Below are 112,982 nucleotides of genomic sequence, written 5' to 3'. Positions count from 1 at the left end.
GCAGTGACACAGGCGCAGGTTTGGAGAGCAGCTAAGCCCATGCAACACAACTACTAAGGCTGCACTCTAGAGCCCTTAAACTACAACCACTAAAACCTGCAGCCTAGAGCCTGCGCTCCACAAGAGACGCCACTGCAGTGAGACGCACGCACACCACGACTGGAGCGTGGCCCTGCTCTCCCAACTAGACAAAGCCCACGCGCAGCAACGAAGAGCCAGTGCAGCCAAAACTAAATAACTAAAAATAAATTTTAAAAAAGACAAGACTGTACATTCTCATTACTTCTATTTGCCATTGGACTGGAAATTCTATCCACAGCAATTTGGCAAGAAAAAGAACTAAAAGGCATCCAGATTGAAATTAAGAAGTAAAACTGTCATTATTCACAAAAGACATACTCATATATAGAAAATCTGAGGAAATTCACCGAAAAAACTACTAGAATAAACAAGTTCAGCAAGATCACAGGATACAAGAACAAGACACTAAATCAACTACATTTCTACACATTAGCAACAAACAATTCAAAATTGAAATTAAGAAAACAATTCCATTCTCAATAGCACAAAGAAACAATTTAGAAATAAATTTAACAAAAAAGTGCAATACTTGGACACTGAAAATGGTAAAACACTATAGAATAAAATCTTGAAAGGTTTAAATAAATGGAAAGGTAGCCCATGTTCATAGATTAGAAAACTTAGTACCATTATGATGGTAATGCGCTCCAAATTAATCTACAGATTCAAAGCTATTACTATCAAAATCCCAGCTTTTTTACAATGATTGACCAGCTGATCCAAAAATTCTTATGACAATGTAAAAAAACAAGAACCAAAACAATCTTGGAAAAAGGACAAAGCTAGAAGACTCACCTTCTTGATTCAACAGACTACAAAGCTACAGTAATCAAGACAGTGTGGTATTGGTATAGGGATTATTTAGATCAATGAAATAAGTTTGAAAGTCCAGAAATAAACCCAAACGTTTATGGTCAATTGATTTTTAAGAAAGGTAACAGATAATTCAATAGGAAAACAATAGTCTTTTCAGTAAACGGTACTGGAACAAATGAATATTCATATGCAAAATGATTAATTTGAATGCTTACCTCACACCATACATAAAAACTCAAAATGTATTACAGATCTAAATTTAAGAGCCAAAGTTATAAAATTCTTATAAGAAAACATAGGAATAAATCTTTGGGACCTTGAACTAAGCAATGATTTCTTAGATACCACACCTAAAGCACAAAATACAAAAGGAAAAAAAATTGACAAATTGGGATTCTTCAAAATTTAAAATTTCTCCACTTCAAAAATAAATGAGTTCTGAATAAATAAATAAATAAATGAGTTCTGTTATTTCCAATTCAAAGTTAACACTATAGAGTTTCTACTTGATTTTATAATTGTGTTAAATTATACACTTGTACACTGAAAATCTTGGTTTCTAACATTGTTATAATTACATATATTTTATTATGAATAGTGATAAAATAAAAATGTTGTTGTTGTTTAGTTGCTAAATTATGTCCAGCTGTGTGACCCCATGGATTGCAGCCTGCCAGGCTCTTCTGTCCATGGGATTTTCTGGGCAAGGATACTGGAGAGGGTTGCCATTCATTCTCCAGGGGATCTTTCCAACCCAGGGATTGAACACATGTCACCTGCATTGCAGGTGGATTCTTTACTGAGCCACCTGTGAATATTGGTATAACACTACTGATATTATTAATAATAAGGTAACTGAACGCAATTTAAGATTCGTTTGCTAGGAATCTTTTCCTAGGATATAGCCCTCTCAAGGCATAGTCAAAACACAAGGATTTAGAGATACTAAAAATAACTCTTTGTATCTTTATGGCCTAAACATCATACAGTTAGGTTCAATTTCAAGTTTTAAGGATTTTTTTTTTCATTTTGATCTAATTTTGTTTTGTAATTATATAAAACACTTAGATGGTTCCAAACTACAAACAAGGAATATTCAGAAAACTTCTAAATTTATTCCTGTCCCCTCTCTACCCAGTTGGTTCCCCTCATTCCACTAGCAATGACTTTTACTAGTTTTTGGTTTATCCTTCCATTGTTTCTGAAAATGGAAGGAAATATACACACATACTCATATTCCCCACCCCATTCCTTCCATAAACGCATACAATACACTCTGTCCTCATCTTGTTCTTTCACAAAACTATATCCTAGAGATAACTCCAGTACTCTTGCCTGGAAAATCCCATGGACAGAGGAGCCTGGAAGGCTGCAGTCCATGGGGTCACTAAGAGTCGGACACAACTAAACGACTTAACTTTCACTTTTCACTTTCATGTATTGGAGAAGGAAATGGCAACCTACTCCAGTGTTCTTGCCTTGAGAATCCCAGGGACAGGGGAGCCTGGTGGGCTGCTGTCTATGGGGTCACACAGAGTCAGACACGACTGAAGCGACTCAGCAGCAGCAGCAGAGACAACTCCATGGCAATATTAGCTATCTTCCTCAAACCCTTTTATAACTACATAGTAGTAATTCACTATGCAGACGTAGCATAATTTATTCAAACAATCCCTCTCTGATGAGCATTTGGATTTTTTTTTAGTCTTGCTATTACATATACTGTTGTAATAAATAGCCTCATTCCCACTTCAATTTGTATTTTTGCTAGTGAATTTTGGGGACAGAATCCCACAGTGGGATTGCTAGCCAAAGGGTAAATCATACATAATTTTGCTAGACATTGCTAACTTCCCCATGAGGCAGCACCATCTCTAGCAAACTTTTTTCCCTTTTCCACTCTTGCGTACCTACAACCCTTTCTCCACTGTATCTTATAAAATCTTGTAGGATACAAATTGGGTCACATTAACTCTTCTGCTTAAAATATCAGTGGCTCTCCATTGCATTTAGAATAAAATCCACTTCCTTCACAGTACCAGTAAAAACATAAATGATGTTTATCCCTCCTCTATCACTTAGAATTAGGTTTGGACTATGGGCAAGAGAACCAAAGTAACAAGAGCTTAACCAAGATAGAAGTTTACATCTCTGATACATAAGTCTGAATAAACATCATCCAAGGATGGCACTGGGGTTCAGCTTCAAGTTCTCAGGAGGACTTTCCTGGTGGTCCAGGGGATAAGAATCTGCCTTCCAGTACAGGGGACTGGGATCCGTGGTTGGTAAACTACGACCCTACACAGCTCAGGGAAACTAAGCCCGCATGCCACAACTGGAGAAGCCCTCACAACTAGAAAAGTTTGTGTGCTGCAAAGAAGAGCCCACAGACCTCAACCAAGACTAAGCATGTGTGTATGTGTGCTCGGTCATTTCTGACTCTTTGCAACCCCAGGGAGTACAGCCTGCCAGGCTCCTCTGTCCATGGAATTTTCCAGGCAAGAATGCTGGAGTGGGTTGCCATTTTCTCCTCCCAGGGATCTTCCGGATCCAGAGATCAAACTCGTGTCTCCTGAATTGACAGGCAGATTCTTTACCACTGAGCCATCTGGGAAGGCCCAAGACCAAGCATAGCCAAAAAAGAGTCCTCAGGGCACAAACTCCTTCCAGGCCATACTCTGCCATCCCTGTGACTTGACACTCACCCTAATGACCTAAAAAAGCAGCTAGAGAACCAGTCATTATATGCATTCTAAACAGCAAAATTGGAAGAAAAATAAGAAAAGGGCAAGGGGTGCATGCCTGTTTACTAAGCTCCTAGAAAATCTATATGACACTTGCATTTTTATGCCATAGGTCAGAACTCAAGTCATTTGACTTATAGCTACCTGAGAAAAGCTAAAAATGTCATCTTTATACTGGGCAGCCACATGCCCAGGCGAAAACTGGGAGACATAACACCATGGCCTAAGTAAGTCTCTGATGAACACTCTTTAGTTTCATCTCATGCGGCTCCACCCAAACTCCCCACGCTACGGCCACACAGACTTCCTTCATTCCTCAAAGAAGCCAAGCTCTTACCTTTCTCAAGGCCTTTGCACTTGCAGTTTCACCTGTCTAGCACACACCTCCTCAGATCTTCATACAGCTGGTTCTCTCTCATCATTTAGGACTCAGCTCAATGTCCTCATAGAGACATTGTTTGACAACTGTATATAAAATAGGCCCCATCCCAGTCACTCTTCTTATTGCACTGCTTTATTTATAGCATTTATCTGTACCTGAATTTATTTATTTTTTGCCTTCCTCTCCTTGAATATAATTTTCATAAGCCAGGGCTCTTTTTTATCCTCACTACTAAATCTCTTATAACCCAATACAATTCTAAGTACAGAGTAGGAGCTTAACATTAGTTGAATCAAGAAATGTCTGACTCCAAAGCCCATGCTTGTTTCACTACCTCTGCTGTTCCTAGTATACGTGAAACAATAACCCATTCCAGAAGTTAGTCTTTGCTTTTTAATCACAGCCTATTAAAGTTATTTTCTTTCCGAGAAGATTCTAAAAAACATTTTTTCTTAAGTTAAACTGTTCCTCTGCTCAGTGAGTAAAAAGCAGTTTTAGACATAACATCTTATGCAAGTCTATGTTGCACTATTTTGCAGTGTTCATCTGTAAAATGGAAGAGTAGATTAAAATAAATTCACTTCATCTACAGATATTTAGTAAGCATTGTGCTAAAACAAAACTAAGGACATGAAAGTTACATAAAATAATCCTTGCCCTCAACAGAGACTCACAGCTGTCTTTCAACTCTCTGATTTGTATGATTCCACAATAGCCATTGTGTAACCTTTACAGAGAAAAAGCCTATAACTTCCCATTCCTGGGACATTAAATAAAGGTTCGTCATCAAGACACTGATAAACACAAGATTTCATTTTAAAAGTGAATATTTAATTCAACATTGCAATAAGAATTAAACAGTTAAAAACAGAAGCATATTAGTGGCTTAAAAAGGACAGCAACTTTAGTTTCTTTGGAGAGGATTTTGATTGCCGGTTGTCTACAGCAAAACGATGCTAGGAAAATGTCTGTAGAAGACAGAAAATCTCTCTGAATGCAAGTCTAAAATGCTTAAAAATAGGGATTAAAGGTTTTAAAGATGCAAACCAGAAGTATCCAGTATTAAGATGGCCAAAAAATGAACTCCACATAGTCTAGAGACTAGAATCCCAGACGATCATGACTGTTACACAGGCACCTGGCTGTGGTTCATCCACTACCACCTTCTTGGTTCTTCTAGATCCTTCTTGGCTTTCATCTGGGTAACTCCAAGGCACTGTGAGGAAAACAGATGGATAGATGCCCATTTCTCCTGTAGTCCCTCTCAGTTTGGCAATTAAGCAGTCAGTCAGTGAGAAAAAGATATTTAATCCATAACTTATAGTCCCCATAAGACCTCACTCAATTTGAAAAACCGCCAGTTCTGTCAAATACGCCAGCACTCCAATAAGGTATTTAGGACACAAAATCTGGGGAAAAAAAGACATTTAAATTAAAATACAATTAATTATAATATAGTTTGATATCTGATAAATATTCCAGACTTATTTTAAATTCCGTATCTATAAGCTAAGCTATGAATAGGAATTGTTATTCTAAGCCAAACAAGACTACTTAATAAAGATGCCTGACTTTAATAAATTTGCAACTATTAGTCAATGGTGCTTAGAAGGAATTAGATTAAGGTTCTTATTTATCCTGGCTTCCACTGATTAGCTACCTACCTGCTTAAAGAGAGGGGGTAGGGGAAGGGTATCTATGAACCCCTTGGACGTATATATCTCTACTTTCTAGAAAAAGTTTCATAGCTTCCTTCTGAAAAGTATGTACGTGCGTGCTAAGACGCTTCAGCCGTGTCTGACTCTTTGCAACCTGATGGACTGTAGTCCGCCAGGTTCCTCTGTCCATGGGGTTTTCCAGGCAAGAATAGTAGAGTGGGTTGCCATGTCCTCCTCCAGGGGATATTCCTGACCTAGAGATTGAACCCACGTCTCTTATGTCTCCGACCTTGGCAGGCAGGTTCTTTACCACTAGGGCCACCTCTCAAAGTTATACACAACACCAAAAATGTTTTGTAGAAACAAACCAGAGGCAGAAACTTAGTTAACACATTAATTTCAAACTTCTGAGAGGCAGTACAGTGTTGCAGTTAAAAATATATAAGTCTTTGAGTCAGATGCCTGGGTTTAAATTTCAACTCCACTTATTAGCTGTGTGATCCTTAGGGAGCCTATTTATCTTCTGTGCCACAATTTCCTCTTTACGACCTATGCAAGCAGGTTGTTGTGAAAACTAAATGGGACAATATGTATAAAAATGCTTACTAATGCTTGGCATGGTTAGTGCTTGACAAATGTTAGCTATCATCTGGCATTATTTGAACCTAGGAACCACAATTACTCTCTTACATCATTAAGAGAGGTTCTTAGAATAGTCCAGATAAAACAGGGCCACCCTCATATCCACAGATGGATACAAACACACTATATAAAACAGTTTGAAAATATACTTATTAATAGAATGTGAGCATATGGAAGTAAAATTTAAAATATATATAAGGACTTCATGAAATTGAATTCTAAGTATTTCAAAGTATTCCTTCATCGTGGAAAATATTATTGCTATGCATTCTGAAAACTATGCAAAAATAAGGAAAAATAACTAGATTTGTTCAAACTAACCTTTATTTTTCCATCAGTATGTGCTGAAGCTACAGATGTTGAAACACGAACCAATCTTGTGGCTGATAAATGAATTTTGAAATGCCTATGGAAATGTGAATACAGGCAGTCCATGAACAAGTCAACTTCCTCCTGGGTAACTTCCCCAGGTGTTTTGTGAACACTGTCCCATAAAGCTTTTGCATCTTCTGGATGTATGGCGTAAGAAATGTCCAGACTATGAGGGCTACAGGGTACAGACCAAAGAAATTCAGTAGTGGCCATATAATGGTCCATTTTGCATGCAGTCCACATAGCAGCCATCCAGGAAAGGTTAAATGCATTGATTGCTAAGGGACGGAAGTAACAGTCAAAAGTTTTCTGAAACCAGGTTCCAATTATAGCTGTATTAGTCTCTGCACCATTTACAAGGAATAAGGGTAGACAGGTGAAATCTTCTGAAACAGTCTCCAGAAGACTGTCTCCAAATACACAGCAGAACCAACCAGTCCACAACACTTTGCCTTCTTTGTGCTCAGATGGCAATTGAGATTTGGACAGAATCTATGAAGGAAAATCAAACAGGTTCATTAAATTCCAAAGTACATTTATTCTGGACTTCCCTGGTGGTCCAGTGGTTAAGAATCCGCCTGCCAATGCACAGGACAGGGGTTGGATCCCTGGCCAGGGTAGATTTCACATGCCTTGGGGCAACTAATCCCACAAGCCACAACCACTGGACCTGTGCCCCAGAGCCCATGCTCTGCAACAAGAGAAGCCACAAAATGAAAAGCCCTCACACTGCCAACTACAGAATAACCCCACTCGCCAAAATTAGAGAAGGCCTTCACATAGTAACAAAGATCCTCATACAGCAATGTAGCCAAAAATAAATAAAATAAAAAACAAAAGTACATTTACTCCTAAATTACATCGTCTCAGCGTTAATTAATATAGTACATTTAAAAATAAGAAGATATGTTGAATTAATATTACCTGCCAAAAACCACACAAAGAATTGTCTCCTTAATCATTATTAGGGTTTATTCAAGTTAATTGACCTTTCTCCTAATACTCTGATTAGGACAAAGTATATGGCAAGATCTTGGTGCAATCAAATGCAAAATAAGAATACCAATAAGGTATAATCAGGTACAGTATCCCGAAAAAAAAAATCTCAACCTGAGAAGGGACTGTAAAGTAAAAAGTTCACCAGATCCAACGTGCTGGAATTATTCCACTGGGAAAGATGCCACTATTTCCTAAGGCAGCTCTGTCTATCCACTTAAAATGCTCTTTTGTGTGTTAGATCCCATAGTTTCCAATCACTGGTCCTACTTTTTTCCTTACATGCATATAGATCAAATCTGATCTAATCTCTCTTCTACAGAAAAAGCCCGGCAAATATTTGATGGTCTCTATCATATGCTGCCAAGGTCAATATCTCCAGTTTCTTCAACCATTCTTCCTATGACATACGTTCAAGTTCTCACACTGTTTGGACACACTTCTCTGAAAACCTTTGGCACAGGAGTCATTCGTAAGTGAACGTAATTACTTCAAAAACATCTGATTACAGGACTGTTAACACCTTTAACCTATATTATACTCCTACTAATCTACCTTAGATTGCAGTAGTTTTCTGGTTTTTAGTTGAAAACGTTACATAAATTAGCCCTACATACTCATTTTCATTGTTAATAAGTAAATCCCCCACCCCCCACAACTTATACTAAGGCAATAAACGTATACCTATTAAAAATTTAATCTCTTTCAATTTGACCCACTGTGCCAATCCATTCAGATCTTCTAGAATCTTGATTATATTTTCCAGTAGATTGACTAACCCCTCAAATGTCAAATCTTCAAATTATATAACAAACATACCTTCCAGACAGTTATAGAAGTTTTAATTTAAGTTCAACCAGGACAACGTAAAGTTCACAGCCCTATATTATATATCCCTTTAGAGACAATCATGTAAACAATTACTTTGACCACTCTCCTCCTTGTTCAAAAAGTTATAAGAGACTTTCAAATACATTTAAAGCCCAGATATAGTATGTCTATCATATTTTCATAATCTAAAAGTCCTATAACTCTGTCAAGAAATAGATTTAATTTGAAAACTATTAGGATACTACACTAGGAATTCAAGAGGTCATTTATATTTCTCACAAGAATATTTGCTTGCCTGATAACATGCAAACCATATAACTTATTAAGGCCTCAACTGCTTTACATGACAGACTGCTAATTATCTACCCAGTATCTATTTTTCCTTCCACAATAATACAGAGATTTTACTTGGGCTGGCAAAGTACCTACTAAAAAAAATTTCTAGTCTCCCTTCCAACTGGGATGTAAAGAGAAGTTACTATTGGCTCTCAGCAAGTCTCATTCAAAATTTACTCAGTGGCAGGCAACCTGTCTGCCCTTCCCATCCTCCTCCTCCTCCTTGCCTTGAACTTACATATAATATTTAGAACTCCAGGAGCCAATTTAGATTACAATGAGACCATAAGCATGGAAGCCACGGACCAAGGATGATAGAGAAGACAGAAGGAGCTTAGATTATTAATAATTTCATGAAGCATTTATCAGCCTTGAAAAGCTTACCTCTGGACACTTTTTTGCAAAATAACTAAACCTCTATCATCACTGTTATTTAGACTTTCTGTTATATGCACCTGAACCTAATCCCAATAATCCTGAAAACCTTGCCAATACCATGAGGGTCAGATAGAAAGTAAATACTTTAGGCTTTGCAAGCCATATGGTCTCTGTAGCAACTACTCAATTCTGCTGTTGTAACACAAAAGCAGCCATAGACTACAGAAACAAATGAATGGGGATCTATTTCAAGAAAACATAACTTACAAAGCCAAGCTGCAGGCTATATCTGGGCTTCAGGTCATAGTTTGCTGACCCCTTATCGAACAAACAAAATTTCAACTGTTTCAGAACTTACCAATGACTAAAATGAGTTAACTCAGCAGAAACAGAAGTAGCAGGCATAAATAATAAAATAAATCTGGCTTCTTAATAAAACAAAGGATAGTCATACTACTTTTATACACTACATATAGGAAGAAATGTAAAATGTTACATTTTTAAGAGTAATTTGGCATGATATATCTACTTCTAGGATTTTAATCCCAGTAAAAACCATAGAAATATACAGATAAATTTACCAAAATGCAAAATTTACATTTAGTTACTCAAAATGACATGAGTTAACTAGTTACAGTGCAGATTATTAGTTTAAAAAGAAGCCATAATCATACTGCAAAAATATGGACAATATGACCACGATTTTAATAGATACAAATAGCCAAACAGACATATCTAGGTTCATGATGGAGTCTGCAGTTTTCTTACAATGTCTTTGCCTAGTTTTGGTATTAGGGTAATACTGGCCTTCCCCTTAGGAAGTATTCCCTCTGCTTCTAGCCTCTGAAAAAGCTTGTAGGAAACTGGTATAACCTCTTCTCTAAATGTTGGGTGGAATTCACCAATGAACCCATCCAGACCTGTTGCTTTCTGTTTTGGAAGGTTATTAATTATTGACTCCATTTCTTTACTAGACCTAGGTCTATTCAGATTGTCTACTGCCAAACAGACGTATACCAAACTGTTATCCTGTGGTTTTTAACTTTGTTTGTACTTAAATATTTAAGTTTTATTAAAAGAAACAGGGTTATATTGTAAAAGGAAAAATCTAATTGCTGTAATTTGATCAAACAAGATATAACATAGGTTATAAATCACACACTTGAGAATTTTAAAAACAGTAAGAATATAGTACAATTTCTAAACCAAAACAATGCACATTCCTTTCTCCTAGGAAGCAAGTATGACTTTTACAATATACCTGGACAAGAAATGCTTCAGGATCTCTTTGTGTTCCTTTCACTCCCATGAGAGTAGAGAAAACCACTTCGATGTTGAAGTCATCTCCCACTTCCACAGCAAGTCCTTTCTGCTTTTCAGCAGCAATAAATGCATTCAGAAGTTTAGAGTACTCTTTGAAATTAGTATAGGAGAATTTATATAAGGGAGTTAAACTATATAAAGTCCATTGTTTATGCAGAAGGAATGCAAACTTTTGAGGATCAACATCTTCCTAAAAAAAATCAAGACAAAAGAAGTCAGAGAATAAGGAAACATCAGGCGCTTCCCTGGTGGCCCAGTGGCTGAGAATCTGCCTTGCAACACAGTGGACACCAGTTCAGTCTGGGAAGATTCCACATGCCACAGAGCAACTAAGCCCCTGTGCTTGTGCAATCATAAATAAATAAATAAATAAATAAAATAAAAGAATTTGGAAACTAAGAACTTAATCACAGTATTTTAAGTATTTAATACAGATCTATTATTGGATACCTGATCTTCGCATTCCAGTCAAACTGAGTTTGTAGGACTCTTTGAAGATCTTTGAACAGACTTTTGCATCTGCTGTGCCTTCCCTTTTTGATGTTCTTCCCAGAGTGTTTACAGGACATGGTCCTTCCCTTTCTCTGCCCGAACGTCACTCAAGAGGGCACCCTATCTAAAGCAGCACCTGCATCCATTCCAACTTTGTCACTCTGTATCTCCTGAACATGTTTCCCGCCTCCCCCCACCCCCACCCCGCCACAACATTTATTATGTGACATTATGTACTTGTCCATATTTTTGGAATCACAGGTACCATTAAAAACAAAATAGTTCATTTCTATTGGCCCTAGGGCATTGTTGAGGGTCTTCACATACACCCCCATATAAGCTTCTAGTTTTATCCTGAGTTGAAATTTTCTATAGAATCCATACTTCCTGATATAGTCTCACAGTTCCACCTCTTTTAGAACTTTCAACACAGTTTTCCACTTGACAAAAATATTTGTCCTGACTGAAGTACTCACGGAAAAGTCATAAAACTTTTTTCTTATCACTTCAAAAGATTTGGGGCAAAAAAAGGCTGGGGGGGGATTCCCTGGCAGTCCAATGGTTAGGACTTGGTGCTCTCACTGCAGGGGCCCAGGTTCAACCTCTGGTTAGGGAACTACGATCCCACAAGCCCATTTGGTGCAACCAAAAAAAGATTTGGCAAAATTATTTGTATCACACAGAAAAAAGGAAACACTGAACCAGGCATTCTATTCTTGAATTTATATACAATCTCTGTTTTCTGGTTAAAAGCTATCACTTTCATTACCAGGACTAGGAATTTTTAAGGAAGTTTTCATAAAGAAGCAAAAATTTTCCCATATTCCAAAAGATACTAGACCTACAACAGAGAAAAGAAAACAAAGTTATAAGGAAGGCGTGGGTGACTTGGTCAGACTTCTTGCTAAGTGACTCAGAAGCATCCATCAAACTTGTATCCACTAGGGCTTTATTTCATGCTTCAATAAAATTAAAAATTATGAATGTTATATACAAGGTTTAGGGTTTTTTAATGAATGATCAAAACAGCATATTGCCACTAGACAAATCTGGGACAATATAAAAACCAAAATAATTTAGTAAGGAATTAGAAAAATTAAAAAAAAAACACAGGAATTCATAAGAATGAAATCAGAATACTCCCTAACACCATACACAAAAATAAACTCAAAATGGATTAAAGACCTAAATGTAAGACCAATCACAAAGGGGAAAATACAGCAAGAACTCTCTGACATAAATCATATCAAAATCTTTTTTGATCCACCTCCTGGAATAATCAAAATAAAAACAAAAATAAATGGGACCTAATTAAACTTAAAAAGCTTTTGCATAGCAAAGACAACCATAAATGAGACAAAAAGACAACCCTCAGAACAGGAGAAAATATTTACAAACAAAGCAACTGACATGGGATTAATCTCCAAAATATACAAACAGTTCATGAAGCTCAATATTAAAATAAAAAACAACCCAATCAAAAATGGGCAGAAGACCTAAATAGACATTTCTCCAAAGAAGATATACAGATGGCCAAGAGACACTTGAAAAGATGCTCAGTATCACTAATTATTAGAGAAATGCAGAACAAAACTACGATGAGGTATCACCTCACACTGGTCAGAAGAGTCATCATCAAAAAAATATCTAAGTATCACATGTTGACTCTTTGAGGAAGACATGGTTGCCACTGCCAGGAGGACCAACCCCATGTCCAAGGAGCCGTGGCTGCATGGGCACAGGAGGGCCTAGGGGAGCTATCCCACGTTGAAGGTCAGGAAGGGCGGCGGTGAGGAGATACCCCTTGTCCAAGGTAAGGAGCAATGGCTGCGCTTTGCTGGAGCAGCCATGAAGAGATACCCCACGCCCAAGGTAAGAGAAACCCAAGTAAGATGGTAGGTGTTGTAAGAGGGCATCAGAGGGCAAACACACTGAAACCATACTCACAGAAAACTAGTCAATCTAATCACACTAGGACCACAGCCTTGTCTAACTCAGTCAAACTAAGCCAGGCCCGTGGGGCAACCCAAGATGGGCAGGTCATGGTGGAGAGATCTGACAGAATGTGGTCCACTGGAGAAGGGAATGGCAAACCACTTCAGTATTCTTGCCTTGAGAATCCCATGAACAGTATGAAAAGGCAAAATGATAGGATACTGAAAGAGAAACTCCTCAGGTCAGTAAGTGCCCAATATGCTACTGGAGATCAGTGGAGAAATAACTCCAGAAAGAATGAAGGGATGGAGACAAAGCAAAAAGAATACCCAGCTGTGGATGTGACTGGTGATAGAAGCAAGGTCCGATGCTGTAAAGAGCAATATTGCATAGGAACCTGGAATGTCAGGTCCATGAATCAAGGCAAACTGGAAGTGGTCAAACAAGAGATGGCAAGAGTGAATGTCGACATTCTAGGAATCAGTGAACTGAAATGGACTGGAATGGGTGAATTTAACTCAGATGACCATTATATCTACTACTGCGGGTAGGAATCCCTCAGAAGAAATGGAGTAGCCATCATGGTCCACAAAAGAGTCCGAAATGCAGTACTTGGATGCAATCTCAAAAATGACAGAATGATCTCTGTTCGTTTCCAAGGCAAACCATTCAATATCACAGTAATCCAAGTCTATGCCCCAACCAGTAACACTGAAGAAGCTGAAGTTGAATGGTTCTATGAAGACCTACAAGACCTTTTAGAATTAACACCCAAAAAAGATGTCCTTTTCATTATAGGGGACTGGAATGCAAAAGTAGGAAGTCAAGAAACACCTGGAGTAACAGGCAAATTTGGCCTTGGAATACGGAATGAAGCAGGGCAAAGACTAGTAGAGTTTTGCCAAGAAAATGCACTGGTCATAACAAACACCCTCTTCCAACAACACAAGAGAAGACTCTATACATGGACATCACCAGATGGTCAACACCAAAATCAGATTGATTATATTCTTTGCAGCCAAAGATGGAGAAGCTCTATACAGTCAGCAAAAACAAGACTAGGAGCTGACTATGGCTCAGACCATGAACTCTTTATTGTCAAATTCAGACTGAAATTGAAGAAAGTAGGGAAAACCACTAGACCATTCAGGTATGACCTAAATCAAATCCCTTATGATTATACAGTGGAAGTGAGAAATAGATTTAAGGGCCTAGATCTGATAGACAGAGTGCCTGATGAACTATGGAATGAGGTTTGTGATACTGTACAGGAGACAGGGATCAAGACCATCCCCATGGAAAAGAAATGCAAAAAAGCAAAATGGCTGTCTGGGGAGGCCTTACAAATAGCTGTGAAAAGAAGAGAAGTGAAAAGCAAAGGAGAAAAGGAAAGATATAAACATCTGAATGCAGTTCCAAAGAATAGCAAGAAGAGATAAGAAAGCCTTCTTCAGCAATCAATGCAAACAAATAGAGGAAAACAACAGAATGGGAAAGACTACAGATCTCTTCAAGAAAATCAGAGATACCAAAAGAACATTTCATGCAAAGATGGGCTTGATAAAGGACAGAAATGGTATGGACCTAACAGAAGCAGAAGATATTAAGAAGAGGTGGCAAGAATACACAGAAGAACTGTACAAAAAAGATCTTCAAGACCCAGATGATCACGGTGGTGTGATCACTGACCTAGAACCAGATATCCTGGAATGTGAAGTCAAGTGGGCCTTAGAAAGCATCACTACGAACAAAGCTAGTGGAGTTGATGGAATTCCAGTTGAGCTATTTCAAATCCTGGAAGGTGATGCTGTGAAAGTGCTGCACTCAATATGCCAGCAAATTTGGAAAACTCAGCAGTGGCCACAGGACTGGAAAAGGTCTGTTTTCATTCCAATCCCAAAGAAAGGCACTGCCAAAGAATGCTCAAACTACCGCATAATTGCACTCATCTCACATGCTAGTAAAGTAATGCTCAAAATTCTCCAAGCCAGGCTTCAGCAATATGTGAACCGTGAACTTCCTGATGTTCAAGCTGGTTTTAGAAAAGGCAGAGGAACCAGAGATCAAATTGCCAACATCCGCTGGATCATGGAAAAAGCGAGAGAGTTCCAGAAAAACATCTATTTCTGCTTTATTGATTATGCCAAAGCCTTTGACTGTGTGGATCACAATAAACTGTGGAAAATTCTGAAAGAGATGGGAATACCAGACCACCTGACCTGAGTGCGTCTTGAGAAGCCTGTATGCAGGTCAGGAAGCAACAGTTAGAACTGGACATGGAACAACAGACTGGTTCCAAATAGGAAAAGGAGTTCGTCAAGGCTGTATATTGTCACCCTGTTTATTTAACTTATATGCAGAGTACATTATGAGAAACGCTGGACCGGAAGAAACACAAGCTAGAATCAAGATTGCCGGGAAGTATCAGTAACCTCAGATATGCAGATGACACCACCCTTATGGCAGAAAGTGAAGAGGAACTAAAAAGCCTCTTGATGAAAGTGAAAGAGGAGAGTGAAAAAGTGGGCTTAAAGCTCAACATTTAGAAAACGAAGATCACGGCATCCGGTCCCATCACTTCATGGGAAATAGATGGGGAAACAGTGGAAACAGTGTCACACTTTATGTTTGGGGCTCCAAAATCACTGCAGATGGTGACTTCAGCCATGAAATTAAAAGACGCTTGCTCCTTGGAAGGAAAGTTATGACCAACCTAGATGGCATATTCAAAAGCAGAGACATTACTTTGCCAACAAAGGTCCATCTAGTCAAGGCTATGGTTTTTCCAGTGGTCATGTATGGATGTGAGAGTTGGACTGTGAAGAAGGCTGATCGCAGAAGAATCGATGCTTTTGAACTGTGGTGTTGGAGAAGACTCTTGAGAGTCCCTTGGACTGCAAGGAGATCCAACCAGTCCATTCTGAAGCAGATCAGCCCTGGGATTTCTTTGGAAAGAATGATGCTAAAGCTGAAACTCCAGTACTTTGGCCACCTCATGCGAACAGTTGACTCACTGGAAAAGACTCTGATGCTGGGAGGGATTGGGGGCAGGAGGAGAAGGGGACGACAGAGGATGAGATGGCTGGATGGCATCACTGACTTGATGGACATGAGTCTCAATGAACTCTGGGAGCTGGTGATGGACAGGGAGGCCTGGCGTGCTGCGATTCATGGGGTGGCAAAGAGTCAGACACGACTGAGCGACTGATCTGATCTGATCTGATCTCTGATGGTTGCCACTGCAGCAGAGCCCTTGCCACCTGCCCCTGCTCATGATTCATCACTGTGCTCTTGTGGACAAACAAGTAGGTTAGGAAGCCACATCACAGCCATGGCCTTTAAAGGCACCAGCAAGATTCCTGTGGAGCCAGAGGTGGCCATTCACCAGATTAGGATTACCCTCACCAGTCACAGCCTCAAGTCTCTAGAGAAGGAATGTGCCTACCTGATCAGAGGCGTGAAGGAAAAGACTCTCGAAGTGAAAGGACCTCTTCAGATGCCTACCGTGACTCTGAGAATAACTACAAGGAAAACTCCTTGTGGTGAAGGTTCTAAGAATTGGGATCAGTTCCAGATGAGGATCCAAAAATGACTCACTGACCTGCACAGTCCCTGTGAGATTGTCAAGCAGATCACTTCTGTCAGTATTGAGCCAAGAGTCGAGGTGGAAGTCACCACTGCTGACGCCTAAATCAAACTTTTTAGTAAACTGATAATCAGTTGTTAAAAATAAATAAATAAATACATAAATGCTGGAGAGGATGTGGAGAAAAGGGAACTCTCCTGCACTATTGGTGGGAATGTAAATTGATACAACCACTATGCAGAACAGTATGGAGATTCCTTAAAAAAACTAAAAACAGAACTACCATATGACCTAGCAATCCCACTTCTGGGCATATATCCTGAGAAAACCATAATTCAAAAAGACCCAATGTTCAATGCAGCACAGTTTATAATAGTCAGGACATGGAAGCAACCTAAATGTCCACTGACAAATGAATAAAGATGTAGTACATACATGCAATGGAATATTATTCAGCCATAAAAAAGAATGAAATCAAGTCATCTGTAGAGACATGGATGGACCTAGCGTCTGTCATACAGACTGAAGTAAATCAGACTAAAGTAAATCAGAAGGGAAAAAATATATCGTATATTAACGAATATATATGGAATCTAGAAAAATGGTACAGATGCTATATGCAGGGCAGGAATAGAGATGCAGATGTAGGGAAAGGACATGTGGACATGGCGGGGAGGGGGAGCTGAGATGAACTGGGAGACTGGGACTGATGTATATGCACTACCATGTATAAAAGAGATACCTAGTAGGAACCTACTGTGTAGCACAGGGAGCTGAGCTCAGTGCTCTGTGGTGACCTAGATGGGTGGGATGGGGTGGGGAGAGGTCCAAGAGGGAGTGGCTGCTAGGTCACTTCAGTCATGTCCGACTCTGTGCAACCCCATAGACGGCAGCCACCAGGCTCCCCCATCCCTGGGATTCTCCAGGCAAGAATACTGGAGTGGGTTGCCATTTCTTTCTCCAGTGCATGGAAGTGAAAAGTGAAAGTGAAGTCACTCAGTCGTGTCCAACTCTCAGCGACTCCATGGACTGCATGCAGCCTACCAGGCTCTTCCGTCCATGGGATTTTCCAGGCAAGAGTACTGGAGTGGGGTGCCATCGCCTTCTCCGAGAGGGAGTGGAGATACATGTATATACACACACATATAGCTGATTCACACATATAGCTGATACATATATATACACACATATAGCTGATTTACTTTGTTGTACAGCAGAAACTAACAACATTGTAATTATACCCCAACAAAAACATAAAATAAATTTAAAATAATAAATAAACAAGATTTAATGAATCCATACTGATAAATGGATAAACAAATGGAATAGAAATGAGAAGGGCCTAAAATATAATGCCAAAAGCTAGCTGGAAAATACGGAGCAAATAGAGATGGAAAATCATTATTTTGCAACCATTATGATAAAGATGGAATTACGCAACTCTACTCAGTGCTCTAAATGGGAAGGAAATCCAACAAAAAGGGGACATACGTATATATATATAGCCGATTCACTTTGCTATACAACAGAAACTAACACAATGTTGTAAAGCAACTTTATACTCCAATTTATACTCCAATAAATACTAAGTTTAAGAAGAAAACCAGTAAGACTGAAAAAATTAAAACACAAATAAAAACTAATTTTTAAAAATAGGATCAGGCAAAAAACATCAATGGATAAGGGATGTTAAGTTTAAGGTGAAATTTTGACAAGGCACCAGATATATGTATTATCTTAAAGTGTCTCCCCACAGACTGCTTCTTAGTTGCAGGGGAAATAAAACAATAATTTCGGGGCAACACTTTCTAACAGTGTGATCAAAATTAACATCACCTATGTGCTATCAGGTGTTATCCCCCCAAAAAGGACACAACAGCACCTATACGATATTCCAGTTAGTGATACCTAACTTTAGTCTAATCTTGAGAAAACATCAGACAACTACAATATTCCTCATTTTGTATTGCTTCCCTGGTGGCGCAGACAGTAAACAATCCGCCTACAATGCGGGAGACCTGGGTTCTATCCCTGGACTGGGAAGATCCCCTGGAAGAGGGCCTGGCCACCCACTCCAATACAAAATGAAGGACATTCTATTTAAAAAAGGAAGAGGAGGAAACATATTCTTCAAAACTGTCAGTATCATAAGAGAGAAATATTGTGGAAACATTCCAAATTAAAGGAAGTTAAAAAACATATGGCACCGATAGTACAAATAATTGTTTTAACCATTTCTCATTCATTACTTGTGGGAGTAAGAAGATACTAAAAGTATCTTTTAGTTACAAATATTTATAATATATATATAATAAATAGTAACAAAATTTTTAAACGTTTTGCTCACATTCTCAGTTACTGGGAATACCAAGGAACACAAAAAACATACCTGCAGTTGTGAACCCTGGGGGATTTTCCTTCGTGGTGGAGTTGGGATAAATGAAGTCTGCTTCCTGACTGATTCTAATCGTTTCTGCAGAGGGGTGGCGCCTACAAAGAAATCTTTAAGCCTTGAGGAGGCGTCTTGTCTAGGAGTCAATTCCGGTGCATCATAAGAATCCATGGTCTGCATAAAAAGAAATAAAACCAGAATTCCAAACACTAAGACGTTAATTCATGCTTGTAGTTTCACTGATTCTTCTCCCTCCTATAAAGGAATTCTTTCTCTCTCCCTCTCTTTGCCTCAAGTTTTGGCTTTGTAACCAAATCTTGTATTTCTCATTGGCTAACAGGCTATCTTCATGAACATCTTACTGATACCTCAAACACAGTATGTTCAAAACTAAATTCACCTTCCATTCTCCTCCTTCTAAAAGCTAGCTGGTCCATTTTCAAATTCCTGTCAACTTTCTAAGTTAATTTAAATTTATTTACGTAGTCTCCCATTTCTACTTTTTAACATACAGTCATTAAGCATATTCTTTTGCGTTTTTTCCCTCAGTTTCCCCATTCATTCCCAAAGCTACTTCCTTAACCAGGGCTTATTACCACAACCGAGCGTTCCATATCTGAGGGCAATCCATTTTTCGGAAATGGCACTTTTAAAACAAAGAAAAAACAAAACAAACAAAAAGAAATGACACTTTATTATTAGTCCCCTGTACAAACACTTTACAGTGGTGAGATAAAGTCTCCTCTTCTGCTGGGTACTCTTTATTTCATAATGCAGCTTGTTCTTACCCTTCTCCTAGACATAAACACATTCTCATCTTCATGTGTCTGCCTATCAACTATATTCCCTATCTCAAGTGTTCTTTTTCCATTCCATCTCCATTAAGACTATGTTTGAATTTAATCTCCTTTCAAACAGCATGGTTTTATTAACCATTTCCCACCCCCCAGAAGACCTATGTTACACACTTCTGTGTCTGTATCAGTGGCTCATTCCCAGAAGCAGTGTACATATGCGTATAGAATGAGGTCTCAGGGGTAAATATTTTGAAAAAGCCCCAAAGCCCTCTAGATGACTCTAACAAAATCCCTCAAGAATATTCTACAAAGTCTTTGGAGATTAATAATACATTAGCCCATCCCCAGTGGCTCAGCGGTCAAGAATCCATTTGCCAATGCAGGAGACACAGGTTCGATCCCTGGATCAGGAAGACCCTCTGGACAAGGAAATGGCAAACCAGTCTAGTACTCTTTCCTGGGAAATCCCATGGACAGAGAAGCCTGGTGGGCTACAGTCCTTGGGGTCACAGTGAGTTAGACATGACTTAGTGACTAAACCAGCCCATATAGCTCTCTTTGATCACCTAGTCTATACCACTAATTTTGGCCCAAATTCATACTTCCTTATATTATTTTTTTGGTGTGTATTTCCTCTTTTCCCGGTAAGACTAAACTACTTTGAAACTGTGCTCTTTATATTTATCTTGTATAATTACCCTACTATAATGCTGAATACTCTGTTAAGGAAGTATTGGTTTAACTGAACAGAAGTATTTCATAGAACCCCGAAATTGAAAGGAGTTATGATCTAAAACACAAGAGAAGACTCTACACATGGACATCACCAAATGGTCAACACCGAAATCAGACTGATTATATTCTTTGCACTCAAAGATGGAGAAGCTCTATACAGTCAGCAAAAACAAGACCAGGAGCTGACTGTGGCTCAGATCATGAACTCCTTATTGCCAAATTCAGACTTAAATTGAAGAAAGTAGGGAAAACCACTAGACCATTCAGGTATAACCTAAATCAAATTCCTTATGATTATACAGTGGAAGTGAGAAATAGACTTAAGGGCCTAGATCTGATAGACAGAGTGCCTGATGAACTATGGACGGAGGTTCATGACATTGTACAGAAGACAGGGATCAAGACCATCCCCATGGAAAAGAAATGCAAAAAGGCAAAATGGCTGTCTGGGGAGGCCTTACAAACAGCTGTGAAAATAAGAGAATCGAAAAGCAAAGGAGAAAAGGAAAGATATAAGTATCTGAATGCAGAGTTCCAAAGAATAGCAAGGAGAGATAAGAAAGCCTTCCTCGGCGATCAATGCAAAGAAATAGAGGAAAACAACAGAATGGGAAAGACTAGAGATCTCTTCAAGAAAATTAAAGATACCAAGGGAACATTTCATGCAAAGATGGGCTTGATAAAGGACACAAATGCTGCTTCTAAGTCATTTCAGTTGTGTCAGACTCTGTGTGACCCCACAGACGGCAGCCCACCAGGCTCCCCCGCCCCTGGGATTCTCCAGGCAAGAACACTGGAGTGGGTTGCCATTTCCGTCTCCAGTGCATGAAAGTGAAAAGTGAAAGTGAAGCCGCTCAAGTCATGTCCAACTCTTAGCGACCCCATGGACTGCAACCTACCAGGTTCCTCCGTCCATGGGACTTTCCAGGCAAGAGTACTAGAGTGGGGTGCCATTGCCTTCTCCGAAGGACAGAAATGGTATGGACCTAACAGAAGCAGAAGATACTAAGAAGAGGTGGCAAGAATACACAGAAGAACTGTACAAAAAAGATCTTCATGACCAAAATAATCACGATGGCGTGATCACTCACCTAGAGCCAGACATCCTGGAATATGAAGTCAAGTGGGCCTTAGAAAGCATCACTATAAACAAAGCTAGTGGAGTTGATGGAATTCCAGCTGAGCTATTTCAAATCCTAGAAGATGATGCTGTGAAAGTGCTGCACTCAATATGCCAGCAAATTTGGAAAACTCAGCAGTGGCCTCAGGACTGGAAAAGGTCAGTTTTCATTCCAATCCCAAAGAAAGGCAATGCCAAAGAATGCTCAGACTACCGCACAATTGCACTCATCTCACACGCTAGTAAAATAATGCTCAAAATTCTCCAAGCCAGGCTTCAGCAATAAATGAACCACAAACTTCCAGATGTTCAAGCTGGATTTAGAAAAGGCAGAGGAACCAGAGATCAAATTGCCAACATCCGCTGGATCATGGAAAAAGCAAGAGAGTTCCAGAAGAACATCTATTTCTGCTTTATTGACTATGCCAAAGCCTTTGACTGTGTGGATCACAATAAACTGTGGAAAATTCTGAAAGAGATGGAATACCAGACCACCTGACCTGCCTCTTGAGAAACCTGTTTGCAGGTCAGAAAGCAACAGTTAGAACTGGACATGGAACTACAGACTGGTTCCAAATAGGAAAAGGAGTACGTCAAGGCTAGATATCGTCACCCTGCTTATTTAACTTATATGCAGAGTACGTCATGAGAAACGCTGGGCTGGATGAAGCACAAGCTGGAATCAAGACTGCTGGGAGAAATACCAATAACCTCAGATATGCAGATGACACCACCCTTATGGCAGAAAGTGAAGAAGAATTAAAGAGCCTCTTGATGAAAGTGAAAGAGGAGAGGGAAAAAGTTGGCTTAAAGCTCAACATTCAGAAAACAAAGATCATGGCATCTGGCCCCATCACTTCATGGGAAATAGATGGGAAAACAGTGGAAACAGTGTCATACTTTATTTTGGGGGGCTCCAAAATCACTGCAGATGGTGATTGCAGCCATGAAATGAAAAGACACTTACTCTTTGGAAGGAAAGTTATGACCAACCTAGATAGCATATTAAAAAGCAGAGAGATTGCTTTGCCAACAAAGGTATGTCTAGTCAAGGCTATGGTTTTTCCAGTGGTCATGTATGGATGTGAGAGTTGGACTATAAAGAAAGCTGAGTGCTGAAGAACTGATGCTTTTGACTGTGGTGTTGGAGAAGACTCTTGAGACTCCCCTGGACTACAAGGAGATCCAACCAGTCCATTCTAAAGGAGATCAGTCCTGGGATTTCTTTGGAAGGAATGATGCTAAAGCTGAAACTCCAATACTTCAGCCACCTCATGCGAAGAGTTGACTCATTGGAAAAGACTCTGATGCTGGGAGGGCTTGGGGGCAGGAGGAGAAGGAGACAACAGAGGATGAGATGGCTGGATGGCATCACCGACTCAATGGACATGAGTTTGGGTGAACTCTGGGAGTTGGTGATGGACAGGGAGGCCTGGCGTGCTGCGATTCATGGGGTCGCAAAGAGTCGGACACGACTGAGGGTTTGAACTGAACTGAACTGATGATTTAAAAGTTATAAAAATTATTTCCAAGTACTGGCACAGTTGTGCTTCCCCGGTGGCTACTGGTAAAGAATCCACCCACTAATACAAGAGATGAGTGTCAGGAAATCCCATGAGGTGGGCACGGCACCATACTCCAGTATTCTTGCCTGGATAATCCCATGGAGCCTGGTGTCCTACAGTCCATGGGGCCACAAGAGTTGGACTCTTAGCAACTAAACTACAATTGGCATAGTTACCCTTTTAAAATTTTTTTCACAGGAGTTTTTATTACTATATTTAAACTTCATTAGGTCAAAGTATGACACACTCTATTATCTTGCACAAAACTCCATACATAATTAAATACATAGTTCTCAAAGCTCCTGAGTGATAATGCCCAGAGCAAGATTATATACCATACAATTTAAATAGCAGCTACTGCAAAGCAATCTAGCTTTAAATTTGCACAGAATTCTATTCAAAAAGGAATTTCAATCAATATCACTTACAGAGAATGTTTTCTTTTTCAAATTTGTTATTTGGAATAATTTCTAACATTTATTGAGTATTCATCATGTGCCAGGTACTTTCCTAAACCCTTTAACAATCCTATGAGGTGAGTTATATATTCCCAGCTGACAGATGCAAAGACAAAGAAATCAAGTAACTTGCCACAGTCATGCAGTTAAAGATGCAAAAGCCAGAATTTAAATGCAGACAGTCTTAACACCAGAGTAGGTGCTCTTACCTCCTTGTTTCATGCCACTTTTCAGTAGGCATCAATTTCAAGACAAAATAAGCCTAACTAAATTTGACTCCTCTTAAAAGAGAAATGCTATAAATTCCAAAAAATCATTAAAGTCTATCTAGGTAAGAGAAAACTGGAGATACCAAGGGAACATTTCACATAAGGATGGGAATGATAAAGCACAGAAACAGCAAGGACCTAACAGAAGCAGAAGAGATTAAGAGGTGGTGGCCAGAAAACACAGAAGAACTATACAAAAAAGGTCTTAATGATCCTGGATAACCACAATGGTGTGTTAACTCACCTAGAGCCAGACATCCTGCAGTGTGAAGTCATGCGGGCCTTAGGAAGCATTACTACAAACAAAGCTAGAGGAAGTGATGGAATTCCATCTGAGCTATTTCAAATCCTTAAAAATGATGCTTTTACAGTGCTGCACTCAATATGTCAGCAAATTTGGAAAACTCAGCAGTGGCCATAGGACTGGAAAAGGTCAGTTTTCATTCTAATCCTAAAGAAGGGCAATGCCAAAGAATGTTCAAACTACCATACAATTGCACTCATTTCACATGCTAGTAAGATGATGTCAAAATCCTTCAAGCTAAGTTTCAACAGTACATGAAGGCAGAGGAACAAGAAATCAAATTGCCAACATTCACTGGATCACAGAGAAAGCAAGGGAATTCCAGAAAAACATCTACTTCTGTATCACTGACTATGCTAAAGCCTTTGTGTGGATCACAACAAACTGTGGAAAATTCTTAAAAAGATGGGAACACAAGACCACCTTACCTGTCTCCTGAGAAACCTGTATGTGGGTCAAGAAGCAACAATCAGAACAAGACATGGAACAAAGGATGGGTTAAAAATTGGGAAAGGAGTACAACAAGGCTGTTTATTGTCACCTTGCTTATTTAAATTCTATGCAGAGTACATCATGGGAAATGCGAGATTGGATGAATACCAAGCTGGAATCAAGATTACCTGGAGAAATATCAACAATCTCAGATATGCAGATGATACCACTCTAATGGCAAAAAGTGAAAGGGAACTAAAAAGTCTCTTAATGAGGGTGAAAGAACAGAGTGAAAAAAGCTGGCTTAAAACTCAACATTCAAAAAACTAAGATCATGGTATCTGGTCCCATCACTTCATGGCAAATAGAAGGGTAAAAAATGAAAGCAGTTGGAGAGGGTGTGGAGAAAAGGGAACCCTCTTACACTGTTGGTGGGAATGCAAACTAGTACAGCCACTATGGAGAACAGTGTGGAGATTCCTTAAAAAACTGGAAATAGAACTGCCTTATGATCCAGCAATCCCACTGCTGGGCATACACACTGAGGAAACCAGAATTCAAAGAGACATGTGTACCCCAATGTTCATCACAGCACTGTTTATAATAGCCAGGACATGGAAGCAACCTAGATGTCCATCATCAGATGAATAGATAAGAAAGCTGTGGTACATATACACAATGGAGTATTACTCAGCCATTAAAAAGAATACATTTGAATCAGTTCTAATGAGGTGGATGAAACTGGAGCCTATTATACAGAGTGAAGTAAGCCAGAAAGAAAAACACCAATACAGTATACTAATGCATATATATGGAATTTAGAAAGATGGTAACAATAACCCTGTATACGAGACAGCAAAAGAGACACTGATGTATAGAACAGTCTTATGGACTCTGTGGGAGAGGGAGAGGATGGGATGATTTGGGAGAATGACATTGAAACATGTATAATATCATGTATGAAACGAGTTGCCAGTACAGGTTCAATGCACGATACTGGATGCTTGGGGCTGGTGCACTGGGACAACCCAGAGGGATGGTACAGGGAGGGAGGAGGGGGGAGGGTTCAGGATGGGGAACACATGTATACCTGTGGCGGATTCATTTCAATATTTGGCAAAACCAATACAATATTGTAAAGTTTAAAAATAAAATAAAATTTTTAAAAAAAGTGAAAGCAGTGACAGATTTCTTGGACTCCAAACCACTGCAGACAGTGACTACAAACATGAAATTAAAAGACACTTGCTCTTTAGACAAAGTGTATTAAACTTAGACAGTGTATTAAAAAGCAGACACATCACTTGGCCAACAAAAGTCCGTTTAGTGAAAGCTATGTTTTCAGTAGTAATGTACGGAATTGAGAGTTGGACCATAAAGAAGGCTGAGTGCCAAAGAATCAGTTTTCGATCTGTGGTGCTGGAGACAACTTTCAGAGTCCCTTGAACTGCAGGGAGATCAAAAGGGTCAACCCTAAGGCAAATCAACCCTGAATATGCATTGGAAGAACTGATACTGAAGCTGAAGCTCCAATATTTTGGCCACCTGATGCAAAGAGCCAACTTAACAGAAAAGACCCCAATGCTGGGAAAGATTGAAGGCTAAAGGAGAAGGGGGTGGCAGAGGATGAGATGGTTAGATAGCATCACTAACACAATGGACGTGAATCTGAGCAAACTCCAGGAGACAGTGAAGGGCAGAGGAGGCTGGCATGCTGTAGTCCACGGGGTGGCAGAGTCAGACAAGGCTTAGCAACTGAACAACAAAAGTGAGAGAAAGACTACTAGCTTAAAGGACTGGTTTTGAGAAAACATTTCCCTTAAGCATTTAATACTACAGTAATGTGAAATAGCCCAATCCATGCATTAAAGATCAGAAAATGATTTATATCTGTTTTATTTTCTCACTCCATACTCAACAATGAGTATTTTTGCCCTGCCTGATAATTAAAGAGGTTAAAAATATATTTTGATTCAATTCTTTACTTTCCTAACATTCTTCCTTCCAACTATAAGGAAAGAGGTCCTTTTACTTGCTTTCTAAAGTCAATCCATCAACTGATATTCTCGATCTCCATAGTCCTTCACATCCCCCTTAGGCACAATCTTCCATGTTTATTTCAAACCTCTATCATCTCTTATCTCTACTCCACAGGATACTTTTCTTCCACTGCTGAGCATATTTGTTTAAAACCTATTCATCTCATTCCTTTTGAGACCAATTTCCTGGAAATGTGGTATACAACTATTGCCTCCATTTACTAATAAATATTTTACTAGATATCTTTAGCAATCTCTTACGTATCTATCACTACAAAGACACTGCAATTTGAAGATTACCACTGGCCCTTTGAAGACTGTCAACAATGTTTTTGTGAAAATCATGGACAATCATTGGGTCATCAAGTTTGCTCATCCTTATTCCTCTAAACTTTCTGCTATCTTGTTCTTTTCAAACACTCAACTATTTCTCCTCCTTGTTTCTTATAGTTTCTTCTGATTCATTTGCTGACTCCTTTGCTTCCTCCAGTTGCAACAGCTGGTGTCTCCCCAAACTCTGAAATCACTTGTTCTCCATAAGGAAACATTCATTCAATATACGACTCCTCTAGTCCCATACTTTTGCACCTGCATTTCCAATTTCCTGTAAAACACTGAACTTCTGTGTCCTCGAACTCATTAAGTTCAAAGCTAAACATTATTCCCGACCAATCTTTCCTCTCCAACTACCCTGTTTCTCGGTAACAATTCCAACTCTTCCTTCTCATTTTTCTCCCTGCCTATTAAAATACGCCTTAGTCATCTTTTACTCTTCACTCAAGTTTTACATCCAAAGTACCATCAAATTGTGATATATTCCTTAAAAATATATTTATTAGCCCTCTCAAATCACCTTCACTTCCATTCTTAATTTTAGCCACTTATTTCCAACTCAAGCCCCTTTCCCCAACCCAACCCTTTTCCCAACCCAAGACTAGTTTTTCCATAGACACCTCTCTTACCTTGTCATTACCTTGCTTGAGATCCCGTAACAATTCCCACACACCTAAATAAATGGAGTCAGAACTCTCTGTCTGGGCTTCAAGGCACCACCTTATCTGATCATAGTATCTGACCCTATTTGGGTTCACTCTTTACTGCTTTAGTTATTACCCCAAGATCCATGGACAAACGGTCTTCCCAAAATCTAACAGCCCTCTAAGGTTGAATGCAAAATGTTTTATGCATGTGTAAATGGTAGGAGAAGGGGGTGAAGAAAGGTCTTTTTTTCCCTGTGGTTAAGTCTGTGAAGAAATGGACCCTTACTTAAATCACCTTTGTACCTTGCCACCAACACCTAAGTCCAATCGCCCAATAACACCAATGTATTACCAAATCCAAGCTCCCTCTGCTCACAAGACAGGTCAATGATTCAGAGATGAGGTGTTCAGGGAAGCCAATTATTTTCCAATAAAGAAAATAAATTTTCTTTATTTTATGACTGTATTCGGAAAGCCAGTTGACCAAGAAGATGGTAGACTAACATCTCAAAATAACCATCTTATCCGGCGCTAGATGCCAGTTCTTTTATAGATGAGAGATGGGAGGAGGTGAGGAAACAAAGTAAAAAGGCCATTAATCTTGAAAGTATCTCCTAGAAGAACAAGCCTTAGGCAGGGGATGTACTAATTTCTTCCTTCCTGTCATCTACAGGCGGGCAGGGTTCTAAACCAAGGCACTTTAATAACAGTCAGGCAGAGGTGCAGAATTCTCAGGCAGGCCACTATGTACTACAATAACAAAAGCAACTAAAAGCAAGTCAAAGAAACAGTTTCAACACGGAATCAGAATTGGCTTTACCCTGCAACAAATGCTTAGCCCAGAGCTAAGCAGGTCCTGTGAAACGCACTTGAGCAGCCAAGTATTGTAAAGGTAACGACCACACGACAGGGCAAAACACAAAGTTTACTGCTATGGCTGAACCAATAACAAAGTATCTTACCAATAAAATGCCGTGATGACGCTGTCACCCATTCCCTTCACGAATCATTCTTCAAGCCGGGATCCAAAACTCCATCAAAACTGCAATCCCTCGAGGTAAAAAAGCCGCCAAAATGACAGCAAAGAGAAAGTCCAGAAGAACCCCTGGCCCTCCCAAATTCCCTCAAGCTCCACCACAAGACGCTTCAAGACGGACGCAAACGAGCCCAGAAAGACCTCCGCTCCCAAAGACGCCAGCCCAGCCTGGCACCTCAAGCCGAAGGGATATATCCGCTGCCTCAACCACCAGCTCCGCGACCCTCGCTCATAAGGAGTCAGCTTCAGCCCGCGGAGGGAAAGGGCAAGGGACAGTGTGTCCCACCTCGCCCCTCTCCACTTGAGCCCTCAGAGGCCAACGCTAGCTCGGAAATCCCGCCTTTGAGAAGCGGCAAATTGGCGTTCAGCCACCTCTTCCGTTTAAAATCGTTTCCCGACTCGCTCTGCGGCCGGACGCAGGACGTCTCCGCGGTGCCGATACCAAGTCTGTGAAGCTAATGAAGCAACTACGGTCGCCATTTTAACTGAGGGCATGGGAACGATCTAACCGTCTACTTCCCTTCTCTCTCTTCCTTTTTTACCGGCGTTAAGCATTCCTTCCAATTTCCTCCCGTAGTAAATATGGCTGCGACGACACCCTGCCTCCTCCCCCGCGCTCTGATTGGTTGACTCCTTCTACCGTAATTTTGGTTCGTCGCGGGGTGGGCTAAGGAGTGAATGGCGCTCAGTGGCATGTATGTGTGGTTCCAGGCCCTAAAAACATTGTGGATTTGCTTGCTTTCCTCCTTCTGAAGACTAGAGGTCGGCCGACAGGTTTGGGAGGTTTGAAATGCGGGGTTGATTTCTTCCCTGTTTTCTGGTTCTGCCCGCGGGAACCTTCAGGAAAGCGTGGAAAGACGGGAAGGGCGTGCGCCTGCTGACCGGCCTCTTGCTGCCTCTGCACGGTCGTGGTATCCCGCCTTGCGCTGCTGTATGGAGTCATTCGCTTGTCGCTTCTGGCCTACCTTTAATAGAAGTGCAAACGGATGCATTGAGAAGGGGGAAAGGGTATTAAAAAATCTTTACCCTACTCACTTTCCCCAAAGGCCCCAACGACTTTGCAGATTTATCTAGTTTACCTACACGAGCATTTGAACGTTCAGCGGACAAGGGCTTCAATATTAAAAAGAGTGGGAACTCCTGGCGTTTTAAGGGATTTGTTACAGTTCCTAAACTGACTTTTGACCACCATCCAACACCTGCAGCGTGAGATTCCTGAGCGTTTTACCATCCTGCGGCTCCAACATGTTTTCCTGTTGGTTAAGTCGACTGTGCGGGGAATTATCCACACCCACCAGAAGGACCACCCAGTTGATCTGGAGTTCTGCCGCCCGAAGTATGGTACTGAGTTCACAGAGAATTCCAGGTGAATGCAGTATGGAACTTTGTCCTCTGAACAGCACTGCCTCTTGTTCTCTGCAGCCAGAGTGCTTTATTCCATTTCCCCACAAGTCTTGACTGGCTAGCTTTATGTATAGAAGCACATTATTCACCCTCTTCCTTTTTTATTTTTTCCCCTGAAGTTTAAAAAGACCAGTAGAGTAATCACATGAATAGTCTGTTCATTTAGTTGATGCCTAAATAAGAAGCCTAAAATATTCTTGCATACTTGAGAATACTTTAAATAGGGTTTTCTAGTGTACAAGTGACTGTTTCACTCTAGATTCATATACTAAAACCAGTTACTGCACCAACAAACTTCTGTAATTTCCAGGACTTTTACTTCATTTGAGGAAGAATGTGCACTATAAAGAACAGATCGGTGCAAACACTGAGTGATCAAAAATATTTATAGTCTTAGGCAAAATTTTACATTGACAGTTATTCACTTGGATTTTGACATATTTGCAGGCAATTTTAATAGTGATTGATTACGTTCTTCAACTTTAGATTTTATCCATTGACATGAAATACCAAAGATGGTATGATTTAAGAGTCTATTCTCAGAAATTTGCAAATGATATACTTTTAATCTTGCCTTTTTCCCCCTCTTTTTCGAAAGAACTCAGTAGCTTTGTTGCCCGGACCAACACATGTGGAGAGTTGCGTTCTTCTCACTTAGGCCAAGAAGTCACCTTATGTGGATGGATTCAGTTCCGAAGGTAGATAGAGGCAAGTGGTGTAAGAACACATGATGATGGTTTTCCCAAGGCAGTTTCAAACCTTTATTAATTTTCAACCGTCAGAAGAATAAAAGCTTTGCAGCTCTTGCAGGATTCTCAGAAGTCACTGAGTTTTCAGTTTTATTTTGTTTTGAAAAACTCAGATAGTGTCACTCAGTAAGTACCAGTAACATTTGTTGAAGCGTATAATAATGAAGTGTGATCTACCAGAGGACAGAAATGTCTCTAGATTTACTAAGATTGAAGAGTTCCTAGAACTAGTAATTGGGTAAGCTGATAAGCATCAATAGCATAAAAAAGCATATTTTATTCTAAATTTAGGTAGAGAAAGGCCTAAAAATATGAACAATGATTCCTTGATGTTGAGTCCATTTTTTTGTTGTTTGGCTCTTTATTTCTAGAACATATGTGAATAGCACAGTAATTCACAATGAAGAGCTCCAAAATACATAGATTGTGTGACTTTCCTAAAAAATATGTCCCCTTTGGGTGGATATTTGACCCATACCTTTGGTGACTTCTATCTCCTGAAATGAAAATCTGAGGAGGCTTTTCTGTACCTCTTCTTGGTACTAAAAACGTGAGAAATGTAGGTTGAATGCTAAAATATTGGGATTTGGGGACCTTTTGATAGTTTGTAGAGGTTTAAGTTAGTATTAGACCTCTTTTAGAAAATTTTAGATTGCATCTCATATTTGGTGGTGGTGTTCAGTTGCTAAGTCGACCCCATGGACTGCAGCATGCCAGACTTCCTTGTCTTTCACTATCTCCCAGGGTTTGCTCAAACGCATGTCTTTGAGTCTTATATTTAGAAAAAGGTAAGATTTTATATTGCTGCATTTAAAAAAATGACCAATCAGATGTCTCTAATATCCTAAAATATTACTTTTGGATTTTAATATGTGCAAGGTTTCCAAATTTAGTTAAATTTTCTTATAAAGACTTAAGCTAATAAAATTTTTAAAAATCTGCCTTTTTATTAATAACTCATCTGGATATTATTCGTAAGCTGTACATACAGCTAATAAAAGTTGATATTGCAAATGAAAAAAGTGTTTTTTCCTTAATAACCTACATAGATAATTGCATGAATATAGATAGCTATGAAGCACAGTATTTATTATAAAAAAAGAACGTGAGAAATTGCATGGGCTTTTTGTTTAGTTTGTTTTGCCTGCTTAAATTTTGGTCTCAGAGATTTTATCCTAATATGTTCATTTTATTCATTAATCAGGCAAAATATCTTCCTGGTCCTAAGAGATTTCCATGGACTTGTTCAAGTTGTCATTCCCCAGGATGAGGTAATAGAAAGGTCCTCCTATTACCTGAAAGTTTCTTTGATGCTTTGAAACAAAGCATGTTGGATCAGTGTGCTTGAGGTTTTTGTTAAAACTACTGTAAGCAGCATTAAGACTGATGACAAACTGGGAAAAAATATGTACAATTCATGTTACAGACAAAGGACTAATTTCTCTAATACATAAAGGCTTCTACAAATCAATAAAAACATTTTTTTAAGACCAGTGATCCAGTAGAAATATGAATGCAGAATATGAACATAAAATCTATAGAAAAGAAGATATAAATGGCTGTTTTTTTATATGTCTGTAGACATATGAAAATGTGCCAACTTTACTCATAGGCAGAAAAATGTGAATTAAATTGCACAGAATTGGGGAATTCCCTGGTGGCCTAGTGGTTAGGATTCCAGACTTTCACTGCCATGGCCCAAGGTTGAAGAACTGAGACCCTGCAAGCCATGCAACATGGCAAAAAAAAAAAACATTATACAGAATTGTTATTTTTGATGCATTAGATTGACAACACACAGTGTTTGGGAAAATAAATGCTCATCCATTCCTGGAGGAAGTACAAGTTGGCACTAGCACTATGGAGGGCAATTGGCAATATCAAAATCATAAATGCATATATTCTTTGAACCATTCATTCCAGTTCCAATCAATTATCTTAAAATTATCTTACAAACAGACTAACATAGATGCAAAATGACACAAATATAATACCAGATTATTCACTGCTGAATTGTTTTTAATTGAAAGTTGGGAATAACTTAGACATTCCCCAATAAGAGACTGGTATAAAAATTAACGTACATCCTCACAGCAAGGAAAAGCTGGAAGAAGCTCTTTATATACTAATACGGGAAAAAATCCAAATTGTATTGTTAGATATGAAAACAGGATACAGAAGAGCATGTAGAGTGATATTATCTGTACTAAAAGGGCGTGTGTGTGTGTGTGTGTGTGTGTGTGTGTGTGTGTTACAAAATATACCTGAAACGACACATAACGTTGAGGAGGGGAATTAAGGGGTGGAGGGAAAAGATAGGAGAGAGACTTTTCACTGTAGATCTGTTTGTACCCTTTGAGATTGAGCCATATGAAGTACTACCTGCTCCAGAAATAATTACCATTAAAATTAGATAATTCTCGCCATGCTTCTTGGCCAATTGGTTTCTAATGTGGTAATATTTACAAATTTTTATATGCCTGAGAAAAATAAGATTTACTCAGCTGTTAATGTTTGAATTAAGTAAAGAGTCATGGGTTATCTTTCAGATATCAGAGATGAGCATAGCTAACCTAGGAGAAGTCTTTCATTGCTCCTGGATTTAACTGTCCCTAAGTTTAACCCTGGAGACAGTTGCCTTTCAAGTATGTGGGGCTTGTTTGCATTAATCATTCTTCTTACTTTCTATTAAGGAAAAAAAATTTGGAGACAGTTGCCTTTAAAGTATGTGGGGCTTGTTTGCATTAATCATTCTTCTTAGTTTCTCTTAAGGAAAAACAAATTTAATTCTTAACTAATAGTTTTATATACTCGGTTATATGGCATCAAAATGGGGATTCAATTTATCAAGTTTTTTTTTTTTTTAACCAAATTCTTTAATAAAGTCATTAACAGCAGCCCTGGTATTTATGGTAATTAAGCTATGAGTATTAACATTTTTCTAAGCCATAATCTAGTTGCTGCAGAGTTCTTTAAGTTCACTTGTTTGTTGGAACTGTTTTTCCCTCTTACTCTGTAGTCTGCTGCTTCAGTGAAGAAGATTTTATGTGAAGCTCCCATGGAATCTGTGGTGCAAGTGTCTGGGACAGTAATTTCCCGACCTCCAGGACAAAAGAATCCAGTTAGTAATTTAGAAACCGTCTATTTAAATTTTACCTGTGTACATTTGCACAATCAACACATTCAAGCAACAGAGACTGTGTATCTATTAGATATCTAGCACTAAAGCTCTGCAGGTTCTACAGATGAACCTACAGATTTAAAAATCATCACTGCGAACATAAGCACCTAAATAAATATGCATGTTAAGACATTTGTTAATGAGCTCGTCAGCCACAAAGATGCATAAGAACATCAGTCATACACAGACATTTATGTTTTAGACTATGCACTATTAGCATCCCATGCGTTTTACATATGTAAATAAATGCTTGCATTTCATAAATATTCATTGTGTACATGACTGATTGAATGATTTTTAAAACAGGTCTTTTCTCTCTCTTTAAGAAAATGCCAACAGGTGAGATTGAAATCAAAGTTAAGACAGCTAAACTTCTGAATTCCTGCAAGAAGCTGCCCTTTGAAATTAAGGACTTTATGAAGGTGCCATCTTCTGTTACTAATAAAATAGAGTGTCTAGAAAATGCTGGTAACCAGCAAAGTGTTTTTGGAATTTTAAGAAAAAGTTTTTCTACGAAATTAAGCATTCTGTTATAGCTATGTCATGAATATTCTTCTAATTTTATAATTTCCTGGTAAACTGTTCTTAAATATCAACATTTCATTAAGCTAGAATGTTTTTTCAGACAGTTGGAAACATGGTTCTCTTTAAGACTTCAGTGTCATTTTGTTCAAGTTTTTTTGTTGCTATGGTTTTACATTTTGAAGGGAAATTTATATCTACCATTGGAATGGCTAAATGGCATATATTGAGCAATGCACATGTTAAGTTTAAGCCTCTAACAATGATAAAATGTTTATAAATCATACAAATATGATTACTTTAATTTAGGATATTCTTTGAGAAAGCTAGATAGCCCTGAATATGTAAGCCCAGCTACTTTTCAGCTTTGTGACAATTATCTACAATTGTCACAAATAATCTATAGCTACCTGTATAATACCTAATTTGTAAACTAACCTATAAAACATACATTTTTAAATTGTATGGCCACTTTGTCTTATATTTGAGTTCCCAGTACTTAATATTTTAATTAGAAAAAGCAATATAAGTACAGAGTTGACCTTGTTATTGGGGGGGGAGCAGGGAGGAAATGTACAGTTTTCCCCCAGCTATAAGCTCTTAAAAAGAGAAGTGGCAGACAGTTCTTCTATTTCTATTTTAGTATCAAAGAAATAACCTATTCTGGGGAAAGGACTTTTTAAAAAAAAGTTGTCAGCACAAGAGGGAGGCAAAGATTTACCATCTTAAAAAATAAGCAGACCTCCTCGTTATGTTCCTACCAGTACAGTTGTAGCGACGTCCTCTGTTCCCTTCATTTCACTTCTCCAATTCAGGTGAAAAGTCGTGGCTGTTTTTGGCTCTGCTGTTGATTTTTTAATAATCTTTGAAATCTTTACTTTTTTTATTTTTTCAAGACCAAACTCCAGGCTTAAAAATGAATAATGGATAGAGAGTTCCCGGTGACCTAGTGGTTAGGATTCCAGAATCCTTTCACTGCCATGGCCCAGGTTCAATCCCTGGTTGGGGAACGGAGATTTCAATAAGCCCCATGGTGTGGTCAAGAAAGAAAAAAAGAGGGCGGGCGGAAATGAATGGATACAAGTTTAGAAAAGTAGATAAATTTTAGTCAGTGAAGTGTGGTTCCCTGAAAAATGTAAAATCTGTACTAGTACAAGCCTAGAAATTGTGAGAATTAAGGATGCTGGTGTATATACAACTGGTAGAAGCTAAAGATAGAGCTAAAGTTTTTGAAAATTCAGTCTGTGTCTAAAGTTAATACCTTTTTAATGATTGAAACATTTGAAATATTTTAACATTTGAAGCATATTTAAACATAAAAATCTTTACATTTGTTTAGAAAACAGAGACTCTTCGTTTGCAGTACCGCTACTTAGATTTGCGTAGTGTCCAAATGCAGTATAACCTGCGACTGAGATCCCAGATGGTCATGAAAATGCGGGAATATCTCTGTAATCTACATGGTAAGGAAAGAAACAATAATTTCCATGTGTTTTATCCTAGAGCATAATTTAGTAACATAAAGCATAATTTAGTTCCCTCAGTTCAGTTCAGTTCAGTTGCTCAGTCGTGTCCGACTCTTTGCGACCCCATCAATCACAGCACACCAGGCCTCCCTGTCCATCACCAACTCTGGGAGTTCACTCAGACTCATGTCCATCAAGTCAGTGATGCCATCCAGCCATCTCGTCCTCTGTCACCCCCTTCTCCTCCTGCTCCCAATCCCTCCCAGCATCAGAGTCTTTTCCAATGAGTCAATTCTTCGCATAGGTGGCCAAAGTACTGGAGTTTCAGCTTTAGCATCATTCCTTCCAAAGAAATCCCAGGGTTGATCTCCTTCAGAATGGACTGGTTGGATCTCCTTGCAGTCCAAGGGACTCTCAAGAGTCTTCTCCAGCACCACAGTTCAAAAGCATCAATTCTTCAGCGCTCAGCCTTCTTCACAGTCCAACTCTCACATCCATACATGACCATAGGAAAAACCATAGCCTTGACTAGACAGACATTTGTTGGCAAAGTAATGTCTCTGCTTTTGAATATGCTATCTAGGTTGGTCATAACTTTCCTTCCAAGGAGTAAGTGTCTTTTAATTTCATGGCTGCAGTCACCATCTGCAGTGATTTTGGAGCCCAGAAAAATAAAGTCTGATACTGTTTCCCCACCTATTTCCCATGAAGTGATGGGACCAGATGCCATGATCTTCGTTTTCTGAATGTTGAGTTTTAAGCCAACTTTTCAACTCTCCACTTTCACTTTCATCAAGAGGCTTTTTAGTTCCTCTTCACTTTCTGCCATAAGGGTGGTGTCATCTGCATATCTGAGGTTATTAATATTTCTCCCGGCAATCTTGATTCCAGCTTGTGCTTCATCCAGCCCAGCATTTCTCATGATGTACTCTGCATATAAGTTAAATAAGCAGGGTGACAATATACAGCCTTGATGTACTCCTTTTCCTATTTGGAACCTGGGTCATAAATATAGACTTTTCAAGGTGATAGTGCCTGTGTATATCGGCTATATATTGCCCATCACATTGAGGTGGACCAGCCCTTTGGTTTTTATCTGTAAGTTTTCTTAATTGTTTCTCATGCTTATACATCATTTATTGGGAGCTCAGACATGTCACATGAGGGACTTGCCTGGTGATTCAGTGTTAAGACTGCACTCCCAAAGCAGGGGGCCTAGGTTTGATCTCTGGTCAGAAAACTAGATCCCACATGCCCAAACTAAAACCTGAGGCAGCCAATTAAATAAAATTTAAGAAAAGAAGAAGAAGAAGAAATGTCATGTGAATGAAACTAGACTTTTCAATCAGCCCTGGACTTTTTTCTACTATATTTGTGTTATATTTGCTATGCTAGCAGAACAGGAAAACCAGAACAGTTCAATACACAAGAATCCGTCAACAGAATTATTTCAGGACAAGAGTACAAACTTTATGAACAGAATAGAAAATCTTCAGCTTCCTTCTTGAACTGGTAGAAACCAGCATTAATGTGCTTGGTAACTTAATTACAGTCAAAATTCCTAATTAAATGGTAGCCTCAGATTTGTTGGACAGTACTTGGTAAATTCATATTTGGTAAATTCCCATCTATTAAATTCTGACATTTCTCTCTTTTTTAGGTTTTGTGGATGTAGAAACACCAACATTATTCAAGAGGACTCCAGGGGTATGTATATTCCTTAAGTCAGCCTACTAATAATGTCCTGCTAGTTATGAAACTAGACCACTTTGCTTTCATATTGCCTTAGTTCTATTTCTTTTATTTTACTGCCTTAGGATGGTCACATTAACTAGGTGTTTTTAGAGTTGAAAAAATAATATGGGTTAATACTTTTAGTCAGAATGTTTTAATCCTATATCATTTTCTTTCCATTGAGCTTTATAGCTACCAATCAATAATGAATTTGTTCTTTAAAACTAAATCACATGTTCACTAAGAACTGACATTTCCAAACACTGGTATTTATACAATCCATGGACTTATAAAATTATAGTTTAAGTTTAGATAAGCAATTAAGAATTACTTGCATAGGAACTGATGCACAAAATCCTTTTAGTTGGACTTCCCTCCTGGTCCAGTGGTTAAGAATCGGCCTGCCAGTGCTGGGACACGGATTCTATCACTGGTCCAGAAAGATTCTACATGCCGCGCAACAACTAAGCCCATGTACTGAAACTGCTGAGCCCATGCAACACACCTACTGATGCCTATGCACCCTGAGCCCATGCTCTGCAATTAGAGAAGCCACTGCAATGAGAAGCCTGCACACCACAACTGGAGACTAGCTCCTGATTGCTGCAACTAGAGAAAACCACCACATAGAACAAAGACCCAGCACAGCCAAAAATAATAAATAAACAGGATTCCAAATTAAAAAAAACAAAAAACTTTTAACTAGTAACACAATTGGGCATTCATCTCAAAAAGCATAATACTAAGTTGGGATCAAACTGCCAACATCCACTGGATCATCGAAAAAGCAAGAGAGTTCCAGAAAAACATCTATTTCTGCTTTATTGACTATGCCAAAGCCTTTGACTGTGTGGATCACAATAAACTGTGGAAAATTCTGAAAGAGATGGGAATACCAGCCCACCTGACCTGCCTCTTGAGAAGCCTGTATGCAGGTCAGGAAGCAACAGTTAGAACTGGACATGAAACAACAGACTGGTTCCAAATAGGAAAAGGAGTACGTCAAGGCTGTATATTGTCACCCTGCTTATTTAACTTATATGCAGAGTACATCATGAGAAACGCTGGGCTGGAGGAAGCACAGGCTGGAATCAAGACTGCTGGGAGAAACATCAATAACCTCAAATTTGCAGACGACACCACCCTTATGGCAGAAAGTGAAGAAGAACTAAAGAGCCTCTTGATGAAAGTGAAAGAGGAGAGGGAAAAAATTGGCTTAAAGCTCAACATTCAGAAAACTAAGATCATGGCATCGGTCCCATCACTTCATGGCAAAGAGATGGGGAAACAGTGGCTGACTTTATTTTGGGGGGCTCCAAAATCACTGCAGATGGTGATTGCAGCAAGGAAATTAAAAGATGCTTACTTCTTGGAAGGAAAATTATGACCAACCTAGATAGCATATTCAAAAGCAGAGACATTACTTTGCCAACAAAGGTCTGTCTAGTCAAGGCTATGGTTTTTCCAGTAGTCATTATGGATGTTAGAGTTGGACTATAAAGAAAGCTGAGCGCCAAAGAATTGATGCTTTTGAACTGTGGTATTGGAGAATACTCTTGAGAGTCCCTTGAACTGCAAGGAGATCCAACCAGTCCATCCTAAAGATCAGTCCTGGGTGTTCATTGGAAGGACTGATGTTGAAGCTGAAACTCCAATACTTTGGCCACCTGATGTGAAGAGCTGACTCATTTGAAAAGACCCTGATGCTGGGAAAGATTGAGGGCAGGACGAGAAAGGGACGACGGAGGATGAGATGGTTGGATGGCATCACCGACTCAATGGACATGGGTTTGGGTGGACTCTGGGCGTTGGTGATGGACAGGGAGGCCTGGCGTGCTGCGTGCGGTTCATGGGGTCTCAAAGAGTCAGACACGACTGAGCAACTGAACTGAATATTAAGTATACTTAATATGTACAAATATTATTATACTTAATATGTACAAATATTATTTAAAGCCTACTATGTGCCAACCTTTTGGGGACTGAAGGATGAGTAAGAAATGAACTGTCATTTGTGGGAACTTTACTCTTTAGTTGATTTCATTGAGGAACGACTTCCACCAGTTGTTGGATATGTTTTTTTAATAATATTTCTGCACTCCCTCTCTCTCATTCAAAGGGTGCAAAAGAGTTTGTAATACCATCCAGGGAACCTGGGAAGTTTTATTCTCTCCCTCAGAGTCCTCAACAGTTTAAGCAGCTTCTGATGGTTGGTGGTCTAGACAGGTGAGCTTTCTTTATGCTAGCAGTGGTCAGAAAAAAGGGAAAGAGGGGAAAGGAAACACAAAATTGTCTAATCTTTCAAAAGAAGTTTCGAAAATGTATGAGAGTTTGGAAAATACTTGTAAAATACCCTAAAAACGTGTAGTTATTATGTAAAGATTTATTCGGTGTCCATTATGTACAAAGCTCTATGCTAATAGATGGGACAAGGGGTTAAAAACAAAAAAGAATAGGTTTTGCTCTTGAGCTGATGAATCTAAGACAAAACAGGATAATAAAACCAAGTGTGACGTAAACCAAAAATAAGTATGCTGGGAGTTGCAAACTGGTTGCCTTAAGTAGTTGGAAATTATATTGTTTTGGGGAATATCATTAAAAACTTTGTGATCTAGGCCTTCTGGGATAGAGCTGCATTTCAGCAGGTGAAAATGAAAGTTGAAACAGCATAGCCCAGGAAGGCTCAAGTGTACTCATGGAGCAGTGGGTATTTCAGTTTGGCTGAAGCAAAAGAGTATGTATATAAAGAAGCATGGACTGTCCTGTGTGTCAGTCTAATATTTGGACGTCCAAAGGTGCCATTGTATGTTTTTAAGAAAATATACAGAGTAGTTAACTTCTCGTGGGTCAACCATATGTCGGAGTAGGTTAGAGCATCTTAAGGATTTTACAGTTTCTTGCGTTGCTTTAGTAGTAGTAGTATTTCATAGCCTACATTGCCAGGAACTATTAGGGGAAAGTGTGTGTGTGTTTCTAGAATCCTGACTGAATTAATGCTGTTTTCCAATTGTAGATATTTTCAGGTTGCCCGATGTTACCGAGACGAAGGTTCAAGACCAGACAGACAGCCCGAATTTACTCAGGTACTTATATTCATTCGCCTCTTATTGATTCAGCCTTGCTACACCCAAGAATGTGGACAGAAATTATACTTTCTTCTCATTCCATTTATCTATCAGATATTTAATTAAACCAACCTGTAGTTAAGGCATTAATTATTTAATTTTTGATCCATTTACAAAGAATATGGTCTCATGTTGATGTTTGACAGAAAACAACAGAATTCTGTAAGGCAATTATCCTTCAATTAAAAAATAAATTAAAAGAAAAAGAATATGGTCATAAACTAAGGACGGACAGATTCCTAAAGTGTTTCAATGATCATGATATGATAAAGTTCTTTTAAAAAAATCTCTTGTGCACTAAAACCAACAATTTCTCGTGTTGATATTTAATCTGTAAACAGATCTAGTCAGTGTGAACAAAGCTATTATGATTTAGTTTCTATGTGATATCATATTAACCAGTGTAGGTGAAGCACAAAAGCCGTAAGATTTAGAGATGGACAGACATTAAGATCAAATACAGTTTAACTGCACACACTCAGAAGTCACTTAGCCTCTCTGAGCCTTCAGCCATGGGATAGTTGTGGGCACTAACAGTTGGATGTATGTAGAGCATTAGCACAGGGCCTGGCACAAAACAGACATACTACAATATTTAACCTGCTCCCCCACGTAGTAAGAACAGAATCCAATGGTAATTTGAAACAAGAGGAATACATAACTGTGTATGTCTTTATTAATACGGTGGCTCTTCAAGTTAGTTTCCGTATGTTGTTTCGGTTTCAGATCGACATAGAGATGTCCTTTGTAGACCAGACGGGCGTCCAGAGTCTAATTGAGGGCTTGCTCCAGTATTCGTGGCCCAGTGACAAAGATCCTCTGGTGGTCCCTTTTCCTTCTATGCCTTTTGCTGAGGCACTGGCCAGCTATGGAACCGATAAACCTGACACTCGCTTTGGGATGAAGGTACTTTTCTTCACTTTTCCCAGGACTCTGCCCCCAAATGGTCCTGTAGTCAATTTTGAACCACTTTAACCTTTACAACCAGTTACACTGTTGTATCATATTTTTTGCTGTTCCCTTAGCTTGTTACTTTTGTTGTTACCCAGCGACAGCAAGAGAGAATAATAGCATGTTAACATTACAATCGGAGAAGGCAATGGCACCCCACTCCAGTACTCTTGCCTGGAAAATCCCATGGACGGAGGAGCCTGGTAGGCTGCAGTCCATGGGGTCACGAAGAGTCAGACACGACTGAGCGACTTCACTTTCACTTTTCACTTTCATGCACTAGAGAAGGAAATGGCAACTCACTCCAGTGTTCTTGCCTGGAGAATCCCAGGGACGAGGGAACCTGGTGGGCTTCCGTCTATAATGTCGCAAAGAGTCGAATACGACTGAAGCAACTTAGCAGCAGCAGCAACATTACAATACCTTTTCTCTATCTACTGTGTTCCAAGATCCATTTTCAAGAGCAAGGTTTTTCCTACTGACAAGTTATTAGTTATATGGATGTGAATGGTAACTTGAAAGAAAAAAAAACTTACTCTTTCCTCTTGAATTTTTCTTAAGCTAAAATGGACTTGGAAGGCAAATGATTAAGGGTTATTTATTCTCTTTCCCTGGTCTATAAAGAGCTCAAACATGGGAAGTGTTTATTCGCAGAGCAGTTTCCCTTAGGAAGCCACTTTTTATTTTCTCTTAGAGAGCAACAGTTCTTCATTGCTGTAATGCTGATGACATTTATCTTGGTTCTCAGTGTAGATTCCTTAGAAACTGAATTCTGCCTGGTCCACAAATAGGCAGCACTTAATTCTTATAATAAAAAAAATGTAACAGAAAAAGTTATACCTACCTGCTTACAGCAGCCAGGTTAACTACTCCTTGTTTCTTTTGTAATATGAAATGGTGGTTCTTCTTAAGTTAGGCTGCCTAAGTTTAATTCTGGCTCTGCTACTTACTGGCTGTGTTATCTTGGGCAAGTCATTTCTTTGTGCCTTGGTTTCCTCTTTATTAAATGGGGATAATAAGAGGGCCTACCTCATACTCTTATTGTACAGATGAAATGAACTATTACTGATACATTAGTACCTTAACATTTTTATGGTGCCCAACCTGCAGTAAACACTGGATGAACGTGCTCTGTAAATGTTAAGATCTACTCTCCTCTTTAAAATCTTGTTTGTAAAAGGTTTTGTGATAAAAATGACCTCACGTTGAGTTACCTTCTTCTGTTCTATTTTCCAGATTGTAGATATCAGTGACATGTTCAGAAACACAGAAGTTGGATTTCTCCAAGATGCCCTTAGTAAACCCCAAGGAACTGTCAAAGCCATATGTATCCGTAAAGGAGCAGTAAGTGGAGCCAATTCTATGTCTTCTCTAGAATCTGTATTTGGGAAGTAAATATGTTCAACATTGGCATGTTTAAGCTTCAGAGAGAAACATTCTCTTTAAATAAAAATGTAATTTGTCATATAGAGTCTAATAGTGTCTTTAGAAGCAGAAGATATTAAGAAGAGGTGGCAAGAATACACAAACTATACAAAAAAGATCTTCATGACCCAGATAATCAGGATAGTGTGATCACTCACCTAGAGCCAGACATCCTAGAATGTGAAGTCAAGTGGGCCTTAGAAAGCATCACTATGAACAAAGCTAGTGGAGGTGATGGAATTCCAGTTGAGCTGTTTCAAGTCCTAAAAGATGATGCTGTGAAAGTGCTGCACTCAATATGCCAGCAAATTTGGGAAACTCAGCAGTGGCCACAGGACTGGAAAAGGTCCGTTTTCATTCCAATCCCAAAGAAAGGCAATGCCAAAGAATGCTCAAACTACCACACAATTGCCCTCATCTTGCACGCTAGCAAAGTAATGCTCAAAATTCTCCAAGCCAGGCTTCAGCAATATATGAACTGTGAACTTCCAGATGTTCAAGATGGATTTAGAAAAGGCAGAGGAACCAGAGATCAAATTGCCAACATCTGCTGGATCATAGAAAAAGCAAGAGAGTTCCAAAAAAACATCTATTTCTGCTTTATTGACTATGCCAAAGCCTTTGACTGTGTGGATCACAATAAACTGTGGAAAATTCTGGAAGAGATGGGAATACCAGACCACCTGACCTGCGTGCGTCTTGAGAAGCCTGTATGCAGGTCAGGAAGCAACAGTTAGAACTGGACATGGAACAACAGACTGGTTCCAAATAGGAAAAGGAGTACGTCAAGGCTGTATATTGTCACCCTGCTTATTTAACTTATATGCAGAGTACATCATGAGAATTGCTGGGCTGGATGAAGCACAAGCTAGAATCAAGACTGCTTGGGAGAAATATCAGTAACCTCAGATTTGCAGATGACACTACCCTTATGGCAGAAAGTGAAGAAGAGCTAAAGAGCCTCTTGATGAAAGTGAAAGAGGAGAGTGAAAAAGTTGGCTTAAAACTCAACATTCAGAAAACGAAGATCATGGCAAATAGATGGGGAAACAGTGGCTGACTTTGTTTTTCTGGGCTCCAAAATCACTGCAGATGGTGATTGCAGCCATGAAATTAAAAGATGCTTACTCCTTGGAAGGAAAGTTATGACCAATCTAGACAACATATTAAAAAGCAGAGACATTACTTTGCAAACAAAAATCCGTCTAGTCAAAACTATGGTTTTTCCAGTAGTCATGTATGGATATGAGAATTGGACTGTAAAGAAAGCTGAGCACCAAAGAATTGATGCTTTTGAACTGTGGTATTGGAGAAGACTCTTGAGAGTCCCTTGGACAGCAAGGAGATCAAACCAGTCCATCCTAAAGGAGATCATCAGTCCTGGGTGTTCGCTGGATGGACTAATGTTGAAGCTGAAACTCTAATACTTTGGCCACCTGATGCAAAGAGCTGACTGATTTGAAAAGACCCTGATGCTGGGAAAGATTGAGGGCAGGAGGAGAAGGGGACAACAGAGGATGAGATGGTTGGATGGCATCACCGACTCAATGGACATGAGTTTAGGTGAACTCTGGGAATTGGTGATGGACAGGGAGGCCGGGCGTGCTGCAGTCCATGGGGTCGCAAAGAGTCGGACACGACTGAGCGACTGAACTGAGTGTCTCTAGAACTATAAGGAGAGAATGATAAAACCTTATGAATTTGAGTTTACACTCTCAAGATCTAGTGCTTTTATTTTTCTTTTTAATGCTGTAAAGTTCTGTACTTCCTTTGGGATTATTTTTCTGTTTCCAGCCTCAGTTTGTCCAAAGGCTCCCAGTTCTGTATCAATTTTAGCATAGCCATTGCTTGTTGGTTCGGGTTTTCTGAGGCTCTGGGATCTATTGTATTAAGAATGGGAAGAGAAAGGAGGTGGAGCTATGAAAAGCAAAAGGAGTGGAAATGAGAGAAGGAGAATTGTTGGGTTGGTTAAGCATGGGCTCTTTAGTAATGGGACGTGTCTTTTTTATGTAGTTAGCACATCTGCTTTGGAAATAATTTAGGAAGAGGAATTCCAAATGTATTTTGAATAGGATGACTATTTTGAAAGACTACTCAGTTGAATATATAAGCATATTAGTATATTTAAAATGAGTATAAGAATTCAGTACCATTACTTTTTATTCACTTTATATGTTCAGTGGAAAGTAATTTGGTGCCCATACTCTAGTCCAGATATATTGAATGTGTCCAGGTAAGCTCAGTATAACATATATTGCTTGATATTATTTATCCCAATTTGAGTATATCCATTCTTTCCCAGGTAGATTAGAAGGGTCATGAGCCATGTAAACCTCTTTATATCTCCCGTACCTGAGCTCCATGAGTATTACTGATGATGAGAGCCATAGTATCTCACTTAGAAACACATTGGGATAATTTAAAGAAATAAGATATAAAGAATTTTAAGTGACCTGAAATAATCAAATTCCAAGCCTTCTTATTGATTTTGTTGATCTTTCACAATTCAGTTGTAAAGATACATTTTGAACATATTATGTATGCACAGTCTTCTGTGGAATACATTCACAGCTGTTTCCATTGAGACCTGCATAATTAGAAAGAATACACCTGAAACAAGCCTTAAAATTTTGTCATTTGACAATAGAAATTAAATCTTTATTGAATCTTATATTATAATGGAAAGACACAAAATATATTTCTTTCCCATTTCATTGACATGTTTGTGAGGCTATCATATTGATGAATTTACTTTTTCTTTCATCAGAAATACTTGAAAAGGAAGGACATTGAATCCATTAGAAAATTTGCAGCTGACCATTTTAATGAGGTAAGGAGCAGGTTTTTTCCTTTCTTTTAGGGATTCAATATTTTAACAATTAATTGCTTGTACTCTTATGCTATCATTAGTCTTGAGAGGTTTGTTATTTCAGATCAGTCTTCTACTTTTCTTCTTTTTCTTTTGAAAGTTAATCTTACCCCTGGATATAACTCCAGGACTCCAACTTAGTTGAATTTACCATTAATCAGAATGCAAATTTCAACCATAGCCTTTTAAAATAAATAATAGTACTTTAATGCAGTTGGGAAGATTAAATAAAGCCCAAGGTTTAATGGGCCCAAGGTTTAAATGAAGCATGGTTAGTGTGAAAGAAAGCCAATATTCATTATTCTTCCCATACCCTTTTTTTAAATTCTGAATATACCTGTCCTTAGATATATTTTGTGTTCTTGGCTTGGTGAACGGTAACACTAAAATCTGGAGGAAAAGGAGCAGGAAATGGGCATTCTTACACTGTCACTGGAAGTATGAATTGCCTCAATCATTTTGGAATCAATAACTTTAAAAATAGTCATGCTCTTTGAGTCAGTAATTTTCTATACCTTAAAGGAAGGATCTTGGATATGAGGACACTTATAGACAGTATTGAAAGGTTGTTGTTGAATGAAAAGACGCCGGGATTCTTGGCCGCCAGAGGAGAAGAATTCAATCCGGGGCCAGAGAGAAGGCTTGATCACTGAGAGCTTTTGTGTAATAAAGTTTTATTAAAGTATAAAGGAGATAGAGAAAGCTTCTGACATAGGCATCAGAAGGGGCCAGAAAGAGTACCCAGCTGCTAGTCTTCAGCTGGATGTTATATAGTCACTAGTAGTCTGTTAATGAAAGAAAGGAATGTCTTAAAACTCAGAATGGCACCAGGCCCCTAACCCATAAGATGCATTTTGGGATAATCTTGGCACCAAATGGTTCATCCTGGGCCATAAAATGATTAACTTGAATCTTGTAGGACAGATTACCATACAAATAGTTTCGTTTACATAGATTAGGGCAACGATATCTGAGTATAACATACTGGTTTTTCAAGTAGGTTCTGAGCCATGAGACGAACCGACTTGAAGACAGAGTTTGGGATAAATGCATAACACATTAGCATAGCTTAAGACAAATATTTCCATAGAAAAATGCATTGGTTATCTCAAGGTTTGAGAATAGTTAACTTCAGGTGAAACCAGGTGTCATTACGGCAACACAGTATTTTAAGAGAAACCTCCTTTTAAATTTGTATAGAGAAGGAAAAAAATATCACTAGGTTTTTTTCCTCCTGCCACTTAAGAAAGATAAAAATGTCTGACACTTGTTGGAGACCCCTGGCCTTCCTGCCTGTTACCCTCTCAGTATTATTTACAGGAATAAAATGAAATCATATGGGAGTGGTTTAATTAAGGAAGAATTAAGGAAATAAATATTAAAGTTCCTTTTTGAAGTTTGTAATGTAGGGGAAATGTTCAGGTTATAATGATCTGTAAGAAAAGGAGAATACAGAATTATATACTCACTGATCATAACTATATAAACTCCATGGATTGAAAATGGACTACCCAGTCTCTTCAGCAAGTGGTATTGGGAAAGCTGGACAGTCACATGTAAAAACACACTTCAAACATACTGTCACACCAAAATAAAGTAAACTCAAAATGGCTTGAATGTTTAAAATATAAGACATGACACCTTTAAACACCTAGAAGAAAACATAGGCAAAACTTTCTCTGACATAAATTGTAGCAATTCTTTGTTGGATCAGCCTCCCAAGGCAAAAGAAATAAAAGTAAAAACAACCAAATGGGACCTAGCCACATTTACTAGCGTTAGCTCAGTAAAGGAAATCATAAACAAAACAAAAAGGAAACCTATGAACTGGGAGAAAATATTTGCAAATGATGTGACCACCAAGAGCATATTTTCCAAGTTTACAAACAGCTCATACAACTGAATATCAAAAAACCAAAGAACCCAATCAAAAACTGGGCAGAAAACTTAAGTAGACATTTCTCCAAAGAAGATATACAGATGACCAATTATTAGAAAAATGCAGACCAAAACTACAATGAGATATCACCTCACACTAGTCAGAATGGCCATCATCAGAAAGTCTATGTAAACAATAAAAGCCAGAGAGGATGTGAAGGAAAGGGAACTCTCCTACACTGTTGGTGGGAATGTAAATTGATGCAGCCAATATGTAGGACAGTATGGAGTTTTTTTCCTTAAAAAACTAAAAATAGAGTTAACTATTTGATCTAGCAATCACACTCCTGGCATATCTCTAGAAAAGAGGAAAACTCTAGTTTGAAAAGATAGATGCACCCCAGTGATCACAGCAGCACTATTTACAATAACCAAGACATGGAAGTAACATTCCGTGTGTTGCACACTTGAGGGGCCTTTTAAATATGAAGCTTAAGACCTCTCTTTGTAACTTGCCTGTCTCTTTTGTTTTCATGTCCTTTCCATCATTTTGTCTTTTTTATTCTTTCACGAAGATTTCTTCAGCTCTCCTGTTGAAATTTAAGTAGTCATATTTTTATATCCTATTAGTTCTTGCTTGCTTCTTTGCATTTTATTCTGGTTTTATTGATAAAGTATCTTTTTTAATACCTTTGAAGATTCAAGTTTTTTTTAGTCCCTAAATTATCTCTTTCCTCTAGGGGTCTTTTTTTTTTTTAATGCTATAGCTTATTCAATATGTAGTGATTATTAGTTATACATATTTAAGAATGAGCTATTTCAAAAGCTGTTTAAAGGGCCCTATGTAAATGGTTAGGTTTACTTTCGAGTAAGCAGCAAGATGGTTGCCTGTTTCCCAGCGGCCCTGTGCCTCAGAATTTTGCAGGGTGAGATCAGTTCCTTCTTTAAAAAAAAAAAAAAATTCAGGCAATTCTTTACTGGGGCCCCTGCTGCAACAGAGGGGAGCAAGAACAAACGACAGTTTCCCTTAATTGTTTGTTCACTGGAGGATGGGGACAGGGCGGGCAGGGGACAGAAGTGAGCTTGTTCCTTATATGGGATGAAGATAGGGGTTTATCCACGTGTTGCTGCTGCTGCTGCTGCTAAGTCGCTTCAGTCGTGTCCGACTCTGTGTGACCCCATAGACGGCAGCCCACCAGGCTCCCCCGTCCCTGGGATTTTCCAGGCAAGAACACTGGAGTGGGTTTCCATTTCCTTCTCCAGTGCATCAAAGTGAAAAGTGAAAGTGAAGTCGCTCAGTCAGGTCCGACTCTAGCGACCCCATGGACTGCAACCTACCAGGCTCCTCCGTCCATGGGGTTTTCCAGGCAAGAGTACTGGAGTGGGGTGCCATTGCCTTCTCCGATCCACGTGTTAGGCCATATCAATTCCTTCTTGTGCTGAAGCTGCTCCAGTGTTCTCTAGGCTAGAGTTTCCTTCATCTTGCTTCTTTGGTCATTCCTATTTCACTCACATGCAACCTGCCAAAAATTTTCACGAATCTCTTATTTGCTGGCATCCCTTCCCATCCTTCTTTCCTTTTTCTTTTTTTTTTGTTTTTTTTTTTGTTGTTGTTTTGGTGAGATTACATTTTAGATTCCTTTAGTATCAAGGAGGAAATAGAGATAATCTCAAGATAACCTCTTCTTTTTCTTTTGGAGACAAGAAATCTTTGTACTACAGGAAAAATAAATCACCCCTGCTTTTTAAAAACTGTAAGTCTTTTTCTTTATCAGGAAGTCTTACCTATATTCCTGAAAACCAATGAAAACTGCAATTCTCCAGTTGCTAAGTTCATAATGGAGGAGCAAGGCTTGGGACTCGTCAAACTGTTGGAGACCCAAGAGGAGGACATGGTCCTGCTCACTGCCGGAGAGCACAAGAAAGCAGTAAGAAAAATTACCTCCAGGCTTCTGTGCTGTTGGTGTTGAATGATGCCTCTCTTCTCCTATGTGTATCATACATACTTGAAATTGACTGTTAATTTCATAAAATGGAGCTGCTCTGCATGGTTTTATATATATGTTTTATAATTTTATTGATTTTTGGCTGCACTGGGTCTTTGTTGCTGCATGGGCTTTTCTCTAGTTGTAGCCAGTAGGGGCTTCTCATTGCACAGGATTCTCTTTTTGTGGAGCATACAGTTGGGGCGTGCAGTCTTCAGTAATTGCAGCACTCAGGCTTGGTTCTTGCTGCTCGCAGTCTGCAGAGCTCGGGCTCAGTAGTTGTTGTGCACAGGCTTAGTTGCTCCATGGCATGTGGAATCTTCCCAGACCAGGATTCTGGTCTTATTGATAAAGTTCCATGTGTCCCCTGCATTGGCAGGTGGATTCTTATCCAGTGCGCCAATAGAGAAGGCCAGTTTTTATATTAATAAATGTCTTTTGGCATTTTATAATGCATTATGTAAAAACTATAGTTTTTGCATCATCTGCCAGCCTCCATTGGCATTGCTCACACAGATTAGATTTGGCTGATTAGGAAAGCCACTTAGGTGGAGAGAGGGCTATTGATACTCATTGTACAACTGTGAAAAAATTTTTCAGTTTTGAAGTTTAGCAGATTAAGAAAAGTTGGTAGTCCCAAACTTTTGTACAGAATGCATTTCTGAAAATGTGGAGGGACGGATCAGACTGCTGAAGGGCTGCTGGGTTGGCAGACACTCCTGGTCCTACTTAGCTGAAACAGAATCCTTTTTCCTCAGGAGCAGCACCTGGCAGGTGGTACACGCTGCCACACACTGGCTAAATCACCATTCTTCAGGACATATATGGAACAGTGGATTTAACTTTAGAGATCACTGTAAAATATACAAAGTGTGGTTTGTGTGTGCATGCTAAGTCGCTTCAGTTGTGTCCAACTCTGTGACCCTATGGACTGTATTGTGCCCTCATTGTAAAATATACAAAGTGTGGTATAAAACTCAAACATGAATATTGAAAATATAATGTGGTGGAGGGGGGACTTCCATGATGGGCTAGTGATTAAGACTCTATGCATATAGTGGGTATTGGTTCAGTCCCTCATCAAGGAACTAATATCCCATGTCCCATGCAGCCAAAAAATAAAAAGAAATACTTAAAAAGAAATATACTGTAGGGAATTCTCTGGTGGCCCCATGGTTAAGACTTTGTGCTTCCACCCCATGGGAACCAGTTTCAGTCCTTGGTTGGAGAACTAAGATCCCAGATGCCACATGGCACAGCCAAGAAAAAGAAAGAAAATATACTAAATATACAGTAAATGTCAAGCATGATAAAAAGTCATCCTTGCACTATAGTATATCTTTATAGTGCCTAATTTGTACTTTATCAAGTTTATTCTAATTTATATTTGTGCTGTACTTATTTATCATTATTTCTTCCAAAGGAATAGTTTCAGGGTTCATCTACAAGCCTAAGTTAATCTACTACCCTTCCCTTTCCCTGCAGTAAGAGTGAAGAAAGCTATTTAATTACAACTTTTTTTGAAACTACAGTCATTTTTTAAATTAATTCATTTATGAAAATTGAGGCACAGAGGTTAAGAATTTTTTCACACTCACACAGCTAGGAGGTGGAGGACCCTGACTTCTAACCCACAAAATCTGTTTCCAGAAGTCACACTCTTAATGTAACCTCTAACCCATACTGCCTCTCTAATAATGGCCAACATTTATTGAATGTTAAGTGTAGACAGCCTCTCATCAGCTCCTCCCCACAATCCTTCAGGCACAGTAAGGAAATACTGATCATAATGGCTGGTTCATATTACAGAGCTTATCTGACTTGATCTTCACAACAGTCTTTAGAGTAGATACTTTATCTCCATTTTATTATGGGAAAAGGTGCACAGGAGTTAGTAGCCAAACTGAGATACAGACCTATGTTAATCAAGCTCTGGTACCTGTGTTCTCAAGTCACTGTGTTAGCAAATACTCACCAAATCTGCTGAGTGTGGCCATCATCCTCAGCAATGTCGCAAATCATCCTCAGATCCTTCTCTTCTGAGAGGCAGAGAGTGTCTCGTCTGTAAATTGGATAGCTCAATTGATAGAGAATCTGCCTGCAGTGCAGGAGACCCCGGTTCGATTCCTGGGTCCGGAAGATGCCCTGGAGAAGGGAAAGGCTACCCACTCCAGTATTCTTAGGCTTCCCTTGTGGCTCAGCTGGTAAAGAATCTGCCTGCAATGCGGGAGACCTGGGTTCAATCCCTGGGTTGGCAAGATCCCCTGGAGAAGGAAAGGGATACCCACTCCAGTATTCAGGCCTGGAGAATTTCATGGACTGAATAGGCCGTGGGGTCACAAAGAGTCGGACACAACTAAGCGACTTTCACTTCTCAGAGAAAGGCCTGGCTTTAGAATCCACATGTGTCATTTGCTGCCTGTTCTGTTACAGCAGTTAACGTTTGTATCTTCTGTTTGCAGTGCTCTTTGATGGGAAAATTACGACTGGAGTGTGCTGACCTTCTAGAAGCAAGAGGAGTGGTGCTTCGTGACCCGGCTCTGTTCTCTTTCCTTTGGGTGGTGGATTTCCCCCTCTTCCTTCCCAAGGAGGAAAATCCCCAAGAGCTGGAGTCAGCCCACCACCCATTTACTGCTCCCCATCCGAGTGACATTCACCTTCTTTACACTGAGCCCCACAAGGTATGATAGCTATACTTCCAAATTAAACGGAAATACGGAAACTTCAGGTTTCATGGTCTGACCCAGTTCCAGAAGCCCCAGAAGAAATTGTCAGATTTGAGCCATTGTCCCTAAGTAGCTACAGTTTCTTCAACCTACAGAACAGAAAACCAGAGATTTTTCTCTAACACAAAGGCTTTTTGAATCTTCTAGGTCCGTAGCCAACACTATGACTTGGTTTTAAACGGCAATGAGATAGGAGGTGGTTCTATCCGAATTCATAATTCAGAGCTTCAGCATTACGTCCTGGACACAGTACTAAAGGTAACATCATCTTCTAACCTGGCCTTTTTTTAAAACCCTAATATTTGTCTGTTTTGTTAAAATTTGTCATGAATGGAGGATTCACTAGCTACAGAATAGTGTCAGCTTATTTCTCTACCTTTAGTGTTAGACTTTGAAAAATAAATTAAAATAATGGGTATTTTTTAGTGACTACTATATGTCAAGTGCTGTTTAAGTACCTTATATGCATGGACACATTGAATCCTCACAATTATTTCTTTTGTGTCAGCTTAGCTGTGGACTCTATAGTTATCTACTCTCCGTCATTAGGCATGGGCTCTGGAACACATGGGCTCAGTACTTGTGGTGCAAGGGCTTAGCTGCTCAGCAGCATGTGGGACCTTAATTCCCCAACCAGAGATTGAACCCACATGTTCTGTGTTACAAGGCAAATTCTTAACCATTGGACCACCAGGGTAGTTCCCTCACACTTACTTTTTAAATTAAGACCCTTATTCTACTTATTTTAAAGATAAACAGATTAATGAACCTAGCCTAAAGTCACATAGCACAGAAACAAGCAGCGCCAGGATTCAGGCCCAGGCAGGGTTGCTCTTGAACCCAAGCTCCCAACCTCCTAATCACTGCACTGCTCCAAAATGGATGCGGTCTGAAGTGGTTGAAAATTGTGTTGTTTGGGGGGGTGGGGGGGTGAGGGGGTGCAGTTTTGGCCACACCACAGGGCATGCAAGATCTTAGTTCTGCAACCAGGGATCGAATGCATGCTCCCTACAGTGGAAGTACAGAATCTTAACCACTGGACTACCAGGGGAGTCCTGAAAATATTGATACTGCTAGAGAAAAGGAGAGTGATTTGAAAGAATTTTATGTCACTTAGTATTTGAGGTGGGGTAGATTTTAATGATAATGACGGAGAGTGGGTTAATCAGAATTTTCAGAAGAGTCTTTATAGATGCAAGCCTAAGAATCTGTGGTTTGTTGATGACTCTTCAGGAGGCTAGGATGGATTTCAGGAGGCCCAAGAAATCCTTGGAAATCTTTGGTCCAGGAAGTCCAAGAGAGTCTGATCCTAAAAGATCACTTTGTGGAGTGGGTTATTTGAGATTGAGGAACTTTGGGAACAGCATTGGAGAACTCAGAACACACTCTAGCTTTAAAAACTTTACAAACTCCCTTAACTTTTCTCCTCTTAAGTCAAAACCCCTAACCGCTAGTTTCCCACTAGTGGGAAACCACTTCTTTTTTTCTTCATTCCTTTCAAGCTTCTCAAAATGTCAGTGAGAATACATTGCTTGAACTTCTTCTCTTCATTCACCCTAGTGCCTCTCGGCCCTTGTGCACATTAGAACAGAATCACCGGTAAAGCATTAAAAACAAAACAAGAAAACCACTCACTTTTCCTCAGCAGACCAATTAAAATAAAAAAGCTCTAGATGTGAGATTTGGACATTTGTTCCTTGAAGTTTCCCCGACTTGATTGTGACCTGTAGTCTGGTTGGGGACCCATTTCAGACACAGCTGCAACACTTCCACAGGCATTGCCCATAAAAGCTATCTTGCCCGTGGTCATCAGATCCAGCAGCCTCTTGTTGGCCCACAAGCTGTCTTATCTTCTGGCAGCATCTGCACTGTTGCCTTCCTGATAACCTCACCTCTTAGCCCATGTGACAAGACCAGGTCCTCCTTTTCACCCTTTTTCTGAGGCCACATCTCATGTCCTTAATTGGTCTTAACTCTGTCTGCATTATCAGCATAATAGCTGCATTTACTGAGCCCCAGGCATTTCTCTGCGTGTTGTAGTACCCCTGATTTGTCATATTCTCTTGCTAAATATAGGCCTCTAAAGGTACTTTTTAAATTGAACTTTTATTTTCCCTTTAGCAACTAATTATATTATTCTGGCACCTAGTGGGCCCTCAGTATGTATTTAAATTATCTTTTGAATTTCAGGAAGATGTGAAATTGCTCTCCCATCTGCTCCAGGCTTTAGATTATGGGGCGCCCCCTCATGGAGGAATTGCCTTAGGTAAACAATCTATCCTTTTTTAAGCCTTGTTTCAATCCATTGCCTAAGTGTCAAATTTGGGCTCTCAGTTTATGAGGAAGGGTGGGGTTGGGGAAGTGGAGGAGTAAAGAGGGTATGAGGTGAGCCCAAGAGTTCTAAAAGAATTTGGTGTTTTTCATTTTGATATTTTTTTGCCCATGCTATGTGGCTTGTGGGATCTTAGTTCCCAGACCAGGGATTGAACACGGTCTGAGCAATGAAAGCGTGGAGTCCTAACCACTAGACCACCAGGCGATTCCCTGATGATATATTTTTAAAAATATATTTAACCAGTTATAAAGATAAAACTTAACTGATAATTTGCATTTGAAAATGTCTTTTAATAGAATAAAACTAGACAAGTCTTAAGTCAATATTGCTCACTTCCCTGGAAGCTCAGACACGTTCATTGGAGTATGAAAAGTACTGCTCCACAGTATTCAGCTTATGTGAAATTAGGAATATGCCAGTGCCTTTCTGATGGCCCAGGTTGCTCACATTGCTAGTTTTTTCAAACAAGAAAAGTGTGAGAGGTTCTAGGCAGCTTACCTAGATTGTAGGCCCTCAACAACAGGGACCTCCTTCTGTGTTTTTGGAGTCCTGTGCACAGTACCTAACTTTTTTTAAGCCTTCAGTGAGCACTTGCTAAGGTCTCATTAATTGCTGTGACTATTAATCCCAGTCACATGTGAATATTAGTCCTGAGCACTTTTCTAGAATGAGATAGAAAAGAACCTCTCAAACAGAAGTTCCCTAAAAAGGCCAGGGAACTGTGATTAGCTGCAACTTATTAAAGGCTCTTATTTGTTTTATACAACCTTTAAGAAAAACTAAGTCACCCTCAACCTTAGATTATGTTCTCAGTTATCAACTTTATATTTTACAGGGTTAGACAGACTGATGTGCCTTGTCACTGGAGCACCAAGCATCAGAGATGTCATAGCCTTCCCCAAATCCTTCCGGGGGCACGATCTCATGAGCAATGCCCCAGATTCTATCCCTCCTGAGGAACTGAAGCCATATCACATCCAGGTCTCCTGGCCAATGGATGCAGAAACAGAAAAGAGCTCATCGAATCATCCATGCCGTTCAGAAAGTTGAGCTATTGAGTTTTGTCCTTTGTTTCCCCAAGGCTAAAATCAGATCTAGAGTTCGGCCACAGATCTGACTTCAAGTTTTTCGATGGAAGAAATCCAGGCTACATTCTTCACCTCAATGAATAAACAGATAAAAGGTATCCAGTTTTCATGATAGCGTGCAATGCTGGGATTATTTGGAACTTTTTTAAAGTTTCTTTTTACTTGGAAAGGTGTGAAAGATGGCTCTTTGTTGGAGTAACATAAAGGCATAGTATTTTCTAATCACATTTTTTATACTCAGATAGTAGACTGTTCTCTTAGGACAGAGGTAGTCAAATCACATGTAAAAATGTGGAAAAATTCTTGCCCCATTAGACTGGTCAGTTGACGGAGGGGTCAGTGCAACCAGCTTCACCAAAAGAATCCTATAAAATAACCTGGATAATGACATTTATACTATCAATGTAATATAGTAAGAAGCAACATGACATAAAGCAAAAAAAAAATCACTGAAATAAAGGTCACAAATGTTAATCAGTGCTTTACCCCACAAGTTGTGTAAATCTCTCTTGGCCTCCCTTTCTGCATATATGAAATATAAATAGTACTTTCCCTGAATCTCTCTTCTTGTCAGAATCCTAGGAGATAAATATATGTGGAAGATAACTTGAGTAAATATGCTCTGAAAACCTTTCAGGCATTATTTAAATGAAATATTATCCACCTGGAAATAGAATACTATTTACTTTAGTATATAAAGTAAAATACTTTATGTAAAATACTAAAATACTATGTACTTTATAATTTTAGGTTAAAACTGACATCTATGGTAAAAAGGAAAACAATAATCTCACTAATCATTATTGTTTATATTTCTATTTTTTAAAATAATCATGAATTCCTGAACAAATTTTCCTCAATTATAACTGAAAATATTAACCTTAAACCAACCTCAAATGTAGAAAAGTGAACACTGGAATTTACTCATTTTTTTACACATTCTGTTGACACAAATAAAGACTTATAAAATGGGAATAAGGTCTTGATTGTCTTCTACTTTATCTTTTGCCTTGACATTCTTTTGATTTACAATTTATAAATACCAAATATTCTTACATTCCAGTCTGTTTTTCTCACATTGCCATAAGCAGTGTGATACAGTAATCACCTGTCCAGGTCTAATTTATGATGTTCAGTAGGCTGTGAAGAGTGCATGTCCTTCATGACGCTGTTCAGTCGCCCAGTTGTGTCCAACTCTGAACCCCATGGACTGCAGCACACATGGACAGGCTTCTCTGTCCATCATCAGCTCCCAGAATTTGCTCAAACTCATGTCCATTGAGTCGTTAATGCCATCCAACTGTCTCATCCTGTCATCCCCTTCTCCTCCCACCTTTAGCATCAGGGTCTTTTGAGTGAAAGTCGCTCAGTCGTGTCCAACTCTTTGCTACCCCATAGACTGTACAGTTCATGGAATTCTCCAGGCCAGAATACTGGAGTGGGTGGCCTTTCCCTTCTCCAGGGGATCTTCCCAACCCAGGGCTCAAACCCAGGTCTCCTGCATTGCAGGCGGATTCTTTACCAGTTGAGCTTATCAGGGAGGTGGAGCTTTTCCCTAGTTTGTCCCTTAACCCTATCTTTTCCCATTTGTGGATGTACTCTGGAGCCAGAAAAATCCTTGCTGGCAGAGATCTTATGACAAAGGTGTCCAGCTCTGCCTACCCTTTCTCAGTGTAATTTATAGATGCCCTTTGTTAGTTAAGAAAATGCAATTTTACATTTATTTATCCCACAAGTACAATACCTACTTTCTAAATGTAACTTACGATTCACTGTTTAGAGCCTAATCCTGACCACAATAATGTCTTTCTGTCCTGAAAATGAGTTACAAGTGACTCCCTAAATCCAAAGAATTACTGTAGCCTAGACACCACACCCCAAGTCCCCAGAGGTTCATACAATGCCATGTTGCTATCAGTCGTTCAGTCCTGTCAGGGCAAAAAGAGGCTTATGCTGAAACACAGGGGATCATAAATCGGAAATAACACAACCAGGGTTTTGAAGCACACAACCTAATTGTAAACTCTAAGCGAGGTTTCAGTACTTTGGCCCAAAATACCTTTGTTTGCTTAGGGGTTTTTTCTCTACCACTCCGGTATTCCTGCCTGGAGAATCCAATGGACAGAGGAGCCTGGTGGGCACAGTCCATGGAATCGCACGAGCCGAACACGACTTATTTCTCAGTATCTTAGAGCTAACAATGGCTAAGGAAACCCACTCCAGTGTTCTTGCTTGGAAAATCTCATGGATGGAAGAGCTTAGTTGAACAGTGGTTATAACCATGCTTTGCTTACTCCCTGAGGCATGTCTGACTGTGACCCCATGGACTGTCAAGCATGGTCTGTGGGTATTCTCCAAGCAATAACACTGGAGTGGGTTGCCATTTCCTTCCCCAGGGGATCTTCACAACCCAGGGATCAAACTCTCCCAATTGCAAGGGCATTCTTTCCCGTCTCGGCCACCAGGTAAGATCCTTCTGGACATTGGATAATTGCTTTACAATGTATTGTTTTCTGCATCATGAATATCTTTATGCCCAGAATATCTTAAGGCTAATTCAAACTGTCATGGTCTAGAATATTCCAAGAAATAAACGTTCAAACTGAAGTTTCAAAATCCACATCAGGGCCTACTGTAATACTATATGCACTTAGTCCTGTCCAACTTTGTGACCCCATGGGCCAGAGCACACCTGGCAATACTGGAGCTGGCTGCCATTTCTTTCTCCAAGGTATCTTCCCAACTCGGGGATTGAATCTGAGGGTCTATAGTGGACCCCTAGTGCTAGGTAATGAGACTTGAGGCTTCCCTGGTGGCTCAGCCAGTAAAGAATCTGCATGTAATATAGTATACTCAGGTTTACCGTCCTGGTCCAGGTTTGATCCCTGGGTCAACAGTGATCAACCAGTGTGGCCAAAAAAAAAATGTCAACCTTTTACAGAAATAAATCCCAAACTGCTAAGCTTTCTAATATTAACTGAATTTTTGGCTATTTTAGCTATTAGGAACTTAAATGTTTTGGCAAGCAACCAAGACTTAAACCCCAACTTAATGTGGCTACACACCTGAGTGCCAAATTATAAAGCTTAAATTCGATTAGCAGGTACTTACACTTTTGGATGTTGCCAGAGCTAATGGTTTCCTTGGTAATTTAGGAATTAGCAACTCACTAATTAATTTTCTCATTAACTTGAACCACACTCACCCCCAACATCTGCAAAACCAGTATCCATTTTCTAGAGAAGGATGTTACAACTGCAGTATTTACCTTAAAGATCTCAAAAAACATGCCATGGGATCTTCTTGATTACAAGTGTCCTATTTTCCTACCTACACCTTATGAAATTAAAATGAGCATACTTCAGAATGATTTATAAACATTTATTAAAATAGAAAGCTGGACAATTTCCTGGGGTCCAATGGTTAGCGCTGAGCTTCCACTGCAGCAGTCACAGGTTTGATCCCTTGTCAGGAAGCTAGGATCCCAAAAGCTATGCAGAGCAGCAGTCAATTAATAGCTGTTTGCTCTTCTATCCCATGTGCATTCATCACGCTGCCTGTAACAACAGAGAAGCCATTTTTAGTCCCCTTTCCATGTTTCAATTCTAATGCCATTTGGGATACACACAGAATATCAGATCTTTGAACATCATCAAGGCATCAGTGAGAGAGTTCAAGTTGGGCTGAGATCATCACATATTCTTAAACAAAACAGTACAGTTATTTTCAAGGCTCACCTGTTCTATCTGACTGGTATCATAAATGCCCTGAAAAGACACAACCATATGTTAAATCACAGTAAACGAAAAAAAAAATGTGATACTTGTTGCTAAAGTAACCTCAGAATCAAAATGGAACGGTTTTTTGGTTGATATCATTCTATTCATTTGGCAGAATCATCACATCACTGGTTACCTTATAACTCATCAAAAATACCAGAAAATAACTTACCTTGAAATCTTCAGGACAACAAAACATCTGCCTGATTGAAAATGAACAATAAAGACGTTCATTTACAACATGGCCTTGTATATATGATGCCATTAAAATCTTCATTTAAAAATTTGCCCTTTCTCCCATTTTAACATTTTTCAAAAAAAATTCTAGGTCAGTGAGTCTGTTCTGGGCAAAGTGAATCTTTCTCATGATACATTTGGCCAAACCCAGAATATACAACACCTTGATTTAACTCCAGTGCAAGTCAATATGCAGTGTACAAGCTCAGCCGTGATCACACGGACTGTAGCCCTAGATTCAGAATCTGACGTGCCAATCTCATGCTAGATGTTGATAGTGAGATGAGGATGCTACATAGGAAGTTACTGTTCCATTTTGCTGTGAACCTGAACTGCTCTAAAAAGTTACTATCAAACATCAACTACTCATTCTGGTGTTGTCTACAGTTATGACATGGAAATTTCCTCAGTTTTAGCCTGTTCTTATCAAAATGTTAACTCCTAATCCTGAAATTAACTATATAGGACACTTACATTATACTTATCCAAATCCTGAACATTTCAGTGAGACAGACTAATATGACTAATTTCCACTTTCAAAGGTATAAAACAGAATTGTTGCAGCCAGATACATCAGATAGGAGCGAAAGACAGTATTTGCTCATCACTGTTAGTCTGCTGAACTATGTTTTCATCATTGTATCGGCTTTAAATCACAAAACACAAAAACCAAATTTGAGACTTCCATACCTTTGGTTAGAACTCTTGGTTCCTTGCATGGACGTAGTCTCTACCTCTCTTCACACCTGCAGAAATTAAGTTACTTTTAAAATAAGTAGTAATAGATTTCAAAATACTACTGATACTGATTCAAGATACTGTTTCAGTTTTTAAAAACTTCATTCTTTTTCAGAGAGATTCCCATCTGTTTTATTATAAAAATCATCACCAACAGTACCTTGCTTAATAATTAGGCAAGATTGATTTGTCCATCAGAGAACACTATCAAACGTCAACTACTTGGACCAGCACATTTCAGAAACAATGTAAGCCCAAATGCCAGTAGTGAGTGTTTTCGTGTCTTACCCCAAAGAAGTCATCCATAGAAAAAAACATGTAGCCATCATCTGTAAGGAAAAAGACCTTTTCATTAAAAGGTCAATCTTATTGTTAAATCCTCAAGTGTTTTGTCAAAGGGTTCTTCAGAGTTAGACTTGTCAACATGCTAATTTCAGGTCAGACATTTGCTCAACATCATTGCAAAAACCCTCTCCATCCTTTTCATACCATGCTCGACATGCAATTACAAACCAGGCAGATTAGCTTGGTAGTTAAACATTCAACTTCATCAGCAGTCTCTATAACAATGTTTTTGCCATTAATACTCACCAAAAAGGCCAACTGCTTTTGACAGGTCAAGGATTCAAGTTCACCTAAGAAATAAAAGAGTGGTTTTCTAATAGCCAAAGACAAATTTTCACCCCACAAATTTTTTAAATGCCTGAAATCAGATAGAGCTAATTAAGACCTTCATATTCAGTCAGCATTTGCTTATCATCACACAGGCTGTTTTTAAGAAAGGACAAGGACCTGGCTTTTATCTAATGCTTTCAGTACACTTTTCAAACATTTCAAGGTAGGACTGCTTCCTGTGCATTGGAAGGCAACCCAAAAATCATTAGTGGCATTCTGTCGTGTTTGCCCAGTCACCAATGTTTAGTTCACTGGAAATTTTACTTACCTCTTCAACTTCCAGTCAAGTCTGCTTAATGGCTACAAACAAAGAGAAACCAGATCAGTAGTAGTAGTTTACATCTACTATCAGCAAGTTTTACTAAATCAGATACATCAGATAAAATGGTTTCTCTTTCATGATTCGTATCTGTTGAACTATGCAACCATCACAGTATCTGTTTCTTCAGATTCCCCCTAGTATTCATTATAATAAAAGGACGCAAAGATTAACATTTGAAAAGGGAGAAGTTCCTAATATAAGCACCAGTATCCGCCTGGCACTCACTAGTCCCTTTTTGAAAAAAATTCATGGTAATTAAAAAATGGTTTCTCACCTGTCTGCTCATAGATACAGCATCAAGCTTGAGCTTTAAGACCTGGGAAGAAAGTTTCATGTCAAGGTAGGTGCAATCTCTGCGCGCTCTGAACAGCCATTTCGTGTGCCTCAGTTAGAATAATGGTGGTAATAATTCTCGTCATCCTCACAGTCAAGAGTAGCAAATAAACTCTCATCATTGTGGCACATTCAGGGGACTTTCAACCTAACTTTCCCTTGCAAGGGAATTTCAGTAACTCACCACAGCAGTAGTTGTCATCCTTCTGGTACACAACTAGAAAACAGACAAAGAGTATACAATGAAACATACTGTGGTGCTAAGCTAATCATTGCCTCAAGTATTTAAGCCTCAGAATATAAATTTTCAGAAATCCCTTCTGTCCACTACTCTGTAAACCATCACAGGCTTAAAGACCACGTCTAAGATTTCACGCTTCCCACCGTATCCAGCAGTTTCTTACCTGCCCACCAGAAGCCATCAAAATCCACACTGGAGTCATGCCTGCCGCGTTTCCTAAGAAAAGGTTGAGGAATTTTTAAAATGTATTTTGCTGTAAGTTTACGTCACTTACATATCATGTACACAAATCGTTTACACATCCATAACTGCATGAGAACCCCTCAAAATTAAGGTTAGACGATGACAAAATGGTGCAATGCGAAACGCCGCCATTTAAAGAACCACGTGGCCTTCCCGAGAACAGGAGACCGAGGAAGGTTCATTCCCAGGTTGTTAACAAAGACCCATCCGGTGAGTCGGGTTACGCCGCCATCAGAGCCGTTGGCATTCATCAACAATCTCAGATGTCCCTACCAACACAGGCTTCATCAGAGGCAGAGCAAACGAGCTGCGGTTTTTCCCGCAGTTAGGCCCTATAATCAACAGAGTATAAACTAGATCCTCCCCGCACTCAACTCGCAATCCTCCACCATCTCATCTTGAGAGAGCCCTGCGAAGGCCTGCAAGTGGCCTAGGCATACCAGCCAACTCAAGGATACCCAAACTGCTAAGGGCTGGAGGACTCAGGCTAAGTACTTACTTAGCAGCATACAAAAACGGGGAACAACCGGCTCGCAGCCACGAAAGACCGAGATGGCGACCAGGCGCCTGTATATAAGTATTCTGCGCCATGACGTCATGACGCACACTCTCCGCCAGAGACGGCTTCAGCCCCTACCCCCCCCGCCTCAGTCTCCTCCTCTTCTATCCGCACCCCCGTTCAGTCCTCCAAGCCCGCCCCTCAGCCCCGCCCTCGGCCCCGCCTCACCTCGCCGTTGTGGGCGGGGATACAGTTGCCCACGTGATGCAGGATTCCCGCCCTCCTACAGACTGAGGAGGAGGGGAAGAGAGGGGAGGGGGCGCGAGGGACGGAAAGCGCTGGGGGAGGGGGAAGGGGGGCGGTATAAGGGTGAGTGATTTCCTTCCGGCACGTCGCCCGCTCCGGGGGAGGGGGTGGGGGGTTTCACTTCCGGGACGGTGTTCCGGCCCATTCCGGCCCATTTCCACCCCCGGAGGTAGGTGCTGCTCTTTGACTGGGCTCGGGCCCCACACGGTAGTCCCGCTGCCCTGCACTGGGGCCGCCTCGCCCGGTCTCCGCCGCAGCCTGCCCCTGGGGCGCTCAGCCACTTCCTTCCACCCCGCCTCAAGGAACCCGGAGACCTTCCACCCTCTTGGCCCCGGGCCGCGTCGAGCTGCGGGACCCGCCCCCTCGTGGGCCCCTCCCTCAGGACCCCGGGATGGGCGGCCCCCTCCCCCACCGCAGCCCGACACACCCAGATACACACACCCACCTCTGGGCAGCTCCCCGCCCGCTTACGCCTGCCGCCTGGACCGGGTCCCGGGGCGCCGCCCCCTTCCCGGTCCTCTACCCTCACCTGATTGCTCGCTCCGGATCCGCTCGCCTTCCTCTGCTCTCCGCCCCCGCACCTCAGTGACATTTCGCCCCTTTGCCTGTTCTCCGTTCCCCACGCTTCCCACCGCGGACTAAAGCCACTTGAATACCGGAGTGGCCAACCCCATGCCGTTCCCGATTCTCCCTCTTGCAGCTCTCACCCCTCCAGTGCCGACGGTAGAAAAAGACCTTACTCCAGGGGCTTCCTCCTCACTGGGGAATTGCCGGAAAGAACAAACAAAAAAAAGGCGCTGGTGTAGGCTCCAAAATAAACATCTGAATTCATGATGGCATCGACAGAGGCTCTTATTGGATTAAAAGTTTCAAAACAAACAAAAACGCTTTGGAAAAAGGTCAGATTGACTAAAGTTGGTTCTTGAACGCAGTGTATACATACACTTCCCTATTTACTGATAAGTGTGTTGTAATTTCGGGCAATACTGTGAGCTTGTCAGGATAACTTACTGAACTTTCAGATCTTAGGTAACTACGTGTGCTCAAGTCAGTGTCTTTCTAATGGGATTTATGCAGACTACTCTCAACCGGTGAAGATTATTGGATGCAGTTACAGGCTTGTTTTTTAAAAAATCTTTTAAAGTAAAAATATTGGCCATACTTAGCAAATGCTGTTTTTCACCAGCTTTGGGCAACTAAACTTTAGAATCAAAGTATTACCACCCTGAAAATTCCAACTTTGGATTTAGGTAGAGGCAGCTTTATCTACCCTTTCCTAATCCTGAGGGTAAACGTCTTCAGGTAATCTTTATTTTCGTGCTGACAAAACTTGGAGTTTTTCCTAACCTAGCATCTCCCTCCAAGTGCTAAACCCAAAGTCTTTTTGTGTGGGCTCTGACTCTTCAGCTTAGAAATAATGGTTTATGTGGGATATTGGTCACTTTGTAAAATAGTAAACGTTAATTCATGCAGCAAGTAGTAAAATGTTCAGATTTCCCACCTGTGTATAATTAAATCTATTCAGAAAGCTGCTTCATTATATTGTATGCAAATACGTTATGATCAACATTTAGAAAATAAAAATTGTCACACTGGTTTTTTATCCCCTCTATTCTGTTGAACTTCAGTTTTGATGTTACATAGTTTGTTAATAAGGAAAGTATGGGCATAACTTGAATTTTTAGGAGTCTTAATGTTTTTGGTTGTAATGGTATCTTGCTTAGAAACCTAACCTACTAAACCTGTTGCTATTTCTTTTCCATATTAAACATAAGGAAGGTATCTTAATCTACTTGGAGATTTTGAAATTTCAAGCAGTGAAATTGAAATTTCACTGAATAATATTTTAAAATAGGTTTGAATTGCAAAGGAGTGGTTGTAATTACTGATGAGGGTTCGGTTTTCTCTCGCAGCAGGGTTGAATGCCTGCCTACACCCTCAGGCACGACCATGGAGAAAAGTGGGAACATACAACTGGAGATCCCTGACTTCAGCAACTCTGTCCTGAGCCATCTGAACCAGCTGCGCATGCAGGGCCGTCTCTGTGACATCGTGGTCAACGTGCAAGGACAAGCTTTTCGGGCTCACAAAGTGGTCCTGGCTGCCAGCTCCCCCTACTTCCGGGATCATATGTCCTTGAATGAGATGAGTACTGTCTCCATATCAGTCATCAAGAACCCTACTGTTTTTGAACAGCTCCTTTCTTTCTGTTACACGGGGCGGATCTGCCTGCAACTGGCAGATATCATCAGCTACCTGACCGCTGCCAGTTTTCTGCAGATGCAGCACATTATAGACAAATGTACCCAGATCCTGGAGGGCATTCATTTCAAAATTAACGTGGCTGAGGTTGAAGCCGAATTAAGTCAAACGAGGACCAAGCATGCAGAGGGACCTCCGGAGTCTCACAGAGTTACACCAAATCTAAACCGCTCCCTCAGCCCCCGACATAATACCCCCAAGGGAAACCGGCGAGGTCAGGTGAGTGCTGTCCTGGATATACGGGAGCTCAGTCCTCCCGAGGAGTCCACCAGCCCGCAGATTATTGAACAGAGTTCTGATGTAGAGAGCCGGGAACCCATTCTTCGAATCAACCGAGCAGGACAGTGGTACGTGGAGACAGGGGTAGCAGACCGAGGAGCCCGGAGTGACGATGAAGTTAGAGTCCTGGGAGCAGTACACATCAAAACGGAAAATCTAGAGGAGTGGCTTGGGCCTGAGAATCAGCCTTCCGGAGAAGATGGGAGTAGTGCAGAGGAAGTCACGGCCATGGTGATTGACACCACAGGCCATGGTTCTGTAGGACAGGAAAATTATGCTTTAGGATCTTCAGGAGCCAAGGTGGCTAGGCCAACAAGCAGTGAGATTGACAGGTAAGTTGTTTTGTTTGCCCATCTAGTGGCTTACTGTGTAGACATAGCTAAAGCAGGCCCTCTGTGTGACACAAAGAGCATCTTCTTCCTTACTTGATGTTCTTCGTCAAAATAAGTTTATGTTGGGGAAACTGAAAGTGTGCCAAAAGACTTGCATTCTAATTTTTTTAAAGCAGGAAGCTTCTACTCCTGAAGTGTTCAACAGTGTTGTGAGAACTATGGTAAAGTTAGACACTTCATGAATCAGAATAGCATCTGCAGTCACACTAGGATCAGTAATTGCCAGGGCCTCTTCAGAATTGAGGAAGAGAGCTGATCATCAGCTGTGAATCTGACAGCGTTGCCCTTCCTTGGTATGGTCTCACACAGGTAGGTGGCCTCTGGGAGTCTCATTTTCCTTTGTAGCAGTTTACCTTTCTTTGCCTCCCCTGCTACCAAATTTGAGGAAGTATGGTACTAGCAGTGATGGTTCTTTTTAGTGTAATCACAGTAATTCCAAAGAAAAGCTTTTTGAGTGTTTTTCATTCCTTTTTTTCACTTGTCATTTGACTATATCTTTTCCATTTCTTTCATTGATGACAGCTGCTACCATAAACCTGAGAGTTTCTTTTTTTCACCAGTGCTACTATGCGCTATGCCTTACTTTTCTCTTTGCAATACATTGTGATTGTTTCTTTTGGGGGTAAATAACAATAATTTTAATCTAAGTTGAAAGAAAGTCTTAAAGAGAAAAGTATTACCAACTTAGATTGGTAATATTCTTTTCCTTTCTTAAAAGTTTAAAATTGAGTGAATGAACAGTGGTAACTAAAGAAGCTATTCCTTTGGTTTGCATCTGTTCTTGAGAGATAAATGTGTCATAAATTCAGAGAGGATATACTGTATCTACTTCAGTTGGTCTTGGTTTGAGTATTTTCCTTCTTCTGTCTTTCATAGTTAAAATATTCTTGAGCCTAATACTTACTGTCACCTGTATGAGCATTGTTGTCCCCCTTGTTAGAACTGTGTCAGGAATTAAATAGCTTTAAAGGCAAAGGTTTTTGATCTCCACGGTCTGTATCTGAAATATATAGCAAATTATCATGGGACTTGGGGAAAGGATTAACCAAAAACCTAAAATTTACATAGAAGAAACAAAAGACCTAGTTTTAATTTATTCCTTTTTGGTTTTCTAGTACTTAACATAAGGATAGAAGCTTATATTTAGCCTTAGCTTCACCAGATCATATGGTCTATCAGCTGTGTCATTTTTTATTTCTTAAAAATTTAGTAGGGCAAACTTGTCTTATTTCATGCCAACGTGCTAAGTCGCTTCAGTCGTGTCCAACTGTGTGTGACCCCATGGACTGTAGCCAGGCTCCTCTGTCGGTGGGATTCTCCAGGCAAGAATACTGGAGTGGGTTGCCATGCAATCCTGCAGGGGTCTTCCTGACCTAGGGATCAAACCTGTGTATCTTATGTGTCCTGCATTGGCAAGCAGGTTCTTTACCACTGGCGCCACCTGAGAAGCCTTCTTATTGCATATGATTCTATATTGACTCCATGGAAGGACTTCTTAGAAATCTGTTGTTCGATTTGTTCCCCCTTCCTAGACTATAAAGGAGGCAGACGTCAGCAGTTTTTAAGCTCCTCGACACTACTTTCCTGTTAGTCCCCTTTTTGCTCCTCTTCCAACAGATTTAGCCCCTCCGGCAGTGTTGTTCCCTTGACGGAGAGACACAGAGCCAGAAGTGAGTCTCCTGGGAGAATGGATGAACCTAAGCAACCCACTTCCCAGGTATGTAGTGGATTTGAGATTGCTGCGGTGGTTGAAGAAATTGCCACTGTGTGTGAACATAGCATAACGAATAAGAAAGGAAAGATGTTTTGTTAAATAAATGCTGCATTTGATGACTTTTCTCTTTATTTTTGCTTGTGAGCATGCAGGAAATGCACTTTTGGTGTCAGCAGAGTTTGGGAAGTAGAAAAGGATAAGATTGTGGAACTCTTTCCTGATTATAGGAGCCAGTCTGTAGCCCTAAGTGTAATAAAAATAACCTCTGAAAACTTCATGCAGGTAATTTAGGACCTGGGATGGAGAAAGTTTGATTTTGTACATATGTGGTTATAAGACTACATATTTACTAGTTGATATGTATTGTGTCTTTGTAAACAAATTGCTTATGCCTTTTATATCCTGCTTGCTTTTTAGTATGTTTGTATCCTTTCATTTATTTTCTTCCTAAATGTCTTGTTAGACTAAAATGTTTGAGAGGATAGAAATGATGTCTTTAATTTGTGACTCCTTAGCAAATAGTATAAGTATGTAGTTGGTTGATATTTTTGTTTATATTTTCTCACAGGTGTCTATCATTTGAAGATTGGTTTTTAAAAAGTTTGTGAACTCACCAAGTAGAGCACAATAAATTATAAACACTGTGGCCCTTTAAAAGGAAACACTGGTAGATTAAGATTACATAGCTAATTTTTTATCTTCTGCACAATACTGATAGTATCTTTTTAAATTTTTATCTAAACCATTGGATGTTTATTATGTATATAGTGTAGTAACAGCAGCAAGACATTATTATCAACTGTATCTATGTGTATATTATCATGCTGTTTGGTACCAGAAAAGGAATTGTAACCATGAAAGAATTTTTTAGTTTTAGTAAGGTGTCATAAAAAGTGTTTATGAACTTGAAGGAAAAGTAAATTTACTCGTATTATTAGGGCTCTTTTTCTTCTCATCTCTCCAATAGAATGTGATGATTATGTGACCAAAACTATTGTAAAAATAAATAAAGCAGTGAGACCAACCTTACAATTTAATGTGGGCATAAGACAAACTAACAAATACACAAAACACATACAGATAAGACTATATAAACTTAAGTAATGGTGTTGTGGGAATAGGAGTGCTTAAAATGCAGTTACAGGAATCAGTATCTGCTTAAGGAAAGTGTTACTCAGGAGAGTTTAAGTGTGGTTTTTAAAGTAACTAGAAAGAGATAATTTATTCCATATGTGAATAGGATAGGAGTAAAACTTGGAATTCTACAAGGGTATTTACCAGACTGAAACAGAAGGAACAGGCTGTAAAGAAATAGAAGATAAGTAGTATTGTCTGGAATTGATATTAAAAGATGAGTGTAAGATATGCCTTGACATGCATGAAAGTTTATTATGGTGAGTCTACTCACCAGTTATTGTTTTCTCACCACAGAGAACCAAAACAGGACATGACTTACATTATACTAAGAACAAATTTTGATAGGTTTGAAGAGCTTCTTGATTATAAGCGTGATTTGACTGGAAAAGACTACTAAGGGCACTCCTTTATTCTAAACATTCTGTGTTTTTCCTTTTTCTTTCATAGGAAGGTTAAAATACTTGGCCTGATTTTCTAAGTCATTTATAATCTTTCAAACCTGGCTTTTCCTACCGTTCATCAGCATTAACCATCCCAAACAGACAGATTCTATGCCTCAGAACCACATCAAACTTCTGTCTCTGCCCCTTGAGTCAGGGATACTCACTCAGGCATCTGGGTCCACGCAAGGCCCGACTCTTAGTTCCATCTGTCCTAACTGTCCCTTTTGATCTCCCCTTCTTAAACCACTATAGCATTTACACGTGGCAACGTGTAATTTTTTCCTAATTCTCTACTGACTCATATAAATGATTTTCTGATTTACATTAATTTGTCTCCTAAATTGAAATCTCCTTGATAGCAAAGCCCACATTTTCTGATCTTCTTAGTATCTCGTGTTGTCTTATCAAGTGCCACTAAATGGGAGTCGTTTTACCTCTAAGTAGTTCTGAATAGCTAAAATTACTGAAAAGGGGCCCAATAAAGAGACAGCTACTAAATTAAGTCCTCAGTTTTAGAGATCATTAAATAAAATTAAGAACTAATCAGATGATTTTTGAATTCCCTTCAGTTCTTCGAGTCTCTGATTAGTAACTGAAGATTGGGATTGTGGACAGCTATGAAGCCCTTGTCAAGAATCTAGACGGGTATTTGTTTTAGAAAATATGGAAAGCATCCATTTATATGGAATTTATTCATTGTATGGAATAATTCATTTAGAAAACAGTTCTTGAATACCAGCTACATATCAGGGACTGTCAGGTTCTAGCATATTCAGCAATGTAGGATTGTCCCTGTGTGTAAAGAGTTTACAGTCTACTAGGGAATTGCCAAGTGGAAAAAGTGAAATTATCCACTTTTTTTAAAATACAAATTTATTTATTTTAATTGGAGGCTAATTACTTTACAGTATTGTATTGGTTCTGCCATACATCGACATGAATCCGCCATGGGTATACACGTGTCCCCCATCCTGAACCCCCCTCCCACCTCTCTCCCTGTACCATCCCTCTGGGTCATCCCAGTGCACCAGCCCCAAGCATCCTGTATCATGCATCGAACCTGGACTATTATACATGTTTCAATGCCATTCTCCCAAATCATCCCACTCTCTCCCTCTCCCACAGAGTCCAAAAGACTGTTCTACACATCTGTGTCTCTTTTGCTGTCTCGCATACAGGGTTATCGTTACCATCTTCCTAAAATTCCATATATATGCGTTAGTATACTGTATTGGTGTTTTTCTTTCTCTCTTATGTCACTCTGTATAATAGGCACCAGTTTCATCCACCTCATTAAAACTCAACTTTTTTATTTATTCATCTATTTATGGCTGCACTGGGTATTCATCATTGTGCATGGGCTTTCTCTAGTTGCGACAGGCAGAGGCTCCTCACTAGTTGCAGTGCTCGGGCCTCTCACTGCAGTAGCTTCTCTCGTTGCGGAGTCTAGGCTCTAGGGCGCTCAGGCTTCAGTAGTCTCAGCCTGTGGGCTCAGTAGTGTGGCATGAGGGCTTAGTTGCTCCAAGGCATGTGGAGTCTTCCCAAACCAGGATCAAATGTGTGTCCCATGCATTGGCAGGCAGATTCTTAACCCTGGACCACCAGGGAAGCCTGATCCAGCTCTTTGTGACAGAGACAACTAGGTGGCAGCTGTTTTTGTCCTTGCTTCTTTTTAGAGTTCAAAGGAATAAAACTACCAAAGAGACATTGTTTCCTATGACAAGGACCAATCTACATTTTATGCTCATTTATTTGCTCTTTTATTGCAACTTTATTGCAGTAATTTTTAGGTGAAATTGATCATAATGTGTGAGTTTTCTGATTATGGTTCATGATAGATAACTAGAACAAATTTACTTTCTTTTTGTGGACAGTACTGCTATGACACTATTTTCCTTAAAGTTAGGCCTTTTTTTTTTAGGGAATTGGTATCCTCAAGATTATGAATAGTATTAGCAATTTTTGTAATGTTTAATAATAGCTAACATTGAGTTATGCTAAGCACTTTATTAATTCATTCAGTGCTCATAGCATCTGCTCAAGGTAGATGCTATTATATTCATTTTACAAATGGAGAGGCTGATGCACAGAGTAGTTAGATAACTTGTTCAAAATCAAATAATAAGTGGGATGGAGATTTTTTGTTTGCTTGTTCCTTTTTTGGGGGATGGGGTTGCGCTGGGTCTTCGTTGTGGTGCATGGACTTCTCTCCCTGTGGTGTGCTGCCTCTAGAGTGTGCAGGACCACTAGGTGAAGCATGCAGGCTTAGTTGCAGGATGTGGGATCTTACTTCACTGACCAGGGATCGAACCTGGGTCCCCTGAACTGGAAGCATGGAGTCTTATCCACTGGACCACCAGGGAAGCTCCCAGATTTAAACCCAGGTTCCAGCACTCTTAAATTGCTGTAAAGTATAACCAGAGGCTTTCAGGGACATCTCAAGGTATACTGTTATCATATTTGATTCTCATAAGAATATAATAGAATTGGCAAAACATACGCTAACTTTATTTTATGGATGAGGAAACTAAGCCTCAGAGAAGTTGTTCTGTGCTCTGTCAGTGCTCATCCAGGACCTTTTATTGGGATAATCCCTCATTCTTTATGTGAGTTCAGTTTTGATTATCCAGTGAATTAGAGCAGAAATGTTATATGAAATAAATCAGAATCATCTAAAGCCTTACCAGTCCATGCTTTTCTTTACATACTGCTTCCCAAACCTGCTGAGAACTGCCTCTCTTCTGTTGGAAATACTGAAGAGCACTATTGGCTAACAAATGTGAAAGGAGATAAAATGCATTTTTAGAAGTTCAAGAAAAGGATGTAAGATTAATTGCTAGATTCATCTTTCTCCAGTTAATCCAGAGTCAGCTTTCACATATTCTCCTCTTTGCATTGGTACTTTGCCTCTGCTAGATATATGTGTTTCCCTCCTACATACTTTAAATGCTTATATATATTTGTGTATATGTATATAATTTTTGTTCAAAACATTATACATAAAACATACATGTGTTATATATATACACACACACACACAATGACTTCAGAAGTCATTAGGATAAATCAGAAATTTATGAGTGGTGATATTTTAATACAGAATTTTAAATGCAAAGCTTTTATAAATGCAAGGTTTTTTCAATTATTCATTCAAAAGAATATAGTATTCCCTCTCCCTTCTAGCTTTCAGATAGGAGGAAGACTTGTTTATTTCACATATTAAATACTTTAACTATTTAGATTATGTTCAGATTAGGTAAAACAAAATTAAGATTTTACTTGATATTAAGGAATTACTGGGAAGTTTTTAGGTGTGATAGTGGTATTTTAATTACATTAAGAAGAAAAGAATCCTTCTCTCTTAAAAATAACATACTAGAATATTTACATATGAAATTATGCCTGAGATTTTCTTCAAAAAATAATGTGAAAAAGACAAATGGGTGAAGGTAAAGAAAAAACAAAATTGCATGGGTTGAAATTGTTGGGTGATGAGGATTCAATATACTGTTGTGTCTAAAACTTAATAAAAAGTTTTAAAACTATATATATTTCCTCTTCAATTAAAAAAAAAAATTAGGGACTTCCCTAGTGGTCCATTAGTTGAGAGTCTGCCTACCAATGCAGGGGACATGGTTCGATCCCTGGTCCCTGAAGATCCCACATGCCATGGAGAGACTAAGCCTGCGTGCCACAACTGCTAAAGCCAAATGCCTAGAACCTGGACACCACAACGAAGAGCAGCCACTGCTCGCCACAACTAGAAAAAGCCTGCACGCAGCAGTGAAGACCCGGCACAGCCATAAGTAAATCAGTGAGATTTAAAAGTTAAATCAGAAAAGGAAAGCATTTATTTTTCAATAATGTAAAGGCTTAGTTATCTAAGTAGCAACAGCAGAGGTTTAATGCTTTTACGGTAATTGCTTTTTTTGAATGTCTTAAGTAATTCTCTTTCACAATGCAAGAAATGTAGCTTAGTAGGGAGATACTTGATAAATTAAGAGCGATTACAGTGAACTAGCGAAATCATTAGGAATATGTATTCCCCTTCTGTTTGTTTTGTCTGTTTTTTGTTCAGTTTTATCTTTCTGTTCAGAAGGCAAAATCAGAAATCAGGTCTTGTACTTCTTTCTCTGTGGCACCTGTCATTGTATTTGGTAGACAATAGCCAGTTGGTAAATACTGGATATCAAATTGTGAAGAGGTTATAGGAAGGAATAACTAAGTTAGTAAATTTATATCTCAGCCTAGTTTCCCAGTTCTTTTGCTAATTTTCTCTGAGGTCACTTAAATTTTGATCAGTCTTTAGAATAAAGAAAATATGTTGATGTGGTACTAAAATATTTTGGGATAAAAAGGAATACTGTCACCTACAAGTTATATACATTTTTATAAAGCTAGTTACTACTGGGTTAAATTTTGGTATTAATGATAATGCAAAAAATACAATTTATAATGTGCTTGCCATAGTGTATTCTGTACTGTCAGATACAATAGCTATTAGCCATGTCATGTGGCTATTTAAATTTTAATTAATTGAAAGCATTTAAAATGAAAAATTCAGTTCCTCAGTCACACTAGCATATTACACATGCTCAATAGCCACGTGTGTTTGATGACAACTATATTCGATGGTGCAGATTATCAAATAGTTCCATCATCACAGAAAGTTCTATTGGACCAACACTGCCAAAGTACCTACCTGGTTGTCTAGATTCTGATTGCAAATTAGAGTCCAAATGGATGGTAAGAGGGGGCTTAGATTCTCCTATCACTGTAAATTAAAAATTTAGCAGGAGGTTAATAAGCGTGAGGTTTTTCAGCCAGAAACTAACTCATTTGTCCTGTTCTTTTATGGTAATAGAGTAGAGTGGCCTCAGTGTTCTAAGATTCCTATCTTAAAATCTTTACTTTTGGGTAGTAATTAATTCACTGTTTGGATCTCTGCTAAAAATCATTTAGCGTAGAGACAGAAGTAAAAAACGATTTGATGTCTTTTACTGTATATACTTACATAGTTTCACTTGCTTGTTGTCCTCACCTGGTACAGGTAGAAGAGTCAGCAATGATGGGAGTAAGTGGCTATGTGGAGTATCTCCGAGAGCAGGAAGTATCTGAGCGGTGGTTCCGGTACAACCCCCGTCTCACCTGCATCTACTGTGCCAAATCTTTCAACCAGAAGGGGAGCCTGGACCGCCATATGCGCCTGCACATGGGGATCACACCGTTTGTCTGCCGCATGTGTGGCAAGAAATATACCCGGAAAGATCAGCTGGAATACCACATCCGCAAACACACAGGCAACAAGCCTTTTCACTGTCATGTTTGTGGCAAAAGTTTCCCCTTTCAGGCCATCTTGAATCAGCACTTTCGCAAAAACCACCCTGGCTGTATACCCCTGGAGGGGCCTCATAGCATCTCCCCTGAAACGACTGTCACATCTCGGGGACAAGCCGAGGAAGAATCACCTTCACAAGAAGAGACAGTTGCTTCTGGGGAAACTGCCCAGGGCTCTGTGTCCACTACTGGACCAGATTGAAACAGTGAGGGGAAGAGGGCAGACCCTCTTCCCCTTTGGGCCATAAGTAACCAGCATCAGGGCCATGGACTGGTACTTAGATTCATGAAATGCCACATCACCAGATCAGAAGATGCTCCCAAGATGTTGCCAAACTAGAGCATCAGCAACATACACAAAAGCACTAGAGGCTCTTCCCCTCTTTCTTCCCACCTCACACTTGGAAAATAATCAAGCAAATCAACTTTGTAATTCAGGGATCAACAGCCTTGGTTTGTTAACTTTATAAAAGTTTTTTTAACTAAACAGTGACAGATGATCATTTCTCTACCAGTCATGTTTGAACACTGTACTTTGGTCCATATCACCCCGGTGGCTGTCATTGCCCAGGTGTAAAACACAAAGCAGGAGCCTCGGTCATCTGAACCAGCCAGCCACGAAAGAGAAGGAAGTCATCATGATGGTGATGATAAGGGGGAGCTTCTCTTCTTCCTTCCCTGCCAGAACTTGCAGTTTCATATTTCAAGGAAAAAAAAAGAATCCTGGTAGTTCTTTTTGTTTTGAAAGATTAGACTTAATCTTTGCCCAGGCAGGGCACCGGATACTTTGCCTGATTGTTTCACGTAATTGGCCATCTTGGAGCAGTATTCTAATGGGCAGCAGCATCTGAAGCACTTTAGGCACCTGGAAATGAAATGAGCAGCCAAGTGTTTACAATAGGTATTCCTGCATTTGGGGGCTTGAGTGTTGTGTCGAGCAAGAGGGGAGCACGGGAAGGAAGTGTTTTTGTGTCGCAGTTACCGAATATCGAGTAACACAGAGCCAGCTGTACTGCAACTTCCTGATCAGTGTTTGTAAGCCATAATGCTTGCATATCTTCGGGTGTTAAGAAATGGCTCTAGTCCAGATGGATAAACGTGTAAGGCTGACTACCAAAGTTTCATCTAGTCTCTTCGGCTCCTAGTTTCACATAACAGCAATATTATACATCAAAAATGTCACTTTACAGTGAAATGAGCCTGGATTCTATTTTTAAATTCACAGGTCTCCATATTTGATAACTTTTATATGACATTTTAAACATTTTTTCTGCAATATTGTGGTTGTAGAAATTCAACACTATGGTTCTTACTGCAACCACAATTCCATTTCCTCCTGCATATGTGATAGTTTATATTTTCAGTCCAATAGAAGAACCTCACTAATCCATGTCTTGCGTCTGCAAACCTAGTAATTCATAAACCAACCATTAGCAAATTGCTGGTGACTCCAAGAGCTTTGCTTTTTAATAATACACTACAGGGCATTTACCAGAAAACATCATGCACAATCATGTTGCAATAAATTGATCAAGGGGATCAATTTTGATCAGGTTTGGTTACTTAATCATTCCTAAGATTTTTGAAACTTCAAGGGACCTTTTTGGTAATTCTGGGTATTTCTGAGATTCTTAATCCAGCACCAAGAGTCAGAAAGAATTTACCAAATGTAGAGCTTCAGATGCCCTGTCTTGCATGCAGAGAATGAAGGAGGATCATTAAGGGATGCAGGCAAGTAGATGCTTACAAGTTACAATGCAAATAGAAAGAAAACTCTCTGGCTTCTCATAATTGATCACTGATCTTTTAGAGAGTATTTAAATACGTAGTGGTGTAAGAAATTGTTTTGGTACAGGGGCATAGATGATTGTAAAAGAGATTTGGGAGAGAGTTTGATCATGCCTGCACTGGTGGTGAGCCATTCATGAGAACATTAGTGGTGTGCCCCCTTCCTGGGAATGCTTTGGTTATGTGGAAAAGTGGGTAGGAAAGAATGGCCTTGCTTTGATGATCGGAAGTTAGAATGTAGAGGGTAACTTTTAAGCAATCTGAGACCTGTATATATACATACATCTGTGCCCTATCACTAGTGAATGGTTATTTTTCTTTCTGGAAAAACAGAATGCGTCTTGTAACAGGAATGTAATAAGGCTACTACCATTTGATGAGCGCCTACCCTTAAAAGTCATGTTAAAGCCATGTTTGTCTTCAGAAAACAGACTTTGGCATTCTCTTTAGTTGCGCAACAGCATGATAGGGTGAAAACTGCCGCCGCGGGCCATCTTAGGGAGCAACTGTGCTCTGTGGCATAGAAAAAGTGGAGCTGAAATTAGACTGAAATCTTTAAAGAAGCATTTTAGCTGGCAGTCAAGGTTTTCAGTGGACAGATTCTGCCGTTACTAAATAGGCCAGAGGTGCGAGGTACAGAGTATGCTGCTTTAGAAGGACTGTTGAAGCCTACCAAAAATATATACGTCCATCTTACTTTTGAGAAGTATGCTGGGAAGTTCTGTATTGCTTTGTTAGTTTTTTAGATGTTATATGAGAAAATACAGCTTTTAAAACTATTACCAAATTGTAAAAGTGAGGTGCAGTCATTTCTGTGAAGAGGAACTTCAGCATTTGTCAGTGCTCCATCCGGGGTGAGCAACAGACATTTTAAGTGAACTAGGAACTGTTTGATAGATGTGGAAATGCTGTGAGGGTTTGATGGGTTCCCCCCTCCCTTTTTATTCACTGCTAACAGGTTTTTGCTGTATCTATACTGTGAATAGAGTGCTTTTCGGTCATCTAGGACCACTGCAGCACAATCATATTTGCTGGTTCTCGCCTCTTAATTGGCCTAGTGCAGAGCCATGAAATTCATGAAAATTCAAACCAGCCTAACTTTTAAACACATAAGTTTCTGAAAACAATTTCTTCATTTTAGTTAGAAGAGAGATTATTATTCTAAATAACTATCCAAGATTCTTATCCAGATTCACTGTGACATTGTCTTAGTTCTTAGCTAACATCCTTGTAGGGACATAGGAGTTAGTAGTGTTCTATCTACATTAATGAAAAGCTCTATAGGTATGTGCACAGAGGATACCTCTCTTAAGGATGTACTACATGGACTTTTAGCTAACGCTGAAACTCATTACCAAATTTTAGCTTGCACGTGTCACCTTGTGAAGGGAACAGCATTAGCAGTGAGAGCTAAATCATCATTAAATACTCTAATGCCGTGAAATAGCTAACACTGGGACTGTTTTCATTTGTTGAGTGGCCCTTAATTGCAAAGGAGCTACCTAATATTCTTAGCAAAAGAAGAGAGATGACATTAATCTACTTTCATTCTAAAAGGTACCTTTTATTTCTCTCTCAGAATTCTGATACCAGTTTAAAATATGGCATTGGCATGAACAGTAATACTGTACTTTAGGCAGAAGGCTCTTTCTAATGACTTGTCCTCTCTTTACTCAGAACCGTATTTACCTCTGAACAGAGTTGAGTTTTCTGTGAGTTGCAAACTACCCCCTAGTTATTCATTATACCAGAGGGTCAAAGCTAGTCTTGGATATGTAAGCATAAATTAGTTCCTGAAGGATAAAGATTGGTAAATAAGGGAGATAGCAGTTAAGGGAAGTTTTGGGGGGGTTTTTTTTAGTGTTTCCAATTCCCTCTATATCAGTGAAACAGGGTTTTCCAAAGATGGCATGACAATAGAAATAAACCATTTTCCTACTAACTTCATAGTTGAAATCTGACCTTGGTTGGAAGTGGTTTGATACAAGAGTGAAATAGCGAACTTCATCTTTAATAGCTGAATAGTCTTTGGTCAGGAAATAACTTTCAAAAGTTTTAACTGTTTCTTAACATTAATTTTATTTTAACTGGTAAAAACAACATTTTGTTTGACTAAAAGATCTAATTTAAAGAAATGAAAGCAATGAGCAATAGAAAGGAAATTAAATTTGAACAAAGATAAAAAGTTGTAGTCATAGTGGAAAGGCGTTTAATCAGGGAGGAGTTGGAATCTTGGAAGTTTTTATTTTTTCAGCTGTAACCGGCATCTGGATTTTTGTTTTGTTTTGTTTTTTCTCTTCCTCAGATGTTCTCCTTATCTGTATATTCATTCATTCAGTATTTTGGTTGCTGAGATTTAGAAAAAGAATAAGTAGCAATTAAGCCAGATAAATCCCTCCATTTGAGAGGATGCCCTAAGGGGGCAAAATATATCTCTAGGATTTAGGAATTAGATCAAGATTTCAGCAAACCACAGTGCCCAAGCCAAATCCTGAGGTCACCTTTATGTATAAAGAATGTGGTAGTGGAAGAGAGCCACCCCTATCCATTGAGGTGTTACGGCTACTTTGTACAGTCCTGGCAAAGCTGACAGAGACCACAGGGCCTGCTGTCTGGCTCTTGACAGAAAAGGTCGCCACGTCCAGAATTATTAATAGATTTAAAGAATTATGCCATCCCCCTCAATTTGTCGCTCTTGTCATTTTGCCTTTATAACAGGTTGGTTGAGGTTTTAAGTTTGTACTGCCGTGTGTGCATCGGTTTCTTGAAAGAAGTTGCCATCTTTTTCTAGATGCTTGTCTCATTTGTGCTCCTTCTTGAATCCCATTGCTTTAAAGCATTTCGAGCAGGCCTTATGATTTGTCCTTTCCTTTAAGGTAGATTAAGTTGAGGATGGTAATTACAGATTTAAGAAAGTAATTTTTAAAAATAACTCCCATGCATAATAATGTAAAGTTAAATGAATATCATGTTTAGAGAAAATACTGGGGAAGAGAAGTAATGTTTTTATAAGTAAATTTTGCCATTTCTCTAAGTTAACAGATGATGATGGCAAGAATGGATTTATTCTCTCTAGTATTAAAATTAATTTCTCTTAAGAATAAGTGGTTTGATTCCTATCCAAAATCTGTTTTTCTAGATTAGAAACTATCCATTTCTTCACTATAAATCTTCATTTTAATTTACTCAAGTAAACTCACTCTGTTCTATGTGGTGTAGTAAAAAGCCAAAATCTTCCTTTTTTAAAAAAAGAAAAGAATATTTTAAAACTTAAATATCTGAAGATTGAAAGTTCTTTTTAGAACTGTCGTCCAATTTGTTATTGTTTATAATTCTCAATATATATTGGGACATTATATATTTGCTTTGTGAATGTTCATTCTTACTGTTCAATTAGTTTATTTATGCTAGATGTGGAAAAGTAAATGGAAAATGTTAGGATGATAATAAACATAATTCCTTGCAAGAGGAAAATATAATGGCTCCCCATTTGTAAACAGTGCATGGACTTCTGAGTTAAATTTATCTGGGCAGAGTGTTCTAGGCCATGCTCATACAATACAGTGAGTTTGATTCTTACTTTGTTGTGAGTTCTACCAACACATGCAAAGTTTGGATGAGTTACCTAGCCGCATATACGGCACCTCTTCACTATACATTTTATTCTTAAAGTTGCCTTTTTCTAAGTTGGAAATTAGGTTTTATATGTTATACCCTCAGTAATAATCTTCATCTAGAAGATTCCAGTATATTTGCATAGGTCAGATCTGCTTTGTCTTGGAGCACTTATATTAATAATGAGTTCTTGAGATTTTAGAGTAGTTTTTCTGGTTAATTTGGGATTCCAGTCAATTTAGGGTATAGGACTTTGAAAGAAATTGTATTTAGGTAGTCCAGTGAATCATTTGCATACACCTCCATTTGAGGGCTTGGTAACAGATGTCATTTAAATAAGAATCTGTTGAAAATAATGGAGTTTGCCGAGCATTATGACTTCTTTGATAACTATCAATCTTAATGTGGTTTTGCCTCCTTTGCTTTCTAGTGTCTTTCTGTTTTTCACTCTTCTTATTATAAAGTGGTGCTTTTCCTGGGACCAGTCTTTTTACTTTGCATTAAGTAATTTTTCTTGCTCAGGACAAACCAAAGTTGGATAGTTTCATACTTTCAAACCTGACTTAATTACATTCCACACCTGCAAGATATCTGTACAGACTATCTGGTTTTGTGTAGGCAGACTATCCTTCCCTTTGTGAAGAACAGCAGTGGCTTAGAAGGCAAGCATTGCCTGAAATATGCATTACGTTCACAGTGGGTACACATATAAATAAATTTCTTATCTTATACCTTCCCCATTATCTGTAACGTAATTAGGAAAGGTCCATTAGCTCAAATAGTGGAAGCTTTAAACACAAAGCTTAGTTACAAAGGCAGAGCAGTTAAGGGGGGAAAACCACTTTTCTAATGCTTGCTTTTTTTATGTCGACTCAGTAAGTCCTGTTAAGGAAACTAGAATTCACCACCCACTTAAGATATTTGTTCAGCATCTCATACAACCAACAGCACAATTTAATATACTGTGAATCTTAGAATCTGAATTTATCCATAATGCCGGAAGTCAAAGTATGTATCTCATGGGGAAATGTTTCCTACCCTGTGAAATCACTTATATGGTAGGTAGCAAAAGGAGAATCTGTTGTATTAAGTACATTTTTGTTCCATTAAGTAGTTTTTGGTACCAGACAGTGTGCTTGGGATTTGTATAGCAAAACTGATTTTATACATAGTTTAGATGTGGCTTCCTGTACTTGAGAGTCCTAAACCCACTTGGTTAGAGGCTGATATATGTATTTAAAAGCCATGAGGGTGAAAAAGAAGGGGACAGAATTAACCATACTAAGTGCTCTAGAGACATAACTGCAGTAAATTCTCAAAATAACTCTCTGAGGTAGTAACAGAAGTAGCTAAAAATCACTGACTTTGAGTGTTAACTATGTGTTAAGCACAGTTTAATGTTCCTCACATTAATTAACTCTGCTGCTCCTTAGACAAACCCATTAGAGTAGATGCTGTTACTATCCTCGCTTTAAAAAGAAACAGACAGAGAGGTTGACCTAGGCAGTCTTTCTCTAGACTTGACACTCTTTAATGGACTATGTTGCCTTTAACAGGTATAATTATACCATATTTTATAGATGAGGAAACTGTTGAGCCCAAGATTATACGATCGATAAATCGCAGAGCCAATACTTACCAATCTGATTCCAAAGCCCAGACTATCTCCAGTACATCATGTTAACTCTGTTTACTTTAACAGAGTTGAAGTAAACTAGAATATACCATAGCCAGTAACAGCACTGGTTTTAGTGAACTTTAAATTCAGGAATAAGTGATCGGAAGGTTTCTCCAAGAGATAATGCAGTTGATTTCGAGCAGATATTGCATGGTGAACATTTTTTGGGGATATTGCCCACCAATTTAGAGGAGTCACCCATTTGGTGGTTCTAATTGTGAACAACTGCTTGAGTTACTACTACCAAGGCAGAAATTGAAAGATCGCATTCCAGTTACCTGTTGCCATGTAACGAACTCTCTAAACCTCAGTGACTTAAAACAGCAACTACTTCATACATTTCGTGATGTTGTGAATCAGAAATTCAGGAAAGGCTTGTCTGGGCAGTTTCATGTTCCCTGTGGTGATGATTCAGGTCATCTGATAGTATTCAGCAGGTGATTGGACTGGTCAGGGTGTCCAAGGTGAGCTCACGGTCCTGACACCTTGGTTGACCAGAAAACTTGGCCCAGCAGGCCTTGTCCGCATCTCTGGAGCCTCGGGGACCCTCCATCTGATCCCTCTGTCAGAGTAGTCAAATTTAGGAGATCGCAGCTCAGGCCTCCAAGTCCTCTTCAAGGCCAGGCCCAGAGCTTTCATAAGAGTCATCACCACACATTATTGGTCAAAGAAGTCACTGGTCAGCCCAGATTCGAAGGGAGAGGAGATACCTTACCACTTGATGGAAGATGTGTCAAGAATCTGAGACCATCTTTACAGGCAGCAGTATGTGTTCTGGATTTGTCTTAACTCGTGTGTTCATTTAGGTCAGTTGTTTGTGCTGTAAGAAACCATTTCTTCTACTTACCATGAGTTAGAAGAAGCTAGAAGGAGAATGAAACAAATACCTGGAACAGATTTCATTAGCTTCCCACCCCCAAGTTTCACTTACAGCAAAGTTTCCATGTTTTCTTTTGTACAAGTTCCAAATTATTGCATTTGCCCTTTTTTTTTTTTTCTGTGAAGCAACAGTAATTATCCATGCTAAACCAGAAATAATCTATAGAGGGAGTAAAAACCTTGCTGTTACAGACCTTGATTTATTAGAGATGTCAGCTGTAGTTCATTTTCAAATAGGCATAAACTCCTGTGGTATGGAAAATTCATATAGCTGCTAAATCTGTTTCAACAGGAGTTTCTATTAAGTGGCTAGATGGATTATATTTTTGACATAATTGAAAATTTTGCCTGCATATACTACATATCTTTGTTCTGTGCTCAGTCTCTGTCATGTCCAACTCTTCGCAACAACCCTTTGGACTGTAGCCCACTGGGCTCCTCTGTCCATGGGATTCCCCAGACAAGAATACTGGAGTGGGTTGCCATTTCCTCCTCCAGGGGATCTTCCCAACCCAGGGATTGAACCCTCGTGTCCTGTGTCTCCTGCATTGGGAGGCAGATTCTTTACCACTGAGCCACTGGGGAAGCCCCCTACCTATCTTTACTGCCACCTCTGGCACAAATTTGTGCTGGAGAAGAGGTTCATTCCATTTATATTACCTTCCATTTTGGACACTGTTGCTCCATTTTATAGTTGTTAATCCTTTAAAAATTATCAGTTGCTACTGGCTTTTGTTGTCTGAAATGACATATCATTGAAGTGTTATGATTTGGGGTTAGATTTGTCAAGTTTAGGATGCTTTAACTCCTTCTGGCTTATAAAAGGACTTTTATTGCTTTCAGAAGAAATAAGGGCAAAGAATAAATTATATTGGAAAAATGATCATCCCCAAATCAACTTTCTAAGAGAAGAAAGGTTTGGTGTTATCTATCCATTCCATCTGCAGTGGTTTCTTAGAGAATTAGTCGTGAGGGCCTCTTGTTGGTCAGTCCCAATTAGATCATATAGTCGAAGGGATCTCTGTTCTTGGGTCAGGCCTCAGGAATTACAAATACAGGAAATAAAAAGGGTACTCGGGGCTGAAAACTTAATTTAGGACTCTAGAAAATCCTGGGACGGGAAAAAAGGACTTTGGCATTTGTGGTTGAATAACCAGGTATGGAATGTTTGAGTCATTTAGACATCCGGATTAATTAGATTTTATCATATAATGATTGGGGCAAATTTTGATGAATAAAAATCAGTGAGCCTTAACATTTTCTGCTCTGCTGTACCTCAAAGTCTGCCCATTGTGACAGAGAAAACCTTTGAAAATATATTCCCAGGGAATGAAAAATTGGTTCTAGGTACTTTTGCTCTAAGCATCTTCGCCGTAGACATCTCTGCTGCAGGCATTTTCACCTTAATTACCTAATTCACTGCAAGGCAATTTTCCCATAAAAGATAAAATAGTAAAAAATAAAAGAGGGATATTAAAGAGGACATAATGAAACATGATAAATGAATGACAGTTTTTTTAGAAAACTTGAAAGCAAATTACAAAATATTTGAATACATCTAAAATGTGTGTAGTTCATGGCAATCCTGCACGAATAACTTGATTTTCATATTTTGTGTGTTGTACCTAAGTACTTGTCTCCCAAGTCTTTCATTCTTAGTATTGAGTATTTTGATCATCTCCTCATCAGCATTGTGCATTTTCTTTTTCCTTAAACTACTTCTTTCATTGAGAGAGGTGTCAGTTTCCAAATAACCAGGATGCATATTCGTAGCCATGCTTTCTGTCGCATCTTGAAAGCCTCTGCACTATTGTTTGTTCTTGGCATCTGGTCATATGTCTGTTCATACTTTCCATAGTTGTACAGGAAATGTGGGTTCAGCTCTGCACCTGAGACTTTTGGCCTGTTTATCCTCCAGTGTAGTGTATTTCAAAATAAGACACCAACTCATGGGGCCAATCATCATCATCTGTCAGCTCAATAAAACCATCAGTAATGTCACTAACTGGGAGACATGCCTGTCAAAACCAAACTATCAAAGCAAAACTGTCACCCAGTTATTTTATCTTTTGTGGCAAAATTGTCTTATGGCCAGTTAGTCATGGTGCAAAAATGTTTGCAGCAAAGAAGCTCATAGCAAAAATACTGGTTACTTGAAAAATCTTTGATAATCTATGAAGATGCCTCTCGTTCGGTGTCTTATAGCCCTTTGGGCCCTCCTGTAGATTCTCTGACTCTTAAATTTGAAATCATCTGGTGGTTGCACAAAAACCAAGTACAGTTGACTCTTGAACAATGTGGGAGTTAGGATGCAGCCCTCTGCAAGTGGAAAATCCACCTATATCTTAATAGTTGGGCCTCTGTTTCTGAGGTTCCTCTGTATCTGGGGATTCAGCCAACTGCTGGAGGTTAGTAATGTAGCATTTACTATTGAAAAAAACGTGGGTATAAGTGGATCATGCAGTTCAAACCTATGTTGATCAAGGGTCAGCTGTACTGTGGTCTCAAATTGAAAAAGAGGACAAAGAAGAAAGGGAACCTGTAGATTGACAAAATACTTTTTTTTTTTTTCAAAATACTTATTTTTTCTTTTCAGCATCATAAGTCTAAACTATTAAAGCTAATAACAACTACCTGAGAAATTACTATGGTTTAGACTTCTGCATTTAGCACATCTTAAAGCAGATATTTTTGACATATTTGAAGATGATCTACTGAGTTTCCTGTAAATTAACAGAATCCTAACTCTAGTGGTTCTTAAAGAGCTATTGCAAAAACCGAATTACAACACAGGGAACAAAACTTAAAATGTGTTTCCTCTGGAAGCCAAAATGCTAAAGCAGGGGTCACTAAGAGTGTGGCTGAAATCCACTTCAAGAATGGCTATCAGTCAGATAGCAAAGATATGTAAAATTTATATGGTATTTGCTATTTTTACAAAAATGATTTTAAATCATGTAACTTGAGAAGTGAGCCTGTTTTCTTTTTGGAAAAGTGGGCCAATAAAAATAACACTAATATAATTCAATTGTATATGCATGTGCATTGAACACAGAGTGGTATACTAAAGATAGTTCATGCAAATAACTTTTGTGGGAAGTTTGGCTATTTTCTTAATATCTCGTTTTCATAAATGTATGTTTATAAATATATTTACTCATCCTCTATAACCTTGGTAGCTTTAGAAGCATTTTGTTAGCTGTATCATTGATTATAAAAATCAATTTCTTGGCATAGTAGGCTATGAGAGCTTTTAGTTGCTTTGTTTGTATTTTGGCTAAGAAAATTATTTCTTGCACTTTGTATTTATAAAGATGTTATAACACTTTGCACCCACTTAGTGCAGCTGTTCTTTAGCGACAAAAGATGTAGGCGTTAAAGTGAAATGTATGTTTAGAAGCCCGGCAAAAGGAGGGTTCTCAAAAGAACAAATTTGGCTTGCATCTACCAGAGAAAAGCTGGGGGTTAATAGAAAATTTAGGTTGAAAATATATGTTGGAATAGGTGTGCAGTCACTGCAAGTTGCAATATCATTATGAATTGCCCGCTATATGTATGTGATTGTATGTATGTGTGTGAGAAAAAAATGTCTGATGAAGGCAGATAAGTCAGTGTAGAAAATTCTACCTCCCATTAAAGACAGAATATTCCAAGTTTGCCCTGTAGCCCCTTACGCAGGAGGCTGGATTCCTCAGCCACTGTCCACCTCATTCTCTTTTGTACTCGCTTTAGCTCCTCTACCTCTGAGCACTTGGCTGAAGAAAGTGTAGCTTTCTGTAGCAAGCAAAGGAAAGCCAGACCCGAAATATAGAGGTTGCAGTATCTCATGTCTCTTTGTCATCTTCACATGTTAATGTTTGGTTTTGTTGCCCAAATCAGTGTCAGAACACTTGGGTTTAGTACTTTTATCCACTGGCCTCTGTTTGGCAAGAGTAGCCCTTGGAAGTGGAGTCTTTCTGCTGTTTTTAAAGATGCACTCAATTCCTTTTAATGATGTGAAAATTTTGTTTGAATCCTGAGCTTTTTTTATTTTTTAATTGCCATTTGCAGCCCATTTTGGGGACTGGAATATCAACCATATTTTCCTGATGTTGAGCCTTCTGCCAGTATCTTGACATGCAGTTTTGCATGACCTGGATTTTTGGATGACCTATTTTGCTTTTAGACACTCTGAAATTCTTCTCTTTATAATGCCAAGAATGTTATAATAGTTAGGATGGCCTATTGTGGGTGTCAGGAAATTCAGTTTCGGTAGTAAATGCCACTAGGCAGACCACCTAATCTTTAAATGCAGTTGGAGCACTCAGCTGATCTGCTGTTGGGGGCACCCTAGTCCACTGAGCCAAATCAGGTTACCTACCTTTTGAACATTTGTTACAGCTGAGAAAGGACTGTGGGCCTTTCAGAAATATCTCAGAATGCTTTCCACCTTTTCATTCAAATGCACTGGTTAGAATAGCTGGTTGTAATGTCCAAACAGGGACTTGCTGGTTAGGAGTGAAAACGAGAGAGGGATCCATTTGCAGACTTGGAGAGTTTTCACATCCGTGTTTTAGGTACTAACTGATAAGTGTTTACTTTTCCTGTTGACTGGATAGGGCAAGTGACAGTACTGCCAGTGTGAAATTCCAAATTCAGTAAGCAGTACTCATTGGTGACGACTGATGTATTGGGTTGGCCAGCCCAATAGTAACCTTCATCCGTGTAACAGTATGAATTCTGTAAGGAGATGAGATACTAAAATCATGTGAATCTCTTCACCACAGCTATTTTTTTTCTAACTATAGAATAATTGTCAGCCTATAAGCCATGCTACTAAGAACCTAGACTCAGGAATTAACTTCTGCTTAGGAAAATTCTTCCTTCTGGCTTATCTTTTGTTTGTGCCCGGAGTCTTGGCCTAGACCTGTCCCCAGCTGTTTTGCTACAAACACATACTTAAGGTGCAGTCTTACCTAAGTCAATAATACACTGTCAGCCATGCAGTCTGTTTTATAGCCAAAGTGATTTATTGAAATACAAAACAAAAAAAGTGAGAGATGCCTAGGTCATTTCTGGGAGGCACGTTGAATCAACCTGTGAATCTGGGAGGAAGCATAGAGTCTTACCTTCTGTCTGGCTTGGGTGAACAGGGACTTTAATGCTTTCTATTAAAATACTGCAGAGCTAGTTGACCTCGGCAGGTAGTTCTCAATTTTGGCTGCACATTAGAATCACCTGGGGCTTTTACAAAATGACTGCCGCCTAGGGCCCCCTCTGGACATGCACGTTTAATTGGCTGGCTGTGCAGCCTGGGCTTTAAGACCTGCTCAGGTGATTTTAATGGGCAGCCAAGGTTGAGAATCATTTTCTAGGTAGTCCTGAGGGGTCTGTGGCAGGATAACCTCCACCCGGTTGTCTTTTGTAGGAGGTACCTTTATTAGTATCACAGGCATGGCTTGGCGTTTAAAACTTAGCACGGGCCACGGCTCAGGTGGTAAAATGGACCATCCGTTTGTCCGCAGAGTCATTCAGCAGAGAGCTGTTGCCATGCACCCAGTTTCCTCTCTGTACCAAAGCCTGCACAAGTCAGCAAAAGACATTTTCTGAGTCTGCTCCCTAGAATCCTCTTTCCCTTTCATATGTGATTTAAGTGGAGATTTTTAAAACTCTGCTAGCTAAAATAGAGCACTTGAACTTATTAAAAGAGCCAGGCACCGCCCCCCCCCCCAAAAAAAGAGCCAGGCCCAAGCCACCTAGGGTGATTTTTATTTGTAAAATAATCAGGTAGCATTGTTAAAGTTAATGAAATAGAAGGGTCCTTCCTGGTGTGATGGTGATGTAGTTGATTATTTGTCCCTTAGCCTGTCTTCTAAGTGGGATTTCAATGTACGGTGACTTTCACTTTTCCATGTTCCTTTGTGAATTAAATGCACTAGCTAAGGCGTAAATATTTCTGAGTTTTACATGAAATGTGAAATGAGTCCTTTTAGCAGCTTTGTTCCAGGATGTCAAAGACTTAACCCAGTAATTCCCAAACAAGTTTTCATATCGTCGATTCATTCACCCACCCAGGTGTAAAAAACCTGCCCATGGCAACCTCAGTGTGGTAATGGGGAGAGGAGGACTGTTTGATTAGCCTTTAAAGAGTGAGAGCCACCATTCAAACTAATAAACTACTAAGTGATTTCTAATTCATGAAAGAAATTTGTGTTCAAGAGCAAGTTCAAATGTGATGGTCTCATCTGAGAGACTGCTGGCACTGTGGAAACTTTGATTCCTATACTGCCTGCAAATAATCGATGATTTAAATTTCAAATAGGTGGTGTGTTTGAGAAGAAACAAGTGGGTGGAAGGAAAGATTGTTTAAGTGCAGAGGACTGAATTAGCATCAGACTCTGACATTTCATTAAAATAACATTTAGGCCTGACTTATTTGCTTAGCATGTATATGCTGCAATGTCAGAAATGCCTCCTATGCCTTAGAAGATCTGAGAAGGCTTCCTTACGTTGGGTGGAACAGAAAAGCAATAGTAGCCTTGGAGACTTGTCTGCATCCAGAGAGAAGCCCATTAGGGTTCTCATACTGAGAAACCTTGAGTACTGTGAAATGTTGAACTTTATGCAGATCACATCGCACTGGATTTTAAAGATTTAGGGGAAGGAGAGTAGAGGAGGAGAAGGGGAAGTAATTAATGGTAAAGTATATATATATGAACTTGTACTATATTTTACACAAGTAATGAAACAAATTCCCTATCAGGAATTCTCTGTCAGGACTAACCAGCCATATTCTTCTGTCCTACTGATTGGCTTGTGATTCCTCTTAAACCTCTAAGTAATCCTTTCTGAAAGAGCTAAACAGAAACTAGTCTGACTGCAGTTTCACCACCCTGCCCCATTCCCTTACTCACAACAAAAGAAAAACATACCCAAACTATAGGCAAAAAAAAAAAGTCTCAGTATGTTAACTTTTCATCCTTTATGGTCTGTGTTCACTGTTGTAGCCTATTGCATTGTTTTGCAATATAATGGCAGAACTTAAGTAGATCTGCCACATAAGTCAGGAACCATTGGCTTCTCCTTTAAGAAATCTTAACACCAGAACTCTCAATCTTTAGCTTGTCAGCACAAGTGAGTAAAGGGAGAAGTACGTTGAAAGAACACAGGGAATTCCCTGGCCGTCCAGGGGTTAGAACTTCGTGCTTTCACTGCTGAGGGCCGGGGTTCAATCCCTGGTTGAGGAACTAATAGGATCCTGCAAGCCACTTAGATTTCCTGGCTTCTCATAATTTCAGGTGGGACCCACTTATGCTCTGTGTCTGAGAAGAAAAGACAGAGGGTTCAAAGATAGAAAAGTCAATGTAGTCAAAATGTGGTTTCCTTCAGATGGACATAATCTCAAAGACATCTGTCCAGCTGTTCTCAATGGTGCTTACACGATGGGTGACAGCTGTCTCCCATCTTCCCGTCCCTGGCACTGTGCCTTCCCACTGGTCACTGTGAAAAGCAGATCACACTGGACTCAGAGGCCAGAATCCAGGACGATTTCCCCCTTCTCATCACTTCTTCATACAGCTAATAATGTAGCATATACTTCTCTTTGGAAAATTCTTGGGTTTGACCCCCCCAAGAAATAGTAAAGCATTTAAAGGAAAAGTAAGATTCTGGTGGTAGCTATCAAAGATGACAGGAACATTTTAGCTTCCCCTTAGATGATATTTATTGATAGCAAGGACCAACTATGCCTCCTCATCCTCAGTTTCTAAGGATAGCATAATATTTCTAAGCAACAAAGTTATCTAACATTTTTTTCACAACTTGTTAATCAAGGATTCATATTAAAACCGACAATCAGTTTCTAAAATGTTGTTATCCCTGAAAGGGAATGAGATAGAGTTTTTAACTAGAAGAACCTGTTTTTTTTTCCCTTTGAAAAAACTAACACTTGAGGTTTGTGTCTTTTGTCTGCAATGATCGCTCCATAAAGATGTCTCAGAACAGTCAGTGAGCCAAGGCTAGCGCTCTCATGCCCCTGAGGGTGCTGGACTGGGTTTGTACATCTTATTTCCTTAGAGAATATCTGTTTTTATTATGCCCTTAACTATAAATACCTATATATAGGAATAGGATTTTCACCCCACCCTCTTGTAATCATTATCACTTAAGTGTAAACCACACCTCCCCCTGTCCCCACTTTTACTGAAAAAAATGCACTTTAATTCCTAAGGAGAGTGGCTGTTCCTGACCCCTAAGCCAGATTACTTCAGGAGGAGAGTTGAGGAGGGAGAACCCTAGGCAGACCCTGTGAAATTAACCAAATTCCTTAATGTAAACACACAAGTCAACTATTTTTAAGCTGCCCCCACCCCCAGCCAGAGGGCAAAAGAAACAACCAAATGCAAAAGTTCAAAATGCCTACCTTAATTTGAGATGTTTCACTAGGGGATATACCCAATATTTTCTCAGCTACCAAATTATCAGAAACTTGAGGGTGATTTTGTGGGAGGCTGAGACTCTTTTTTTAAATGAAAAGGCCAAGTGAATCACACAGGCTATAAAATACGATCCTGATTTGTGAAGTATCAGATTTGTTCTCTCCCTTAATTTGACAGGTGTTCTCAAGTCTCTCCTCCTGTAGATTCTGTCCTTCCCCTGATGACAAGCCAATAGTTCTTGGTGGGGTTGCATGTCTCCTAGAGCCCCAGGAGCCCTGTTGTGTCGGGGAAGGGGGGAGGGTAGGAGGGTGGGCAGAGACGGGCTGGGGGAGGGAGATTCAGAGAAAGAGTGAAGATATATGGGTTTATATAAACATATTTAAAGCAGTTTAGCAAAAGCTTTCTCGTTGAACAGCTTTAAGAACAATGTGAATGAAATTTAGCAACTTGGTTAGTAATTTGAAAAGTCTATTAATGTATACTTGAAATTCTGTTTGTATAAAAATACATTTTCCTCTTTATTTTAACACTGTGTAAAAGAACATTATGCATGTGAGTGGTTTGAGAATTAAATGATTTAATATTCATATTTGCATTTCTGTCTCTTCTGTATAGATATTAATTCTTTTTAAATTTTTGGACTTTTTTTCAGTATAAAGGGATTATCTAGATTTCAAGCTCACCCTGCCCTCTCAAGATGCCTACTGTCTTTCAAGATGAAGTAGTAACATACCTCCCTCCTTCACTTTCTTGACCCAGATGTGTTCACTGGTAGAGAAAAGTCGAAAGCCTCGTTATACCAAATGCCGAGCAGCATCTCTATCCATTTCTCCTTTCCTTGCCTTCATTTCAGATGGCAAAGTCCATTCATAATTGTCAGATATGGGAAGTTGTATTTATTTTTACTTGTATTCACAAACCAAAATAGGAAGAAGTACAAAGGATAACATTTTAATCAACACAAGGGTTGGCTACTCTACCCATGAATATAATAGTGTTCAGAGCAACTTCCCTGATGAGAACCAGGAAGGGCCTGTTGGCCTTGAAGGTCACCCTGTCCGAGTTCAGCGAACGACCAGCGATGCTAATGACGGTACTTGCTGCAGCTTCACTGCCTTCCTCATTTACCTGCAGGTCAAATGGGAAACAGACTGCCACGTTAGCTACTCTGCAGCTCATTACAAGAGGTACATCATCCATGGACACAGCAATTCCTCAAACATGCCACTTATTTTCCAGTTGCTATGAGTTAGGTCGGATCCCCTCTGGAACCTTACTTTTAGTCTTTTCTTTCATCCACTGTACTGATGAAAGACTTGTATTCATCCAAGCCTTGTGCTGAAAGAAAGTGCCAGGGTCCATTCAGATACTCTCTGAACCAGAAATCTGGATGTACACAAAGTTGTCACATTTCTGGCTGGCAATGTTGTACATGATACTGAACTGTATACTGAAAGACCTATTGACTCAAAATTAGAGCACCACAGTTGAGACAGTTCCACTCTGGATCATCAAGATCCTAGATAGAACTACTGTCAACAGCCACTCAGGAACTAGGGCCTGTGAAAAGAGGATGGTCCTCTGGCTGGATGAGATGAATATTTCTCAGAGTAATAGATTGAAAGGATGGTGTTGGAGTTTACTGATAAGTAGAACTGCCACAGATCTGGAGGGAGATGGGAGACACCTTTAGAAATTTTGCTTGAGTACCTAGAATGTCACTAAAACTGTGTCCCTGCCTCCAAGGAAAGCATTTCAGACCCCTGAGCTTTGAGAGAAGCTGGTTGATGATTTCCCCTTCCTCATTCCTTACCACCTCTCCCTTCTACACATGCTATCTAATTCACGATCGTTTTAGTACTAAGAGCAGACGAACTTTTGTAAGACCAGGGCCCTTTTACTCAAATCAGATTCTGGTTTTCAGTGGCTTCTCAGGAGACAATCAATTAGGGTCCTTGTGTACAGGGCTCCCAAGAGCCATGGAGGAACCTTGCATCATTGTTTAGTGGGCTCAGGTAGACAAAATGAAACTGAACTTTTGCTTCTTCTTGATCGTAACTCAAGGCCCTCAGGAGGTCTGAGTTGACCACTTCCATTTGGGGTCCATGGAAGAAGATTCTCAGTCATAGTTAAAATCCTGAGGACTCATCTTCTCTTGCAGTCTAAATGTTATTTCTTCCATAATCAATACGGCTTCAGTATTTTCACTTCCAAAATCATTAATCCAGTATTCATGTAAAATCCCCTGTTCTGACCTCAGTATCTTTTAAGATACATATCTTTCTACTCTTGCTTTGGTCCTATTGCTCTATAGAATATAGTCCCGCATTGAGGATTTTATTGCCTAGCCCATTGCCTTTCTAACCTAACTCCTGCTATCGTGTGACCTAGACAATTAAAATGTCTTGGTAGGAGACCCATTCAATACTCTAAACTTCCATTTCTTTCATCTCATTGAACCCAATGAGCACTGCCTTCACTTCAGCAAACCAGTCCGTGGCTACACTTTGAAGTTGCCATCTCTCAGAACATCTCGACCTTTGAAATTATAATTACATTATCCTCTCAGTCTATAACCTTCTGTTTTTTTCAAACTATCACATTTCCTCACTCCCATTAAAATTACCCTGGCTTTTTCCTGTCCCTTGATCCTTCCACTTTCCTCCTAATGACATATTTCCCACTGAGCTTGGACTTTGTAACTATATTTACTAGCACCATGCTCTGAAATCTATCTCTTCGACCACAGTCTCCTTTTTGAGATTTCTAAATTTTATGACCTCTAACATTGGCCTATCACATTTCCCTCATAGCCTGGGTCCCCCAAAGAATGGTCTACATAAGTGGTTCGCAAACCTGGATGCGCATCAGAATTCTTTGAGGAGCTTTGTAAATATACAGATATTCAGACCTTGAGTCAAGCTCTCTAGATAACTAATGCTATTGATCCATAGTTCAGTATTTGTTTGAGAGCCAGAAGTTCTATAGGCTTTACACAGCTCTTACTCCAGTAAAGGTTTCCATGGGCATCTTAGTTGGGGCAACACTGGGTTAAGCAATATTGAATCATTTTCTTCACTGTGGAACTGCTCAGACATCAACACTCCAATGTGCTTTGATTTTCTGTTAACTTCCCTAGAAGAGGATATACATTTATTTGACCACCTAACTTTTTATTACCTGCAGTGTAGTCTAGAGTTCTAGTTTTCTGGAACACACTGTAGGACACTACAGTGATGGTCTACACTCACCAGCTCTTTCTTATTTTCCATTTGCTCTTCAATCATTACAATTAGGACATGCCCCCACTACACTGTCCAAATGCCTCAGGGGAAAGTCACCTGCGGTCACTTTTCAGTCTTCTCACTAGATGCTTTCCATTTTCTTAAAACTCCTTTCTGGGTTTCCATAAGCTCATCATCTCCTGGTTCTCCTTTTAATGCCTTTGCTGGCTGCTTTTCCGGTATCACCTTCACCTTAATGTCTGTGTTCCCAGGAGAGGTAGCGGATGGAGGGTAGAACAATTAGACCACGAGGGCTTCAAGTTAGAGTTATGTATAGAGGAGGACACTATAGACTTGGGGTTTGAGGGACCTGGAAACATGCCTTTTATCACAGTTGTCACCTACTGTTCAAACATCTGCTGTCTACACCGTAAGAGCCAATGAAGGAATGACTCCAAAGTTACTCATCATATGAGATACTGATGTATTGAATAATAAAGCAGCATGGTAACAAAAAAAGCAAGCATAAGAAGAGAGAGCGGAGAGAGGTGTATTTACCTCAAGAAATGCCTTGTGGAATGCATCTGAGACATAGAGGTCGCTCCGACCTTCTGCAACAATACCTAGAAGGAAGACCAGAGAAAGATCTGTGAAATGGGAGAAAGTTGGCTTCAACCCACAGAGAGGAATTCAGTTTGGATTAAGAGGTCCTTTGGGACTTTTAGAAAAATAGAAATCCTGGACCCTCACCTAATGATACCCTCAAAATCAATACACATTAAAAATAATAAAATACTTTGGGTTTATTCAGCCTGGTTCCTATGAAGTTAATCTGGTGCTTTAGCTTATGGGGGTTTGGGGGTTAAGGCTGAGGACCCTGTTCTTGAAGAAATGCTCACTCCATCTAGTAGCAATGTCTTTCCTTCCAGGGTGACAACACCTTGAAGAAAGGGTATGGTTCTGAGACCTAGTTTAAAGACAGCCCATTACACATGAATCCACTTAACTAATGTTGTAAACTTCTTTTTAAAAATGAGATATTTTAATGCATATTTTTCAAAGATGGTGTGTTGGAAGAACCAAAACAACTTAACACTATTATCAGAGAATCACAACTGGGAAGGCTTGTCTGCATCTGTCCAGAAGCCCTTTAGAATATCAGGAAGGGCTATTAAATGTCAGCTACAGCTCTTTGGTGGGACTTGGATGTCCTTGGCTCTTAATACTAGCTGTCTCTTTGCTCTGAACTCTGGTGGTTTTCAAGTTTCTCTCCACCTGGTCCCACCTCTTCTATGAGTTACAGACGCCAAAGGTTCCAGTGCCAGCTGGGCCCATGGACATCCAAGAGCCAGCTTCCCCTCGTACACAGGAGAGAACTGACCCCTTGAGAGGGAAGGGATTCCCCTGAGTTGGCAGTAGGACTGGGATTAGAATCCAGGTGTCTGGACTCCCTCTCGTCTACTCCTTCCCCATCTCTTCCACCTTTGGTCAGACAACTCTGAGGGTAGAGAAAGGAGGAAACCCTTCCTGCCCTCACCTGGGAGCCTGGACTTCTCAGGACTGAACAGGTCTTCGAGGCCCATGTCTTGTAGCTGCTCCTTCACGCTGAAGCTGTCCTCGATGCGGAAGCGGGGCATGTGGACCACCAGCAGCGTCTCTGTTAGCTCATCCAGCCACTCCTGCAGCATGTCTGGGGTGAGTTCCTGTTCCACCTTGGCCAGGGTCTTCTCCAGCTTGGGCAGGATGAGCACCATGGTGATGTCATCACCCTTGAAGGGCAACTCGAGCACCTGGGTGCTTTCTGCTACTCTCCGATAGCGGAACTTGCTTTCCTGGTACATCATGAGTACTGAACATGACTCCCCATCAGCCTTGTAGAACAGTTCCTTCCTTGTGTTCTCGGGACTGAACTTTGACTTCCACAGACCCTGGAGGAAGACACCAGGTGCGAGAATCACAAAGCAAGAAGACCAGAAACATCCGTAGGAGAATGCTGACAGGAAAAACAGTCAAAATATTTTATTACATTAAAAAAGTGAAGTTGCTCAGTCGTGTCTGACTCTTTGTGACCCCATGGACTGTAGCCTACCAGACTCCTCCGTCCATGGAATTTTTCAGGCCAAAGTACTGGAGTGGGTTGCCATTTCCTTCTCCAGGGTATCTTCCCAATTCGGGGATTGAACCCAGGTCTCCCTCATTGCAGACACTTTACCATCTGAGCCACCAGGGACGACCATGGAAGTGCAATTTTTAAGAACAAAGACCTAGAGGGATGTGCATAAAAAGGCTTTTTAATACTGACTGTGTCAGAGTGACAGAATCGTGAGTGGGGTTTTTTTTTCAATGAATTTTCTGTATTTTCTAGATTTTTCATCAATGACTATTTGCTTTTATAACAAGAAAAACATAAAAACAAAAATAACCTACTGGCCTCTTGGCAAGTCTCTTCTGGAGTTTAAATCTAATTGCCTTTTGCCTTCTGCCTCCCACCAGCCTCCTTCTCAAAGACCATCCTCCAAAATGCTGGGCTTTCTCCCTGATGAATAAAGCCAGACAAAGGTAGTAACCCCAGGGAGTCATCTGGGAGTCCTGCCAGGCAGAGAGTGAGGCCTGGCCAACTTCCTGTTCAAAGAGGGAAGGGATACAAGATACTGCTTTGACATTTCCAAGATGTAGTTAGCATTCCTTGTCCTCTTCTGGCTCTTTGATTTGGGGACAAGTCACTTAATTCTTTCAGTGGTGGTTCTTCGCTTGTAAAATTAGGAGCTGGTTATTCCTAATATTTGTAGGATGCTTATTGTGTGCCAGTCACCGCTCCAGGCATTTTGTATGCATTGACTTAATCCCCTCAGTAACCCTGCGAGGCAGATGTATCATTGTTACCACTTTATAGATGCAGAAACTGGGACACGGAAAGGTCTTAAGTAACTCTCTCAAGTTTGTAGTCACAAGTGGAAGAGTCAGAATTTAAACTAAGTACTGTCTGAGCAGCTCAAGTTCTCATTTGTGATGTCATGAGAATCAGAAGGCAAAGTGTTTCATAAACTGCAAAGGGCAGTCAGTACACACTGTAGAAATGCAGCCTACTGCGTTCTTGGCATGAGGGAACCCCCAAGCAACAAAGCAGTTGGCAACAGCAGTGACGGGCTGACCCTCCAGGCCCAGTCGGGGAGAAGAACACATCTAGAGCATGACCCGGGAGGGCACAATTCAACCTGTGTTAAGCTGGTGGGCCTCCTGAGTGTCAGTGGTCTGTTTATTCCCACTATCCTCTCCCCTCATCCTTTTTCCTAAATGTAATCAAGTTGGAACAATCTTCAGAACTTGACTCTCTGAGAAAGACAAAGCCATCTGCATGATCATGTCACAAGTCCTCTGCAAAATTTGAGGTTAGTCTGGTACCAGGAGGTTCAGAAGCTTCAGGCAAGAGGAATTTTGAGATGCTGCAGAAGCTGCTCTAGATGATGGAGAAAACCTCATCACTGAGGATTGTCTATAGACTCTGTCATTTTGTTCCAGATTTCAAAATGAAGTTAACTGGACAGAAGAAATCATCACATACTTATGAGAATTTATTATCATGCACACCTTGCTGCTGAGCATGCTGGTCTATGAATGTGTACACTCTGCCTTGGGCCCAGAGACATTACCAGGCCCCCTTTGGACCTCAGTCCAGCAACCACAGCCCTAGACATGACTCTAGACTCAGCAAATTTGTATTTATGCCCAGACCACGCATGTACTATTTCTCAAAATGATCTGCCTACACATGCCCAATGGTATGAAGGAGAGTGAGCTGGAGGGAAATATGTCATCCCTGAGGTCTCTCCAGGGTCATTTTATTTTTTTGCATTTATTTTTTTTTTAATATATTTATTTTTAATTGGAGGATAATTGCTTTACCATATTGTGTTAGTTTCTGCCATACATCAACATGCATCAGCCATAGGTATACATATGTCCCCTCCCTCTTGAGCCTCCCTCCAGCACCATTTTTGAGTACCTTGAAGTAAATGGTGTTGACTAGCACCAGGACAGTGAACTCATTGATGGCTTGTGGGGGAATGACATCAGTGATACGCCCTTCAGTCTTATTGGATATCCATTGGTTGATAGTCAATCTGGACTGCTCTGCATTTCCCTGAGGAGAACAGGAAACAAACCTACCCAACTGTGCTATTCAATTGGCTTCTCCATCTCCCCATGCAGAATTTTATTTTGTCCATCATCCCTCCACTCTTTCCCACCATTTTGTTAAACCATCACTCTAACCCAGATTGGAGAAACCACACATATCTAGCATATTGTTGTGGATCTTCCATAGAGTTAATAAATATTAACAGAAGAAAGAGAAAGAAAAAGAGGAAGAAATAAAGAAACAGAAGAAGAGAAAAATAGTCTAGAAAAAGAAAACAAAATATTATCTTCTTTGACTTTGGAAACCTGAACTCTTATGAGTATTCATGAGATGTGTTCTCTAGGAAGCCAAGGAGTGATGGGGGAGGTGCAGGGGGCACAGGAGAGATGTCCATGTGATCCAAAAAGTTTGAGAAATACTTTTGAATAAAATCAGTAGACTTCTTTGTTGCAGGACTTTTTTTTTTTAAAACTTTTTAAGTAAGTCTGTTTATTGAAAGGATCTGAAAATAGTAATAATGCTTGCAACATTTAAGGTCTACAATTGCTCTGTTATGTGAATGAGTGCCCACGTTCTGAATGCCACTGTTACAGGATTTTTATAACTTTTTCAGAGGAGCCTTTGCAATCCATAGATAGCACTGATTTCTCAGGTTTCAAATAAGAATACATATCCCAGGGGCTCTGACTTAAAACACCTCTTCCTGCCTTCAATTAGCATAGCAGTGTTCATTAGGATCCTGCTTCCTTGTCTCTTTAACATCTGAGTAGAGAGGAAGAACTCTGAGGTCTGGGATGACATCTGGAACTCACCTTGAAGTCCAGGGGCTGGAGCTTGGCCCCATATACCACCTCACTGATGTCCTGGTAGGTCTCATTGAATGTAATGGATTTGTCTCCAAAAAGACGGTTGGCTGATACCAACTCAGAGGATTTATTGGCTTTTCGATAGAGTCGGCAGTTCAGTTTGGCAAAGAAAAAGTGGATCTGATCAGAAGTTTTCTCAGAGATGGTATCAAACTTAAAAACCTGTAGAAGCCAAAAGAAAATAATGGTGGGTCTGGTGGGACAGCCTGGTTCACATGATCGGTGAGCATCATGCCAGGCAGCCCCTGACCAATAATCATCAAGCACAGTGCCTGGCACAGCATAAACATTCAACTCATGCTTTCTAAAGGAATACATGGAAAAAAGAAGAAGAAAGCGGGGGCTTCCCTGGTGGTCTAGTGGTTAAGAATCTGCCCACCAATGCAGGGGACATGTGTTTGATCCCTGGTCTAGGAAGATTCCACATGCCATGGGTTAGCTAAGCCCATGCGCCACAAGTACTGAGCCTGTGTGCTGCAACCACTGAAGCCTGTGAGCGCTAGAGCCCATGCTCTGCAACAAGAGAAGTCGCCACAATGAGAAGCCCGAGCACCACAACGGAAGAGTGTCACCCTCTCTGGGCAACTAGAGAAAAACCCATGCAGCGACAAAGACCCAGCACAGCCATAAATAAATAAATAGATAAATAAATAAAGGATGTGTTAAAAAAAAAAGGGGGGGGGTGGGGTTAGGAAGGAGAGAGAGAAAAAGAAACACAAAGAGCCGGGGACACTACCCAAAGTCTCGAAAGGGTGCTTAAGCACATGGATGTTCTCTTAGGAGTTCCAGCAAGGAGCTGGGCAGAAGGGCTTTGAGTTGTACCTCCATCAACTGCTTGAGTGTGTTGTCACAGGCACCCAGCTTGGTCATAGCGAAAGCTGTGGAGATACTCAGGGGTGACAGGAAAATGTTGTCATTGTTATTCTTGGAGTCTGCCAAATGCTGATAGAAGGCAGTGGCAAAGTGGGAATTGGCCTTGGACAGTTCCCAGACCCGCCGGTTGGTGGCCCCAGGGATCTTCTGCTCGGAGCCTTGGCCCTCAGTTGCCTTCTTCTCTGAGGAACGGTAAATACACATGGGATTCACAGGAATGTCCCGAGGTTTGGCTGTGCAGACGTCTTCCACAGGGCTCCGATGACAGGTCACACAGCCCCAGAGGCCAATAAGCAGCAAAGGGAGAAGACATATACTCCTATAGGGGGACAGAAACCTGAGTTAAGCTAGGCTGAGAAATCCCCTCCCCACTGTCCACCACAGATTTACCCTAGTAGATCACCAGCCCACACTGTGTGGCCAGGAGGGCCAACACCTTTGAAAAGTACAAGGGCCAAGGACAAGTTCATTCCTGGACTCCTTACCCTGGACATAGTCCTGTTGAAATTAGAGTCAACTGTGGGAGTAACGATGTTATTAGAAGTCTTGTGTGCTCAATGCCTCATGCTGGAAGAAATGAAGAATGCGAAGCTTCCAACTGGTGAACTGGACAATGCATACATGAAATATGGCAGGGAATTTTAGTGCCCAGGGAAAACTTAGGTAAGTTGGAGGAGCCATTAACAGAAGCTATTTAGGGAAGGGATTTTAACCTGGATGTTAAAGGACTGGGAAGAGTTTGATTGACAGCAACACCAGAGGGCTAAGAAGGAATGTCTGGGGCAAAACTACAATCTATGTGCTGAAAACTCTGAAATCTCTAGCTCCAGTCCTAGTCTTTCCACTGAGTTCCAGACCAGTTGTTTGCTGGACAATTCCACCTGGATGTCCTGTTGATCCCTTAGTGAAATACAAATAAACTGAACTTGTCTCTCACCCAAACACCTGCTTCTCCTTCTATGTCCCCCAGCTCAGCAAATGGGACCTTCAGGTACCCTGTCATCCAATCTAGAGACCTGAGAGCCATCCAGGATTTCTCCCTCTCTCCCTTCTCAATAGTCAGACCCTAGATACTATGCATTGTTTTCTTGTTCTCTCACTGCCTTAGATCAGGTCCTCATCATTTTCTGTTGCCTGCAAATTTTAGTAACTTCCAAAGTGTGTTCACTAAAGTAAATAAAACCAGTCTCACTTTCAAAAAAAACGGATATCATGAAATTGACAAACTAGGAAAATCGGGACACCCAATTAAGTAAACAAAGTGATAAACTCTATTATAGTGTTTTTATAGATAAGACATGAGGAGCCAGACACTTCCTCTGGTTGACTTGGGGCCCTAGGCCTACAGAAAGGAGTCTGTACATGGGTACTGACTCTTCACAATCTTCCCGCAGCAGAAAAAGACAAGACATGTAGGCGGTGTAGAAAGGACTCGCCAGAGTGGTCTTCCAGGCAAGTGTGGGGCTGGCTGGAAGCTGGGGGCAGCTGAAGGGTACTTGGTTTCTTGCATGATCTGAAGTCAACCCTGAAGTCTTTTTAAGAACAGAGGCACTGAGTGGGAGAGCGGAGGTGCTGAGCGAGCTGTGGACGACAGGGTGAGGAAGCAGGGAGAAACTTGCCATTCATCTCTCCAGCTGGCTTGCCTCTGTTTCCCATATTATCCCTCAGCTACCCTTAGAAATACAAGTGGAGGCTGTGGGGGCCCTGGGAGCTTTGTTAAGCACAAAGAAAAACCAAGGTGATCAAGCCAGAGCCTCACTTTTAGCTTCCTGTAAAAAAAAAAAGGAAGGAATGTGTATGATGTTAAGAGATGATCCTTTGTCAAAGGTCACTGAGACCTTGGGAGGGAGTTGGGGTTGTGACAGGAAAGCGGGGTGGGCAGGGCGGAATTGGGTGGAAGGAGCAAAAAGAGAGTTAGGAGGTCCTCACCCATTACATTGGCTCCCTCTTTCCGGATATATGGCAGGCCCAGCGCTTCCCCTTGGAGTGTCTCCTGGGCTGCTGAGAGGGCTGCCGCAGAGCAGCGTCTCTTCTGAGGGAACACATCCCCCTTGTTTCTTGGGTTGGGAATCCAAGGTGTGGCTTAGGGAAAGGCCTTATCCCAGGAACCAAGCGGGAGGGAGGGTACTCAGGATGATGTCTTCCAAACGAGTCTCATTATAACTACCAGGGAGAGAGGGCCCAGTCTTCTTGAAGGTGTCGCGGTCACCCCGGCAAGCCCCTCAGAGGTCAGGAAACCCAGTGAGGGCATGCGGAGGGGAAGCCCACCCCTCTTACCTTTTTCCAGCGGTGACGGTTCCTATCCCATTGGAAATCATGGTCACTAATCTTCCACAGGTCTGAGCGAGTGGAGATAGTGTGGTCTGAGGCAATCCCTCTGGACTGGTTCTTTCCTCTACATCTGACTGGGGTTCCAGAGGCTAGGGTGGGGGATGGAGCTGGTGAGGAGGGGAGGCCCGAGGTCAAAGGCTGATGACCGGCTCCCAGGGTTAAGTAAAGTGTGGAGCCCAGTGTTGGTTAATTAGTAGAGAAGTTTTAAAGTTCAGTCAGGTCCAGAGAAAAAGGCCCACCTTTCTTACTCTTTTCATCTTTACAGAAAAGGAAAAGGACATGTTCACAAAATTTCATCAGAAAATACCTGACAGATGAGAACTCTGTCTGCAGGAACTTTTTTTTCCTGGTTAACCAAACCGGGAAGTAGAAAATAGTACATATTCTATATAAATAAAATAGTATTACTGTATGAGCCACCAGGGAAGTCCCAAGAATACTGGTTGCCATTCCCTTCTCCAGGGGATCTTCCTGACCCAGGGATTGAACCCAGGTCTCCGGCATTGGAGGCAGATTCTTTACCATCTGAGCCACCAGGGAAGCCCAGTATATAACTAGCCAAGTTGAATGTCCAGAAAATTCTAGCTTTCTACCTCTCAGTGCAATGCCCTCTTTCTCATAGCTTTTTAAGGAGACAGAATAAAAGAGGTGATGTTATCTAATCAGAGGGGAGAGAAGAGAAATCAAACAGGCGCTACCTTCAGGCCTCTGAGAGACCATGTGTCTGTGACCCAGACAGGTTACACCTTTGTGTAAAATGGCCTCATTCCCCATTCAGCCTTGAAGTGATTTGAGAGGGACACGATAGCAGGGGCCTCAAGGTGCCACCACAGACATTTCTTAAGGTGGAGGAGCTAGGTGAGGAATACTTAGAAAAATTCTATTGGGGGATTGGGAGACAGTGTGGGGCAGGCGAAAAACAAGCTTGCAACTGCTGAAATACTTCTAAAAAGCAAACAGAATGAATTATATTTATGTATATTGTTAATTTTACTTATTTTAGTAATTGGGGAGATGAAGTCAAATTAGTGGAGATAAAGGGCAAGGTTTATATTTATTTCCCTCTTCCTAAACAAACCAAAAACAGTATGACAAGGATTGCTACAAATGTAGATATAAGCCACCTTCTGTGTGATTGAAGACTAGTATTAAGTTGGTATTGTCATAGGCATTCTAAAGAGTTCTCTATTCATTAGACAGGAGAAACCTCTACCTAGACTGCAGTTGTGTCTAATTTATTTTTAAACTTTTTTGGCTGCACCCTGTGGCATGTGGGATCTTAGTTCAGGACTCGGGATTGAACTTGCACCCCTCGCATTGGAAGGCAGAGTCTATTCCCTAGACCACTGGGGAAGTTCCTATGTCTAAGTCTTGGCTGATTTAAACTTTGGACACTATGACGGCCTCTGTGTATGGTATGAATGGTTACAAGGAACAGTCCTAAAAAGCCCCAGAACGGTCAGAGTCTCTTGTCACTCCAGATTAAAGGCAATTGGGAAGTCTCCTGTTTAACCACTTGTCCTCAGCAAACATAGAGCACTACCTAGACAGCAGGCACTGTTGTAGAGGCTGGGAGCTCCAGTCAGGAAGACATGCAGCGATCACATAAAGAACCAATATATAAAAAATAAACCTGGGACTTCCCTTCCAGTGGCTAAGACTCCGTGCTCCCAATGCAGGGGGCCTGGGTTCGATCCCTGGTCAGGGAACTAGATCTCACATGCCGCAACTAAAGATTTAGCATGCTGCATCAAAGACCCCGCACAGCCAAATAAAATAAAATAAACTTAAAAAAAAAAATCTGTAACATGTTGTGTGTGCTTAGTTGCTCAGTCATGTCCCACTCTCTGCAACCCCATTGACTGTAGCCTGCCAGGCTACTCTGTCCATGGGGATTCTCCAGGAAAGAATACTGGATTGGGTTGCCATGCCCTCCTCCAGGGGATCTTCCCAACCCAGGGATCAAACCCAGGTCTCCCACATTGGTGGCAGGTCTTCCACATTGCTGGCAGATTCTTTACCATCTGAGCTACCAGGGAAGCCCACGTTAGGTATTAATAAGGGTTACAGAGGAAAATACAACAGGGCAAGGGAGTAGAAAGTGATGAGAGGAGATAGGGACATTATTGTAGAACGGTGGTAGGAAAGTCCTCCCTCATGAACTAACATTAAGGAAACAGAATAAAGTTGGGGGCGGGGGGAGGAGGAACCACATAGTACTTTCAGGAAGAGCTTTCCACATAGAAGAAACAGGAGATAACAAACATCCTGAGGTGGAATATGCAGTTCAGACCTATTGTTCCAACTTGTAGAAGTTGTGAGACATGCCTTGGAGGAAGGCAGACGAAGAGATGGAGCACAAGGGGTGAAGAGGGTCTGGTGAACATTTGTGGGAAAAGAGATGAGGATGCAGATACCACCAGACCAGGTAGTGAAGAACTATACATCAGCAACTGGGTTTAATATGTTCATTCATTGAGTCATATGCTCATTTAATTAACATGCTTTTAATAAATGCCTATAGGTACCAGGCATGGTTGGTGCTGGGCCTGGGTATATGAAGATGACTTTGCTCTCCAGGAGCTCCATGCTTCACAGTAGACCCCAGACATGATGATAAACATGCCCATCAATGCTACTGGTCATCTGACTAAAGCTGGAGCAGGAGAGGGGAAGATCAGGAGGTGATAATAGTGTAAGAGATTTCCAAGACTAAGATACAAAGTCTTTTTATTTTAAAATAATTCTAAAGTAACAAGAAAGTTGCAAAAGTAATACAAAATATTCTTATACATCCTTTACCCAGATTCCCCAAATATTCACACTGTTCTCATCTTACATTTGCTTTCTGTTGTTTCATACCCCTCTCTTCCTCCCCATCTCTATATTTTCTGTATTGTTTTAGAATAATTTGCAGATATAAATGCCTTTTTATCCTTATATAGAGTGAGGTTCCTAAAAACCAGAACATCTCTTTATATGATCACAGTATAAAATACACAAGATTGATAGTAATACAGTACCATTTTCAAATCCATAACTCTTATTCTAAATTTACCAAATGTCTATATTCTTTATAGCAACTGGTTCTCAAAAATTTGGGTCTTAGGATCTCTTTTTAGTCTTGCTAAATTACATTTAAACATAATTATTTAAATAATACATACATAAAATAACTTTAACTTCATGCATACACTGAAAGGTTTGCATGGGGGAACTCCCAGGATCACACCTTGGGAAACATTAATTTTCAGGCCCTGAAAGTCCCTGCCCCACCACTTCCAGGTCCAGGGTCACACACTGCATTTAACTGTCATGCTTCTTTGGTCTCCTCTAGTTTGAAACAGTTGCTCTCTTTTCTTTGTCTTTCATGACTATGGAATTTTTTAGAGTACGGGCCAGCTATTTTTGAAGAATGTCTTTCAATTTGAGTATATCTGAGGTTTCTACAGGATTTGAAAGTTACACTTTTTTTTTTTTGGTAGGAATACTAAAGAAATAATACTGTGTCATTCTCAGTGCATCATATCAGGAGGCACGAGGTATTAACTTATCCCATTAATTGGGATAATTGATGTCAGTCTTGATCACTTAAGTTAAATAAGATCAGGACTGTAAAATTATAACATTTCCCTTTTTATTAAGTAAGTATCCTGTAAGAAGATACCTTGAGAACATGATAACATTACTTTTCATCAAACTGTCACATGCTAATTTTAGCATTCCTCAGTGGTTCTTCTGTAAGGCTTTTAAGGCACTTTTCCTAGTTCCCATCTGATTCCTTAAGAAGAATTATCATTGAAACCATTAGAATTCAGACTTCAACTAAAGTTAGACAACACACTCTCTTGCTAGGGTGTGAGGAAAATGCCCTTTCACTCATTGCTGGTGGGAACGCAGACTGCTATAACCCTTTGAAGGAAAAGTTGGCAATACTAACATTACAAATGAGTTTACCCTTTGAGCTGGAAATTCTACTGCAGGAAGTGTATCCTACAGATATATCTGCATGGGTATAAGTAAGGTTACCAGTTATAACTTGATTTGCATAGCAAAAGATTAGAAACAATTTCCACTTACAGCAAACTAGTTAAACCAACATACATCCCCACAATGGAAGACTATGCCACTGTCAAAAAGAATGAGGCTCTTTTCTATGTGCTGATATGGAAGGGTTTCTAGGACCACTAAGTAGAAAGAAGCAAGCACTGCCAAGCAGTGCTTAGAATGTGCTACCTTTCGTATCACATATTGGGGTTGATAGGGGTAGGTGTCGACAGACAAGGGTGGGAGTGAGTTTTGTCAATATGAATCTTAATTAATTTTCTATTTTTGAACATGTCAATGCATCATTTAGTCAAGACGGTATGGACTTTGTGAGCAACAAGGGCATCAGTGTTGTATTCCACAGAGGCTTGGGGAGACAGGAGTATAAGGGCATGACGTGAAAAGTGGTGGCAGCACCAAAGAGAAACTAGACGCAGCTTGAGCCGCTGGCTGGTGACAGAGGAGGAAAGAAGAATGAGAGTAGCCAAGGTCAGTGTCTGCAGGTGGAACTGTGGTGTTTACGTGTGCTCTGCCTGGGAAGATAATTGCTAATGACTGTATCATATTTCACTGTCTAGAATTTTAACCATTGCTTCACAGTCAGTTCAGTTCAGTTCAGTCACTCAGTCACGTCCGACTCTTTTCGACCCCATGAATTGCAGCACGCCAGGCCTCCCTGTCCATCACAAACTCCCGGAGATCACCCAGACTCATATCCATCGAGTCAGTGATGCCATCCAGCCATCTCATCCTCTGTCGTCCCCTTCTCCTCCTGCCCCCAATCCCTCCCAGCTTCAGAGTCTTTTCCAATGAGTCAACTCTTCGTATGAGGTGGCCAAAGTACTGGAGTTTCAGCTTCAGCATCATTCCTTCCAAAGAAATGCCAGGGCTGATCTCCTTCAGAATGGACTGGTTGGATCTCCTTGCAGTCCAAGGGACTCTCAAGAGTCTTCTCCAACACCACAGTTCAAAAGCATCAATTCTTCGGCGCTCAGCCTTCTTCACAGTCCAACTCTCACATCCATACATGACCACTGGAAAAACCATAGCCTTGACTAGACGAACTTTTGTTGGCAAAGTAATGTCTCTGCTTTTCAACATGCTATCTAGGTTGGTCATAACTTTCCTTCCAAGGAGTAAGCGTCTTTTAATTTCATGGCTGCAGTCACCATCTGCAGTGATTTTGGAGCCCCCCAAAATAAAGTCTGACACTGTTTCCACTGTTTCCCCATCTATTTCCCATGAAGTGATGGGACCGGATGCCATGATCTTCGTTTTCTGAATGTTGAGTTTTAAGCCAACTTTTTCACTCTCCTCTTTCACCTTCATCAGGAGGCTTTTGAGTTCCTCTTCACTTTCTGCCATAAGGGTGGTGTCATCTGCATATCTGGTGTTATTGATATTTCTCCCGGCAATCTTGATTCCAGCTTGTGCTTCTTCCAGCCCAGCATTTCTCATGATGTACTCTGCATAGAAGTTAAATAAGCTTATTTTCTTATTTTCTTATTACGTACGCCTTTTCCTATTTGGAAGCAGTCTGTTGTTCCATGTCCAGTTCTAACTGTTGCTTCCTGACCTGCATACAAATTTCTCAAGAGGCAGGTCAGGTGGTCTGGTATTCCCATCTCATTCAGAATTTTCCAGTTTATTGTGCTTAGGTCAAAATCTTTAAATCTTTGAATGATATAATAATAATATGTGGCATTTACTACACACCAGGATCTATGCTGAGTGCTTTATAGGCATTTGCTTCTACAATTCTCTTGTCAGCTCTACCAGGAATATATTATGCCCAGTTTACAGACAAAGCAACTACTATTTACAAGGGTTAAAGACTTGCCCCAAATTACAAAGCTGGCAAAGCAGAGATTCAAACCTTTGTCTGCCTGTCTCACAGGTCTTGGGCTCCTACAGGACAGCTATCAAGAAAATGTCCAGGGACTTCCCTGGTGGCACAGTGGATAGGAATCCACCTGCCAGTGTAGGAGACACAGGTTCGATCCCTGATCCTGCAGGATCCCACATGCCTTGGAGCAATGGAGCCCGTGTGCCACAACTCCTGAGACTGTGCCCTAGAGCCTGAGAACCACAACTACTGAAGCCCCACTGCTAGAGCCCATGCTCCACAACAGAAGAAGCCTCAGCAATGAGAAGCTTCTGTACCACAACTAGAGAGCAGCTCCCGCTCTCCACAACTAGAGAAAAGCCTGAGCAGCAATGAAGACCCAGCAAAGCCAATAAATATATAAATTTAAAAAATTTTTAAAAAGGTCAAAAAAAAACCAACTAAACAAACCAAAGTTACCTAGAATCAAATAAAAATTCACACACACACACAAAGAAAATGTCTGTTTTCCCAGGTTAAAACTTAGTGTCCAGTTGTTTTTCTTGAGGCAGGGTTTAAGTCACTATCTAGTCGCTCAGTCGCATCTGACTCTGCGACCCTATGGACTTGTAGCCCTTCAGGCTCCTCTGTCCATGGAATTTACCAGGCAAGAATACTGGAGTGGGATGCCATTCCCTTTTTCAGGGGATCTTCCTGACCCCTGGGATGAACAATACAATACAGGGATGGAACCTGTATTGCAAGCAGATTCTTTATTGTCTGAACCACAAAGGAAGCCCCTCCTGTGAGTAGTCTCTATCAACTTTGTCCAGGAGTCCCTCAAAATCCAGGGCCCAGAAGAAAACTCAGGGGCTGCCACCATTTCCTTTGTCTACCCAAATTTTATCACAGAGCATTTGTCTTTGAAGCACATTCCAAATGTGATTTTTCCAGGCAGTCCTTTAGAGTCTTTAATACCAGCCCAGTCTTTAATTCTCTTGCACACAACTCCTCTTGGCTTTCATTGTGAAGATTTTGATGACCCCAAATCCCTTTCCTCTTGGTACAGCTTAGACTGGTTTGGTACAGCTTAGACTGGTTTGATGAGGAAAAGAAAAAGCAGCTGGTATGTTGGGTGGACTAATTTGGGTCTCTGTCTCTGTCTACACACACACACACACACACACACACACACACACACACACACACAGAGTCATTAGTATTCTGTAAAATGTTTTTTTTAATAACTTTATTTTTGGCTGTGCTGGGTCTTCATTGCTGCGTGCGGGCTTTCTCTACTGGTGGTGAGCAGGGGCTACTCTCTAGTTGCAATGCGTGGGCTTCTCACTGTGGTGGCTTTTCTTGCAGTGGAGCTCGGGCTTTAAGGTACACCAGCTTCAGTAGGTACAGCATGTGGGCTCTAGAGCACAGGCTCAATAGTTGTGGTACATGGACTTAGTCGCTTTGTGGCATGTGAAATCTTCCCGTATCAGAGATCAATCACTTGTCTCCTGCATTGGCAGGCCAATTATTTACCACTGAGCTACCAGGAAAGCCCTGTGAGATGTTTTAATAATTATGTACCTTAAAATCAAATTCTTCATGGAAAGGTCTAACCGTTTCTGGAAGTAGAGGCAGACTTTCGGAACTTCTATTAGATAAAAAGTAGCACTACTTCTATGCTGAGCATAAACAAGGTTGGAAGGAGCTCAGAGGGCCTCTCTACGCTTTGCGCGCTGTGTGTAGGTTTGAGGAGCCATGGAGAGGAAAGAATGTAGCATTCAATTGTCCTCTCTTTAATGCTTCCTTCAAGGCCAGTAATAAAATATACAACTCTTTCCCTAGCCCTGCCTCTGGTCTCAGTAGTAACTCCTGTGAGCAGGAAATCGAGCTGGTCCTCACCATTACCACATATCCTAGGCTTTTCTTTCTATTCTTGTCTTTGGATCCAAGAGAAAGACCTTGGCAGAGAACAAACAGTAGAAATGAGCTCCTGCTGTGGTTACTGAGTAACTCAAAGCTTAATTCTTCCACAGAAATTCGGCAAAACATCTAGCACACAAACACACACACACACACAGAGTTGTCTCCAACTCTCCTGGGTTTCTAGTTTACTAGATGGCTACGGCCATCTAGTAATTAAGGTGAAAGAAAAATTTTCAAACTAAATCCTGCAGTATCATTTGGCAGCTACTCTCAAAGCATCTCACTGGTATTTGTCCAAATTCTCACAAATGTGAGAAAGTTCCGTTTCAGTTTCATGGAAATCAAATAAAACAAATACTTACTGAACATGCCCAGTGCACATGCCACTGGGTCTTGAATGTACCAGGTACTCAATAAATATTTGTGTTTGAAGAAACCCAGGTTCAGAGTAGTTTGGCTGACTTATTAAGAAGGAAGTATTTTAAATTTCTCCCAAATGGAACGTTAAGATTATCAAGTAAAGTAGAAAAGATTACTTATCCAGAGGAATTGACACCTTGTATGAATAGAAACACCTCTTGGAAGGTTGAGCAAGAGAGGGCTGCACGGGGTCGAAGTTCTAAGCAACTTGTAGGTGGTAAAAGAGAAACTGAGAAGACAGCAGAGGCAGTGGTTGGAGGTAGTGGGAGAAAGTTCCACGGAGAGAGGGTGGGTTAGACAGACCAAGAAGCAACAGGCAGAAACTAGCAGTAAAGCTGAAGTCAAGAGTGTATGTTTTGACAAGTACAGGTCAATTATGTGACTGGTGTCTTTTCCTACTTCTGCCAAAGGTTGCTTTAGCAAATTTAAGTCCACTTGAGGGTGGAGGAGGAAATGAGGGGGTAGAAATGAATGTAGCTTGGCAGCTTTTATCCCATCAAGACACAGTTGGTTTCAGGTCCTTCCCAAACAGCCAATGCTAAAAATCAACAGATACTGTACGGGTGCAGGCTTCTAACTTTGAACAGAAACAAGTTCTAAGAACCACATCTCTTGTGGCTTCACAGGTTCAGCTTACCAGGAAATGGTGCTGGATACCAAACCCTCCAGCCGCTCAGAGAGAAATGGGCCAGCCCACTCTGGAGAGACAGCCTGTATCATGCCCTAAGGCCAGGAGTTCATCTGGTTGTCTAGCTTGTTGTCAGGTTAACAAAATGTCCAGTTAGATATAATGGTAAGCATAGGGACTGAGGAAAATTAGAGGGTATGCTTTAGATCCTAATAACCTGAACATTTTTGTACTTGAGAGGATAACAAGATGATGACAAACTAAGGTCGCTGTGCGTTTTCCTTAAAATTGAATTTTTTAAGGGCTTTGAAACTGTAAAAGTAATTTTTTCCCCTTTAACCTGATAATATTGGATCAGGCTGTGCACTTGGTCAAGGGAATTACGAGAAGCTGACTTTGGTGGCACCCATTTGGGTATTTAGAAATGCCAATCATACTTGTGCTGTTCTCAAGTATGGCCTAAACACTGTCTCAGAAATTCCTCCCCTCCTTTTCATTTTCTTTGTCCTGCTGCGAGCCCTCATCATTTCTTCTAAGTCTGTTGCAACAGATTTGTAACTGAGCTCTCTGCCTTAGGCCCTTTGTTGTTTAGTCACTCAGCTGTGTCCTACTCTTTGCAACTCCAGGGACTGTAGCCCACTAGGCTCTTCTGTCTATGGGATTTCCCAGGCAAGAATACTGGAGTGAACTGTCATTCCACTCAGGGGATATTCCTGATTTAGGGATCAAACCTGAGTCTCCTGCATCGCAGGTAAGATTCTTTACCACTGAGCCACCAAGGAAGCCATGCCTTAGGCCCTGTTCCACTTCAAATCACAATCATCACATCACTGTCAGGTTGAAAATCTTTACTAGTGTTTATTTGCTAAGGGAAAAAAATCACAACAGCTCAGAAGGGGTACATAAAGCTTTCCAAGTCCTGCCCTCAACCAAACTTTTCTATATCCCCAACTCCTTGAAGTTCTGTTCCAGGCCATATACTATGTGCTCCCAGGCTTAGAACTTCTACTTCTGCTCTGTTCCCCATACAAACACTTCTGTGCCTTTCAGGACCAACTCCTGAAATGTAAAAACTTTGCTGAGTCACCGTGCTTCTCCAGCCTTACATTTGTCTTTAAGTGGTCTCCGAGTTACCCTCGTTACGCCTCATATCTTATTCACTTCACTAAAATAGGCAGAAACTGGATCCCTCTGCTTCTAAAATTGCCTATCAAGAAAACCCCACTACTCCAAAGTGTGGTCTCTTTGGGGCT

At 40.2% G+C, this 112,982-nt stretch overlaps 4 protein-coding genes, 1 long non-coding RNA gene, 10 other non-coding genes and 1 pseudogene across 39 annotated transcripts; 3 read left to right on the top strand and 13 right to left on the bottom strand.

Annotated features, from left to right (window-relative positions):
- Positions 1 to 4,832: 4,832 nt before the first annotated feature.
- Positions 4,833 to 29,100, bottom strand: CENPL (centromere protein L). 3 transcript variants are annotated; one of them, XM_086343727.1, is made up of 6 exons: positions 28,626 to 29,100; positions 27,646 to 27,689; positions 18,962 to 19,138; positions 10,498 to 10,749; positions 6,645 to 7,187; positions 4,833 to 5,432 (listed from the first exon to the last, which is right to left on the bottom strand). In XM_086343727.1, the coding sequence occupies exons 3-6, from the start codon at positions 19,133 to 19,135 to the stop codon at positions 5,361 to 5,363; spliced, it is 1,041 nt and encodes a 346-aa protein (XP_086199853.1). In that variant the 5' UTR covers positions 19,136 to 19,138; positions 27,646 to 27,689; positions 28,626 to 29,100; the 3' UTR covers positions 4,833 to 5,360. The 3 variants fall into 3 exon arrangements, with proteins under 3 accessions (XP_086199853.1, XP_086199852.1, XP_086199854.1); XM_086343726.1 differs by lacking the exon at positions 27,646 to 27,689; XM_086343728.1 differs by lacking the exons at positions 6,645 to 7,187; positions 27,646 to 27,689.
- LOC147356357 (small ribosomal subunit protein uS10 pseudogene) lies at positions 16,084 to 16,677 on the top strand (annotated as a pseudogene).
- A 253-nt stretch (positions 29,101 to 29,353) lies between the features above and the next one.
- Positions 29,354 to 57,112, top strand: DARS2 (aspartyl-tRNA synthetase 2, mitochondrial). Of its 8 annotated transcripts, XM_086343710.1 has the most exons (18): positions 29,354 to 29,461; positions 29,905 to 30,065; positions 30,702 to 30,801; positions 32,057 to 32,123; positions 33,872 to 33,973; positions 34,360 to 34,455; positions 35,895 to 36,018; positions 37,682 to 37,728; positions 39,875 to 39,981; positions 40,769 to 40,838; positions 41,607 to 41,786; positions 43,068 to 43,175; positions 46,024 to 46,086; positions 49,779 to 49,931; positions 52,451 to 52,669; positions 52,862 to 52,972; positions 54,905 to 54,980; positions 55,885 to 57,112. In XM_086343710.1, the coding sequence occupies exons 2-18, from the start codon at positions 29,945 to 29,947 to the stop codon at positions 56,097 to 56,099; spliced, it is 1,959 nt and encodes a 652-aa protein (XP_086199836.1). In that variant the 5' UTR covers positions 29,354 to 29,461; positions 29,905 to 29,944; the 3' UTR covers positions 56,100 to 57,112. The 8 variants fall into 8 exon arrangements, with proteins under 8 accessions (XP_086199836.1, XP_086199835.1, XP_086199840.1 ...); XM_086343709.1 differs by having other exon boundaries at positions 29,354 to 30,065; XM_086343714.1 differs by having other exon boundaries at positions 29,354 to 30,065; positions 30,702 to 30,811.
- Positions 57,113 to 59,504: 2,392 nt separating this feature from the next.
- LOC147356344 (uncharacterized) lies at positions 59,505 to 63,402 on the bottom strand. 2 transcript variants are annotated; one of them, XR_015143224.1, is made up of 11 exons: positions 63,205 to 63,402; positions 62,626 to 62,678; positions 62,406 to 62,438; positions 62,163 to 62,204; positions 61,835 to 61,866; positions 61,483 to 61,526; positions 61,180 to 61,220; positions 60,844 to 60,899; positions 60,089 to 60,119; positions 59,875 to 59,904; positions 59,505 to 59,694 (listed from the first exon to the last, which is right to left on the bottom strand). It is a non-coding gene; the product is annotated as an uncharacterized LOC147356344 (long non-coding RNA). The 2 variants fall into 2 exon arrangements; XR_015143225.1 differs by lacking the exon at positions 60,089 to 60,119 and having other exon boundaries at positions 63,205 to 63,395.
- On the bottom strand, positions 59,765 to 59,841 carry LOC147356354 (small nucleolar RNA SNORD81). Its single transcript, XR_015143856.1, has one exon. It is a non-coding gene; the product is annotated as a small nucleolar RNA SNORD81 (small nucleolar RNA).
- On the bottom strand, positions 59,974 to 60,050 carry LOC147356353 (small nucleolar RNA SNORD47). The gene has a single exon (XR_015143885.1). It is a non-coding gene; the product is annotated as a small nucleolar RNA SNORD47 (small nucleolar RNA).
- LOC147356352 (small nucleolar RNA snR60/Z15/Z230/Z193/J17) lies at positions 60,719 to 60,799 on the bottom strand. Its single transcript, XR_015143868.1, has one exon. It is a non-coding gene; the product is annotated as a small nucleolar RNA snR60/Z15/Z230/Z193/J17 (small nucleolar RNA).
- LOC147356351 (small nucleolar RNA SNORD79) lies at positions 60,970 to 61,050 on the bottom strand. Its single transcript, XR_015143854.1, has one exon. It is a non-coding gene; the product is annotated as a small nucleolar RNA SNORD79 (small nucleolar RNA).
- On the bottom strand, positions 61,292 to 61,356 carry LOC147356350 (small nucleolar RNA SNORD78). Its single transcript, XR_015143877.1, has one exon. It is a non-coding gene; the product is annotated as a small nucleolar RNA SNORD78 (small nucleolar RNA).
- Positions 61,599 to 61,659, bottom strand: LOC147356349 (small nucleolar RNA SNORD44). The gene has a single exon (XR_015143866.1). It is a non-coding gene; the product is annotated as a small nucleolar RNA SNORD44 (small nucleolar RNA).
- On the bottom strand, positions 61,935 to 62,003 carry LOC147356348 (small nucleolar RNA SNORD77). Its single transcript, XR_015143895.1, has one exon. It is a non-coding gene; the product is annotated as a small nucleolar RNA SNORD77 (small nucleolar RNA).
- LOC147356347 (small nucleolar RNA SNORD24) lies at positions 62,269 to 62,350 on the bottom strand. The gene has a single exon (XR_015143855.1). It is a non-coding gene; the product is annotated as a small nucleolar RNA SNORD24 (small nucleolar RNA).
- LOC147356346 (small nucleolar RNA SNORD75) lies at positions 62,510 to 62,572 on the bottom strand. Its single transcript, XR_015143874.1, has one exon. It is a non-coding gene; the product is annotated as a small nucleolar RNA SNORD75 (small nucleolar RNA).
- LOC147356345 (small nucleolar RNA SNORD74) lies at positions 62,928 to 63,007 on the bottom strand. Its single transcript, XR_015143863.1, has one exon. It is a non-coding gene; the product is annotated as a small nucleolar RNA SNORD74 (small nucleolar RNA).
- Positions 63,355 to 76,620, top strand: ZBTB37 (zinc finger and BTB domain containing 37). Of its 15 annotated transcripts, none has more exons than XR_015143215.1 (6): positions 63,355 to 63,679; positions 64,211 to 64,409; positions 65,427 to 66,383; positions 68,061 to 68,160; positions 68,310 to 68,439; positions 74,788 to 76,620. XR_015143215.1 is itself a non-coding variant. In XM_086343719.1 (5 exons), the coding sequence occupies exons 3-5, from the start codon at positions 65,461 to 65,463 to the stop codon at positions 75,274 to 75,276; spliced, it is 1,512 nt and encodes a 503-aa protein (XP_086199845.1). In that variant the 5' UTR covers positions 63,355 to 63,679; positions 64,211 to 64,409; positions 65,427 to 65,460; the 3' UTR covers positions 75,277 to 76,620. The 15 variants fall into 15 exon arrangements, 5 of the variants coding, with proteins under 5 accessions (XP_086199845.1, XP_086199849.1, XP_086199846.1 ...); XR_015143221.1 differs by having other exon boundaries at positions 68,303 to 68,439; positions 74,788 to 76,187; XR_015143222.1 differs by lacking the exon at positions 68,310 to 68,439 and adding an exon at positions 73,318 to 73,543 and having other exon boundaries at positions 74,788 to 75,561.
- A 15,153-nt stretch (positions 76,621 to 91,773) lies between these two features.
- Positions 91,774 to 102,959, bottom strand: SERPINC1 (serpin family C member 1). Its single transcript, XM_086343725.1, has 7 exons — positions 102,830 to 102,959; positions 100,502 to 100,871; positions 99,626 to 99,841; positions 98,679 to 98,816; positions 96,213 to 96,603; positions 95,234 to 95,298; positions 91,774 to 92,579 (listed from the first exon to the last, which is right to left on the bottom strand). The coding sequence occupies exons 1-7, from the start codon at positions 102,868 to 102,870 to the stop codon at positions 92,403 to 92,405; spliced, it is 1,398 nt and encodes a 465-aa protein (XP_086199851.1). The 5' UTR covers positions 102,871 to 102,959; the 3' UTR covers positions 91,774 to 92,402.
- Positions 102,960 to 112,982: the final 10,023 nt, after the last annotated feature.

Source organism: Bos grunniens, chromosome 16 (assembly GCF_055505025.1).
Source record: "Bos grunniens cultivar Pamir isolate PY7600 chromosome 16, Bosgru_T2T1.0, whole genome shotgun sequence".
NCBI classification, from domain to species: Eukaryota; Metazoa; Chordata; class Mammalia; order Artiodactyla; family Bovidae; genus Bos; species Bos grunniens.
This window is presented reverse-complemented; position numbering and strand designations above follow the sequence as displayed.

Coding starts and splice junctions, on each gene's coding strand:
- CENPL (XM_086343727.1), bottom strand. CDS start 19,135: ATGGATTCTTATGATGCACCGGAATTGACTCCTAGACAAGACGCCTCC. Junction 10,750..18,961: donor CCCAGGGTTCACAACTGCAG/GTATGTTTTTTG, acceptor GATTTTTTTTAG/GAAGATGTTGATCCTCAAAA. Junction 7,188..10,497: donor CTGAAGCATTTCTTGTCCAG/GTATATTGTAAA, acceptor TTTCCTTCATAG/ATTCTGTCCAAATCTCAATT.
- DARS2 (XM_086343710.1), top strand. CDS start 29,945: ATGTTTTCCTGTTGGTTAAGTCGACTGTGCGGGGAATTATCCACACCC. Junction 34,456..35,894: donor AAATTAAGGACTTTATGAAG/GTGCCATCTTCT, acceptor ACATTTGTTTAG/AAAACAGAGACTCTTCGTTT. Junction 43,176..46,023: donor TATGTATCCGTAAAGGAGCA/GTAAGTGGAGCC, acceptor TTCTTTCATCAG/AAATACTTGAAAAGGAAGGA.
- ZBTB37 (XM_086343719.1), top strand. CDS start 65,461: ATGGAGAAAAGTGGGAACATACAACTGGAGATCCCTGACTTCAGCAAC. Junction 66,384..68,060: donor ACAAGCAGTGAGATTGACAG/GTAAGTTGTTTT, acceptor CTCTTCCAACAG/ATTTAGCCCCTCCGGCAGTG. Junction 68,161..74,787: donor CTAAGCAACCCACTTCCCAG/GTATGTAGTGGA, acceptor CACCTGGTACAG/GTAGAAGAGTCAGCAATGAT.
- SERPINC1 (XM_086343725.1), bottom strand. CDS start 102,870: ATGATTTCCAATGGGATAGGAACCGTCACCGCTGGAAAAAG. Junction 99,842..100,501: donor CACTCAAGCAGTTGATGGAG/GTACAACTCAAA, acceptor TGGCTTCTACAG/GTTTTTAAGTTTGATACCAT. Junction 96,604..98,678: donor TCAACACCATTTACTTCAAG/GTACTCAAAAAT, acceptor GTCTTCCTCCAG/GGTCTGTGGAAGTCAAAGTT.